The sequence below is a fragment of the Diospyros lotus genome, chromosome 4 (genome assembly GCF_014633365.1).
Source record: "Diospyros lotus cultivar Yz01 chromosome 4, ASM1463336v1, whole genome shotgun sequence".
Lineage (NCBI taxonomy): Eukaryota > Viridiplantae > Streptophyta > Magnoliopsida > Ericales > Ebenaceae > Diospyros > Diospyros lotus.
The window spans coordinates 19367666-19511844 of NC_068341.1; the positions used below are offsets into that span (position 1 = coordinate 19367666).

The following is a 144179-nucleotide window of genomic DNA, read 5'->3' on the forward strand; positions in this document are numbered from 1 at the left end:
TTGATAAGGTTTTAGTGCAAAATGATAGTGATTAAGAGTGATACATAAAAGGACATCAAAGAAATGAAAGATAAGTGCAACATTGACACAAGCGATTTATAATGGTTCAATTTAAACGGCCTAATCTACTAACTTATCTCCTCACTAAGGATTTTAAACAATCACTAAAACCTCCTACTTGATTCCATTTAAGCCCTCTAGTATCACAACTAGGATTACAATCTCATACTTAACAAAAATAGGCCATTTAGTATCACAACTAGGATTACAATCTCATAATTTTTTTGTTCATTCCTTTATCTGCTCAATTTTTCTTAGTATCAAAGCCATTTGTGAGCACTCAATCATTTCAATTTGTTTACCATCATGTCTCTCTCTCTCTAAATGTAAGAAATTTCATTACCCTCAAACTCACTCAAATCAACCATTCTTTGTAGCATGAACAAGGATTAGCTTTAGCAGAAAGTCATGAACTAGTTGAACATCTCACCGCAACAAATTCAACTCCTGCCAAATATACCACTCTAACTTCAAACATAGATGCAGAAAACTTTATGGCAACATTGACAAATTCGTTCAAAGCTTGGCACAAATCTAATCGTCTTCTTCATGGATGGATTATAGGCACACTCTCAAAGAAGCTGTAGCGGCCCTACTCCTGAATTATCTTGCTAGCATAGGAAAATCTAAAAGGAGGTTGTCACAAAAATGATATAAAACAACACTTAAATAAAACACTCAACTTTTTTTTTTTTTTTCCTTGCTCATTGAATAATAGGAGCCAAAAATAATACATTTCATTCATAACTTGACTTACAAAATCCCTTGGTTGAATGGCCATACCATCCAAAATAAAAGGGCAACATTGCAAATTGCACAATAAATTTTTCACTCTACAAGCTCTCAAACAAAATACACCATGGACCTTTTAGTGGGGAACATCTCTATACACCTCTATATCTGAGCTCTAGCCCCATTGGACTCGCCCTCTGCAATTTCCTTTCCCTTATCTAGAATGACAAGAGTAAGCAAGGTGAGCCACGAGACTTAGCAAGTAAATATAATCAACAAGTGAGATCATAGAATCAAGGTATAGATAGACCAAATAGAGTATACCCAACTCCCCAAAATACAATAAAAATTCCATTATTAATTTCTCATTATTAATACCATCCCATGCCATCATCATTATGCAACATTCCATTTCCCATAAACATATAGATTTTCATGCATCACATTGGCTCACACGACCCTCCATTTACATGGATCACATTGGCTCTCAAAGCCTCCATTCACATGAATCATATATATCAGCTCACATAGCCTTCCATTCACATGCATGCATATGTGTATACATATATATAAAAACATCAATCAGCCATTCAGTTGGCTTGAGCATTGCCTACCCGGCTATATGGCCACCTCACCTACTTCAGGCATTTCATAGGATATCCTTTTCTTTCTCATCCAATAGAACATAGCCGCCGCGCCAAAATAATAATAGGGGCGCAAAAATAATGCTATACAATTCTCATGAAGTCTCACATAAATATAACATGCATGCTCCATTATAGAAATATTCACATCACGATCATCATGCACATTTAAACATTTCAATATCATTTTCATTCATGAGCCCATGGTATTTTCATCCACAAGATTTAACATCCATCATTGGGTTTCATTTCTATACCATTTCTCAATATTAAGCATATTGATTACATATATTCATCATAAAAGTCGCTTGGCTTTCGTTTCTTATTACACATGATAAATTTCTCCCCCTTAAGATGCCCACATATCATCAAGAAGCATTTTAAGACTCATTGGAACACTACAAGATGTTTGGGGAAGAGATTACAAGCATTTAAGAAGCTGAAAATTTCCAGATTTTTGGCTCGAATTAAAAAGGGCACTACAAGCTCAATTTAAATCGAAATGATTCATATCCTATCTAAAAACAAAGCTTATCGAGTTAGGTTTACAACACAAAAAGAGGATTTTAATTCCAATATCGGGAAAGAAATGTAATTGTCAAAAAAGGTGCGCAGTCTGAAATGGAAAGTCAACTTCTGGAAAGTTGACACTTGGAATTGGAAAGTTGATTTTTGGTAGGAAAAGTCAACTTCTACATCAATTTAGTCGACCCAGCCGAGAGCTTAACATACAGAATCAACTTTCACTTAAAAGAGTTGACTATTGAGACCTAAAAGCAAAAACGAACGAAAGAATGCAATGCAAATCAACAATATTTGCATCTAACTAACAAAATGCCATTCCTTGAAGAAAATATGGGATGAACAACCCCAATGAGACCAACAACAAGACCCGACAAGAGATTTAGACAAGCCACAAGATTTAAGAGAAAAATGAAGATAATCACACAACCAATACAAAAATAGTTTTAACAAGGATATGATGTAAAGGCCCACTCTTGAATATTCCCGCTAGTATAGGATATTCGAAAGGAGGTTGTCACAGTGATGATATAGAATAAGACCATATTAAAACAAACAATTAATTTCATTACTAACAGTGAAAACTTAAGTAAGATTCAGTTACATTTCGAATACCTCGTAAGTTTAGGCTCAAAGGCCATACAAATAAATAAGAGGCTCTAGTGTAAATTAACAAAATAAAATCATTTCACTACAAGCCTCACCAAAATACTACTAAGGATCTTCAAGTTAGGACGTCTCCGTACACCGCTACCCTTAGGTCACAATCCCATTGGACTCGCCCCCAAACACTGCTTTTCCTTTACTTGGAATGGCAAGGAAGATCAGGTGAGCCATAAGGCTCAACAAGTTCGAGAAACAATGAATAGGATCCAAGAACAGGTGACACCAAAAAGAGTAATCAAGGACTCAACAATTATGTACAAGATTCATAGTTTATAACTTTATCAATTCCAATTTAAATGTATCATGCCACCATGTACCACTATACAAATGTGCATATAAATTCAATGTTAATATCAAATCTCGTAGGCTTGTAAGCCATCAATCAACACATGCAAAAGTGCATCATGTGAATAGAATTTCACAAATAAATATGGAGTTAACCTGTCGGACTATGGCCACCTCGTCCTGTGCTAAGTGCTCTAAGGTACCCTCTCCCTCTGAGCAAAATAATAGGTGCGCAAGATATATATATATATATCATGTACATGTATGCATCATGTATGCATTTACCAACCACATGCATTCAAATCCTTGTTTTCTCAATATAAAAACTTTTAATACCATTCACCCATACCGGGTCTTTCACCGTCATCAAGTAAATCTAGTATGCCTTACTTTATAATATTTACCACACTCATGATGCAATCTATCACACCATTTACAACACCGAATTAATTTGGGAGATGCTATTTAAGGTTACATCTTGATTCACCATTTGAGGAGTATTATAGGTTTAATATGCTATTTTTCTCATCATATAATTTCATTGAATTCATTTAACTGGTGCCAGTATTCATTTACTTGCATTCATGCTCATAGCTCAACCATAAGAAAGAATGGAAACCCAAAAAGTATTGCATATCAACAATTCCTTAAGTTTTTAGATTTTTGGGTGGTTTCAAAGGACTGATTTGGGTTCAATATTCGATCAATTGCCCCAAACAAAAATTTGAAATTTAAGTTCAAGAACTCTAGTTTTGAGAACATCAAACAGATTCACAATTGGAATTATCCACCAAAAGTTATTCCACAAAAACTACCACAATGTAAGAATTCAAAATACTAAAAATCTAGATTTTTTGCCAAGATTGATATTGCCATTATGGACTCAATATGAAGCCAAAAAATGCGGGTAATATATCAAAATGAAGCCTAGGATATCTAGTTTACATCTCGATAAAAAGATCTCAATTGGAGATGGGAACAGAAATTTATAGGCCAAATAATACCATGTGGTCAGATTACACAAAGATAGTAAGCTACGAATTTCTTGGTAGAAATTAATCGGGTTGTTATGGGCTCAAAATGTAACCAAATCATTCTAATAATACATCAAATTGAAGCCTATGAAGTTTAGTTTCCAACGCATCAAATGGATCTTAAATCGGATATCATCACAAGGAGATATACCTAAAAGAATGAAGCATGGTCAAATCCGCTACAGTAAATCACGAATTTGAATGGCACATTTGGATGATTTCTAGCACATTCGAATGATAGGGAAATTCATTCAGATGAGGTCACTGTAGCATCCAAATGTTAGTAAAAAATCAGTATAATTTGATCAACTTACATGAAATTCATCCGGATGTGGGGGGGGGGGGGGGGAACTCATTCGGATAAGGCTATTCTGGGTAGTTTCAACATCATTTGGTAATCAAGGCATAACTCTCTCATTCGAGCTCTGATTGAGATGATTCAAGATTCTAATGAACGAAAAGAAAATTATCTACAACTTTAATGTTTTAATTTTTGATAGATTCTAACTTTATCAAGGTCAAAATCAGGATCAAAGTTGCTACTATTGTGATCTATCCTGATATGGTGCCTTGGGCATTCGAATCAAGTGGGCTTCTGGGGTTATTTAGATATGGAAAAATGCTTATTCGAATATGGCCATTAGGGCTTAAGGGTGGTGTTCGAATGTGTAATATATATATTCTACAAAAGGTATTCGAATGGCCGAGAATCATTCGGATATGTATTAAGCTACATCGTGGATGATTTTCGAATATGGGAGAGTGCATCCGGATGGCTACATATATATAGGGTCTCTTATTCGAATATGGGAGGGTACATCCGAATGGATTTATATATATATCAGTCTCTTATTCAAATATGGGAAGGTACATCCAGATGAGACTACTTTCTTTGTGTCTTATGTTCGAATATGATATGGTATATTCGGATGGGTTTAGATATATATATATATGTGTGTGTGTGTGTGTCTTGTATTCAGATATCTAGTTGTATATTCGGATATAATCATAGAAGTAAATCTTACGTAGATACAAACAAGTAAGAACTTTGTATCTTCTCTTACCCAATAAAATGCCATTCACGAATAGATTTGGGAATGAATGAATCCCCTTTCAAGACATCATAGAAACTCAAGAAATGACAAGATTTTATACAAGTTATATATATAAATATATATGTGCGTGTGTGAGGCAAGTGGAACTCCACAAAGAGGACACACATTATTTATATGTATGTATATATACATATGGTGAACGTAGAGCAAAGAAACTAAACGAAAAGCTTTTACAATTTGGAGTCAAAAAATACAAAAAGAACTTGCCTGATGACTTACGATGCAGAAGAACCCTCTCTTCCTAAGGCTCCTATCAATCAAGACAAACACGAGAAGCCAAGAGGAAGGAGAAGAAATAGGGAGAAGAAGTTGAAGAGGTAGAAGGCAAATACGTAAAAGAGAGAATAAGGGTTGCAATTGCAGATGAAACACAAAGAGGGAAAAATGCACAGTTTGCACCTGCAACTGGGTTGAAATAACCTGACTACCTTTCTCTTCCAACGATGGCTCAAGGAAGACTAAGGGTAGTATTAGCATTTGCTGGCCAATTTAATTTATTATGATTTTCTTTACAAAATTTCAAATCTCATTTCTCAATTGGGTTTCATCCCATGTCATGGCCAAATCCATGGCCCACCATACTGACCCAATAATCTCATTTGCATCTAAACCCATTCATAATGTAAGCCCCTGAACTCATTCTCATTCTTAAAATTAATGCTATTGAAAATTTTATCATGCCCAAAATTCAAATAGAAATACAACTTGAAATATCACATATCCTAGACCCATTAACAGGTCGTTATATAGAAGAACAAAGACATATTTTAACATTCTAATAGAAAGAAGGGGAGAACTTGCACAATATAAAAAAAAGTGCAAGAGGAACTTGCCTTGTTGATGAAAACTGAAGAAGAAGAAGAAGAAGAAGAGAAGCCTTCCGTTGAAGTTAAAATCCTCACTCCTTGAAGCTCTAAGCAAGCAAAAAATTGGAGAAAATAAGAGAAAGAAATGAAGAGGAAGAAGAAGAAGAAGAGAAGAGGAAGAAGAAAAGATTGAAGAAGAATGAAAAAGACAAGGAAATGAGGGGAATGGTATGCACATCCATCCTCACCTACTCCCATCAGCCCATTTTCTCTTCTCTTTTCACATTTGCCCTTCATTCACACACACAACACACAAATATCTCATACCCATTTTAGACCTTTTGCCTATTTCTTTATTTTTCATTTATTTAATTCAACCCACTAAAATATATGGGCTCAAGCCCAACTAAATAATCTTTCTCAATTAGGCACCATCTAAATTACGGCCCAGGGCTCTTCTTTTAACTTGCATTTATATTTGACTTTACACTATTGGCCCAACCCACTTCATTACAAAAGCATAAATATACCATCTCATAGATGGGCTTAGGCCAAAATTATTAGCCTAATTCAATTGGACTTTTCCCCACACAAAATAATATTTCCAACCTGTAATTGATAAAAGCAAAAATTTAATGCCCACATCAAAATACCAATAAACGCCTAGACCCACTAATGGGTCGTTACAGAGGCTCTTGGACTTATTGTTGGCTTAGAAACATCATACTTAGTATGGGAAGCTCTCAAAAATTCATGTGCATAAGATTCACAGGAGTAAGAATTTACACTGCGACAACAAGTAACATATCTTCATAAAGATGAAGATAAAACCATTGCTAAACACATTCGCATATTCAAAAGTTTGTGACAATCTTGTAGCCATAGGAAAACTTGTCTCTGACAAAGAAAAGGTATTCTACCTTTTTACTAGTCTTGGTTCTTAGTATGAGACTTTTATTGTTGCCATGATGAAGCCTCCTATGCTAACCTACATTGAATTAGTGTCTTAATTGCAAAATCTAGATCAACAACAAAGTTGATTTTTTGGTAATACAGATATCACAACTAGGAAATTCTCTCCTCAACTAACATTCTATGGCTAACATCTAAATCAACGACGAAGTTGGTTTTCTGGTAATACAAATATCACAACTAGGAAATTCTCTCCACAACTAGCATTCTATGGCCAACATTAGCGCTATTAACAACAGTCATCCACAGGATATCATGGAAACTAGCAACAATTCACATCAACTGGGCATGGCTTTCAAGCTCAACAACCCAAAAATAAAAACAAAGACTACTTAGATAATTTAGTATCCAACACAAAGCAACATCATCCTCCAACTCTTGGTTAATGTCGTATGACTCCTACTGAAAGAGACTTGTATCATGAAGAAAAGCGCCAATACTATGGTACAATGGATCATATTGCAAAAATTTGCTAATGGTTACCCAAGAAGTCTACTTAGAATGAAGAAATCCCTCAAGCTCTTGCAACTCTTACCTTAGACAACACTATTTCAAATACACAGTGGGCATCTGACACTAAAGCCTATAATCACATGACAGGGGCTACATCATCTACACCACCATGCTTGAGTCCTTTAGCTTTAGCTATACTTTTTCCTCTAGATATGCAACATGGTGAAAGTTCTAATATGTCCAATGTCTCATCTTGAGTTTAATCTTCTTTAATAACTCCAATAATACATTCTACCAATGAGCCTATAGTTCATCCCTTGTCCAATGATTTTTCTTTACAAGCCACAAGATTAATGCAACATAATACAACTGTACAACCTTCTCATTCCATGGTTACCCGACCTTGACTTATTGTAGTTAAACCAAATTTGAAATATGCTATGACGACCACAACCTTTGCTATTCCTCAAGAGCTTAGCAATGTCTGGTCAACATTAGCTCATCTAGGTTGGAGAGTTGCTATGAAAGAGTAACTTGCAACTTTACATCAAAATTGAACATGGCAACTAGTTCCACGTTCTAAGTCTATGCATGTCATTGGTTCACATTGGGTGTTCAAGACAAAGCTCAAACTTGATGGCTTACTGGATTATCTCAAGGCATGTTTAGTTACACAAGGGAACCATCAAATTAATGGAATTAAATACACTAAATCATTTTCTCTAGTCATCAAATTGAGTACCATAAGAATGATTCTAACTATACCTCTTGTTCAACATTGGCCCATTCAACAACTTGACATAAAAAAAAGGCTTTTCTACATGGTTTAATTTCTTAAGATATATACATGCAGCAACCATTGAGAATGTCTAATCTACAATATCTAACCTATGTTTGTAAACTTCAATGTGCTCTCTATGGCCTAAAATAGGCACCTCGTGCTTGGTTTGATCGATTTAGTGCCTTTCTTCTTAAATATGGATTTTTTTTTTTTTTGTGCAATTTAGCTAATCTATCTCTATTTGTTTTTCATTTTGATCATGGATCACTATTTTGCTTCTCTATTTCAATGATATTCTTCTTACAGGTCTATTAATGAGCTTGTTACCTTTTTTATTTAGCTTCTTAGCTGTGAATTTGTAATGAAAGACCTGGGGTCGGTTCATCATTTTCTTGGGATCAAAGTTTCTCAAACACCTATTGGGCTTCACCTCTCACAATCACATTATTCTCTTACCATACTTGAGAGAGCAAACATGGTTGACTGTAAGCCTATGGGTACACCTCTAGAAACAAAAACAAAATATTATCTTAATGATACACCTTTGGAGGATCCAAGTTATTTTAGAGGAATTGTTGGAGCTTTACAATATCTCACTCTTACACGTCCAGAACTCTCCTTTAGTGTTAATTATATATCTCAATTTATGCATGCTCCCACTAAAGTTCATTTGAAAATTGTTAGGCGTATTCTTCGATATATCAAGGGAACCATTCATTTGAGATAAAATTTACTTCAAATACTACAATTGATCTTTGTGCTTTTTTTCGATACAAATTGGGAAGGTTGTCCTACCACTAGACGCTCCACAACAGGCTATTGTACTTTCCTTGAGAAAAATCTCATATCATGGTGTGCAAAGAAACAACATACTATATCCCGATCAAGTACTGAAGCTAGGTATTGAGCTATGGCAAATAATGTAGCTGAATTGACATGGTTAACCATTATTTTGAAAGATCTTCGAATTTCAATGTCATCTCCTCTAATTTTATACTGTGACAACCTTAGTGCTTTGCGTATGAATGTTAATTTTGTTTTTCATGCCTGTAGTAAAAACATCAAATTGGACTATCATTTTGTGTGAGAACAAGTTGCTCTAGGTTAGCTTATTACTTGATATATCTTTATTGGTAATCAAGTTGTCGATCTCTTCACCAAACCAATGTCCAAAGCTTTTCTCGATTATTTTTAGACCAAATTGTGCCTTCAACTCCAGCACAATTTGAGAGGGGGGATATTAGCAATACATCATAGGTCAACAACAAAAATTGTGAGAATCAAAGCAAAAATGAGGAATCCCAAAAATCTTGGAGTGATAAGGATGTGAATCCTCACAATGATTTCAAAATCAATTGAGAGAGTTTGAGTGATCAAGAAGACTTGGAGTTAGTAAATTCAAACCAAAAGATAGTCGAACAAGATGAGAAGATATCGGATGAATCAATAGCACAATTGATTGAATCAATACAAAATCAAGTCCAAGTGCATTTATTGAATCAGTCAAGCAACAAAGCTTTTGCTGAAATAATTCAAAGTTGTTAGTTTGTTATTTGGTTAGCTAAGTTAATAATTTAGTTTGCTAGTGTATAAATAAGAATCTATGTGTAGTAAGTGCTCACATTGATCATTATCATTTTTATCAAAAAAATATATATAATTTTTTTGTTTATTTCTTTATTCACTCAATTTTTCTCTTATACAAAGCCTTTTTGAGAGAAAAATTAAAATCGTTAGAGCACTTGAATGGAATTGTAAAACTTGAACCTTGCAATGGTTTCTCTAACCCTTTAATTGCACCATCATGCTGGTATTTATAGGTTCCTCATGGCCTTTGAATTTCTTAGTCGTTGATGGAGTCATTGATTGCAATAAATAATTCGCAAAACTAGCCGTTAAAGATATCTACGATGAAAACGATCTACAGGTTTAAGAAACGGTCGACATGAAGTGCAAAAACAATCGACTAGGATGAAGACAATAGGATTTGATGCAGTAGCGATTGACCGTGCTTGGCCGAGAGCATGCAACAGACTAGTCGACTAGCTTGTAAAGCCGATCGATAGCATAATCACATGCAGTCAACCGAGATATGAAATATGATCGACAGCTTGGCCTTCATCTTTAAAAAATGGTTTTGTTTTTCAAGTGTTTCAAGACCAAATTTGATACAACAAAAATAAACAATTCTTTTGACAATAAAAACTTGTTTTCTAAATGCCATCAAGAATTTTAAGAATGAGATTTTGGTATTGGATGAAATTGATTGTGGTGCTTAATAAAAAGAGTTAGATGCACCAAATAAAGAACCATTTAGACAATATTTTTTAGCATCAAAATAATATCAAAGAACAAAACAACAATAAACACATTAAAATAAGCCTAAAAGCCAAAGCAAATAAGGCCTATCTTTTTAATTGAGTAAGGTTTATTTGTATTCGAATACACGACTAAATATACTTTCGTACACAAGTAGATAATGCAAGTTTCTAACTGAGCAAAATTAATCGAGTACTTATAATTTGTAATTGAGTAATCGTCTGAATGTACTCGAGTAATTCTCATTTGTAATCGAGTATATATCCAAACACTATAAAAAAATTGATTTTTAGCGACTGTTTTTAACCGCCGCAAAGTGATTTAGCGGCGGTTTTGAAAATCACCGCTGATACAGCCGTCGCGTAGCATTTAGTGGTGATTTTTATCAACCGCTGGTATAATTGCAGCTAAGTGATATTTTTAGCGGCGGTTTGAAAATTGTCGCAATTAGCCAGCCGCTAAATTTAATTGAATTTAATATTAAATTATTTAATTTAATTATAAAAATAATTTAAAGGTGGTTTTTTTTTTATTTTTTGCGGCTGTTTCAAAACCTAAAATTGCTGCTATTTACCGCGTGCAAGCCAAAATCAAGCACGCACCAGGCCCCGCCTCTGCGCACCCACTGCCCAATGTGATTTTCCCAAGTTTCGATCCCATGACCATCTTTACGCGCGTACGCGCGTGAAGCCAGCTGATCTGTAAAGCCACCTTGTAATACATTCGCGCATATTACTTATAAAATAATCAAACCACTATTTTTCAAAGTTCACTTTGCACCCACAAACTCAAGTTTTTGAAATTACACTTAGCCCCAAATTAAATAATAATTTTATTTTTAATAGAATTGAATTGAATTAAATTAATTAATTAAACTCTCAAAACACCTAAAAAAGAGTTAACATATTAACTTAATTAATTGAACATAAAATGTTTTAAAACAATTAATTAAATTAAATAAATTAATTGATTAATTAATTTAAAATTAATTAATTAATTGATAAATTTAAAATAAATAAATTATTTAATTTAATTGAATGAAATTAAGTAAATTAATTGATATAAATAAATTAATTGATTAAAAAATTAAAAAAATTAGATTATTTTTTAAAATTTAATTTTATTTTATTTTTAAATTATTAATTTTTTTAAATTAAATTTTTTATTTTTTATTACTGAATTTGGTGGCGGTTTTTTAAAACCGCTGCGAAATTTTATTTTTGATTTTTTTATTATTGAATTTTACAGCGATTTTGACAAAACCGTCGCTAAATTTAATTTTTATTTTTTTATTAGTGAGTTTAGTGGCAGTTTTTTAAAACTGTCACTAAATTTAATTTTATAATTTTAATTAATTAATTTTACGGTGATTTTTCGAAACTGCCACAAAATATTGAACAAGCCGTCGTAAAAAACATATTTTGGGACGGTTGAAAAATTGCCGCAAAATACCATGTTTTGTGGCGGTTTTCAAAACCACCGCCGCAAAAAACCCATTTTTTTGTAGTGAGAAAGTTGTTAAAGTCTCAAGTACTTTGATGTAATCAAGTACTGGAATTTGTAATTGAGTAAAAGTTTGTTTATACTCGACTAAATAGATTAAGCTTTCCAATCAAGTAGTTTACAATTTTTTGTCGCAAAATTTTTAATCGTGTAAATTAGAAAAATACTTGAATGCAAAATTCATATCCTCAAGTAAACATACAATTTAGTCGATTAAACTGCAAATTGTAATCAAGTAATATTTGGTATATTTTGAAATTTATAGCCGTTACAGAGCATTTAATGCACACAGTCTCTACTTTTCAGAACATTAAATGCTGATGGATATTTTCAGACAATTAATGCATAAAAATTGATGTTCTAACTTATTTGTGAGATGTTGTAGAGATAAAAAAATGACAGTTACGACCCAAGGAACATTCTCTTATTCAAGATATTCAACAAAAGTATTAAAGACCATAATACTATATAAAGGGTTAGAAGTCTTGAAGAAAAAGAGAATGTTAAGATGTAACATCTAGAAATTTGGAGATAAATAATAATTATTAAATTCTAGTACTTAAGGTCATTATTGAATATTTAGAAATTTAAGAAAAAGTATTTATTTATGTTGTTTTGAGGAAATAGGAAATTAAGGTAATTAATTATTTGTTTGGGAATATTTATGAAAATAAGGAAAGATTAAAATAAATTAATTTGGGTGAATTTCTAGAAATTTTGGGGTGGAAGTGAAATAAGTGAAAATTATAATTCGGAGTGTGTGTGAATTTCGGAAGTTTGGGGGCTGTGGTGCGAATTTGGAAAATGGGTCGAAGATCTCTTTAAATTTAATAGTGTGTGTATATATTAAAGGAGGCTATAGCTTAGGTGGCACGCATGCGAGGGAGAAAACAAGCGGTCGCAAGTTTGAGCTAGAGGGAGAGGCTCGCACGAGGGAAAGAAATTGTTGATTTTACCAGCAAAGCCAGCCCGAAACGACATCATTTCGGGCTGGGGCAATGGCAGCTGTGTGTGGCTGTGATGGCGCCATGGGGTGCGCGCTGGGGGCTTTTCCTGCCTTGGCGACCAAGTCCCCTTCATTTTTGCTATTTAAGGTAAAAAAAAAAATTGGCCATTTTCTAAGCCAAACCGAGAGGAAGGAGAGAAGAATTATGGGAGAAGCAGGGGAACTCGGCCAGCAGCAAAGAAATAGAAGAAAAGGAAAGGAAATGGGGAAGAAATCAAGGGATTAATGAGCTATTCGGTGTTTAAAAATATCCCGATAAGTGAGTAAAATTACTGAAAGTGTTATATATCTAAATTATAGATTTTATACGGATGGGTTATGTAATATATGCGGTTGGATTTAATTAATTTAAGCCACGATTTTATTAATTGTTAGGAAATGTTTTACTTCGTATCAGAAGCGTAGCAAAGTCAAAAATCAACCATTTACAGGCAAGTTCTTCACCCTCCTCTCATGTTCTTAATTTCCTGTGAGAGTCTCTGTGGTTTCTCGTATTTTAATCTCTTATTTACCATGATTCGATACTACGCATTAATAATGCAAATACGAGTGGTAACCACTTTATAATATGTGAGTTGTTGTCGAATCTGTGAACAGCGAGTTTAAACTAAGTATGTGACCCATCGTGATATTTATTTCCAACCTTCATGGGGCTTTGTATCACTCCTACTTCTTTGGGAATGATACTGAACCAATGTGGAGTAGGTTCTTAGAGAGTCAGGAGACTCGATGTGATTGTGGCGGTCAACTAACCAGTCTCCGTCTAATCTTCAATAATGTCAAATATGTTGGACCTGCCAACAATGTGAGTAGCAACAGGCGATATCCTTAATCTTGAAAGTAAAACGGTACAAATACTTATGCCGTATAAGGGTTCATATCCTGACCCCGGAATCATATGAAATACCAATATGTTGATTTGTGAATATTTAGCTAATATCTTATGCCATAAATGTGTTGGAAACATACAAATATGGATTCAATGACGTGGATTGCATAATGTGGAACATATAGGCTTTTTCCTGGAACAATCAGAATAAATATTCCCATAACAACTATATAAAAACCTTGTATATACGTGGTGGTGTGAGTTACATATGATCATGCATGACATTGTATATATGTGATTGTTCAGTGAAGATTATGATGGGTGTTGTCTCCTCAGCCTCTGAGCGAGGGCACTGCCATCGCTGTGCTGGTGACGTCCGGGCAGGTTAGGCATATGCTACCATGCCAAAGAAGGTGACGTATGATTGATGAGTATTATAGGTTATGATATTGTATATGGTATCGTTGAACATATTGACAGATGTGAGCCTAAGGGCTGTTTGTATTTTGTTGAGCATGTATATGTGTTGCATTATGATATGGAACCTTTCATGAGAATACACGACATAAAAAGGCAATGTGAACGTGAATGTGCATGACGGTGCACGGTATATAATACGAACTCAACTCGAATGGCCATTTGCAAAATTATGAATACGTGCCACACAAACTTGTGGAGGCTGATATGGGTATATTGAATATATGCAATAAATTATGACATGACGTGGGGAACGAATATGGGAAGCCTTGCTAATGCTAGTTATGGTGAGTGATTCCCCTTTATTTTAATTATGTTTGTTGAATCTTATGACTCACTTTGTTTTAATATCATTCCAGGTTAAGGAAGGAAAGTTCGAGGTCAGATTCGATGGTGTCGGATCCCTGTCGATAGCCATGTGTACGGGGCTCTCCCGACCGAAAAGATCCTTGAAGTGAGTATGAGTAGAGGCTCAGGTGGGGGTGTTTCGCTAGATCTGTTTAGCATATGCTATGGTATGTATGTAAGAGCTCCTGAGATGTGTAATTTTAATCAATTTGCTTCCGCTAATGTAAATAAAGATTGAGGTGAAAATCTAAGTCCTTACATAAGAACCTAATACATCTGACCCTCAAAGCTTTCAAGTGCCTCATTACTTGTGATCTTGTGAAAGAAAAGAAAAATAGAGTATGCTTTCGTTCATATCTGTATATCTCTTTGTACACTCAAGAGAAGTGTTATATTTTTTGTACATCTTGAAACCTTCTCTTGTATCTTTTTTTATCACTTTATTGTAAAATTATGAAGGTTAATTAATTCTAATCCTTTTGAAAAGGCATTAGTTGTGATTGAACTAGTTGTAAAAGCCATTTGTTGTAAATTTTTATAGTTGAGCTTGTGCAAAAGCTATCCAAAAGTAAGTTTGAGTTAACTAAATCCTTGGTTGAGAGTCAATGTAGTGGAGTAGGTAGGTTGCTGAACCACTACAAAATTATGGTATGCTACAATTTTTTTATTTTCTGCTTACGTTCACTTTTAAATTGCTTGAATATTTTAAAAATGGTGAAAGCTTAATTCATTCCCCCTTAACTATGTTTTTCATTAATAATCGTTAAAAATCATTGCTCTAGTTTCATTTCTTTAGAATTTCATTTCTACTTGCAACTACTCGCATTAATGTAGCTATTGACTCCACCTTCCTTTTCACTTACCTTTTCTCTCCTACTGCTACTTTCCTTGCTTAATTTCACTCAAACCCTATTTGCCACCTTGCCTTTCTCTGGTCTTTTTTCCCTCCCCTCCAAAACTCCAACCCATCGAGATTTAAAAATTGCCAGTCTTTCCTACCTATTAAAGCCTCCATCTTGTACATTGAAGCCTCCTCCATTTTCATCCTCCACTTGAAGGGTTTGTTTGACATTGTTATGTTGTGGTATGATGAAAGTTATGTTGGTAGTGTTTGATAATTGAGTATAGTGTTGTGGTTATTAGCGTTAAAAGTAAGTATTAAGTATTTGGTTGATACTTTATTATTGTGTTGTAAATTTGTAAAATGACTAAAAAAGCACACTGGTTTATTAAATAACTATTTTAAAAAGTGGCATAATTATGAACACATATTAATGATTGTGGGTCCATTAAAAGTCGTCATGTTTTTTTATAAGAAGTAAAGGGTCCTTTGTTTTTACTTAAAAGTAGGTTAACCTACTTTTTAAGAAGAAGCAGTACTTTACCAAATGCCGTTATTTTAAAAAAAAAAGTTGATAAAAATTGTTCTGCTTAAAAAGCACAACAATACTAAACAATAAACTTAAAATCATAACAATTTTACCCTATTTAAGAGAGGCTTTTCTCTCAGTATTATCTTGGAAAGAAGCATTAATGTTGTGACCCTAGTTTAGTGTGTTTAGTGCAATGAAAGCAAGAGATCGAAGTCGAGCCTTGTTTGTGTTTGGTTCTTGTTCAATCTATTATGATATGTTAGAGTTAGGCTTTGTCTTCTTGATTTTATTTATAAACTCCCATGGGCATATGGTTGAGAATTTGTGTACATTCTCTTAGGGGCTTTTATGTTTTTTTCTTTTTTGTTTACTTCTTGAGATTAGTATATGTTTGTTGAGCTTCTTTTGTTTCGTTATTGATTTTGTTGCCCTCTCTGGCTTCTCCTTAGGGCATCTCCAATAAAACACCAAATTGGTGCCTAGCGCTAATTTGGTGTTAAAATGACACTCCAATGAATACATCAATTTGATGTTGAACACAAACTTTAATCACCAAATTTGGTGTTGAGTGAATAGTATAACATAAAATTTATTTTTTAGTTTTCTTTCCAATTTTGCCTCTCTTGTTATAACTTCAAAACAAATTATTCCCTTTATATCCTTTATTATTTTTATTATATTTGTATATTTTGATTAATAATTAAAAATATAAATTAAATTGTTATAAAAAATATATAACGATGAAAATATTTTATTAAGATCTATAAAATCAGTATAATATTGAATATATTTTAAAATATTTAATATATATTATAAATACCATGTTAATATAAAATGAACTAACTTTATTAATTATGTATATAAAAAAAATTTATTTCAATAATTACTTGATAGAAAGAAAATATTCTTAATGCAAAAACTCAATTATATAATAAAAAGCAATAACATTTCTATTAACTTAAATTAAAAATACACGATGAAAATAGAAAAAAAAAAGTTTGTAAAAAATTTAAAAAAATTATGAGTAATTATTAATTTTTTTTATAAAATGTGACTACTTGTTTTTAGTAATATTATACTAAGTTAAATAAATTAATTAATATTGATTAAATAATTATTTATAAAATATTCTTTAAAGACACCTTTTACATTAATTTGGTGTTGAACAGGTTGGAGTAAATACAAATTTAGTGTTGAAAAATTTGGTGTAAACTAAAATTTGATGCCAAATATTGGAGATGCTCTTAGGAAAGATTTTCATGAGGTTTCCTTTGCCTTTTGTACTTTGACTATTTTAGGTCATTTTCTTTGCCATTTCCCGAACAACAATCTTTCTGGATTATTTCCTCACCCCTTATCAGGTTTTTTAAGATAAACTTCAGTAACCCCATTGTTCATTATAGGATTCCCATAATAGCTTTTTTTATGCTTGGAGCCCTATCCCATTGTTTTAATTATTTTGTGGTTTTGTTAGCTAATTCTTGTATTGGTCTGCTGCTTGTTGTTTGTAAGCACCCCCACTCGGATATTCTCAACCATCTGGACTATCCGAACGAGAGCGTCTACGGAAGGAAAAATGAATGAAACACAAGACAAAAATCACCCTAGCATGCATACACGAAAATAAGAACAGCGAAAGCGAAGCTAAACACATGCATGCACTACGGGTACCCCGCTAGCATAGCGGTCACAAGATAAATAAATGAATACAGACTCCTGTGCCGACATACACGAGACTTGAGGAATAACCTGGTACAGTAAGAATAATAAAGTAAATCCTACTCAACTATCAGAGTTAACAGGGATTGACGGGACTGTCTGTACACCATACCGATTCTGCCGCTAAAAGATAACTCACTTGCCATGGCCCACGCTTCCACTACCTGGAATGATGGAAAGCAAAGTGAGTCGAGAGACTCAGCAAGCATAAGAAAAGAAAGGCTGAAGGCTGATCATATCCAATAGACTCTCCACAGAATAAACCCCCAGGTACACACAAGGCATGAGACGCTACAACACAATAGTACAGCATAATAAAACACATACCGGTCCTTGGGGCCCACATAAGACACACGGCACCCAAGTCCCATACCAACCTACCGCTGCCCTGAGAGGCAACATGAAACTCCAACAAACCTGCACGCACTGTCCCGGGTTAGTACTCCCGTCACTCGTCCATGTCGGTACTCCCGACACCTAAGTCATAGGCTCCCTCGGAACGGTACTCCTGTCCGAGAACTATATACTACTAGTAGCCATGCAATGCACATAAAAATGCAATGGCATAGTGAGCATCAACGTGATACACTGGCGCCCATACATCCAGGCATCAGGCCATGCTCCGCCCACATAGTAAACCACACCTGATGCATATGCCTGTGCTGGATGCAACCTAACCAATCTAGAATATCTGTGTCCAAGCATACTCAATAAATGAATATCCCAACATGCAACCCGTACCCATGTGCATATCAAATCATGAATAGTAATATAATGAATCTAAACGTGTAGTAAATCACATACCGGTAGAGCTAATTGATAGTGCTCGGCACCGGTCAACGGATAGTGACTAGGAGTGTCCACCCGACGGTCCACTTCAGGGCATACAATAGTCTACCCCAACGTCACCAAACAGCCGACCTCTGCCCCACTACTCGATAGCTCTAATCGAACCATAAATAAATCCGAGAAAAATTGTAAACAAACCCGCACGTCTAGGAACCTAGTCCCCAAGCTGAGTTCGGTATCATTCTGAAATGAATGGGGGGCGATACAAACCCCCGTAAGCACTCAACAAATAAAACTCTAAAAGTTTCGGATTTAATTTAAATTAAAACAAATGAATAATAATTCAACAAATAAGGTTAGGCGCCGAATTAGAATAAGAAAGGTGATAAAAAATGAGAAATCACGGGGTTTTTTACGGGAATTAAAGAACAGGATGAGAGAGTTAGGAGCTTGTCTTTATACGGCTGTTTCTTACTTCCTTTGCACTCCCGCTGTGAAGTAAAACGTTTAATAGCGATTAATTAAAACCGTGGTTCACATTAATTAAATCTAACCGTGTAATATATATAATTTAGCCGTCTAAAATCCCACGTAAGCGCACCACGAATAAAATCCCAATATGACCCATATTTATTTTAAATTAAATCATGCCAATAAAATCATCGATTTATATAATTAATACGCAAAATCGAAACGAATTGAGAGAACACGAGGGGTTCACCAAATGGAAAGAGATCGCAAGAGTAGAGGAATTTTCACACTTAAATGTCACTAAATTAATACACGCTGTAAAATAGAATAACTCTCAAAATTAATAAAATTGGACCCAAAATGAAATTTCGACCGTACAGAATGTTTATTACATAATTCTCTACGTACCTGGCTAATTAAAACCTTGATTAAACCTCATTTAATCTTGATTTTCTCCAAAAATTTCCTTCTTCGAGCGTCTTCTTCTTCTCTGCAAATTTTCTTCCTTAATTGCTCTCTGTTCTGCTTCGAAAATAGCCGAAAATGGCCTTTAAAATCACAGCAAAATGCTGCTTCAACGCAATGGGCGGCCTAAAGGCCACCACGTGTCGCAGCCTGTGGCTACCACTTCGCCCCCACCGCCATATCAAAACGGCGCCATTTTGGGTGCCTTATGACTGATAAAAATCAGCCAATTTTCTCCAACCGCACACAACTCCCCCTCAGTTTCAAACCCGCACTAGCCACCTGCACACGCACATGCGTAGCCACTCGCACCAACTGCTCCCTCATACATATATCCGCTGAAATTAAATTTAAAGTGAGTTTCTGCTACTTCCGCAAATCACGTTTCAGCACCCCTAATTTCCTTTAATTACACATACGCCCGATATTCTATTTTCTTCTTATTCCACTTACACCCTGACATTTCTAAAATTCTACCAATTTAATTTATTTTCTTATTTCATAAATACTCTCAAATAATTTAATTAATTACCTAAATTTCCTATTTCCTCAAAACATCACAAATTACTATTTTACTTTAAATTAACCCAATAAATAATTATTTTCCTTAAACAATAAACACTCAATAATTATCAAAATAAAAATTAAATCAATATTTCCTTTAAACCCACAAATAAATACTTCCTCTTAAATTCTCAAATATTTATTAATGTCCTCAAACACCGATTTAAATAATTATTATTTATTTTCAAATTTTAAAATATTACATTGTTGGTCTTGTTGGCCCTGACCTTAATCTTATTATTAAAAAATAAATAAAAGCATTACACAAACAAAGAACGCCAAGCCGTATTAATATGGTATTTTGATATAATAGATAGTTAATAATTAATTTGACAAAGAAATTTAGCATGAGCGTCTCTTTTTACAGGTGGTTCGAAGTTTAAATAAAAGAAACTTAACAAATCAAATAACATGATGTATATCTTGTTAAAAGATTTTTATAATAAATAAGAATACTCGTTGAATTAGAATTAATTCTAACCGCGGATCACATAAACAAATAATACCATCTGGCTACCAGCTAGCTTAAGCTTTTTAGGCTGGCATGATCACACTCGCACATAGATAAAGCAGAACCGTTTGCCCTTTCTAGAGCAAAAGAACCACAATTTAACAGTTTTACACAGTAGGATTGTGGCTGGAGGGCACTGATCATGTAGAGAGATTTGACTCCCACAGTCCGCGAGTGGTGAATATATGGTTGTTTCAGGGATGGGGCACATATTTGAGCCTCTTCAGAAAGCATATATCTGATTCCTGATTTTGACGTCTTCCGCTTTGCAATCTTGCATCGTAAAGATGATCCAGGAAGCTTGTCTCTGCATAGAGAACATGACCTTTGCACTCTGGATGGATATTTATGTTTCTTCTTTTTGGGAAGCCCAACCAATGCATTTCATAACTAAATGCACAATGATTTGCAGATAGATTGAGTAGCCGTTGATTCTCTCTCCAACCATACATGCAGTGCCAGCCTCCGGCAACAGTCCTTTCACTATATGCGGTGATGAACTAAAGCTCAGCCGCTGCATATTATCCATTGCCAAACGCACGCAAGCATATACTTAATATCTGAGGAATTTCCGGCCGCCCACTTTTGCATTTTCTTTCACAATTATGTATTCATTACTATTGGGAGTGAACGAACATCCATCACAATATTAATCTTGCCTCTAATCATTTGTCCATTCATATTCCTTTGACATGTTGGGCATGTTAGGTTATGAGTTTTATGTTTTTGTTGTTTTCTGAATCAGAAGTTATCAAATTGACTTTCCTTTTTCGTATCGTATGGTTAAGTATTCTTACCAATTTATGGGTACTTGTTTCAACAATTTAACTTTGTTGTATCCAACAATTTTAAACTTATGTTCATGTTACCCAAGCATCAAATTACATGACAATCTCGACATGAGAGAGTTGAAAACTCTATGCATAAACACTGGTCTGGGGAACAGTAATTTGAGAAACAATATCATCTAACTAGTTAATATTTTTGAAAATGTTTTCAAAAAGTGATAATATTATATGGGAAAGGAAAAATAAAAAAAAAAAGAGAGAAAATCCTTTGTTGCATAATGCTTGAGTTGAATAATCCTGCTAGCCTAGCTAGGCTTTTCCAAGTCGATGCCTCAAGGATTGGTCTCCTTTTGGCTGGCAAAATCATCAGCGGATTAGATTGCAATACCCAGTGTGAAGAAACTTCCAAGCTAGTCAACAGTAAAAACCCAGAATTAGTTATAGATTGCGATACATGTGTGTGAATGAGAAGAAGCATCCAAGCTAGCCAACAGTAAAATCCATGACTTATGGACCATAGCTAGCTGAGAAATCGGGTAATGCCATATCTAGACCAAAATTCTTGTTCCCTTAGTGCGGGCTTCACGCAGACATTACTTTGCAGTGGAATATGGATAAAAAGGGAATTAAGGGCTGCGATATAATTTCATCACTACGAGCTAGCATTCACAGTGACCCATACAAGTTCGCACCACACCCACATATCCAAAACAAATTAATCCACTTCTTCGCCTCTTAGCTTTTCTGGGTGCTTCTCCTATCCTATCTTGGTTGTTTAGTCAATCAATTTTGAAGAACAAAGAAAAGATAGAAATCCACTTTTTTTAACACTGATATATACTTAGTATTTGGCGGGGGAAAAAAACACTAGACCCTTAGTGGAATTAAGTGTGGAAAATCCTCCAAAATCTCCTAATTGAGTTACAATTTGTGTTTTTTTTTTCTAAACAAATTAGTCACAGTTTTATCTAGTAATTTTTTATGAAAAATGCTATTTGGACATAGACTTTTGACATTTTATGTAACATTCGATAATAATAATAAGAAAATCACTATAACGAATATATAATCACCAATAATTTTCTGACCATTTGATGTAGGGATATTAAGGGAGTGTCGATCTTGATAAAGTTGATAATCCCACTGAAACAAAAGTGTTGACCTTATCGAAGCTAATAACCACGATAACAAATATTAGGAGTAGAACTAGGAACCAAGAATATATACACTATAAAAACATGCATGAATATCCATATATATCCTTGAAGGAGTGAATAGTCACTAGCTCGATGGAATCCAGATGGTGATTAGTGTTTAACAAAGCACCAATCCAATCCATGATGAAGGAGTCCTAGCAGAACAGTGTCGTTTAGAAGAGACAAGAAAGCAAGCACAAATGCATCGGGATAGAGACCCAAAACTACTGATCATCATCCCATCTAGTTGGGCATCCTTGTCTTGAGAAATTAATAAGCATGTGTTGTTGGTGCAGAATTGTTGTGAGTTGATACTAGCTGTGTACAGCCACCCTAACACTCCCACAATTGTCCATTGAAATAATAATTGACTCCCACTATACATAACACAGTGTTTGGACATCACTGTAAACTGTGACCCCTATAAACCATTAACTAAAGTTCTCATCATCTGTAGTCATCCGAGCCCCCATAGGGCTAAGATGATAGCTTATTTAATGGTTGAAAACAAACCCTGACTATTCCTATCCAAAATTGGAAAAGAATCTTATCCACGCGGCTCTAAGAAGACTAGTTATGAATTAATTAAAGTTGCATGGGGGTTCCGAATGCATAAAGGAGTCATGGGGTCATGATGATGTTGTATTAAATATCAACACCCTTTAAAACTATGAGCTCGCCTAGTATAGTAGATCATTGAAAATAACTGGAAAAAAAAAAAAAAAGAATACTATAAAAAGACAATAAGATGGCTTTAGCACTTGCCAAAAGCTGAGTCCGAGTGGGAATCCGCTACATTCAACACTTTTTTGTCATAGTACTATTCCATTATGAATGTTGTCCATATGGCCATTCAATAATTTAATTAATTTCTTATTCATATTGAATGGACCATATTCATCCCATTAATATATTAATTAATAGAATAGATGATCTCATCAAAATTTAAAATTTCATACATAATTAATGTGGAAGGTCTCCAATTATTCAATGCATGATATGCTCGTATGTAATGGTTATTTTATTGTGGTTCATTAATTTGTTGCTTGTGCAGCTCTGTTTAGCCCTTTCTAAGTGCCCATTAGGAAAGCTTTTCGGGTTTCCTATACCCTTTGAACCTCAACCCTTCAAGGTCATTTCCTTACTGTCAGCCAAGCATGTAGCCCTTCGTGATCATTCTTGTCGATTTATGTGATTTAAAATTGAATTAAATAATTTTTTATTTATATTTTGATATACAATCTGATTGCATGTTGTTATATGAAATTGAGCTTCATTTATATTCAATTGATTTGAATTTAAATGTTATATATATTCTATTGATTGTTTAACGCGTGGACCAAAGTTTATGTGGCCTGAGATGAGTTATGAACCAAGCCCAAAGCTGTGTGTTCCATCCGTTTTGTTTGCTGGCCCAGCCTATTCCAGACTCCAAGACGTTACTATAAAAGGGCTCGGCTTATGCCCTAATCTCTAGAATGTTCTCTTTTTCTCTCATTTTTTGAAACCCTAATCAGCGTTGAAGTGAGACACTTTCTCGTGAATCCTTCTCTTGATCAATCGGTTGTTTGTTTATATGATAAGATCGCTTGATAAGTAAAGGTTCTATTTTAATCACCTAAGGTGTGAGAGATTGGTAGACTGATAGAACAGATTCTTGACCTTGATCGCGAAATCAGTTTGAACAGAACTACACTTGTTATTGTTCTGTATTCTGTTTTCAATTCTTTATTTTGCAATATTGTTTTACTTCTATTGAGATTTTGTAATCTGATTGTAATATTGAGAAATTAGTGGATTGATTAGAGGCAGAGACTCAGCCTTGAGTAAGATCTATTTTTTGATCCGAACACATATCTCATTGTGTTCCTATTTTACATGTGTGAGTTGTGGTTGTTATCTTTAGATTCTATTTTCGTTTATTGCGCTTGATCTGTTGTTTGGCCGAAAAATAGGTTGGATTATAAAACCTACAATTCTCAGGGTCTTACTTAGGACTTTTAAGCTATATCTAAGCAACTCCTTCTATGGTAGGATTTTTATAAATGCTCATTTCACTGAGACCCTAGTTCACTTGCCTTTGAAACTACTTTCATCTCTTTTATCTATAACTCGATTCCTCTATCTTTTAGTGTTTTTCCATTGACTAGTCACTACAACAATTTTGAGATTAAAAGGCATATAAAAACGCCCCAATATGTAGTTTATTGGGGCATTTTAGATATTAATTAGGGCACCAATAAAAGTATTACGTGTAATTATACTTCAAAAGCTTATTGAGACACTTATAAATATTGTGCAAATCCATCAAGATATCCTTCTTAGTTTTACATGTGATATTTAAAAATGTCTCGAAAATAACTATAAATTTGAACATTTAAAAATGCCTCAAAACAAATGTAATTCTAACTGCCTTGAGGCCACAAGGCCTTCATTTCCACATCATCTCTCTTTCTCTACAACACATGATACTCTCTCCCTCGCTTGATTCTTCTTGCAAGGCCTTCTTTTCGCCCGCGTGCTACTCGCTTGCCCCATGGTTTGAACCCTGGACCTCTCATTTCTCGTGCGCACAAGTGACCACTTGATCTACAAGCATCCTCGTAATACATGGACCCATATTAATTTTATAGTAAATTGACTCTATTAGGGCACTTTATCATAGTATCTCATTAGAATTATTTTATTAGAATATTTCAAAAATTTTGTCCTATTAGATTTTTCTATTAAGTCACTTCACCAAAGTGTCTTAGTAAAATTATTTTATTGGGGCATTTAAAAAATTTTGCTCTATTAAATTTTTCTATTATGACACTTCATCAAAGTGTCTCATTAGAATTATTTTAATAGGGCACTTCAAAAATTCAGCTCTATTAGATTTTTCTATTAGGGTATTGTATCATTATGTCTCATTAGAATTATTTTATTGGAACATTTCTTTAAATTATGTTTTAAAATAATATTTTATAAAAAATGCCTCAATAAGTGTTTTTTCGTTGCAGTGAGTGTATGCATAGAGTCTAGGGTCTATCCCACCACTTCTCATTGTTTTTGTTCGCCTCTGGCCTTACCTTCAATATTAGGGGGGGAAAAAGTTAGATATTCTGGGTAAAATTATACAAACAATTAATAGGACAAAAATAAATAACATAATTAGAATCACATATACAAAAACCAATACAATATTGATTTTTTTCTGTCAAGATTTATAAAGAATAAATATTACAAAATAAAATCCACAAATCAATTAGGTTTACAAGAAATAACAAAAAAAAAAAGAGCATATAATCGTATTGTTGCAGGTAAATACATTATTTTGTAAAAATATATTATGAAATATTTTCCCTCCATTTAGTTGAAAAACCAAAATCAAAGCATTTTTTTTTGCAAAATTCATAAATGAAATTATATATATTTATAGAAGCCTAAATTGGAACAAACCAAACCAAATCAAATGAAATGGTTTAGTCTAGAGTTAGCAAATGAGTCAGTCCTCCCAACGCAGCCCAACCTTATTTGGTATTGTAGCAAACGGGTCGTGTTGGGCCAATACTTTGTGGCCAGCACCTCGGCCCATTTGGTGACCAAAATGGGGGTGGCCCACCAAAATGACCCGATTTGTCTTGACCCGTTTATTAAGGGTCATAGGGCTATGCTGGGTCTCATTTCCCATTGCTTGGCCTGGCCTGACTCCCTCGCAGGCCAAATTTGACCCAACCCATGAAATGGGTAGGCTAAGCGAGACGTGGGTCGGGCCGGCCCAACCCACCCATTTGCCAATTCTAGTTTAGTTTAAGGGTTGAGATTAAATTCTGCAACATCTCTGATTTGGGGAATTTTGTAAAATTTATTTAATAGCTTTTATATTATTGCTCCTATTCATTACTAATCACATGATGGTTAATTTCTCAAACTCATATGAACTATTCAATTAATTTTATGTTATACTTTCGGGTAAATAACGAAAGCATAATGTACAATAAACCAGTTCCCTCAAATAATAATACTGAGCAACAATGTGTTGATCATTTTCAAATATAAAAGGCCAGAAGTTATGGGCCGGATATTAAGATGCAAGCTGGGCCTTTTGAGCCCATTAACCTCAGCCCAGTAAACCAAGTGGACCCTTAGCCCATGCATATCGAATATGATTTGCTGTTCACGAGTCTTGGATGACTTTTTAACATTTTGAAAGTTATGCTCTGTTTGTTTAATTTAAAATATTTTTTTTTAAAAAAACACTTTCATCTTATTTTTTCTATATGACTTGCATTTAGACAATTTAATAAAAATGAAATATTTTATGAGTGTATACATTGAAACAATTATATTTTATTTATTATTTGAGAAAATATTTATGATCAAACATATTGTATCTTAATTTTACATAATATATATATATATATATATATTTTGTATAACTGTAATTTATGATCAAAATAGTGGGACTATATTGTTTTAGTTTGGGGGTCAAATCACTAAAGATGATTTATATTATGTTATTGACGTGATATTATAAATTATATACATATATATTATCATATATATACATAAATCCTTGATGGTAAGTGAAAATAAACTCTATTATTATTTTTAATTTTAAAAAAACCACTCACTTTTATGTACTCAAAGTCCACATACATAATATGGCATATTTAAATTAATTACGATACTACATAATAATTAATATAACACCACAGACACAGTTTCAATAAATATATGATCGATCGATATTATTGATATCGATCCATTGAAAGGGTTAATATAATAAGAGGGTGTATGTTAATCAAGATAAGAGGTAGAAAAGATCATATATGAGATGTATTTAAGATGTTTGACATTTCTAATGTATTTGTTAAACTTATCTAATCATTTCCAAAAAAACTATCACGTGACCTTTTATCTCTCACTTTCAAGATAAGTTTATCTGATTTCCTCCCTCAGATAAATTTACTTGACTCTTTCAAGATAAGTCTCAATTACCTATATGCCCCTCGTAGAATAGTTAATATCATTTAATGTATTTTAAAGATTTAAATTTATTAAAATAACTTATTTATTTAAGTCTTATAATTAATATTATTTAATATATTTTTAAATTGTTATATATTTTAATAATTTTTAAAATTTAAATGACATTATTCCTTTCATTGATTTTTAAAATTTAAATTTTTCTCTCTCTCTATATATATATTTTATTAACTAATACAATTCCTTTCACCAATTTTTAAATTATTTTATTTAATTTTATATTTTATTATCTATTATGAAAATATGTTTTGGTCATTTTTAATTATCTAGGTGGAATTATTGTAATTCCAATAATAATTATTTTTTACTTTTCAACTCTTTTTAAATATATTTTTGAACTTGAATTTAGAAAATAAAATATTATTTTTTATTTTTTATTTTTTTAACAATTCATATTAATCATAAAATACTATTTTAATCATAAATTTGTTGTTAATGTTAAACAATTTTGAATGAATTTGATAATAAGGATATTTTAGTAAAAAAAGCTCTTATCTTATTGCTTATTATATACATTAATAAATACATGAAAAGAAAAAATAAAAAAATTAAAAAATAATTAATAAAAATTTTAAAATAGTTTTCAACCTTATTTTAATTATTCATCTAAAAAGTATTCTAACTTTTTATCTAGTTGTTTTTAAGAAACGTTCTTTTTAAGTGGGAAGACAAGAAGACGCAGCAAAATTGCCAGCGAGAGCGAGGTAAGGCTGCCTTTGCCTTTATCATGAGTCTAGGTAGGGAAAATGGTGATAAGCTCAAACACCAAAGAGGGAAGAAGATAGATAAGACTCCTCCTTGTATGTATATATGATTCCTTTTGTCGATATTTTTAATAATATATATATATATATATTTGTGTAATTGTACATTTTATACTTGAAATATAATATATTAAAGTACAGATGGATGTTAATTATAAGAATATTATTATTATTATTATTATTATTATTATTATTATATAATTAAGTGAGTTGAGTGAGTATTAGCTCGCTCGATCCATCCGTTGATCCTGACCACTCATTTAGTGGGCCCCTTGAGATGAATGGACAGCGTTTCAAGCCCGCCCTCCCAACAAAGTGGACAAAATCATATGGCATGCACAAGTCAATGTAGCTATCTAGCTAGATGGACCATATATGCATCCATCAATTAATATTGCACCATCGCGTGAATGAATATAACAAAACAAATTGTTAAAACAGTATTTTTAGTGAACTAATTAATTAATTCTTCATTTGAATTTGACAGATCGAAGTAGGGATAGGGATAGGGATAGGGACAGGAAGAGGGGGTGGTATTTGTATATTATTTTTATTTTATTTTATTTTTTTTAGAGGAAAAAAGGATAATATATATATATTATTTTTATAGTTATAAGTGAATAAAATAAAATCTCATATATATATATATAATTAACTGTAGGCGGGCAGTAAATCTTTAAGTAGATTAAGTTTTAGGCAATGAATTAATTAATGTTGGTAAACAAGAAAAAGAAAAAGAAGAAGAAGGAATTAATTGGGGTTGGGCTGTTGAAAGAAATTAAATTTTTTAAAAAAATATAAAAAAAAAAGTCAAAGCATGCAAGTAAGTGCATGGTGGGCTGGGGAGAATTGATGAGAAAGAGGTGAATGTGATGTGGTGGGACCCACCCACCCCCTTGAGGAGAAGAAGAAGAAGAATTATTCATGTGAAGTTGGCATGCATGTTGTTGTCGTTGTTGTTGCTAATATTGTTGTTGGTGTGTAAACCCATTTTCATATCTAAACTATAACTAACCTCTCCAACCCAATTAAACCCCCCTCTCTCTCTCTCTCTCTCTCTCTCTCTCTACATATATCATCATCGCCTTCTCAATTTATAATTAAAATCTTTCTTTCCTGTAATCTTATATATATATTATTTTAAGAGTTATATTTAATTAATTATTTAATAATCCAAGTGTTATATTTTTATAGATTTTTTTTTACACAAAAATAATTTTGAGAGTTATATATTAATCTTCTTCATATATATATATATATATATATAAGCTTCTACGTACGTTATTCTAGTTATTAATTAAAAGAAAAGGTGTCTTGATGCATATATATATATATAATATATATGGATTATTTATTATTTGCAAATTGATATATATATAGCACAGATCGATACCATGTAATTAATTAAGGTGGTAGCTAGCTTTAGGGACTGGTGACTCGTCTCCCACCCAGAATATTCCATCGACATCTTAATTAAGCATAAATTAATTAATTAATTTCATGTTTAATAATTATTAACATTTTTTAGTTTAATGATACACGATCGAGTAATTGATGTCCTTACTACGTACTCTCTTATATATTGTAATTAATGATTCAGGAGCTTAGCTTAATTATGAGAAAATTAAATTAACAATCTTCTATGGTGTTTTCTTTCTTTTCTTTTCTTTTCTTTTTTTTTGTAATTAAAAGACATGTTAATGGAGCATGCAATATAAACTCATAAATAATCACATTATTTTTTTTTAAAAAAAATTGTATAATAATTTTGTTTCAACTCTCTTATAACTGTAGGATAAAATTTAACATGACGCTATTTAAATGGATACGTTATATGAAAAATTACAATTTTAACTTTAGTACACAAATATAAAATTAAAATTAAAGCATGATGAACATGTATATATATCACTATTATAAAATTACTAAATGAGGCTAGTTTTAACCAAAAAGAAAAAAGAAAAGAAATAAAAACATCTAAATAAAGCACCAAAATTAAAATTAACAGTTTCTTTCTTTTTTGTTTAATTTTTTATTATGCTAGAATAGCCATTAAAATAAAAAAAAAAAAAAGTAGAAACACACTCCCCTTGAGCCAAAACAAAAGGCTCGAGACAAAATGGTGTAGAAATAAAATAAGAGTAAACATAATCGTTTCTTAAAAGTTTATTTTAAGTGTGTATAAATTGTGATTTACCAAAGGACAAATCAGGAAGAAAGGGCAGCCTCTCCAAAATTATTCGGGCCAACTTTGGACTCCTGGGCCATGTAAAAAAAAAAAAAAACAAGAGCAAACGTAACATTATAGAAGGGGCACGGGCACCGGGAAGCCACTAAAGGCAAGGATTTCTAAAGAGCTAGTAGGCTACGAACTTGGGTTAAACCTAGGGCAAGCACACGCGGCACCAACTAAACGCCAACCAGGAGGCTAGCTGAATTATCTTCGAGAGAATCCTGTAAAACGGTTAAAGATTAGATGACCCAAAACGAAAAATAGGGGATGCACCCAGTAAATCTACCCCCAAGAGTAATAAAGCCCATAACTAGAGGAATCAACGCAAACCTATTTGGCTAGCCAGAACAAAATCATCAAGGAAGCAATCCCAAAATACTGAACAGCTGTTTCCAATGCCCAAAAACCTAGACAGACACTACTTGAAAGGGTTTCATCAGACTTTTCCCAGACTCCCATTGGGTAGAGCAGCTAAGAGAACCTCATCGCACCCGCTGAAAATATGGGCTCCTCGAGTGTCAGCTTCGGTTGAATGAGAGGAAAAATGGCCGAGGGCCATGCTTTGAATACTGAGCAAACCAGCATCTCCTGTTGAAGAAGGGAAAGCCCATTACAATCACTAAAAATCTAAGCTCGTTGGGGGTCGGCTCTGATTGAAGAAGTTGGAGTACGTAGAAAAGGGGTGGAATAGGTTAATGCTTGAGACAAGGCAGTCAGGGAGGGAGCGAGGGAGGAAGATATGAGATGGGGAGAGCGGGGATTCAATGAGGAGACAGATAGCTAGGACAGATATATAAGAAAGGGTTTTAGGAGCCTGAAAATGGGGGATTACGGATTCAAATGATTGATTGGCATGGGTGTGTAGGGAGGGAGATTGAGGGAGGGAAACAAGCGCGGGGGGGGAGAGAGATTCAGGCCAGGTAAGCCAAAACTTTGTGCATGTTGTTGCAAAGAGAGGAGTCGGCAAGGAGGTGAAAAGCCATGGAGGCCGCAGGAATGGGGGATCTACATCTACTCCAGGGAACCTAGGATTTGGACAGGCGAGGGGCGGGGTGGGACTAGTAGCAGTTACTTTTTTACTTGTTTTTAGCTCTTTTATCAACAATTATTGATTAGAAATTTTGTGTGCTATATATATATATATATATTGTGCATTAAACCTAGCACACTACATTACATTGTACACACTGTGAAACAAACTCAATATATATACGACTACCATTTCCCTTATTAATTTGTATGCCACCTTCCTTTATTTAATTAAAAAGTCCTGAAACAATAATCCTATTTTAAGAATTACCAAAAAAGAAACAATTCTATCTTCATAAAAAAGAACACTGACAACCATTTTTAAAAATTTACACCCCACAACAGAAAGATAAAAAATAAAAATAAAAATTACAACATTGTCTCTTTATTAATTCATTCTTTGATCCCCACTCTCCTCTTCAATTTATTCACTTTGCAAAACAATAATTAAATCATACAAATAAGCATAAAATTATCACTATAGCCTTACAAACCCCATCTCTTTCCCTTGTATATGTCAAATTAATTCCCTCCGCCCCCCTCCACCTCCCGCCGCCTGGAATGCCCCCGGCCGGCCGGCCCACGGCCTCCACTAGCCAGACCCACATCCAAAAGGCCACTCTTTTGCCACATTTTGGATTCTTTGCTTCCACCTCACTCCACTGTGCCCACTGAAGCTGCCGGCTTGTTTGCTACTATCTCGAACCCACCTGCTTCATCTTCTTCCTCTTCATCATCTTCTTCTTCGTCTAGTTCGTCGTGATGATTATTCTGATCCATTAATGCCGGCTGCTGCTGGTCTTGAGCAAGCGGCCATTGCTGCTCAGGCTGAACCATGATCGGCACCATGCTGGGATTCAAGGAATTGTTCTCGTTCTTGGCCTTCTCTCTGTATAAAGCGTCGAGCTGGTGAAAGTAGGGGCATGTCTTCGAATCTTCCGGCCTCTTCTTGTTGCTCTCCTTCACCTTCTTGAAGTACTTGTTAATGTTCTCCCACTTCTCCTTGCACCTCTTCGAGCTCCGGTTGTAGCCCAGTTTCTTCATTCCGGACGATATCTCCTCCCACAGCGGCCCTTTCGGTCCGTTTTCTTGGTACTTGAGATCCAGATTTTTCCGAAGCCCAATCAAGGCTTGAACTTCCGCTTTTGGCCATCTAGATGGGCTCGCAGCCATCAAATTCTCAACTCCATTATCCCTTTTTTCCGGTTGCTGTTGCGGTTGCGGCGGCGGCGGCGGAGGAGTTGGTGCTGTGTGTAGTACAGGCTGTTGTGGTGGCGGTGGGGCTGGTGGAGGCGGTGGATTGTCCGGCAGCGGTTGGGTTTGGGGGATTACGTTTACGTTTGGGATATTTTGTTGCTGAGATACCTTCTGCAAGAACGCGATCACGGCGGCGTCTTTGGCGGCGGCCATGGATCTTTCTTGGACTAGAAGATCGTGCTCGCGATTCATCCTCGCCATTTCTTGGATTCTCCAAGCTTCTTCCCGGGCCACGCGATCGCGTTCCCGCTTCTCCAAGGCATCGAGAAGCTTCTTCTGCATCTGCTCCTGCTTCTCGATCACCTCGTTCATCAGCCTCTGGAAAAAGTCCGTCCATTTCCTCTTCCGATGTTGCCGCCTCTCCGGCTCCTCGTCGGACGACGTCGAGGAATCGCTGGACGCCGAAGCCGGACCCGCCGATTTGTTCTGGTAAGAATTCAACGGAATCGCAGCGTTGAAAGAGAGATTTGTAGGGTTTGCTTGCACTTCAGCAGGTTGTGGAAATTGATTCATAGGATTTAAAGTATTTGTAGCCGATGAAACAGTGGTTGCAGCTGCGACAACTGGAGGGTTAGTCGGCGCCGCCGGTTGCGGCGGCGGAGCTGTTTGATGGGATTGAGGCCGAGATGGAGCTGGAAGAATTGAGAGTGGGGCTGGATGATTATCCAGGGCCTCTAATTGATCGAAGAATCGATAAGTTTTACCGTCTTGCTTGGAAGCTCGGCCTTCTCTGGTTCGCTTGTGGTACTTGTAAACATTCTCGAATTTCTCTTTGCATTTCTTGGCGCTTCGATGATATCCAAGCTCCGATAGTTTCCTGAAAACAACAGTTCAAGTAATTCATTTCCGTTTTTATCCTGTTTTGAATCCATCGATACAACAAAATCTAGTAGCTTTTCTACATAAATTAAGCTCCATGATTGAAACAGTAATTCAAAACAAAAAGGAAATAGTAGTTGCTGAAAAACCCCAGAAAAGATATGCCTTTCCAGGGATCAAAGCTATCTGTTTTTTTTTTTTTTTTTTCTTCCCCTCTTTTCTTCTTATGGGGAAGCAATCATATATAGACCCAGAAAAGCTGAGCTGAATTGGAGACAAATCGGAAGAATTAATTCTTGCTTTCTAAAGCTAGAATTGGCGAGAAAATGAAGATGCTGGCTCAAGCACCCACTACTGGGAACTCCTGTTTCCTGCAGATCTCGACCTGAATGAAGAAAGTAACCGAAGACTAAATAAAAAAACAAACAAATTAAGATGCGGGTTTTGGAATCATCATCACCTTGAGACCTCTTCCCACAATGGGCCTTTGAGGCTGGAGTCACGAAACGCCAAGTCCATCTCCGATCTTATCTTCAACAGAGCCAGCGTTTCCTGGCGAGGCCACCTGTTTCCGCCTGAATTCCGGTCACCTTCTTCGAATCTCAACTTCTCCTCCTCACTCAGCCCCCCGGAGCTCGAACCCACTTCAGCTGCGGCTGCGGCTGCGGCTGCGCCGTTGCCGAAGCTCTGCTGGTGGGCATCATCCGCAGCGCCATCGCCAGTGGAGGCTCCCAAAACGGCCGAAACGCCCAGCATAGAGGGCAACTCCTCCTCCTCCTCCTGCTGCTGCTGCTCCTGTGCAGTCAAGGGCTGAAAAAATAAAAATACATGAACGGAAATGGATGGATGGTGAATTCCGAGGGTTTTATGAATGAAGATAGATGGGTGTGTGGTGAATTTATTAGTTATTCCTCTGGCTCTGGGGATCTCAGGTCCAACAAGAAATTAAACTAAAGCACAAGGAAATTGAATTGGGGATTTATTTATAAATAAAGAAGCAAGTAAAATATAAAAATAAAAACCACCCCAAGATTAATTCTCTTCTTCTTCTTTTTTTTTTTTATTTAATTAGCTGTGGAATCTTTGATCTTTTTCTTTGCTTTCTCTTTCTGTTGAAAAGTTTTAAAGCATAGCAGAAGGGTCACTTGGGCTGTCTCAGTAATAATGAGAGAGAAGCCCACAGAAAGATTAATAAATTATAAAACAAATATAATACATTTATTGATTTGAATAATATTAAAAGGATGAGAAGTCTTTTCATAATTCATATGAATTTCTTAAAAAATTGACTTCCATGTCGGCTTCTGCAGTCACTACTATTAGCTAAATCTAAATGTATGTCCAGATTTACCTAATATTTTAAATTATAATATTAAGATTTTTTCCCCAAAAATAAGGCAATAATTACCATAAAAACTTATCGTCTTTATTTTATGATTTTTCATTTTTGTATATGTTAATCTATTAGATTACCATTCAACATTTCATCTCATCTCACCTACCAAAATTGTTCTTATAGAATTTCTTTTTCAATAAAACGTTACTGCCAGATAAATTCTCCAAGACCCTTTAAGTCCATAGATATCATTAAATTGGAAATTTGTATATATTGAACTGCAAATACACAGACAGAAAGAGAGAGAGAGATGCAAATGGAGAGGATGGTGATAACATGGTTTTTGTCTGTCCAGCTAAATATAGTTAAAGGCCGGCCCATGTAGGTCACCTTTGCCTTTTGGGGGACTTTTGGATTTCAGTGAACGCTGGCTGGGGCTGGCTTCGGTCACACGCCCCCCCCCCCCCAAATTACACTTTTACCCCTAACATGCATCCCATCTTATTATTCATAAATCGTGGATGCCCGGTGACATGCCGCCACCCGCACCTCTAATTTTTTTTTTATTTATTTATTTATTGCCCAAATAAAATAAAAATTATCCCACAGTTTATTTTCTTCTCTTCTGCTAATTCACTTTTGCTCTTTTCCCGAAGTGCCCTCCGCTTAGGGGCTAATTAAACCTCGCTTACTTGAGTTATCAACCTCTAGTCTTGGCATTTATTGGGAGCCACTGTGGCTCCCTTTGTGCCACGACGGCAAACAGGCCCGACTGCGGCTTCTAACAAGTCATGATAATTTATTTTATTATTAATTAATAGAATTTTGTAATATACATAATAATAGACCATAGCATTATTGAATTTCAAGTCTTAAATTTCATTTTTATATAAGTCATAATTTCTGTGTCTGTATGATATTATAATTTTACTAGGTAAAAAAAAAAAAAGATAATAATTTATATATAATCTTCAAAATCAATGATGTTATTAATTTTTTTTATTATGTAAAAAAGGAAATTGTTGTTAAACTGGTGCTAATTAAAAGAATGAATTTTTGGGTGGGGCCAAGGTTGAATTATGCTTTGTGTTAGATGTAGGTCTTTGTTATTAGGCGAAATCATTTATGAGGAGAACTAAATGGTGACAAATTCAGTTAGGGTGACACCTACCTTAATAAATGGCACGGAATTGTGTATGCTTTTAAGATCAATTCTAATTTGAATTATTCAAAAATGGAGGGGCCATGCCCACGAGCGAGGCCCATGACATTTTGGGAGCTTCTAAGCACTAAACAGCAGGACACTCATATTTATACTTTTTGTTAAATTTTAAGAATCATTCACCCTTTTATATTAATCGAATCCAACATTATATATATGTCGAATAAAAATATAAGATTTTAAATCAATCACTAAATTATTTACACATTATAAATAATTGGTGAGTGACACGTGGATGAGTACTGTTGAAAATAGTTTTCAAATATTTTATGGTAGGTACGTAGTTGATCTTATTTTTATTTTTAAATATATATATATATAATTTGAAATAAACCCCCCATGACCCTTAAAAGAGTTTGAAAGCAAGAAAATAATGGTTCCAAATGTGAAAGATATTTTTGATTGAAGAAACCCAAAAATAATGGTGTTTTATGGGTTGCGTAAGCTGCCAAATTACCCTAAACCTAGCTGTGGGGTCAAGAAAGTATATATAATAAGTATAAACGACGGGCCCATTAATAAATAATGCAAAAAAGAGGGACCCAATCGGCTATTAAATGAACAAGCTGTCAATAAATCGTCAAGGAACAGTGCCATTGGTAATACGGCAAGCCTTTCCACCTCATGATTTCAATCATCTAATCCCAACGTGGTGATTGTGAATCTTTTAACTGTTAAAAGTTTTTTAAGAAAAAAAAAAATTGAAGTATACGTACTTTATCTTAAAATTTATGGTCAATTAATTTAAGGGTTAATTCGGTTAGCATGGTGTAGAATAAAATAAATTAATATACAAAAAATATTTTACATTTATATAAATAGAATAATAAATAAAATGGGAAATAAATAATAAATAAATAAATTTAAGGAGGGGTTGGGAAAAACAATCGGTCCCGTGATATTTTGTTTGCGAGACGACTTAAAAAAGAGTATTTTAATAACTTGAACAAACTTTAAAGAAAACATTTTTGTAAATAGTGAGGAGTGAGGGAGGGAGGGAGGAGGTTTAAGATAACAAGCAGCCTTAGGTAACCAACCAAAGAAAATGGGTATCATAATAATACAATCATGATGTAAGTTACATAGTGGTGTACAGTAGATGAATGATGAAGTGACAACACTGGACGTGAAACGCACAATTGTCTGAATTTTGAAGAGAGACGTGTATTTTCTTTGTTTGTGGACGGGAGGGAGGGAGGGAGGGAGGGATTCAAATATTTATTTATTTTTTTGTTAAAACACCGATCACGGAAGGGCAAAATAGGGAACTTGGTTTGCTTGCCTTACAAAACTTGATTTACTACTACTACTACTACTATTACTTTGTTGCTTCGCTGGCCGCCTCCGCATCCGATTCTCTCTCGTCATTTTTCTTTTCTTTTTTTTTTTATTTTATTGTTTTACAGCTAGAATTATTATCATCATATTATTATTATTATTATTATTATTATTATATCAGATTATTCCAAAACTGATCTCAAGAAAAAAAAATATTTTGTTAATTAAAAAATAAGGGTGGAAATGCCAGCTGGCGGTGTATTTAATTTGGGAAAATGAAGGGTTCACGTGGAATCTGAAAGCCCACTTAGATTAGGCTCTGAATTTGATGGGGGATTTGGGGTTAAATAATTGTGGGTTAATGGTAATTAATGATCGGTGGGCCAGTTTGTTTGCCGCCCGATCCTATGATTGATGAGGGTAGGGTCCCATATAAGAAATATATATATATATATATTTAATTAATTTGCACCTCAGTCACAATATTCATATGCCTGCGTGTAATGTATTAACCATCTCCTAAAAATAAACTGCTTATCGGTCGCATATTATAATAATAATAATTACGTAAAGTTTTAACACGGTCGAGATAATTAAAATTTTTTATCAAATAATTTTAATTAAAAGGAAAAGGAAATGAAATGAAATGAAATGAAAATTGATTGGATACAGGTTGACGCAACGCAATGTTGTTGGTGCTTAGGGGGATGAGCCACTTGCGTGTGGTGGGACCCAATCTGTAAGAATTTGTTATGGAGGATTACAGTGATGATTCGGTTGGAACAGGCTGTGAGGGAGAATGTGCCAAAGGGGTGGGCTGCTGCCCTCACCTCACCTCACCTCTCCTCCCCCCTTTGGCTTCCAGTTCTCCTCTTCTTCTCCCTCAGACAGAATATGATATCATTTTCCAGCTCTCTTTTACAGCCCACCACCAAGGCGCCAATACCATTTCGGCCACCGCTCCCCAAAACTAATTTCCAAAATACCAGCCACCAGCTTGTATCGCGTATTTGATTCCTACCTACAACCTCAAGCGCGTCCAATTTTTACTTTTAATCTTCTTTTATTTTATAATAATAATAATAAATCCATGCATGGTCTCAGACAGAACATTATGTGTATGTGTATGTGTATCTGATTCAAAAAGTGTCTTTAAATCAAAAATATTAATTAATCATCATAGTGTTTATTTAAGTAATTTAAAATTAGAAGACATCAAAATATACAAGTTTGGAGAGAGAGAGAGAGTGGATATATATATCATACATTTTAATTAGTAGGGGATTAATGACGTTATTAACCAAATTTTACCAACATATATATATATATATATAGATCTAATTAATTAAAAATAAAACATAAATATTTTAAAAAAATTTAACTTGGAATTTTATAGTTAGTTAAAATGTATATATAGGATAGATTCGGGTTAAATATTATATATGCCGGATGAAAATTGAAGCAACTGGGGTGAAGTGTGGGGCCCTGGTGACACGGACCAATATTAGCTGTCTGATCTAACCTTTCTTTGCTGGCCCCTCTCTGAAAGTTACATCTGGATACAAAAAAAAAAAAAAAAAAAAAGGTTGATAAGAACATGGTAGCCGTAGCCATGTGGAATTAAAATTTAATCATGTGTCGTCCCATGTGAATTAATTAGTACTCTACTCTCCATTTAATCTTCCTTAATTACAAAATTTCTTTATATTAACGTAATTACGATATATCTATCTATAATTATAAGCTACTACTACTTTCTTTAATTTGTTGTTTTCACTATTTAATATGTATTTATTTATTAGCGAATCGTATCAATGCATATACATTGCGTGCAATTAACAGTTGATGTAGAGAAAGACTTGACAAGAAGAAGAAGAAGAAGAAGAAAATGCCATCATGCTAGCAATGCTTGCTAGCCATGTGAATTTAATTAAAATTAGATCCAGCGTCACCCATGTGGGCCATTAATAATAATTATTAGTATAATTAATTCTTGTACGTAGTAGCCTAGGTTATTTTTATAAATATTCATTCTAATTTAATTACTTAATAGTATTTTGTATTTGTATGATTGATTTAATTAGACAAACACAGTACCTACGTTTTCACTTAATAATTAATTAGGTTCAATTGTTTTTGAAGAAAAAAATATATATAAAAAAACGCCAGACACTAAAAATAAACTGCATGGAGAGTACTTGAAACAAATAGTTCAAATCAAAATCGATCATCACGATTGATCAGCTGTCTAAATGATTATATAATAATAATAATAAATATTGAAGAAAATGACTTGTAAAAGTTAATAACGACATGTTATGATTATAAAATCTTACAAAATTATCATTTTTCATTAGTAAATGATATGTTCTTCGTAAAAGGTTTAAAGTGAAGTCATAAGTCAATTGGTATATTGTTAACAATATTGTCATGATTCTCTAGACTTAATCAAGCAAGTTAATTATTTTAAAAAATATTAACATCTCCCTTAGGGGGGGGGGGGTTCAAATATACAACCATAATTCATCTGAGTCTTTCCTGGACCTAGAGAAATAGAAGCTGCCCCCAAGTTATATGTGTGTGTAGTGTATAAAGAAAATGATGGGGACAAATGGAGATCGAAGGGTTTGTGGGATGGAGTGGTAATTAAGTTATGGGTCCAAAGGCATGTCATGGCATTGGATGCATGTGTGGTGCAGTAGGGATTTAAATGCACGTTCACCACGTTAGGAGACACCGAAAAACAATTAAAATCCAACGGTGGTTGGGTTGGGTTGGGTTGGGTTGGAGACACTGTTCATTTAATCTTAAATCTTTTTTTGTGGGCCCTTAATTTAATGGAAATATATATATATATATCCACTTATATGGTAGACAAATTATTCTTCTTCGTCACCGTCACAGTGTCAATGCCCTCAATTATTATTATTATTATTATTATTCAATACATATATTCGTATCATGCAAATCTATGAATCACCAGAATAATTAGCTAGGAATAAGCATCACAACAATAATACAACTTCAAATTCTAATAATGTATATATATATATATCAGACACGGTTTTAAATTAGTCGATAATGTTTGGGTTTGGGGTATGGGTAGGGGTAGGGGTAGGGTTAGTGGTATCAATAATGTCGATCGGGGGCACGTTCCCCTTCACTGAAATGGGGGAAAAGGGGAATTGGTTGTATGTTTTATAAAGGGAACCACTTCTTCCTAGCTCACATTAGAGAATTAGGATTAATTTCTTATTCTATTTCTTATAAAGTATTTCAAGTATTTTTTATCCCCCCCCCCACCCACCCCTAGCTAAGAATTTAAAAAATCTTTTATTAGCACCCAAAAATAAAAAATATAATTTCATTTACACCCAAAAGATAAAAATAATATCTTGTTAACACCCTAAACAAACTATATATAATTTTATTAATTAGCACCTAAAAAGTAAAATGAAATAATAATATCTATTAAATTATTTTCTCCATTCCATTCAATAGCATGCATACTAAACATAGTAAAATGAAATAATTATTTCGTTACTAATTATTAATGTACCCCCAACATAGCACAAAAATAGAATCTGAAACTAAAGACTTTTGTTAATAAAAATTTTTAATATATATGAGACTAATTAAGGGTGCATCAACAATGATAGCAATAACGAAAATTTACTTTACTTTATTTTTCTGTCCTCATCCTCTTATCCCTTTGCTCTACCCACCCGTATTCATACAAACAATTTGAAGCTCTAATTTTATTCAATTAAAGGAATATATATATATATATATATATTTTAGAGGTAAATTTTAAATAAATATAAATTTTTGTAGATTTATTTTTAAATTGAGATCATGGATTCCAAACTTCTATTTTTAGTGTTTAAAAAGAGTTGAAGGGAATTATTAAAATTTAAAAAAATTGACTGGAATTTAAAAATTTAGTAATATCAACTGTAGTGCTGCTTCTTACTCTACTCTACTCTAGAATTTACATAAAATAAAAAAATATTTATGAAGTACATATAGATTAGATATGGATTCAGAGTCTTATACCCATCATCTCATCACCTTTAAGATTTGTCATTGTGTTAGTGATTTTTTTTTTTATAATTTTTAATTCTTAAAGTAATGGACTTATATTAAATTATAAATGAAAAAATTTAAATTAAATTTGTAATATAAAATATTATAGTTTTTTTTTTTTTTTTTTAATTTAAGTTGGGCTGACTGGGCAAGTGAGGTCTAGCCAAGCTTTTTCCCAGACGAGGCTGCAGGCCTAACCCTGTTGAGTCCAACTCAACCTTAATTACTTAGTAAGACAGGCTAGGCTAAGGAGGCCCACAGACTGCCCTGCCCGATGACCATTTAACAACACTTAAGTAATTCCCCTCCCCTGGTATATAAGGAAGAGATGCCAAGCTAGCTATCATCCCCATTAAGAGTTATGATTTAAAAATAGCGTCGTCAGTTATGAGGATTGGATTGGTAGTTAGTAGTTGTACGAGTATGAGTGGGTCGGGGGGGGGGGTCTTCGTGCTTGAGACTTTTTTAAGTTTCAAATTGCCAAACCCCACTCTCCTTGCAACCGCAAATGGCTCGTACAAATTAAAGAAACAAATAAAAAAAGGTCAATAAAAACTCCTATTCACATGGGGTTTAAGTCCAATAACAAAGACACGGGTGCGTGCATAAGTGGCTCTTAAAGTGGTTTGAGCCAATTGCTAGCTTAAAACACTTGCGGTTCCGCTCAATAACTGCAACTCCACTCTCCAGCCTTTTCCTTAGTCAGTGTCTCAATCCTTCTCTTTCATTTAGTCATGATAAGCCTAAGCATTCCCCGCAATATATCCGTCATCATAGAAATTAGTAGTACACTCCTGGAATGGAACCTCCACCATTAACAATGATTTTTGTGTCAACTTGTAAGAGAAAAGAAGGCATATAAAAAAGTGGGAACCCTCGTGCATTCATTGGGAATGGAAAGCGCTGTTTGCTAAAATCTAATACCCCCTCCCTATTTGATTTTTCCAAAGGTCTCTTTCTAGTTAATTTCCTGAATTCCCCAGACCCCAGCCAATACCTCGTTTGCTATATATTGTGACAGACAGACAGACAGACGCACAAAAGTAAATGTGACAGTTTAAAAAACCATTAGAGGAGAAGGTGCCAGTTAAATTAGGAAGCGCGGATAGGTACAGAATACGATCAAATCCAAAGGATCTTAATAAAATCATCAAATTTTAAGGACAAGCGAGGCAATGTAGTGTAATTGGAGAGAGAGCGCCCAGTTGGGTTAGGTGACATTCGGTTTTATTGCGTTTCATACGCTCATTGCGGAATCTAGATGACACTGGTATTGTCACAATCAATCAAGGAACTACCTCTGAAAAAGGAAACCTATTATCATGCAATAACCACCTAAAGCAAAGAAGCTCAAAGGTAGGTAGTATTAGCCAGCCGATACAAGGTACTCCGCCTCTATGTTGGAACGGAAAACAACTATTCATTTTTTCAACGATGGATATGCCAACTAATTAATTATAAGAAGCAATATCCAGTAGGGCAAAGATAAAAGTAGGATCACCTCCCCAGTGGGCATTTCAATAGACTTGTAATGGTTAGAGACTAGAGAGGCGACACCATAAGAATGTTGGCTAGGGAAAGTCACAATCATATAAATCAAAATAACTAATCGTCCATACAAAATGACATCAGTTAAGAGCTCAACACTACTGGGAAAAAGATTAACATTCATTTCTAGAGGTCGCTCAATAGTTCTGCCATTTGTTAGACTTACACATGATAAGATTTCAGGGGTATACTTATCCTGTGAAATTTAGTAGCTAGCCATCGCCTAGAAATAATTGAGAGATCCCAAATCCTTCATCTTAAACTCTTGGCTAAGATTGTTAGAGTGCAGGAATGTCACGAACATCACCTCTGGCAATAACCATACTGTCAACATAAAGCAAAAGAAGACATATACTGAGCAATAAAGCAATAAAAGGAAAAAAAAAAAAAGCATAATCATAAGCACTAGAGTAAACCCCTGCTGGGGCAGCATAAAATTGCATACCATCGTCTCCCAAACCTCTGCATCTTCCATAGCAAGGGGATGCACTTGCTATGCTACATGATGAGATTGTAGCTTCATCTGAGATGGGTTTTCGTAGGTTCTTAGTCAAATGGAAAGATCGTCTAGATTTAAATGGTTCGCTAAAGAAAACTTTTGACTCTTTGATCTAGAATTTTGATTCTTTGATCTAGAACTCTTGGAGTAGTACTTGAAGCCCAAGTTGTCAGACTCAAGTTTGTTTCAGCCAAGGGAGAATGATGGAGGACCTTAAGGCTAGAGATATTAGGAAAGTTTACTCTAGGCATAAACTGAGAATTAGCAGATTAGTATACTTTGTTTTGTTTCTTAATTAGTCATTTATTTATTTCTTTAATTTTAATTATTTACTCTTTCAAAATAGGGTTTGTTAACACCCTATAAAAACCTCTCTAGTATGATTTTGTTTCTGGTTCTACATTAGAATGATTGCTCCACTTACAATACAAAATGCAAAATGCTATAAATCTCTCAAGAAATGCATTCTGGAATTTCTTCTGGCACTACATCTCTCAATTTTTGAAGGAGGGACTGCATAAAACTTAAGAGGCTATGCATATATATATCACAATGAAAAGCAGCTCCTTGTCATCAGTGTGATTAACCTCCTCTTCATTCTCAGCTTTCAAAAACTTCTTTCTCGTCTTCACTTTCCTTCTCTTCCTCAACAAGAGTAATCACTCTTTGATTTTTGGTCAATCAGCAGCAATATGTCTAAATCCTTGGCATCTAAAGCATTGAGGAGAGTTAGAAGTAGAAGACACTTGACAAGAACCCTTATTTTTGGGCAATAAGCAGCAAAATGTCTAAATCCTTGGCATCTAAAGCATTGAGGAGAGTTAGAAGTAGAAGAAACTTGACAAGAACCCTTCATCTTGTTGCCAGATTTGTAACTAGAAGGCTTTGAACCATAGTGCGATTAGAAGTTGATACACTCCCTGCTTAATAGTGCTTGCTTGATTGGAAAATTTCAACCTGCTTCCATGACCTCATTGAGTTGTTTCTACACCTTGATGGCTAATTTTTGCACATCATTGCATGACAATAAGCGTGTAAATCTGTAACTGAACCACATTTTTGATTTCTCGGTAGAGTCCACCAAGATATCGAACAATCATTTGTTCTTCAGGCTCATTAATTTCACAATCAGCAAATATTCAAATTCATTATTAACTTCTACTGTCATTTCTCTTTGCCGCAAACTATGGAGTTTGAGAAAAATCTCAGTGATAGTTCTCTGGTGGAAGCTTTCTTTTGAGCTCATTCTTTTCGTCTTCTGCCAAGTGACAATTTTATTCTTTCCTTCTCACATTTGTCACTTCTTGAGATTCTCCCACCATATTGAAGCACGCTTCTTCAACTTAATTGCCACTAACTTCACCTTCACATGGTCATCCACATCCTGGCAATCAAAAATTCTTGCAATTGCATTCAATCAATCCCCTCAAATACAGGAATCTCAATCATACTTTTAAGAATTTCGATAGAAGAGTCCATTCCTTTAACCATGATGATTAGGACAATCCTCATCTCTTCATGCTTGATTACAAGCACTGGGGAAAGGATTGATCTCCTCCTCATTGCTAGATGAACTGGAGTCAGAATCATGAGATAACCAACATGCCGAAGAGCTGCCAGAGTTGTTGCACTTGTCCCCTTAACTCATCATCTTGGCATTCTGCATGTCTAGTTCACAAGCTGGTGGCTCAAGAACATTGGCTCCATGATTTTGGCCATGTCCATCCATGACAAACCAAGGCTTCAGTAACAATCTTGATGCAGGTGTGGAATCAAATAGAGAAGCAAGTCATGACAATACTAATAGAGTACTCACCCTATGGGTGTAGATCACTGAGTTTTAGCCAAAGTCGAGAAGAACCCATCTTAGAACACTAGTTTACCCAAATCAAACTTACTTGATCTTTAGTCATGATCACCATAAGATATTTATACCAGTCTTGGAACAACCATCCAAGAATAGGTAGGATTTCTAAAAGCGAAGTCCCAATGTCAACAAGACAATTCAACCCTGACCAAACTTCCTTGCAACTATATTATATCAAATATTGATTCTAGAAAGTTTCACAGAAAAATAAAATTTCCATCATTTCAAGGAAGCTCTGAACTCAAGTTGACATGAAGCTCTGACCTCTGGAGTTTCAAAAATTCATAACTCCCTCTAGGAAAGTCCAATTCATTGTCTAAAGAAAAGGAAACTAAACTGAATACTCTTTCCACCCATATATAACTTGCATTAAAATCTATCTTCTTAAATGCCTTTTTAATTTTCAAAATTAATCCAAAATTGGGTTCTCTGCACCTCCTGCAACGGAGTCATTAGTTGCACCTCCAACTGGGCTAGGCTAATGGAAGACACTCTGGTGTCAGACTTTGCCATTTACTTACTATGTCAAGGACTCTTATGGATAGGCCTTATCCTTGAAAAAATATATGCTACATGTGCTATGTTTTATTAAGTGTTATCCTTGTGGTTATGGGTTTATCCTTGACAAGACCAATCCTAATTGGAGATTGCTACTGTCCTCTAAGGAATGAATGACTCTAGCCCAAGATGGATGATGACCAGATTGCCTCACTCCCTCTCCTTCATTCTGCTACTCTTTTCAGGTTCCTGGATGCCTAATGGGTTTGTTTAGTTTCATAGTGACCAATAGATCAAATCAACAATCAACAGATGTCATTATCATAATATTTGAAGTACGTTGGTATAACTGTATATAAGTTAGGACAAGATGAACTATCTGTACAGTACTTTTCTGTATGCTTCTTCAAATAAAATTTTTGCCTACAGTCTACTAAATTATGCATATTTTTTCCCATGAAAGCTAAATTCAGTCTTATTTCACGAGCCCTCCATGCTACCCTAGGTATAGAAATTTAAAGCAATTGGAGGCTACAATTACAGATCTACTTCCAAGAAAGTTCTATACCCTTCAGAACCCAGCCAAGGCTCCCCTGGGAACTAAGTTCTGAACTCAGCCAATAATATTATCGTGCAGAGAACTTTGCCAGAATGTCAACTGTAAAGTTCCCTTCCTAAGCTGATAATTGCTCTAACTGAGTTGAAGTGTGTGCATTTAGTAATGGGTCATAGTCCTAGAGTTTTTCGTATACTTCTCCAAGAAGGCTTCAATCTACCTAGATGTGCATTTAGTAATGGGTCATAGTCCTAGAGTTTTTCGTATACTTCTCCAAGAAGGCTTCAATCTACCTAGATGTGTCTGGTGATGATAAACAATAAATCAAATATAGCTTGAACTGAAACTATGATATTAACAACAAAGTACGAAGGGGACATCTATTTGTTGAGCCAACTTATATACAACAACAACATATCCAGCCTTTATCCCACTATGTGGAGTCGGCTACATGAATTCTAGACTTCCATGTATTTCTGTCTTTTGTCATATCCTCATTTAGATCCATATATTTCATATCAAATTTTAATGTCTCTCTCAAAGTCTTCTTGGGTCTACCTCTACCTCTTTTTGTGACTAATTGTTCCATTTCATCAACTCTCCTCACAGGAGCATCTCTTAGTCTCCTTCTCACATGACCAAACCATCTTAATCTAGTCTCTCTCATCTTCTCCTCGATTGGCACTACTCCTACCTTATTACGAATAACTTCATTTCTAATTTTATCCTTTCTTGTATGTCCGCACATCCATCTTAACATCCTCATCTCCGCTACACTCGTCTTTTGCTCATGCTGGTATTTGACTGCCCAACATTCTGAGCCATACAGCAAGACTGGTCTTATAGCTGTCCTATAAAATTTTCCTTTCAATTTTAATGGGATTTTACCATCACATAACACCCCCGATGCATTTCTCCATTTTAGCCAACCTGCCTTAATTCTATGTGCGACATCCTTGTGGATTTCTCCATCTTTTTGAATCAATGATCCCAAATATCGAAAATGGTCTTTTCTTTGTAAGATTTGGTCTTCTAATTTTATTATAACATCATCCACTCTTACATTTTTACTAAATTTGCATTCCATATATTCTGTTTTCTTTCTACTTAATTTAAATCCCTTAGATTCTAAATTGTTTCTTCACAACTCAAGCTTAGTGTTCACTCCTTCTTTTGTTTCATCCACCAACACTATGTCGTCTGCAAATAGCATACACCATGGCACATTTGTCTGAATATCTTTAGTGAGTTCATCCATTACTAGGGAAAATAAGTATGGACTTAGTGCAGAACCTTGATGCAGTCCTATTGTAGTTGTAAATGGTTCAGTATCCCCTTCGCATGTTCTGACCCTTGTCTCTACACCATGATACATGTCCTTAGGGGCTTGTATATAGGCTATTTTGACTCCTTTCTTCTTTAAAACCCTCCATATTACTTCTCTAGGGACCCTATCATAGGCCTTTTCTAGATCTATAAACACCATATGTAGGTCCTTCTGATGATCTCGATACCTTCCCATTAGACGCCTCAATAAATATATAGCTTCCATTGTTGACCTATCAGGCATGAAACCAAACTGATTTTCTGACACATTTGTTTCCTTTCTGAGCCTCTGCTCTATTACTCTCTCCCAGAGTTTCATGATATGACTCATTAACTTAATTCCTCTATAATTTTCACAGTTTTGGACATCTCCTTTGTTCTTGTATATAGGAATCAAAGTACTCTTCCTCCACTCATCTAGCATCTTTTTGATTTAAGGATGGCGTTAAATAGTTGCGTTAGCCAGGAGATGCCCTCTTCTCCCATGCATTTCCATGCTTCTATTGGTATATTATCTGGTCCCACTGCTTTATGATTTTTCATCTTTTTTAATGCTTGCCTTATTTCATTTGAACTTATGCGTCGATAGAATGTGTAACTCACATTCCCTTCAGAGTTACTAAGATGTCTCAACCTAACTCTTGTGTCACCACCATCATTGAATAATTTTGTGAAATACTCCTTCCATCTCTCCTTAATCACTCCCTCATTTACTAAAACATTTTGATTGTCATCTTTTATGCATTTCACTAAGATGTCCCAACCTAACTCTTAAGTTTGTTAACCACTCAAACAAGATTTTTTTAAGGTGTTCTAATGCCTAAAAGTCGCAGTTTAGAGTCTAGAGTTGAGGTTTAATTCGGCTTAACAAAATAAAATGGGTTTCACCCTACAATCAATGTTATAGCCAAGATTTGGATCACCTGAGATGATGTTTTATTGGTCTTTGGAAATCACAGTTGATGTTACAGCTGAGGTTTAGATTGACTGAGGCAATCTTCTACTAAAGAATCAAAATGGCAGCTGAACCCTACAGTCAAACTACAGATTGACTGAACCGAGGTCTGGTTACATACTGGAATCAACAATTGACCCTACAGTGGATGTTGTGCTCAATTGAACTGAACCTCCTCAGCATTCTAGAATTGAGAGCCGATGTTTGGTTCAGCAGATACAACCCTCCAGAACATCTGGATTTGGCAGTCAATACCTTCAGTCAAAAGCTACTTCGACTGATCCAACCAAATTCAAAATTTGAATCGAACGTCCATGCTACAGTCGAATGTTGGTTTGATTATAGGTCTGTAACTGCTATTTAGCTGTGCAATTTTTTGTGTTGCAAGGGTCATTTTTACCCACGAAATGAGATTTTATCCATTGGGGTACTTCAAAACTAACCTATGGAGTATATAAACAACTTCATAAGGATCAATATACAAGTATTCATTGCCCATTAAAGGCTCTCATCGGTCAAAGATCTCAAAGCACTCAAAGCTCAAGCTCCATATTGTGTGAGAAAAGCAACCAAGGCATTAAAGCCTCATCAAAGCTTTCATCATTCAAGGCCTTGTGACATTCCACCATAAATTATTTCATTTCGAAGTTATTGTTTTGTTTAATTTTTGTGCTTATTGCCATATTTAGTCCAAAGTGTGGACTAGGGCTTGTATACAAGTGTATGAACTATTTTTTGTGGTCTTATCTTCCAAGAGTTTGAACAAATCTAGGAGATTGTAAACAAGTTTTTGAGGTGAACTTAGTGGAAACCTCAGTGGACTTGATATAGAGGAACACCAGGTGGGTTTGTCTTGTAGAGTGGACGTAGGTGTAATAGATGCTGAACCACTATAAACTTTCTTGTGCCATAGTGTGCTGTGATGTTCTTGATACATCTTGCAAGATTACAAGTTCTATAATGGTATTCAAATATATGTATGATTGAAAATAATCAAAACTCAAAAGGCAAAAGTTTAAAAAAAAAAATTAAATAAACATAATTCATGCACGCCCCCAAAAAGAAGTCTAGCCACAAGTAGGGACCAACACTATTAACATACATAAGATTCCAGAATACACAAGAACATATTGAACCTGAGTTGAACAAGAACAAGGAACGGAAATGAAACAAAAAGGTTAGGAAAATAACAGTCAATTGAAAGCTACAGATAAAATTCCCAATTGAAAGGTGACAGGAAACTAATAGCCATTAATGATTGTAATTGAATTAGGGAAGGCACATGATATTGGCAGCAGTTATTATGATTGAGTCACAATCATGCATCAAAAACATTTCACAGAAAAATGCTCAAGGTCAAACAACTGTCAGGACCCAAGGGTTTTACTAGGGCTAGAATAGTAATTAGCCTATTTTACATTTTACTTGTATTTTTCTGTTAGCTTGTTATTTCTGTAGAGTAGCTATATAAAGACTGTTTGTAGCACATGTTTGAATGATAATTGAATTCAGTCATTTCCCTCTCATCAATTCTCTCCCAATTTCCCTCTAACCTCTCTCTCTCGATCCTTCTAATTTCTCTCTAATCTCTCCCTTTATCTGTTCTATCTGTAACTCTCCCTCATTTCAGTCTATTATCTCCCTCTTTCTGTCCAATTCTTTTCCCAATCCTTCTGTTTTTGGTCCTAATTCCCTCAGATTCTTCTAATTTCCAATCCAAACCCTAGGCTAAACCTTAGGCACATGACAATTTGGTATTAGAGCAGTCAATCCTTGGTTGTGATTTTGATTCGAATTGGAAGGCGGCACAGAATTATTGTTCCTCGACTATTAATGTCCGGTGGTTTCTCTATTGATTAATTTCCAATTAAATCTCATAATTTGATTCCAACGCACAAGGAGGTGAGTGTCGGCTAATATCTAAGGCTTGGAGTTTGAAGGTGACTTGCCTAGTTGGTTTTGACGGTGCTTTCGGTGACTCATAGACGTAAGTTCCGGGGCAGATTCTGTGACTCTCGGTTGTGAAATCTGAAAAGTCTTGTTCGAAGTGGAAGGGCAAAGCAGATTCAACAAATTTGGACGTAGTTTCATAAATGACTGTAGTGATCGATACTCAATTCTGACAAATTCCATTGGTTGCATCAGAGTCGATTAACGTAGTAGAGAAGTTGAGCCTTGGCTGTGGTTTCGATTCGATTTAAAGGAAGTGGAGATAGATCGAGTCACAAGAAGCACTCTCAACTCTCAGTTCGCATTGCAAAGGCGAAGCGAGAGGTTAATTCTTGGTTGCGCATCCTGGTCATTCCTACCCGAAATCGAAAGACGAAGTAGACCAGGCAATTTCTAACTGTCAATTTTGTCTGTGATCACTACCAGAGCATTCCTAGGTTATTGATTCCACCTGTGATCACAACCAAAGGTGATCCTCTGCCATTGCAATTGAGGCAAGTGCAGATTCCAGAGCAATTGATGGTCATCAGCAATTGCTATTGTAGACAGACATTTGGCCGACTTGGAGGAAATCAACTATTAGTAGATCTAGGTGGATTCCGTTTTGAGAGGCGGATTCCTCTAACTTCAGTTGCTCGTTGATTTCCGACACTCTAAGCTGCTAATTTCCGTCAATTCTTGGCGAATTCTAAGACTGCGATAGATCAGATGCGATTCTAATCCAGAGCAGAATAGGTCATGGAAAGTGTGGGATTCAGGATGTACAGAGCTCCTATTCCTTAGCCTTCAACTTGTCCTGCTCGTGAGATTTCTTCCATGGCTGACAGTGCACACGTGAAACAATTCGAGTTTCAACTGCAGCAGAAAAATGCTACAGTTTCAATTGGATACAACAGAAATCATGAGGAGTTCAGCCAGAATCATGAGACGTGGGAAAAGAAATTTGATAATAAGGTCAATCAAAAGTGTAAGGAAACAGACAGTGTGATACCCGAAACATGTGAGGAAATAGGCCGTGTGATGTGTGAACAGATGCAGGAGTTTTTCATAATGCTTCCTAAGATGTATCAGTTCAGTATTCTAGTTGAATTCCTCCATAAGTCAAGAGGAGATGTTTCAGACAACTACCTTGGAAGTTCTAATTTAAAGATGACTAATTCAGACAATCAATCATCAGGAATGAACGACCGTAACAGATAACTCTTGGAGGAGAAAATTGTTAGAAGTGAGCCTTTGGAATATTTCGGCAAATAGAAAGAAGATGTTGAATTATCTACATTGGATCGAGAAGTTCCAACTGAAAAATCAGTCAATGGTGAGGAAGTCGGTGCTGGAGTCCTCCCACAAGATTCTAATTTACAGGAATCTAAGGAACAAATTGAAGTGAACCAGTCAATGGCAACTCAAGATTCCAGAGATGACGAGAGATTGGACAAGGAGATATGTGTAGACCACATTTTACAATTGCAGGAAGTTAATGATTCAATGGACATGCAGGCTATAAATCAGATTGGAGATGAGATCGGAGAGGAGAATAGATTTCATGCATCTGATATTTCAGACAAGAATATTTATTCATCAGATATTCTAGCTATAAATCATGTTGGGGATGAAAGTCGTGATGAAGGCCATGTTTCAACCACTGAAGAACTTGCAGAACTTTCTCATCTCTTCTTATTCAATCAAGATGTCCGGACAGGAATGGCAGTTACAGGAATAGTATTCAGATGATGGAGTTGATGTGGATGGAGATATATTGGCAGCTGATGCTGCAGAGGAAGGGAGTTTGCCTATTGCAAATATTATTGAAACTCCACTGAAGGAGAATCCAGTTAACATGAATTCAATTACATTTGTTACGCAACCAGAAGAAGAGCTAATCCATCAAGATGTACCTAATGAGAGCTGGCAAGAGAAAGATGAAGGATTACTGGATGGATTGACCAAGGAAACAAAGTTCCTTGCATTACCCTTGGTACCTAGTCCAATATATGTAGAATCAACTAATGTACAAAATTTGGTTTTTGGAAAAGCTAAGGACTCCTTACCTTTGGTTAAAACAAGCAACGAGAAAGTGAACACAACATCAACAAGAGGATATCTTACTGATCCTAAACAGTGTTATTGTCATTTCAGAAGATGCAAGCCAAATTTCAAAAGGTGCAACCCAACTTTTGATGTTGATTTTAACAAAGGCAACTGAAGCAAATGTCTCAAGAGAGCAGGATGTATCGCTAAAAAGAGAGATGTTGATTTCTCTTTCAATCATATGATAGAGACAAGAAGGGAGATAGACACCATGTGTGTTCCGTATGGCAGGATTTTGAATATAAGAACTTTGATTGCTCGACCTCTGGAATCACAATTATCCAAGGCATGTCCTAGTGTGCGATCCTTATTAACAACTATTATAGGAAGAAGCAGAAGCTACAATCAATGTAGTAGCCCAGGGAAGTCTTTTGAGAGTTATGAACCTAACAGGAATCCTCTTAGTAAAGAGCATATTCAAAGTTGTAAGGAATTTTGGACACAGTTTCTAGCTGGAGGAAAGCTACAGGAGATAGCTAAAGAAGTCAAAAGTTTAGTGGTTGAGAACAAAGTGCCTGCTGCTGTGTTTGACCTTACTCCAGCTGGCCAATTAGGATTTCTATCAACTATATTGAAGGGTGGACTGATGATTGGAATTGGTGTTGCAGCAACTCCTAATTTTGATGCTCTCAAGACAGTTGTTGTCTAGGTATCCAAAGCGAGTCTACATTTCTCAATTGCAGCATTTAGAGAATATCATTCTCCATTGCAGATAGTTTTTGCAACAGAGAATGACAGTTGGCTTGTCCAGGACACATTAACTGCAGCTAGAGATGCACATCTGACATCCTTAATTTCACTAGATGGTGATGAAATATTAAAGGAAGTGGTGGTCACAATTAGCCAATCCTTTGGACTCAAACCGGCCCACATCGAAGGAGTTGTGATGGGGAAAGTTGGCGAGAACAACAGTTTGCAAGTTTTAGCTGCGCACTATGACCAACAGAGAGTGATTGATTTTGGTTGTGTTCCATTCAAGGTATACATGAGAGCTACTGCAAATTTGTTATGCATATAGAGGTTTTTCAAAATTTCTCCATCCAAGCTGTGGAAGAGAAGGAAAAAACATATTGGAAGCTGTGAAGGTTTGGCATTTCTTGGGAACAAGAAATGTTTAAAGGGGGAAATGTCAAGACCCAAGGGTTTTACCAGGGCTAGAACAGTAATTAGCCTATTTTATATTTTACTTGTGTAGAAACAAAATGTTTTTTACTTTCATTCATATTTCCATATGAAACTTTACAAATCCTCTTATAGAGATGAGGATTATACAACATAGGAAACAACAAAACACAACGGAAAGTACTGACTATATACAATTAGGAAGTTCACTAAACAAGAATAAGAAAGTTCCCTAAACTTAAATTTAGAAATCTTCAAAAACAGATCAACTAGATTAGGACACTTCCAAACTTCTAACTCCACGGGATTTAACACTCCCCCTCAAACTAGTAAATAGATATCAACCATTCCCAGCTTGCATACCAATTCTTCAAATCACTTAATGGGTAACCCTTTTGTCAAAAGATGAACTAGCTGCTATTTGGATGACACATGGGGAATGCAAATTAAGCCAGCCTCCAGCTTCTCTTTTATGAAATGTCTATCTATCTCTACATGCTTGGTTCTACCATCATGTTGCACAGGGTTATGTGCAATGCTTATGGATGACTTATTATCACAACATAATTTGATCGGCCCACTGTTAGTAACTCTTAGATCTTCCAAAATGATCCTTAGCCATAACAACTCACATAATCCTAGTGCTATTGCCTGGAATTCAGTCTTAGCAATAGGTCTAGCTACTACACCCTGCATCTTGCTTCTCCGTGACACCAAGTTCCCCCAAAGAAATACACAATAATTGGTTGTGGAGCGTCTATCAATCAAAGACCCTCCATAATCCGCATCAGTGTATCCAATAACATCTAATTCATTCCATGGTCTGAACAAGATCCCTTTGCCGAGTGTAATTTTTAAATAGCATAGAATTCTCCTTACAGGTTGCATAAGTTCTTTTGTGGGACAATGCATAAACTAACTTACCAAGCTAACAGCAAAATCAATATCTGGCTTGGTATGTGACAAATAAATCAGTCTCCCCACCAATCTTTGGTATCTCCCTTTATCCACAAGCTAACAGTTAGAGTTTTCTTCCAACTTAACATTGGATTCTATTGGTGTACCTGCTCCTTTACCACCTAGCAGTCCTATTTCCTTTAACATATCTAAAATATACTTTCTTTGTGACAAGAAAATCCCAACTTTAGAATAGACCATCTCAATTCCTAGAAAATACCTCAATACACCAAGACCCTTATCTCAAATGCCTTGGAAAGGTTCTCTTTCAGCTGTTTTTGTTCTTCCAAATCATCCTTAGTTACAATGATGTCATCAACATATGCTAGCAATGTTGTCATCCTTCCTTCCATTGAATGTTTAAAGAATAGAGTATGACCAAGTCCACTTTGAAGATAGCCCATATGCCTCGTAGCTTTAGAGAATCTGTCAAACCATGCACGCGGTGACTGTTTAAGCCCATAGAGGGCTTTTTTTAGTTTACATACCCTTCCTGAAACTCCTTCATCAAAACCGGGAGGTGCTTCCATGAACACTTCTTCCTCTAAATCCCCATACAAAAAAGCATTTTTCATATCGAATTGCTGCAACTACCAGCCATAATGTGCTACTAAAGCTAATAGGATTCTCATTGTTATCATTTTTGTCACAGGTGCAAAAGTCTCTAGGTAGTCAATACCATAAGTTTTGAGTATATCATTTAGCAACTAGCCTAGCCTTATACCTTTCCAAAGTTCCATCTGCATTATACTTCAAGTTAAAAACCCATATGCAACCCACAGGCTTAACTCCCTTCGATCTAGGTACCATGTCCTATGTCTGATTTTTTTCCATGGCCCTCATCTCCTCCTACATTACTTGAACCCAATTATGATCCTTGAAAACCTCATCAACTATCTTAGGAATAGAAATGGCAACCAAAGAGGTTAAGAAACCTCTATGTTTTGGGGACAAATGGTAGTAAGAAAGATAATTGGCCAATGGGTGTTGGGTACAACTCCTTATGCCTTTTCTAAGAACAATAGGTAGGTCTAAATCATTAGAAACGGGATTAGAAGATGAAGGAGGAGAGAGATAAGTGTCCTCACGTAGGTTCAAATCATTAGAAACAGGATTAGAAGATGAAGGAGGAGAGAGATAAGTGTCCTCAGTACCTGAACTCGGAGATGGTGTTGGTGTTAGAGGAGGTTCTAGAATAGGTTATATCCTTCTCTTGAAGACATAAGGAGACCCTTTAAATTTGACTGGAGGAGATGGCAGTGTTAACAGAGGTTGCTCTTCTTGGGATTCTTGCTAATTTTGCTCATTTGAAGGAGAATTGGATGAGTCATGGATCTTAGGATTCTACTCAAGAGATAGGTCCAAAATAGGGAGTCCAACACTTGAATCACGAGGAACACCTTTCCCTTGGTAACCAATACTAGGAGAGCCAAAGAATGATTGAGTTTCAACAAAAGTGACATCTTTGGATACATAGAATTTCCTAGTAGGAGGATGGTAATATTTGTAGCCTTTTTTAGTAGAGGAGTAACTAAGGAAAACACACTTAAAAGCTCAAAGATCCAACTTGTCCCTGTGATGTTTAGAGACATGAACAAAAGACACACGCCCAAAGACACTTAAAGGAAGAAGAGTATGGAGACCAGCCTCTGGAAAATAGGAAGACAAACATTGAACCGAACTTTGATGGTTTAGGAGTTTAGAAAGGACTCGATTGATCAAGTATGCAGTAGTTAAAATTGTTAGAACAACAATGAAAATCTAAACAAGTATATGAATTGACTATGGCAACAACAAGCACAACAGTTGAATATCTCACAGACCAATCAAGCAAGCAGCAACAAAGCAATACGATAACAACAACATAAACAAAAAAGTACTACAAACCCAGAAGCTGGCGACAGAGACGGCTACTGCAAAAACTGGAAGACCAAGGCACGCCAAAGGCACTGACTTGAAGATAGTAGCACCCTGCACCGGTCACATGCAGGCTCCGGCGACTATCAACGCATGATACAATAGTCTTGCTCCAGCGTACAGCGACCTTGATCAGCCGAATCTGACAGAACTCTGGATGGTACTTGCTCTTTGTGACTAGAAGACCTTGGGGGGAAAAACAAAGACATTGAAACAGGGTGATAGAAAAAAAACAAGGCTCAACCAACCTTTTATAGCTGGGTTGAGGGCACCGAACAGCCTCTGCCTTCAAGGTAGCATTGAACGCTAGAGTAATGGCCAACGCTTGAAGCAGTCGAAGGCCAGAAAAATTAATTGGCCAAATCCCACACGTGATTGGAAACCAGACCGTTGCAGGGGAAGAAGGTAGATAAAAAATAAAAAAAATAATAATTTCAATTTTCTTTCTATAAAATATATATATATAAATCTACCCAACCAGCCCGTCTAACCGGACCGACGGTGGCGGCAGCGACGCGCGAGGGCCAAGGGATTCGCCCGCTCACAAAATCTAGGTTCCCCTCAGGGCCCAAACCCAAGTGAGGGAGGAGTATAAATACCCACTCCCATCTCTTTACACTACCAATGTGGGACACACACTCACACTTAACACTCATAAACAAACCCACAACAATCCTCCACATGAGTGTAAGTATGCTAAACAAATAAACTGATACGACGCCACAGAGAGCAAACAAACAAGTTATGCATCAGGTAAGGTGTCTTTTGGACTTGAATCTTCCGTAGTGAGTATCTATCAAACTTACCGAATAAATAGTGAGGCCAGCTCTTAAACTATCCTTCTGATGGTAAATTGAGACAACAGACATCACACACAACTCATCTTATACCTTCAAGTTCTATACATTTGTGTTCATTTTAGTCCTGGACAGCATCTTGAATTCATGAGAGTTCTAGAGAACCCAAACCCTTGAACAGTTCTCATAGAAGCGACGCATTTCTACTCTCACATAGGTAATCTTTGATTAAAAGTACTCTGTCACTACTCCTCTTTCAACAAGATATCAATATTACCTGTATCACTGACAGATCACACACTCTCTTTGCTACCGAGAACTGGGGAAGGAACTATAAGTTCCTTAGTGTGTAGACTATGAATTATTCTAACCAGTTTGTCTATTTAACCCAGATCTTGGGATCTCCAGTCAATGTGTTAGGTTACCACTGGGAAATTCATTTCACAAGCTTCAGCCCCATTCCCTTAGATGTATAGGTGACTTGCTTCCTTATCACTCCTTTTGTCAAAGGATCTGCCAAATTTTCCTTCGACTTTACATAATCAATGAAAATTATCCCATTGGTAAGCAGTTGCCTTATAGAATTGTGCCTGTGTCTTATATTTCTTGACTTTCCATTGTAAACACTATTTTTAGCTCTCATCGAAGTAGCTAAGTTGTCACAATAAATACATATGGCATTTACAAGCTTTAGCCACAATGGAACGTCTTCGAGGAAATTTTGAAACCATTCTTCTTCTTCTCCTACTTTATCCAGAGCAATAAACTCTGATTCCATAGTAGACCGTGCAATGCACGTCTGTTTTAAAGACTTCCACAACATAGCAGCTCCATCTTAAGGTAAACACATATCCACCGGTTGATTTAGTCTCTAAACTATCAGTAATCCAATTAGCATCACTAAACCCTTACAGTACAGGTGGATATTTCGTGTAATGCAATCCATACTCAAACGTGTACTTTAGATACCTATGTACCTTGACTAGGGCATCCCAATGGTCACGTTCAGGATTGCTCGTGTATCTCGCTAACCTGCCTACTGAGTAGGCAATATCGGGTCTTGTACAATTCATTATATACATCAAACTTCTAATGACCCGAGCATATTCTAGAGGAGATACACCTTCACCATTATTTTTCTTCAAATTAGAATTTGGATCAAAATGAGTAACTGCTGGCTTACTCTCATAATGACCAAATCTGCGCAACACTTTTTCGATATAATGTGACTGAGAAAGTACATACCCTTCGACATTCTTTGTTATCCGAATTCCAAGAATGACATCAGCAAGACCAAGGTCTTTTATGTTGAAGTTGGAATTCAATGTCTTCTTTGTGGATTCTATGGCACTTCTATCTATGTCCATTATCAACATATCATCCACATATAAGCACACAATGACACACTCGTGATTTATGTTTTTAAAATAAATACATTTATCACACTCATTTATTTTGAACTCATTTGCTAGCATAGTGTTATCAAATTTCTCATGCCATTGTTTTGGTGTTTGTTTCAGCCCATAAAAAGACTTTATAAGTTTGCACACTTTCTTTTCATGTCCCTTTATGACAAACCCTTCAAGTTGTTCCATATAAACTTCTTCTTCTAAATCTCCATTCAATAATGCAGTCTTTATATCCATTTGGTGAATTTCCAAATTGTGCAATGTTGCAATCGCAATCAACATCCTTATAGATGTAATTCTCGTCACTGGAGAATAGGTATCAAAGAAGTCTTTCCCTTCTTTTTTACGATAGCATGTAGCTACTAGACATGCTTTGTATTTATCAATAGTGCCATCAGCCTTTAATTTCTTTTTAAATATTCATTTCCATCCAATTGGCCTATTACCAGGAGGTAAGTTGACTAATACCCACGTCTGATTTTGCATAATGGACTCCATCTCACTATTAATAGCTTCCTTCCAATATGGAGTATCAAAAGATACCATAGCCTCACTAAAAGTTTGTGGCTCATCTTCTACCATGTAAGTTAGGAAATCTAGTCCAAAGGAAGTAGCTTGCTTAACTCTTTTGCTTCTTCTAGGTTCAACCTCAATTTCCTAACCAACTTAACCTTCAGAAGAACTCGCTTCATACTTCTTCTTGGAACCACCATCATTGTGTCTCTCTTCCTTGAAAGAGAATATGTTCTCAAAGAACTCAACTTCAATAGATTCCATTATGGTGTTACTGTTAATATCGGGAATTTCTGATTTTACCACAAGGAACCTATAGGTTGCACTATACAATGCATAGCCAATAAAGACACAATCTATCATTTTTTGTCCAAGTTTAGTCCTCTTCGGTAAATGAATTTGCACCTTAGCCAAACACCCCCACACTTTCAGGATTTTATATGAGGGTTGCTTCCCATTCCACACTTCATAAGAAGACTTGTCAGTCTTTTATGTGGAATTCTATTCAAGATTAAATTTGCAGTAAGCAAAACTTCCCCCCACAAGTTGTGGGGTAAACCAAAACTATTGAGAATGCAATTAACCATGTCCTTCAAGGTTCGTTCTTCCTTTCAACTACACCATTTTGTTGTGGTATATAAGACGCTATGTTTTGATGGATTATACCATGGACTTCACAGAACTCAAAGAGAGACGATGATTCATATTCACCACCTCTATATGATTTTAGCACCTTTACCTTTTTTCCAAGTTGATTTTCAACTTCTACCTTATATGCTTTGAAGACATCTAAGGTCTCATCTTTACTATGCAGTAGATATACAAACCAGTATTTGCTATAGTTATCAATAAATGTGACAAAGTATTTTTTCCCACCTCTAACAGGAGTTACTCTTCATGTCACACACTTTACTATGAACTAGATCAAGTAGTTTACTGTTTCTTTCCACAGACAGAAATGGCTTCCTCGTGAACTTTGACTCAACACAAACTTCGTATTTGTGCCCTTTGTCAATGTTAAAGTTAGGCAACAGTCCTAAATTTACCATTATTTGAAGAGAACGATAATTGACGTGCTCTAACCGAGAGTGTCACACATCACACAACTCAATAGTATAAACGAAAGCCTTGTTCTTATTCTCATTATTTTTGGGAACCTGGGCTAGTACATTCAGTTTAAACATGCCATCATGCAGATAACCCATTCCCACATACAAACCCCCCTTAATCAGAGTAAATTTATCTGACTTAAATACAAGCTTGAACCAATTTTTATTCAGTAGAGTTCCAAACACTAAATTCTTTCGAATTTTCGGTGCATGGCACACATCATTGAGGATAAGTATCTTTCCAGAGGTCCACTTCAAGACTTTGCCTTTTCCTTCCATTAGAGAAGCTAAAGCATTCTCCATATATAGCTTCTCATATGTGGAGAACAGAGCCCTGTCCCCACAGATGTGCCTTGTAGCTTCAGTGTTTATCCACCAACCCTTGGAGTTATCTGTGACCACCACAATTAGGTCGACATCCTCCTCTATCATATTGGCCTGACTAAGCCAATTTTTGCGTTGGTTATTGCCAGAGCTCTGTCCCTTCTTGTAACAACAGTCAATAGCTCTATGACTCGTCTTGCCACACACCCAACAGCTCCCCTGGATGCGCTTGTTGATGGTCTTATTCTTGGGACCCATGTTCCCGTTCTTCTTCTTGCCTTGTTGTTTCTAGGGTTGAGGTTTTGAAACTTCAACCACATTAGCTCTAGCTTCAATCTTGAGAGAGACTTTATATCCATTCCTGTTGTCCTCTTCAATGCGGGGTCTAACTACCAGATCCTCCATAGATAACTCTTTTCGCTTATGCTTAAGATAGTTTTTAAAGTCTTTCCACGAATGTGGTAACTTTTCTATCACAACGGCAACCTAGAATGGCTCATTAATGACCAATCCCTCACTCAACAAATCACTAAAAATGACTTGCAGTTCTTCCAACTGGTTAACCACCAGCTTGGTATCAACCATCTTGTAGTCTAAGAACTTCCCCACCAGGAACTTATTGGTGCCCGCATCTTCCAACTTGTACTTCTTGTCCAGTGTCTCCCAGAGTTGCTTAGACGTTGGATAGGTCGTGCAGTAGACATTGTATAGCGAGTCCGCCAACCCACTCAGTATGTAGTTCCGAGAAAGAAAATCTGAGCACTGCCATGCCTCCTTAGCCACCTGAGTCTCCACCATTACATCTTCTTCGGGAGTGACTAGATAGTCCTCCTTGAGGATAAGGGCCAAATTTAGCGTGGTCAAATAAAAGACCATCTTCTGTTGCCATCTCTTAAAATCCTCGCAATTGAACTGCTGCAGCTTCTCAACATGAGGTGTTGCCTTGACAGCAACCAGTCCGACAATGGCAGCGATGATAGTGGTTGGAACAACGGCTTAAATGGAGGCCAAGGTAGCAGCAACGTTGTTGGGGTTGGGGGCAGCTATATCAGATTATAGATTATATTTTTCCAGATTTTTCTGTCTTTAGTCTATATCTATTGTCTTCAGAATGTTAGAACAACAGCGAAAATCTGAACAAGTATATGAATTGACTATGGCAACAGCAAGCACAACAGTTGAATATCTCACAGACCAATCAAAAAGGCAACAACAAAGCAGTACAATAATAGCAACAAAAACGGAAAAGTACTACAAACCCAGAAGCTGGTGACGGAGACGGCTACCGAAAAAACTGGAAAACCGAGGCACACCAAAGGCGCTGACCTAAAGACAGTAGCACCCTACACCGGTCACACGTAGGCTCCGACAACTGTCGATGCAAGATACAACGGTCTTGCTTCGGCAAACGACGACCTCAAGTGGCCGGATCTGGCAGAACTCTATATGGTACTTGCTCTCTGTGATTGGAAGACCTCGAGGGGAAAAACGAAGACACTGAAACTGGGCAATAGAAAAAAATCGAGGCTCGACCAGCCTTTTATAGCTGGGTTGAGGGCACCGAACAACCCCTGCCTTCAAGGCAGCATTGAACGCTAGAGTAATGGCCAACGCTTGAAGCAGTCGAAGCAGCTAGAAAAATTAATGGGTCAAATCCCACACGTGATCGAAAACCAGACCGTCACCGGGGAAGAAGGCAGATAAAAAATAAAATAAAAATAATAATTTCAATTTTCTTTATATAAAAAAAATATATATAAATCAACTCGACCTGCTCGTCCGACCGACCAGACAGACGGCGACAACGACAGTGCACGAGGGCCAAGGGGTTTGTCTGCTCACAAAATCTAGGTGCCCCTTAGGGCCCTAACCCAAGTGAGAGGAAGGAGTATAAATACCCACTCCCATCTCTTTACACTACCGATGTGGGACACACACTCACACAAAACCCACAACAAAAATTGCTTCACCCCAAAATCCTTTAAAAACATAATGGTGAAGGAGAAGAGCCCTAGTGACATTGAGTAAATGCCTCATTTTCCTCACTGCCACTCCATTCTGTTGTGGGGTATCTACACATGATGATTCATGGATAATCCCTTCTTGTTAGAAAAAATTATGCAAGTGATGATTGAAGTAATCCCTTGCATTATCAATTTGAAAATTTGTAATATGGGATCCAAATTAAGTAGAGACCATCTTATAGAATATAGGCAAGATAGTACCAATAGCTACCTTATCCTTTAAGAGATACACCCAAGTTATCCCTGTACAATCATCAATAAAAGATATGAACCATCTAGCCCCCAGAACAATTAGGGATTCTAGATGGTCCCCACACATCCGAATGAATCAAAGTAAATGGAATGGAGGACAATTTATTACTCATAGGATAAGAAACTCCATGATGTTTGGAAAACTCACACACATCACAGTGAAGATTAGAAACACTTATACCCCTAAACAAAGTAGGAAACATAGACTGCATCAAACTAAGAGGAGGGTGTCCCAAACGGCAGTGCTAAAGCCAAATTTCAATCATAGATGTAGGTTGGGATGAACAAGCAAGAATGGGTTGCCCCCTTTTAGTGAAAGTACTCCTTGTCTTCAAGTAATACAACTCATTTCATTCCTCAGCAGCACCAACCATCTTCCCCGTGTCCAATGCCTAAAATTCACACTTATTAGGAGAAAACACAACACATCAATTTAGGTCTTTGGTAAGCTGGTGAAAAGATATCAGGTTGTTAGAAAGGTTAGGAACATGAAGAACATGTTGAATAGGTAATGAGGAATTAAGAATAACATTACCATGACCAACTATAGGGACTGCATCACCATTGGCTATTGTTATCTTCTTGGAGCTACTCATTGGTTTATAGGATTCAAACACATTTAAATCAAAAGTCATATGGTCGTTAGCTCCTAAGTTTAGGATCCATAAATTATTCATAATAGTATGTGAGGCAGGAAGGGATTCAAAATTCAAACAAATACCTGCTTGAGCCATGGAACAAGTGCCATCTTGAAAGGTTTTTAGGAAGCTTTTTAGCTTACTGATCTCCTCAACATTCAATTGATCATCCATGATGACCAGATCTGCCTTTTTAGGAATGGTTTCTTCTTCCTTAGTAGCATTATAGGCTTGTGCTTGAGTTCTGGACTGTATATTCTTTAAACCTCCCATCTTGTTTAGCACTACTTCTTTTCCATGCAACTTAAAACAAGTTTCCTTGGTATGTCTGGGTTTTTTGCAAAAAGAACACCACAAACCATCGTAGTTTTTTGATTTAGAAACATACTCATTCCTGCCATGCTATGACTTGAATCTAATACCATCCATCTTATTAGTCACCACTGCAAATCCCTCAAAATTCACTTTATTTAGCATGGCTACTCTTCTAAACTCCTCATTACGAACAATAGAAAATATTTCATTAAGTGAAGGAAGTCTTTCCCTTCCAAGGACCTACACTCTTACTTGATTAAATTCAGAATTAAGAGCAACTAAAAACTCCACAACTCTATCCCTTTCAAATATTGCAATCAACGTGGTTACATCCTCACTGCATTTCATCCTAATATCTTGGTAATGGTCCAACTCAAACCAATACCCATTCATTTTATTATAGTACTCAGTGACTGTCAAAGAACCCTGCCTTATACTACTTATCTTCATTTTAATGTCAAAAATCACAGATGCATCTTGCACCTTAGAGTAAGTGTACTTTATAGTATCCCAAATCTCCTTAACAGTAGATAAGAACATACAATTTGTACTCACCTCGGGCTGCATTGAACTCCAAAGCCAGGACATTATCATAGAGTCCTTGACATCCCATGCAGAAAAACCAAGATCTGTAACCTGTGGAACTGGCTCAGCTAAATGAGTTATCCTCCCTTGTCCCTTCGAAAACGTCCGCACAAGTTGAGCCCACTGTAGATAGTTCTTCCCATCAAGTCGATTGGAATGATGCATCCTCGGTAGTTCACTAGTTGAAGTGCTCCCCATAGGTGGATCAAACGGGACACCATCCCCTTTTTTCATTGGAGTAATGGTTTCTGAAATTTTTGACATGGTAGAAACAAGGAAAAAAACGGCTGACAAACTGGAATCAAACTCTAACACAGCTATGGCAATGAAGACACACAGTAATAGAGAGAATGAAAAGAGGACAGGCTGCCTATGGCACTGATACCATGCAGAAACAGAATTTTTTTACTTTCATTCATAGTTTTGTATGAAACTTTATAAGTCCTCTTAAAGAGATGAGGATTATACAACATAGGAAACAACAAAAAAAAAAAAGGAAAGTACTGACTATATACAATGAGGAAGTTTCCTATACAAGAATAGGAAAGTTCCCTAAACCTGAATTTAGAAATCTCCAAAAACAGAATTTAGAAATCTACAAAAACAGATCAGCTGGATTAGGACACTTCCTAACTTCTAACTCCACAGGATTTAACAACTTGTATTTTTCTCGAGTTGTATTTTCCTAATAGTCTATTATTTTTGTAGAGTAGCTATATAAAACTACTGAAGACTGTTTGTAGCACATGTTTAAATGATAATTGAATTCAGTCATTTCCCTCTCATCAATTCTCTCCCAATTTCCCTCCGATCTCTCTCTCAATCCCTCTGATTTCTCTCTAATCTCTCACTTTCTTTGTTCTGTCGCAACTCTCCCTTATTTCTGTCTATTATCTTCCTGTTTCTATCCAATTCTTCCCCCAATCCTTCTGTTCTTGGTCCTAATTCCCTCGGATTCTTCTGATTTCCAATCCAAACCCTAGGTTAAACCCTAGGTACATGACAACAACAAATGCTATAATTGAATCTAAATCTGCGGAGATAATAAAAGATACTACATGTCAGAACTTTTTTCTCTATAAACATACCAATTAGTTTGAAATCATACTCATTCCCCTTGGAACAGAATCAAGTGCCTTTAGCTTTAGCCTTACCATTGGGGCAGAATCCTGAGAAGCCATAAAGCCTTTTGACCATCTACTACCAAGATGAAAGTTACGCCTAGTTTCCATGGCTGGAGTTCAAACATGGAGAAGTCATACGTGCAAACTGAACCAGTTCAAACATGGAGAAGTCATATCTGCAATCTGAACCAACCTAATGGAAGACTGACCAACAAATAAGGTGTGGATAAGGTTGAAAGCATTATCATTTCTGTATCATGTTGGCATCCAAAGCTGGCATCCATACTTCCAATGGTATTGAGCAAAAGTACTTAAAAACATCAGCAGCAAAGCACATCAAAAATTTAGTTTCTGGTCTAAACATTCATCAAAGGTATCAAGGAAAAACCAAAGAGTAAATGGAGAGGCCTCCCCTTATCAGAATTGTTCTGTTTATCCCGTCTTTGGCCCAAAAACGGGTTTCTTCAATGGTGCAGACCTGCAGGGTCATTTTCATACACCATCAATATGGAATCACATATAATTGTTATTTGCATCGCGAGATACCTAGCTTTTTACACATTGCTCAACTAGCTATCTCCAAGGCCTTTGTGTTCATCATAGCATGCTGAAAATGGCAAGCCAGCATGGTATAGAGCTCATCCCTGTCATTACCAATCAACCCGTCTAAATAATTCAAAAAATATGTCATGCTTGACACTCTGGTTTGTGAATGCGATGCCTATCTCACATAGGGTCTTACAAGGTTGCCCATCAAAATTTCCAATCAAGAAAAGAAAATTTTAAGTTCATCCTGGAAAGAATTTTAAGTTAATTTGCAGGTAGCCAAAATAAGACATTTTTCTTTCATTTTTGAAAGCTAGATTGGGCAACAAATGTAGGTATTGTCTTTTGGGGTAGAAAAAAGGCAGTGATCTCTAATTAGAATCACGTGCAGGGGCTGCAGATATTTTTCAAGAATGCAAACCACAAGTAACAGATTCTATTTCTTTCTTTCAACAAACTAAACCTAAATTAGAGACATAAAAACTAAATGCCCAAATAAGGAAGCAGAAGCAAGAACATACCACAAAGGGAGCCCATGAAGTAATAGAGTTCTATATCAAAATATGCTAGACACATAGGCAATACCATTTCATTTAAGGAGAAACAGAGACAGCTGACATTTTATATTGTTCACACAGTTATCCACACAGGAGTACTTCCAACAGGGTTTCTTGCTCAAACTATGACACTCCAGATAAAACCTGCTCAAACTATGACAAACCAGATAAAACCAAAATACTGCTTAACATAAAACAGAAATTCTATTGCACGCAACCAGTCCTTACTAGATAAACTAATTTCAACTGCACAGGGCAATTCAATTATGATCAACATCCAGCTGCTTCTGTTTCAGCTCCAATGCCATATGCTCGTTCTCAAGTTTCATCCTCTCATTTCCCAGTCTCATTATCTCCAGCTCCCGATCTTTCTTCCTGCAGAATCTCTGCCACTTGAACTTCTCCTTCTCCAATTCCAACATCTGCGCCTGAATTTGCAAGTTCTGTTCTTCTAACTGAAGTGAGCAATATTTTATCCACTGATTTTGCAACAGGTTTGATTTTGCACCTTCAGGTAGCACTTGGTTCCTGTCACCTCGCACATTTTGTGGGTTTGAACTGAAAGCTTTATTACAGTCTAAAGAATTCAAGCAATTCTCTAAACTAACATCTTCACCACCCTGACACTGTTTCTTTTTCTTTGCTGAGTGCCTGTGCATCCCATATGTAGCCCTTTGATCACTGTGCAAAGCATGATTTCCACCAAATTCATCACTGTCATTAGTTTCTGCATCTTGATCACCGTCATTGAGATCATCTTGTGGATGTCTCCTCACATCATTGCTCTCGTCATCATCTCTACTTCTAAGAGCCAGTCGCAGAGAATGTTGCAATTCAGGGTCATGGGGGAGATGCAATCTGTTTCCATTATGGTAAGAGCACATTTCCTCGTAGAACAAATGCTTTGAGCTAAGGATTTTTCTAACCTCCTCCTTCGCTTTATCTGATAAATGATCCATCATGTCCAAAAGCTCCGGCCTCTCAACAACCTGGCAAGAAGTGCCCCTCCCAAGGATATCATTTAGTCTCTTGTACCTCTTGTTAAGGTCATTGAATTTATCTTCACACTGCTGAGGGGAAACATGATGACCCCTTTCTGCCATGACCATTGAAACTGATTTCCACTTACCTCTTTTCTGTAAATTTGCAGGTTTCCTCCTGATTCCATTACCATAGTCAACAGCAGTTTCCACGCCCATGTAAGAAACAACAGTAATCAAAAGCCTCACCATCTTATCAGTCCACTTCACTCGCTGCCATGGCATACCCTTCTTTCCTTTACTAGGATCATTATGGCCATTGGAGGCATCTTCTGTAAAGCCCAGCTCATCGTCATCGCTCGCAGTACTTTTTCCCCTTTCTCCCTTGGAAAAATCTGCTAAGGAGATGGTCCGATCACCATCTTGTGTGCTTGTCATGGTGAGGGGAAAATTTTCACTTATTGATGGTAGAACCATCAATCCTTGTCTAGGAACAGAGTGATGCTGTTGATGGAGAGAAGTGGGGTGTTGTTGATTCTGATGAACTCGGATTGAACCTTGCAAATCAACACCTCCATAAGAACCACTACCTTGAATCATATGTCCCGAAGATAAATTGCCTTCCATACCATCTAAAATCAACAGATCCAGATCATACCCCTAAAAAGAAATCCCTCGAGAAACCCAAGCCGAAGAGTAAAGGTTCACTCGGTGGAGATCAGTTGTCCAAATTCAGATTACACCCATGAACCAATTTCCCTTAAAACCCTACTACAGTAGCACATTTTACTCCATGAGAGCCATATGTCATAAAGTCTACTACACAACAACCCACAAGCAACCAAATGCGTTCCAGCTCATTCCTAGAAAAGCCCCTCCAAACCGAATACTGCCAGAAACCGTATAATTCATCAATTTTTAAGCAATATTTTTCGATATACTGCCAGAATACACGCACCGTACCGTACACAGCACAAATTGTGAACCCACAAATAGATTACCCAAATCCACTCAATTAAACAAACGCAAAAGCAAAATCACTTAAAATTGAAATGGATACTGCTAATAGAAACAAAAGAACATGGATTCCTAAAAGAAGAGTACATCAGCTTATCTGGTCCAATAATTGCATAAATCCACCTGAAATCTCCCTGTAAAGGAGCCGATAATTTAGCTTCCAAAATCAGGAAGAACCCAAAAAAATATATCGTTTCCAAAAATGTAGAGACAACTAAAAATTGTGTCCATATAGAGAGAAAATTTCATTCAAATAATACATGGCATTTTGGGTAATCCATCAATTCTTTTGTTCACAACAACGTTTCATATATAGTCTCACTCAAAGCTACTTAACGAAAAGAAGAATGTGATATAATTTTTAAAACTTAAAAGAGTATTTTGATTTTTATAACAAACCTCAAAGATGCACATTATATTTTATTTTTAAAATTATTTTGTATTACAATTTGCATAGGTGATTTAGAAAACTTAAGTTTTAATTTTTAAAACTTAAGAATTTGAATTTTCTCCCTCAATAGTCAATACAAGAGCTCCAATTTTCTCAATATAAATATCATTGAAATCCATTGTAATTTGTAAATCACCTTGCGTTTAAAGAAAATATCTTTTAACAAATACGTGGTTTTTTTTTGTTTAATTTACATAAATATATATTAGAAGAATAACTTAGAGTTTATTTAGCCTGCAACCAAAAAGTAAGATTGCAGGTTTCTTATTGTAAAAAAAAAAAAAAAAGAATGATATTATCATATTACTTCAAAATTTAGAGGATACAACCTTAACATAAATGAGGGCATTTTTAAAAGGTACTTATTTTTAGTTGTAATATTTGAATATTAAAATTAATTGAAATTAGACCCAAAAAAGGGGTCTTGGCGATAATTGGGACTTGAGAGGAATTTAAATGGACCAAAGGTGAATATGTAAAGAAATAGGGTCTAAGCATAGTTCTCTAAAATTGCTCAAAGAAGCCATTTCCATTAAAATTAAGGAGATGACTTTGAGTGCAAAATTCAACCAAATCAAAGCAAATTGGAGTATTGGACCAAGCCCAATACTGGGCATTGCAGGCAAGGTTATGAGGAACTCATGGGACCCAAGTTCGCAAGAAATTACTAAGTGGATTAAAAGTTATTTGAGCCCAAAAATAGTTGAAATGCACAACGAATTGGTCGGATAGCCTACTTTGAACCAAAATAAGATCCGAACGGGCCTGAGTTGAAACGATCTAAAATGGGCATTGAAGTAGGCATGACCAATAACACGATGGTACTTCTGGATTTCACAATCGACTATTAAATAAGTAATAATCAAATCTCAAAAGATTGCGAAAAAATTACTTGAGAGACAATGAACAATTTGGGTAAGCCACTTTGAGTCAAAAGTATGAGCAAATGATCACGAATACAAATCAGATCAAATCATTTTACAAAAATGGATGAAATCTGGCTGACATATGCGTGTAAATACAAAACTAGAAATTTCATTTGAGGTATGGTGACGATGGCGGGTAGGCATGGCTAGGCGGTGAGACCAATAAAGGCGACAGGCAATGACAACGAGGGTATCAGGCGACAATGGTAGCATGTTGGGGTCACTAAACTCAACTATAAAAACCAAGGTCTTCTTTGGTTTTGGATACACCAATGAGAAAGAGCAATTAGAGAAGAAGAGATTGACAAAGATTTGAGGGATTTTCAGTTGCCAGGAAAACCAGTTTGACGAACTAGGTTGCTCGAGAAAACAGAGCAACAAGAGGGGGTCCGACGTTTTCTAACCTTTTCAACAATGAGAAGTGGCAAACAATGGTCGACGATGAGGCAAGCAACAACAACAAGAGGTAGCAATAACGAGCAACTAGAATGTGATAGGAAGGGGAGCCACATGTGATTTTTGAAACTTTTTCAAGTTTATGAGGTGACACTTCTACCCCCAAAGTTTTGGGTTATTACACTTAGACCCGCTATATTCTGCTATTCATACACATGCCCTTTATTTTTGCTCAACTTGCATGAATACCCTACAATTTACCTGTTATTATATTTATGGCCATTCAAATTTGCATAAATTGCTCTATTGTCATGAAATTTATAGATGTAGTATAATGTTAAAATTTTCTATTTAATAAGCAGCTTTTTATAATTATTGTATCAAACATTCTATAAATTTGTAGTAAACAAACTTCTCAAAAAAATACTAATAAACTTAAACAAAAAAATTGTCTGGTATCATAATATTAAAAAAAAAATTGATTGTTATCATGAGCATATACAGGAAAGTGAAAAGTAAACACACAATATATCAATAAAAATACATCTGTGTTTATCAGTTTGATAAAAAAAAAAGGTCATTTAAATCACATCCTAATAAAAATGTTATTCCAACCTCTTTCTTTACTTCTCTCAACTGAAAAAAAAAAATGTACACTAAAACTCAATATTGAATCACCATCTCATTGAACTCGGGACGATTGATATTTTTATAATGAACTACTATAGTGAATATTTTATTTTTGTAATAAGTTACATCATTCTATATATAATGTTTTTATTTATATATTATTACACCATCAAATTTGATAGTATAATAAGATTGTTTAATGGGAAAAGAAGAAAGAAAGAGCCAAATTTCCTGACTTCCATTTAGGAATTATAACTTTTGCTAAAAACTTGGATCATCTGAATTTACAGGCATGTCTTAAGGATGAGTTGATGTGTGAAGTAAAAATGTTGAAGGCTAAATTGATAATTTAAACTCTTATTAAGAGAAAAGGACAAATGGGGCAGAGCAGTTGAGCTTGTTTACTGCAAGTTGCAAGCAACCATGTCTTCAACCCAAATCTAAGAATAGTGTAGATGTTGTCTTTTTCCTACTACAAGTTGAAATCTTTTATGGCCATAGAAGATAGGGTCCTCTATTTTGGTGCAAGGCTTTCATGTCTGAATATTTTTTTATACCAACTTCAAACTTAGTGACCTTTCTTTCAGGGTAGCTGCATTTTATATTTTATCTTATCTCGACTTTAATTTATGCCACCTAGTTTTAATTATGTAATGCTGCTAATTGAGACATGTTCCATTCCCTAATCTCCAGTTTGTATGCTATATTTAATATTCCTACTAAGCATTTCACTTCAATAACCCTGCTCCAAATTCTGCAAAATATTATAATCATAATTTTAACAATTTTAACAACAATCACAAGTCTTAATCTCAATATCTATCACTAGATCAGATCAAATATTTGAATTGTAATTCACCAATCACCAATCATCTCTGTCAATTACCATATCTTTTGTAAGGTCATCACATCTCTAATTATACAAAAATAACAACATAAAAAGTCTTTATGCCACTATATAGGATCGGCTACATCAATTTAGCTCAACGATCATTTCTAGAATTCATGTTTGTTTGATCCAATGAATTTTATGTTTGCTGTTAGGGAAACCCCCATCTTTTATCCGAGCTTGGAACTGATTAGAAGATAAGAATTCACAGGCAAAGTTTATTGCATCTCTAATATGCCTAAATATTCTTCAAAAACGTTTTCTTCTTCTTTCTTTACCTCTTTTGCTATAAACTTATTCTATTTCATCAACTTGCCTCCTCACTCTACCAAAGAAAATAGAAATTCTATATGCAAAGTTAACAAATATCACAAAAAACCCGTACCTAACACAAGCAGCACACTACCGAATCACCGATTGACAGGTCCAAGATAAGTATAGAGATTGACATTATTACTTTCTTGTTGAATTGGATGTAATTCCAGAAACAAGAGAACAAGACAACATCCTAGAGTTTTCACCAATCAAATGTATTATCTCATTACAAGGAAACCTTCAGGGAAGGTTTTGTCTTATGAGTAATTGACAATCAGTTACTAACTCTAGCATATGCACAAACATCAAATAGAAATGAGTTTAAAGGTTACTTGTTCTCTTCAGCAGCATAGAGCACCTTAATCCCCTCAACATCATTGTAACTACCCAGAAAAATCGGAGATCGCTCGTGTATCTTCTTTGGGACCAAAACAAGTGCCTGCAAACATACATGTGTCAATTATTTCCTAATATATTACATACATGCTTAATTGTCATTTTAGCATTAAAGTACTGCTTCACACAGTTCAACAGTGAGATTTTTGCATTGTTACTCCTTGTTTAATTGCTTAGTGTAAGGTGAATTTCTGGTGCAAATTTAGGTAAAGAGGCATCTGATGTGAGAAAAGTGAACACAATCTTGATAGTATTTTGATTGAACATGGAACAGTGCTCCATCAATGGCAAAATCATTATGGCAGGTGAAAACTGCATCTTGTACAAGATAAACAATAAGGTTACTGAAACAAAATTTATGATGAAGCAAACTAAGAGATTATGTCACATGCCTGACCAAAATTTCAACAACTTATTGCCAATTACTTTATGACCAAAAGGTTCATCAAGTTATTACCAGTTGCTTGCCGGTAAATGTCCAACCTCCAGCTTGTTCCATCAGGAATGACATTGGGAAGACTTCATAAAGAACCCTATATCACGATTTGTGTAAAAGTGAATCACCAATTCATTCAATACTATAATTTCTCTCTACTCAAAAGTCTATAAAGTGTGTTAACATACCGAAGTTTCCCATTGGGGCTTTTCTTATTGGCAGTATACAAAAAGATACCACCATAAAGTATGGTGCAACGGACGTCAGCTACCATACTGTAGATATAATTCAACCAGAAGGATGGAAAAGAGAGAAATGAATATATAGAAATCATAATACTTGTAATAGCTAACTGTTGAGAGTAAAAACAATAGCATAAAAGATAAAGTTATCCCTCTATCTACAAGCTTCAGCTTTTAGATGACATGGTTGGTTAACAATTCAATGCCAACTAATCTCCAGAAGGAAATTAACAGATACTTTTCAATTTATAAACCACATTCAAGTGGACATCACATTACTCGTATTCTGCAATTTAAAAATAACTTGACCTCAAACTCATTAGAGCAGTAATCAATCACAGCAAACAATATCCCCAAAATCAGATTACAAATTGCTTTTATATCTGCTCTTAATAGGATGATTGAGGGCTTCATAGATGACATGATAAAATCCAAAAGCATTTACCTGGAATAACATAATACAAGTCAAACAAAAGCATAAATTTAGAAATCTCAATCAAATTGCTCAAATTTAATGGGTTAATTATTTGTATGCATGTGATGTACGCACCTGAGTGTACTTGTGTGTGGAGAGAGAGAGAAGGGGGGTTGGGGGGGGGGGGGGGGGATTCTGCTGAGTTCTTCAATAACCAGAATTCAGAACTGCTTCTGCCTTTCTGTAATGAGAAATGTTAAGACAGCTCAAAGATTTTCTGATTACTGTAGCCAGGGCAAATGTTTTATCATCGTAAAATGTGCCACAATTGATTGCACATAACTTAGCTCAAACACCCACCACGCCCCCCCCAAAATATATATATATATATATATATATATATTGAAGGGTAAAGATCCACTCACAAGTTTTTCGCTTGTGTTCGGCTTTGAACTCGACCTCTTTGGAAGTTGACTTCCAAAATTAGTTTCCATAGTCTATCCATTTCAACCTTTCTTATAAGCACATTAAGTTCAATTGACCTATTGGTCCTGGACATGCTAACCAGGAAGATGGATGCACTGTCTTATCAGAATACGAACATATTAGGCTCTTCTGATCATTGAGAGCTTAAAACCAATGATACAAGATAATTATGGGGAAAAAGAAAAAAGTGAAATTTGGGGGGAAGGGGGAGTGAAGACAAGGGATAGAAAAGTGGTATATACCATTCCGCTTTGCTAGCTGCAGTAGTTAGATTCCAGAATAACTGTTACTGAGAGATGCAAAGTTGTTAAGAGTTTGAACTGTCCAAATTATTAGTAGTTTCATAATTACTAGAAGATCATCCTAGTAACTTCTTTTTATTTGTAACCAATCGAAGAGGAAGATATGCACAATTATTCCAGTACTTAACTGTGTTTTGGGAGGTTAAGGTTTCACTTGAAGCAAACCAACCTTGTGTCCCCCATCTCTATTTTTTCTTCATTCTTTGATCGCATTACCTTCCTTTAACTATTCATTTCATGCTACAGATTTTCTAAGTGTATTTACACTTAGGGAAGAAGGGGAAAACAAATCAGAAGGCTACTTACATGCCACCACCTGCTCGACAAATAACCTGATCTGTTACCAGGAGAAGTAACAAGTAGGTATCAGAGCTAAGCAAGGAGGAGCAACAACAGTTGGCACATTTGGAGGCGGATGTCAGATCTTAACTACTGGAAAGGAAAGAATTCTTAAGGAGATGCAAGAGAGAACTTGCAGCAATAAATACCAAATTTGATAACCTCACAATTAGTCGTTAAGTTGGGGAAGCTCCAATAATCAAAATACCAGAGTTCAAACCATTAGTAATGGAGGAACCAAGCATGATGACTCCACATCCCAGTACTTGCCTAGGCTGGTGAAACTGGATGTCCCACAATTCAATGGGACTCAAGACCTGACGAGTTGGATTTGCAGGAATGATCAATTCTTTGAGTTCCACAAACACAAGGTAATCCTCTAGTATTGTCCTGTGAGGTCTTGTAGCAAAGCCTTCACATAAGGTAGATCCAACACCATTTCAAGATTTTTTTGGGGATCTAATGAACTAGCAACAAACTGGTTCTATCAGAGGGTATCGAACTCAGTTTGAGAAATTATTGACAACAGCAGGTAAAATATTAGCTTCTATGTGAGTGGCTTGAAGGACAATATCATGAGTCAAGACTGAGGTGTAAAAACCTATTGTTAATCACTCTTCAACTCCAAATTCAAATCCTTTGCTAATCAAGAAGCTACGCCCAACAAAACTAAAGGAAATGAGAGACAAAGGCCTCTATTTCAATTGCAATGAGAAGTGTAGCCTAGGGTATCGCTGTAAGTACTTCTTGCTGAATGAAAAAGGTCTGATGGGAAAGAAGATGATATGGACATGGAGCTTGAGAAAGCTAATGATGCTGCAGAAGTGGTGGCTCAAAAGAAAGTTGTTGTTCCAGATGCTGAAGGGAAGTTTGAAGTTTCAGTGATCAATAGTGAGAAGGTCACAGTTCTGGAAGACACAAGGGAGTCAACATTATGATTGAAGGAGTACCAACCGTGGTCACCTATTCTCTGTTACCTCAAATAAACTATGATGTTGTTATTGGATTCCTACAAGCTACAAATGAATTTCAATATCAATCGAATGGAAATCATGCTCAGTTGTCTAGCTGCTCTAGAATTTCAAATGGCAGATGCAAGAAAATGACTAAGTGAAGGAGGTTAGGAGGGACTTCTTTTACAGGTTTTTTCTCTCATTCCAAGGCCTAACAGGCAATTCTTCTTCCTTAGCACCCAATGCCATCATTCAAATTAGAGCATTATTTGAATTTATATCAGGATGTCTTTAATGTGCCTAGTGGACTGCCCCAACCTTGATCCCATGACAATAAAATAGCAAGTTACTAGGAACATCTCCTAGTAATTATGAAACAACTCCTAGAAATCTAGAAATAATTTGAATAGTTCAAAATCCTAAGAACTTCCAATGTCTCTCAATAAGACTTATTCTGGAATGTTACTGCTACAACTAGGAAAGTGAAATGGTATGTAACAAGAAGATACCTGATAGTAAAAACTTGGAAGGAAAAGACCATTTCTTTCCATCATTCATTTATTTATTTATTTATTTTTGGCTAACAAGGGAAAATGCCATTTCAAACATTTGTCTGAAAACAATTTTTGAAGATATCTATCTGATTATCTTATCAGTTTAGAGATGTTAAGTAGATGGAGTAACAGTCTTGTATCCATATCCTTCAAGCAATAGAACCATTAATAGTCATTCAATGGTCTTGTCAGATATGGCAGATGCAGAGTCTTATTATTGGACATTTACTGTAAAGAAACCTTTTAGCGCCTAATATGTTCTAATAAGAAACCAAGTACCTTCCAATGTATCTTAAGAGACTTTGGTGAGGATCCATCTGTAGGGAACTTGCATTTTTCAAAATACCTCCCATTTGGAAAATGACAATCTCAAGAACATACAACTAACAGAAAATATAGATTGCTTCATTTGCTGAGCAAAAAAGAAAGACAGAAGACAAAGATTGCTAAATCGGTTCAACATACTTTGTTGTTGGAGCATCCCAGTTCTTGGCATTTCCTTCATTTACTGAATAGATTTTGTCATGTGCCTATGGTTTACCTAGGATTTGATAGGGAATTGAGAGAAATCAGAGGGGGAATTAGATGGGTAGGGAAGGAAATTGGAGCAAGAAATGGGGAAAATTATAGAGAACAGCAAGGAGAGGGAAAATGGAACAGAGAAGGAAAGAAATTAGAGGGAGAGAGAATTCTAGAGAGAAATCAGATTTTCATTTATCATTTCAAAACATAATCCTTCCATCCTCAGCTGAGGCTTATATATAGCCAAACAGCCTCCCATATGCACCCATGTGCAATGTAACAAACAGCCCAACTGCCTATTAGCTAAAGACAAAGCCCTATAACAGAAAATACAAAAGGAAATGTAAATTCCTACTATTATATTTACTAATCTATTCTTGGGAAATCCTTAGGGTCATGACAATTTTAGAAGAAATGAAACTGGTGCAAGCAAAAATAACAACAGTTATAAGCCTTAATTTCACTAAGTGGGTTCAGCTAAATGAACTCAAAACTTTCCAACCATCCTATCCATGGTCATATCTTTTATAAGGCCATTATACCACCAATCATGTTTAAGGATTTCCACCAAGTTTCGTTGCTTCATTGGTCTTCGTGTATCAGTATCGGTTTCTATCCGTTTTGCTACAAACTTCTTCTGTTTGAAGCCATTCACTTTACAACTCATCACAAAGTAGAGAACTCTAATATAGTGAACAACATACTGACAATAAAATGTTATTAAGTGGAAAAGAATAGGCCAAATGTGTTTCCATAATATTGATGTAGTCTTGTAAGAAAACAGGACATCTTGACAATGGATTTAATACTGAGACAAGATGCTCACCTTGATGTCAGGAGGAGTTAGTAAAAACTGGCCCAGGGATGGATCAAGGGTGAATCCATTAACGCCAGATCCAGAGCTCAAAACAAGCTGCAAAACATTATATGCCAAAATACAGTGTCGGAATGGGAAATACTATGGGTGCAGGCTTGATATCTCAAGTTCACCCCACAAGGGAAAAAACACATACACACAGAGGAGGGGGGAGGTGGCACAGAGAGGGAGGCAATACTTCGCAAGAAGACAACTCTTCATGGTTCATACTGAGCAAGAGCTTCCACACATACAATAGCCAGCAGCAATCATATTCTTCCCAGGTTGCAGGACATCATCTAAAGTAGGGTCTTCACCATCTTTCAACCCTTCATGGTTCATACTGAGCAAGAGCTTCCACACATACAATAGCCAGCAGCAATCATATTCTTCCCAGGTTGCAGGACATCATCTAAAGTAGGGTCTTCACCATCTTTCATAATATAAATCCCAAAGATCTATATGAAAGAGAAGGCATCCAATTGATCACTGCCATATCAATTGAGAAATAGTAGATTTTCAGGCATATATAGAGCTGTACGTTCCAATGGGAACATCACAATCAATGTTAGAGGATCCATCAAGTCAATTGAGCGTAACTGATGGACGTAACACAGTACCTGCATCAACAGAGCAACTTGACTGCAGAAATGATCCATAAAAATGTTGATTATAGCATAACTTCCAACCATTGCAGAATCCAAAAACAGCATATAGCAGGGGAAAAAATCAAGAAAAGAGAAAAGGAGCAGACACCTTCTACACATAGATCGATCAACAAAAGTTGCCTCCTCATTCTTCTCAGAGACAAGAATACATTGTCACGCATTATGGTCTTGGCGCGACATCGACCGTTTATTGGCAGATTTGAACTGTTTTCTTAGTCATTTCCTTTATGTTACGTTATTATGTTTTATTTACTTTATGCTTTGCTATTAGTTGGGATATTATAGCTATAAAGGGAATAGGATATTTTAAGGGGGAGGTCCACATGTAAAGTGGCCTGGGGAAAAAGACAAATGAGTTAGTTATTGGGGATGGAATCTGCTGTGGTAGCACCCCTGCTAGCGAGTTATATACCCCTATACTCAGATTGTAACGGCATGAAGAATATCAAGAACAGAATTCTATCCTTTCTCTACCAACTATTCTCTCTATCTCTTCTTCATTTCCTCCTAATCTCTCCCTCTCTCTCTATCTCTTTTATCTGTGTCATCTCCTTCTAAGATCCCCATCTGATCTCTCTAATTCATATTGGATTAGAGGATGGATTCATTGTCACATTTGGGTCTATGACAAACTGGTATTAGAGCACCGGTCTTAGGCATACCAGTAGAAGCAAGGATGGCGGACAGAACCCGCACGAGGAATTTTGAAACGCAACTGCAGCAGGTTAGCTCGACGATGACCGAGGTCCAGAATAGGATAGGCCAGATAGAGGTCGAAGAAGCCTAGAACCAAGAGGCAATCCGGGCTATGGATAGCGGGATGGAAGGGGCCTTGGAAGGAATGGGGCAGAGGTTGAAAGGTATGGAGCAGAGGCTGGATGGATCAATGGCTAGACTGCAGGATGACATGCAACAATTTATGGTAATGTTCACACGACAAAACCAAGTAAGGATGGCTGAAAACTTTCCCCCTAGAGATAGAAATGAGCCTATAATGCATAGAAATGAGGGAAATAGGGGTCGTGCCAATGCCGAAATAGAGGTTGACCCAAAAGAAACATTGGAAGGAGTGGTGGATAACAATACAAATGGTGCACCTAATGGACAGCACCAGGGGTTCACCATACCCCGGATGGAGATTCCTATCTTTGAAGGGGTCAACCCCTAGTGGTGGATCAGGAAATGTAAAAGGGTCTTTGAGTGGAACAATGTACCAATGAGGAAGCGAGTAACACTCGTTGTAGCCTACTTTAATGAGGTTGTCGATGCCTAGTTCCAAGGGTGTGTAAGTGTGCAAAACGAATTCACCTGGGAAGAGTTGGTGACCAGACTATGTGAAAGATTTGGAGAAAGAAATAGGGTGGACACTATTGAGGAGTTCAATGAAAACAAACTGGAAGTGTAGAAGTGTATTTAAAGAGATTTGAGGTCATATATGACTCAACAAAACCCACACCTTACTGAAGCTTATTTCATGTCAAGCTTCTTAAGTGGCTTAGTGAGGACATAAGGCCAATGGTGAAGATGATTAGGCCCCAAACAGTAGAACAAGCGACTGAGAGTGCAAGGTTACAAGAAATGATTGTAGAAACACTTATGAAAAAGCAGCAGCAACAACACAAGGGGTTATCGGTGGGACCAGCCAATGGGGGAGGCAGGTATGTTAGCCGAGAAATTGGTAAGAGTGGAGGAAGTACGAAATAGGGGACAGGGCCTAGCACAATGCCTTGGGGGGAGCAATTAAAAGAGCAAAGAAGGTTAACTGGCATCTGTTTTAGATGTGGGGATAAGTACCATTTCGGGCATCAATGTAAAAAGAAAATTCTATTGCTGGAAGGGGAAGAGAAGGATGAAATTGAGGGGTCAAGAGAGGAAGTAGAAGAGGGTGGTGAATCAAAAGAAGAAAACAACGGAGAAATTTCATTGCATGCGCTCAAGGGAGTGACCAACAAGATAATTAAGGTACTAGGGAGTATGAAGAATCATGACCTGTTGATCCTAATTGATAGTGGAAGCATGCATAGCTTCCTTGATGAAAGGACAGCTAAGAGGCTAAAATGTTCGCTCCAAGGAACTCAACCCCTAAGTGTGACTGCGGAGCAATTCAGCATGCCACGGGTTTACTTGGGAGATGCAAGGAGAGAAATTTGAGGCAGATTTGAGGCTACTACAATTAGGGGGATGTGATGTGGTGTTAGGGGTTGATTGGATGAAGGGAGCCCCATCAATTTTGACTTCAATAGGATGGAGGTTTCACTTGACAAGGGAGGAAGGAAAATGACATTGACTGGGGAAAGGGAATCGTGGTCCTGCAAGATGATCTCAAGAAAGAAACTGCACAAAATGCTCAAAAACAAATGGTGTCAATTGTCCCAATTGTTTTCACTGGTGGCTGTGGGGGAAGGTTCACTTCTGGCAATGGAGAGAGAGCCCGAGAAAGAGCTGTGAGGGGAGGTGCACTTGACAGTCACATCTCAGCCCTGAAAGCTTGACCAAGTACATTCTCAACACCTAATTGATGAATTGTTGGATAGTTACAAAGACTTATTTGTTAAACCCACAACCTTACCTCCTACCCGAACCTTGGATCACTCCATCAACTTGAAGCCTAATGCGGAACCCATCAACATTAGGTCCTATATGTACTCCCCAACCCAGAAAACTGAAATTGAAAAGATGGTGAAGGATATGCTAAATCAATCTTTCATAAGACATAGCCAAAGCCCTTTTGCCTCACCAGTCCTCCTAGTTAAAAAGAAGGATGGATCATGGCACTTTTGTGTTGATTACCGCAAATTGAATTCCTTAACCATTAAAGATAAATTCCCAATACCCCTAGTTGAGGACTTGATGGATGAATTACATAATGCCCATTTCTTTTCAAAACTTGACCTGAGGTCTGGCTACCATCAGATCAAAATGAAACCCGAAGATGTCCCTAAAACCGCTTTTAGGACACACCACGGCCATGTCGAATTCTTGATGATGCCATTCGGGCTCACCAATGCCCCAGCTACATTTAAGTCCCTAATGAACCAAATTTTTTAGCCTTACCTAAGGAAATTTATCCTAGTGTTCTTTGACGACATCCTTGCATATAACCCCACCTTGGACCAACATATATCTCACCTTAAAACCATCATTGAGGTCCTTAGAGCTAACCAACTTTTCATCAAAAGTCAAAATGTACATTTGGACAGAATCAAGTGGAGTACTTGGGGCATTTAATTTCTGAGGTAGGGGTTAGCACCGACCCTAAATAAGTGGAAGCCATGTTGGTTTGGCCCAAACCCACTACCATGAGGGCCTTGAGAGGATTCCTTGGGCTAACGGGGTATTATCATCGATTTGTTAAAGGATATGAGACTATAAGTAAACCTCTAACAAAACTCTTAAAGAATGGAAGCTTTAATTAGGGGCAGGAGGCCGACACAGCCTTTGAAAAGTTAAAAAGGGCAGTGAGTAAGGTTCTAGTTTTGGGACTACCCGACTTTAGCCAACCATTTGTGGTAGAAACAGATGCTTGTGGGAGTGGCATTGGGATAGTATTGTCCCACAAAGGGAGAGCCTTAGACTTCTTAAGCCAAGCTCTAAGTGGTAGACATATGGGCTTAAGTATATATGAGAAAGAATTCTTGGTGGTTTTGATGGCAGTGGATAAATGGCGCAATTACTTGGAAGGGGGGAAATTTATAATTAAGACGGATCATGAAAGTTTGAAATTTTTGTTGCAACAAAAATTGCAAACTCAACTACAAAAGAAATGAATGGCTAAATTAATGGGATTGGATTACTCAATACAATATCAGAAGGGCAAAAAGAATGTGGCAGCAAATGCCCTCTAAAGGTGTCATGAGGATGGGAATTTGGCAGCCGTCACCATGATAGTATCAGAGTGGTGTAAGGAAGTGGTGGATAGTTATGAAGGGGACAAACGAATGCAAGAACTCATACAAGGGCTGGCTGTGGGATCACAAGGAACGAGTGGTTATACTCTAAGGGAAGGAATATTGAAACTGCATGGCAAGATGGTTATTGGCAATAAGGGGGACCTTAGGAAAAAAAAATATTACAGTCCCTGCGTGAATCTCCCTTAAGGGGGCATTTAGGAGTCCAAAACACTCATTTAAGGGTGAAACAACTATTTCATCAGCCAAGATTGAAGACTAATGTGAAAGAATTCGTCTTATCTTGCGATACTTGCAAGAGGTGCAAGTATGAGAATGTTGCTTACCTAGAATTGCTCCAGCCCCTACCAGTACTAGACCAAGAGTGGACTAGTGTTTCCATGGATTTCATTGAGGGGTTGCCTAAGTCCGAAAGGAAGGATAGGGGCTTCCATGAAAGAATATTTGCAACAAAGGAAGATGGTACTGAGACAGCTCAAGCGGGGATTAACCTCGACCCAGAATAGAATGAAGCAATATGCGAACCTAAGGAAAAGCGACAGAGAACTGGGGGTTGGGGAGAAGGTTTACTTGAGGCTGAGGCAATGATGCGGTCACCAATCAAGACCCAGCCCAAGGCCAACCCAATCAAATCGGAACAGTAGCACCAGAACAGCAGCACTGAAACAGTAACAAACAGTATTTTAATACTTCATATGTTTTAGAATTCTACTTGATTTAGGATTATACTTCATGTTTCTACTTGATTTAGGATTCTACTTCATATTTGATTAAGCTTTATTTCTATTATAATTCTAGTTGAATTTTACTTAGGATTTATTTCTATTAGGATTCTAGTTGAATGTTTGATTAAGATTTATTTCTATTAGAATTCTAGTTGAATTTTACTTAGCATTTATTTCTATTAGGATTCTAGTTGACTTTTACTTAGGTTTTATTTTTAGGATTCTAGTTAGATGATTTTATTCTAGTTGGATTTTAGTTACAAATATTAGAAGGATTTGAATTAGCCAAACACTATAAATATGTCTAAAATCTAGAGTTTGTAATTAAAGTTTTCTCAATACAAAGTTCAGCAACCTATTTGGGTTTTCTTAGCAAAACAGTCTTGTTTTTGCGTCTTTTTGAGAGTCAAGCTTCAACCATTGAAGTTTGTTCTTTCAAGGGTTTATTTTGGTGTTTTTTTTTTTCACATACGCACTACACACTGCGTCAAGTGGTATCAAAGCATTTAACCAACCAATTAGATGGCCAATCTTGAAAGTAACGGTAGCAATCAGCTTCGTGACAGTGATCGGGGGCTACCCACAATTTGGAGAGCAATCGAAGAACAACGGGAAATTACTCGTACAATGCAACAGCAATTGGAGCGAATCCACAACCAATTAAGCATTTTACAACGAGTTAATGATAACCAAAATCGAACTAATGGCGTGAATCAAGCCGGCTATGTCAAACCAGGCAGACCATCCATTAATCCTGTCCTCGTTAATCCTAAAAGACCAATGATGAATGATAGTGACGATGAGGATGATCTTGTTCGTATGATAGCCAACCCTAGTGGTAGAGAGGTTAGGAGGAATACGCAACAACACAACCACTGGGGAAACGATGAGTATAAACTAAAGAATGGCTTTTTGGTGAGTTTGGAGCTTGATCTCGAACATTATGTTGTCCCAGCAACCTCAACGTTTGCAAACTCAGGTCTGATTTATCCTGCTAACATGACAATAACTCCAAGGTTGTTGACTCATACTGGGATATTTTCTAATCCCGACGACTCAAGCATTGCTTCGCAATCCAATGATGGTGGTGTTTCTTCTGATCGGCTTGCGATTGTAAAGGAGATGGAGTCCATGGTGGCAGATTCTTCTACAATTTATTCAGGCTCTGGCATGGTTGAATCGAAGGCAATAGGAACATATTCAGCTTTGTGATTGCAAAAGCAAGATGGTCACAGAGGTCTCTTTGTGGATAGGGGTGTTGGATCTTCCAGGCTGGTTAACTCAGGTAGTGCAACCGCTTTCGGTAGATCTACCAAATTCGAAAAACGCTCAAGATGGAATGTTCAACGTCCTCAATCTAACAATAGTAATACAGGGGAAGCAGAGGGCAACAAACATGGTGATGGTTGGACCCATGCTAACAAAGATAGTGCTAAGAGGAGGAGGAATTTCTTTGCTCATGTTCCCTTAGAAGAAAAGTTCAAGTGGTTCAGGAAGATATCTAGCAAAAGTTGCACAAATAAGAAGTACAAGGCGATAGCTGACAAGCATAAGAAGCACAAGGTATTTGAGGTTGGAGATGAAATCATGATATTCTTGAAGAAAGAACGAATTCCACCAAGAAAGCAGAACAAGCTCAAGCCAAAGAAGTATGGTCCTTACAAGATTATAAAGAAGACCAATGATAATACTTATGTTGTGGATTTGCCTAATCATATGGGTATTTCCAAACATTCAATGTGGCTAATCTCTCTTTGTACTTGTCGGACGTGGATTTGTCCTACCCGGATCAAAATTTGAAGTCGAATTTTTTCTCAAGTGGAGGTGAATGATGCGGTCACCAATCAAGACCCAGCCCAAGGCCGACCCGACCAAACCAAAATTTCTTTGCTCATGTTCCCTTAGCAGAAAAGTTCAAGCGGTTCAGGAAGATGTCTAGCAAAAGTTGCACAAATAAAAAGTACAAGGCGATAGCTGACAAGCATAAGAAGCACAAGGTATTTGAGGTTGGAGATGAAATCATGATCTTCTTGAAGAAAGAACGAATTCCACCAGAAAAGCAGAACAAGCTAAAGCCAAAGAAGTATGGTCCTTACAAGATTATAAAGAAAACCAATGATAATACTTATGTTGTGGATTTGCCTAATCAAATGGGTATTTCCAAACATTCAATGTGGCTAATCTCTCTTTGTACTTAACAGACGTGGATTTGTTCTACCTGGATCAAAATTTGAGGTCGAATTTTTTCTCAAGTGGAGGTGAATGATGCGGTCACCAATCAAGACCCAGCCCAAGGCCGCCCCGACCGAACCAGAACAGTAACAAATAGTATTTTAATACTTCATATGTTTTAGGATTCTACTTCATGTTTAATTAAAAATTTATTTCTATTAGGATTCTAGTTGAATTTTACTTAGGATTTATTTCTATTAGGATTCTAGTTGACTTTTACTTGGGTTTTATTTTTAGGATTCTAGTTAGATGATTTTTTTATTCTAGTTAGATTTTAGTTACAAATATTATATGGATTTGGATTAGCCAAACACTATAAATATGCCTAGAATCTAGAGTTTGTAATTAAAGTTTTCTCAATACAAATTTCAGTAACCTATTTGGATTTTCTTAGCAAAAAAGTCTTGTTTTTACGTCTTCTTGAGAACCAAGCTTTGACCATTGAAGTTTGTTCTTTCAATGGTTTATTTTGGTGTTTTTTTTTTCACACATGCACTACACGCTGCGTCAGTCAACCCCATTTTAAGTCCCTTACTCAAGGGCTAGTTACTAAGCTGACTCCTAGGTATTTTGGCTCGTTCCCTATCATAGCTAAGGTTGGAAAGGTAGCCTATCAATTACAACTCCCAGAAGGATCCCGAATGCATCCCATCTTCCATGTGTCTCTCCTAAAAAGGTCATTAGGCAAGGAACAGGTTAATCCCGAGCTACCAACATTGCCTAAGGAAAAGAAAAAGGCGGAAGAACCAGAAGCCATATTGGATCGGAGGGTGATCCATAACCATGGGGTCCCTCTTATTCAGGTACTGGTCAAGTGGCAGGACGAGGACAAGGGAAGCAACACCTGGGAATATTTGTCAAGCCTCCTTCAGCAATTCCCAAGGGCAGCCAACCTCCTCAGCATTTCTTGAGGATAAGAAATGTTTCAAGGGAGGGGCAATTGTCAAGCATTATGGTCTCAGCGCGACATTGATCATTTATTGGCAGATTTGAACTATTTTCTTAGTCATTTCCTTTATGTTATGTTATTATGTTTTATTTACTTTATGCTTTGGTATTAGTTTGGATATTACAGCTGCAAAGGGAATAGGATATTTTAAGGGGGAGGTCCACGTGTAAAGGGGCATGGGGAAAAAGACAAATGAGTTAGTTATTGGGGATGGGATTTGCTGTGGCAGCACCCCTGTTAGCGGGTTATGTACCCTTATACTCAGATTGTAACGGCATCAAGAATATCAAGAACATAATTCTATCCTTTCTCTACCAACTATTCTCTCTATCTCTTCTTCCTTTCCTCCTAATCTCTCTCTCTCTCTATCTCTTTTATCTGTGCCGTCTCCTTCTAAGATCCCTATCTAATCTCTCTAATTCATATCGGATTAGAGGGTGGACTCATTGTCACATTTGGGTCTCTGACATACATTAGAAGAAGATTCATGCTTTTCAGTAAAAAAATAAAATAAAATAACATGTCAGTTGAAATACTTCAGGATATTATCCATCAACTTACCATTCGACCACTGCTTACCAAGGCCTTGATAGAAATTTCATTTGAAAGCACATCCAGTTTCTTTTGCTCTTCACCTTTTAAGTCAAAAGAAATAAACAACCCTGAATGAATATCAGCAAAAAATTCTGGTTAATGCAAAAGAATACAGAGATCGAGATGAGGCTACTAAATTGTTCAAGGGATTGACATCTTGCCTGCACATTTCTTTCTGCAGCAAGCCCAATGTGTTTAGGAAGACATGCCTACAAAGTTCAATGTTAAGATGAGAACTGCAAGCAGAAAAAATGAAAATTCAAACAAGATTTTTTAATCCAGAGAATAACAGAAACAAATCATTCTTACCTTTGAGGACAAGTTATATGCAGGAAGATCCCTCTAAAGAAAACGAAAATGCTTTTCATACTAGCAATAAATGTTAACATCTTTTGCATATTAATTGACTGAAGTAATTCCATCTTATGAATAAATTTCGAAATTTATCGGGAAGGTTCCCCGCAAACCAACAGAAATTCTATTGCATGTACCCAGTCCTCACAAGACAAACTAATTTCAACTGCAAAGGCAATTTAATTAAGATCAGAATTCAGATGCTTCCATTTCAGCTGCAATGTCATATGCTCATTATTGAGTTTCATCCAGTCATTTTCCAGTCTCATCATCTCAAGCACCCGATCTTTTTCCTGCAGAATCTCTGCCACTTGAACCTCTCCTTCTCCAATTCCAACGTCTGTGCCTGAATTTGTAACTTCTGTGCTTCTAACTGAAGTGCGAGATATTTTATCCACCGAGTTTGCAACAGGTTTGATTTTGAACCTTCAGGTAGCACTTGGTTCGTGTCACCTTGTGCATTTTGTTTGTTCCAACTGAAAGCTTTATCACAGTCTAAAGAATTCAAGCAATTCTCTAAACTAACATCTTCATGGCTCTGACACTGTTTCATTTTCTTTGCTGAGTGCCCGTGCATCCCATACATAGCCCTCTGATTACTGTGCAAAGCATGATTTCCACCAAATTCATCACTGTCATCAGTTTCTGCATCTTGATCATCGTCATCGAGATCATCTTGTGGATGTCTCCTCGCATCATTGCTCTCGTCATCATCTCTACTTCTAAGAGCCAGTCGCAGCGAATGTTGCAATTCAGGGTCATGGGGGAGATGCAATCTGTTTCCATTATGGTATGAGCACATTTCCTCGTAGAACAAATGCTTTGAGCTAAGGATTTTTCTAACCTTCCATTATCGCTTTATCTGATAAATGATCCATCATGTCCAAAAGCTCCGGCATCTCAACAACCTGGCAAGAAGTGCCCCTCCCAAGGATTTCATTTAGTCTTTTGTACCTCTTGTTAAGGTCATTGAATTTGTCTTCACACTGCTGAGGGGAAACATGATGACCCCTTTCAGCCATGACCTTCAAAACTGATTTCCACTTACCCTTGTTCTGTAAGTTTGCACATTTCCTCACCTATGTAAGAAACGGCAGTAATCAAAAGCCTTCACCATCATATTGGTCCACTTCACTCACTGCAGCGGCATCCCTTTCTTTCCTTTACTAGGATCATTATGCCATCGGAGGCATCTTCTGTAAAGCTCGGTTCATCGTCATTGCTCGCAGAACTTTTTCCCCTTCTCCCTGGCAAAATCTGCTAAGGAGATTGTCCGATCACAATCTTGCATGCTTGTTATGGTGAGGGGAAAATTTTCACTTATTGATGGTAGAACCGTCAATCCTTGTCTGGGAAGAAAGTTATGCTGTTGGTGGAGAGAAAGGAGGTGTTGATGATAATGAACTCAGATAGAACCTTGCAAGTCAACACCTCCATAAGAACCACTACCCTGAATCATATGTCCCGAAGATAAATTGCCTTCCATACCATCTAAAAACAATAGATCCGGATCATACCCTTAAACAGAAATCCCTCTAATAACCCCAGCCAAAGAGTACAGTTTCACTCGGTGGAGATCAGGTGTCCAAATTCAGATTATACCCATGAACTAAATTTCGCTCAAAACCCTACTATAGTAGCACAGTTTCCTCCATGGGAGCCATATGTCAAAAAGTCTACAACATAAAACCCATAAAAGCAACCAAATACGATACAGCTCGTTCCTAGATAAAGCCCCTCCGAACCATCAATTTTTAAGCAATAAATTTTTTCCATATACAGCCAGAATACACGCACAGTACCGTACACAGCAGAAATTGGAAGAACCCACAAATAGACTACCCAAATCTACTCGATCGAACAAACTCAATAGCCAAAAATCACTTCAAATTGAAAGACATGATGCAAAAAGAAACAAATGACCATGGACTCCTGAAAGAAGAGTACATCAGCTTATATTAATCCAATAATTGGTAAATCCAGCTGAAACCTCCCTATAAAGGAGCCGAGAATCTAGCTTCAAACAACTTCCAGCAATGGCCATGTGTAAGCACCCCCGCCCGGATATCCCAGCCACCCGGACTACCCGAACGGGAGCGCCTACGGGAGGAGAAAAGAATGAGACACCAGACAAAGACCACCCCGGCATGCATACACAAAAATGAGAACAGCGGAAGCAAAGCTCAAGACATGCATGCACTATGGGTACCCCGCTAATACAGCGGTCACAAGATAAATAAATAAACACAAACTCCTGTGCCGACATACACAAGACTCGAGAAAACACCTGGCACAGTACAAAATAATAGAGCAAATTCTACTTAGACATCAGAGTGGATAGGGATTGACGAGACTGCCTGTACACCACACCGACTCTGCCGTTAAAGCTGACTCCCTTGCTATGGCCCACGTCGCCACTACCTGGAATGATGGAAAGCAAGGTGAGTCGAGAGACTCAGCAAGCATAAGGAAAAGAAAGGCTGTAGGCTGAGTATAACCAGAAAACTCTCCCCAAAATAAACCCCCAGGTACACACAAGCCATGAGACACTACAACACAACAGCTCAATAGCATAACAAAATAAAAGCACATACCGGTCCTTGGGGCCCACATAAGACACTTGGCACCCAAGTCCCATACCAACCTGCCGCTGCCCTGAAAGGCAACAAATGTCTCCACAAACCTGCGCGCGCTGTCCCAGGCCGGTACTCCCGTCACCTGTATCCGTCGGTACTCCCGACAACCGAGCCATAGGCTCCCTCGGAACGGTACTCCCGTCCGAGAACTAAATACTACCAGTATCCATGCAATGCACATAAAAATGCAATGGCGTAGTGAGCATCAACGTGATACAAGGCGCCCATACATCCAGGCATCAGGCCATGCTCCGCCCACATAGTAAACCACACGCCATGCATATGCTCGCGGTGGATGCAACCTAACCAAACTAGAATGTTCGTGTCCAAGCATACTCAATAAATGAATATCCCAGCATGCATCCCGTACCCATGTGCATATCAAATCATGAACAGTAATACAAGATATCTAATCATGCAGTAAATCACATACCGGTAGAGCTAGTCAGCAGTGCCCGGCACCGGTCAACGGCCAGTGACTAGGGGTGTCCACCCGACGGTCCACATCAGGGCCGTACCATAGTCTACCCCAACGTCACCAACAACCGACCCTTGCCCCACTGCTCGATAGCTCTAACCGAACCATAAATAAATTTGAGAAAAAAACTGTAAATAAATCCAATAAAATCGTAATTAAACCCTCACGTCTAGGAACCTAGTCCCCAAACTGGTTCAGCATCATTCCCGAAAGGAGTGGGGGCGGTACAAACCCCCGTAGGCTCACAACGGATAAAATTATAGAAGCCTCGAATTTAATTTAAATTAGAACAAATGAATAATAATTTAACAAATAAGGTTAGGAGCCGAATTAAAGTAAGGGAGAGAATAAAGTACAGGAAATCACGGGGTCTTCCACGGGAATTAAAGATCAGGAAGAGAGGGTTAAGAGCTTGCCTTTACACGGCCGCTCCTTGCTTTTCTTGCGCACCCGCTGTTAAGTAAAACGTTTCCTGATAATAAATAAAATCGCAGCTTTAATTAAATAAATCTACCGTGTAATATAATTAATTTAGCCATCTAAAATCTCACGTAAGCGCACCACAATTAATATCTCAACGAGTCTCATATTTATTTTAAATTAAATCACGCTAATAAAATCCTCGAAGCCAGCTTAATAAATTAAATTTAAATCAAACGACTCCAAATTCTATAATTAATAAACGAGTCGAAACAGACGAAGGGAGGGTATAAAATACGAGAAATCACAGGGTTTCTCACGGGAATTAAAGAATACGAGGAAAGCATTAGGTACTTGCCTGAAATCAGCTGATTCCGACCACACTCGAGCTCCCGATGCAAATTAAATCATTTCCTAGCAAATAACACAACCGGGACCCAAATTAATTAATTTTAATCGCGAAAAATTTATAATTAAAATATAACATGCTTCTATTAATTTTTACCCACGTACCTGATCACTTCCCTTGTCGAAAAATCCCAAAATTCCTTTATTTTCCTCTTATTTTCTTCTCCTTTTCTTTTTCTTCTTCTTCTTCTTCTTCTTCTTCTTCTTCCCTTCTTCTCCCGCGCACTGCTCTGCGCGCCCTCTTCTTCTTCTTCTTCTCTTTCTTCTTCTTCTTCTTCTTCTTCTTCTTCCTCTTCCTTCCTCTTCCTTCTTCTCCTTCTTCTTCCTTTCTTCCCGCGGCCGCTGCTTCCCTCTTCTTCTTCTTCCTGCAACCAGCGCACCAGTGGCGCGGCCGAGCTCCACCGGCCGCCGCCTCGACCAGCGGCACCACCGGCCAGCCCCGCCTCCAGCTCCGCCTTCCACGACTGTGCGCGCCACCGCTGCTCCGTGCCGCCGCCGCTGCCGATTGCTCCGTGGCCGCGGCTTCTTCAAGCCGCAGCTGCTCTTCGTCGGCCATGGCAGCGGCTGCCATGGCCGATTGGCCTTCTCTCTCTCTCTCTCTCTCTCTCTCTCTCTCTCTCTCGCGGCTGAGCTCTCCCCCTCACCCGATCTCTCCATCTCTCACTCTCAGCTCACTCCCTCTGTCTCTCCTCTCTGTTTCTTCTTCACTCGGCCAGAAGCTTCAAGAAGCTTCAATTTCTTTTGATGCACAGCACACTAACACACGCGCACAGCCACAAAATTTTAAAACATTAATTTTAATTAATTAATTAAATTTAATTTCAATAAATTTAGTTTACACTTTTATTATTTTTATTATTTTTTTTTTTTTTTTGGGATATTACAATTCTCCCCTCCTTAATAGAATTTCGTCCTCGAAATTCGCGTTTAATCTATCTCCTCAAGATACGCTCGCAACGCTCATGATATTACTCAACAACATCTCGAGGACATTTCATATCATCATTTTCCAGTTCTCACAAGTCCAAGTCCACGACATATCCTACTTGACTTAATACAGTAGCACATCTCCCTAATCCATCACTGCAAGTGAACCACGATATGACCACTAATATCTTAACCAGCTTAAAGAACATCATTGATCATATTACTCATAACCACAAGGTTCTCCTATTACCACACCATAACTCAACCGTTCCCCAAAGCTATCTCGACCACATATCAACCTAAAGGCAACTCAAAATTCAGCGATATTCAATCCTAATGATAAACTGACTCGCAGCACCAGGCTCAATGCAGACGCAACTAATTCCGGATACAACCGGTAGTGACAGGAGTAGAGCCACCTCTTTGTATGTCAAGAAGCTAATACTCGATAACGTGACCGGAACCTGCCACATACTTACAATCCATGGGAACATGGAAACGATACGACATACTCAATCAAGGATTCAGCAACAATATCCTTTAGTCTGACTTTTGCCAACTGATTCTTAACCAGATACACATCATTTTCTCGGCAGTACTTTCTCTCATAATTTGCCGCGAATGCTCGGGGTCTCGTTCATAAATACGGGTAGCCGTTTAGTCAGGACTATCAAGGAATAAACACTCTCCACTCAATATATCTCGGAATCTAAAACGTCACCAGATCTCCCCTCCTTATAGGAATCAAGATACCCAATTGCGGTTTATTCAATGACCACCAATCCTAAGTCTTGTCCTTGCTACTGATCTTAACTCCCAATAGCTAATTGGACCGTACCTCTTCTTGACCGTTAATTACGAATCCTGAGCTCCTCGAAGACTCAATAGGCTAGCTAGAACACGAGCTCTAGAACTGGTGTTATCAACTCCGTAGCCTACTCGACTGATAGCACATCACCGTGTCAACAACTGTTCTAATTCCTAAGGCATCTCATAAGTCGCCTCAAAAACGAAAAGCAACTTAAAGATGTGGTTAAGCGTTCATCTGACTGGCATAACAAGTCATCTCATGTTTCTGCCGATGTACCACTTGACCAGCACCCAAAGGAGTCTCATCTCCTCTCTCGGTCAATAATCCGACCCTAGGGCATGTGGTCCGTGATTAGCACCGCGCGTACTCATAGCAACTACTATCCTTGCAGCAGAACCCAATAGTTACTTAGACCTGTATCCAATTTCGGCCGTGGCCATACACCGGGGTATCTCCCACAACACCAAACGTAGAGGGGTTTTCCTTACTTCTAATTCACATTATCACGGATGCACCACGATAGCCTAAAACACCTGTTACCACCTTTACTTTACCCTATTTGTTACAGAACCTCACAGCCTTAGCTCTTTGTCACGCCAACCGCGACGTCACCTGTACTCCGCTCCACTTGTGAAAACTAAACACCTACACACCATAGCCAGGTCGTGATGCTAAATCTCCAAACAGCATAACCACTGTAAACTCCAAGTTCATAAGTCCATAATAATCCCTCAATAAATTCCCATCATAGATCTCTCTTGGGACTTCGTATTAATGTTCCAATTTATCCTTCTAGATTCGATTAAACTTAGGGTGGATGCCCTAAACCTCCAAGAAAATGCAAACCCCTCAGAACCTCAATTTACCTCCATACCTCATCAAATAACACGTCTCTCGACCAAATATGTACAGACAATTTAACTGTTACACACGAGCTACCGCATTACCCAACCTTCAGTTTCTCATCTCAGTACACCCTATACACATCTCGGTACCTACGGATCTACCATTTACCATCAGACTCCTATAGCACATTTTCCACCATGTGGGACCTTCCCGTACCACCCCTAGCAAAATCCAATCATGGACCTCCATCTCACATTTTACCATGACCTCATCTCTCATGACATTGACGCTAGCCTTAATAGGACGTCGACAACACCTAGCGAGACCAAGGAACTCCAGACCTCTTTAGAAAACACCTCAGAGTTAGCCCGGCAAATCATCTGCCAAGTAAGCTAAGTCCAACAAGTCCCTCCGGTGGTTATGACGACACCCTCACAGTGGCTCAGACTGACTGAGTGTCAGGTAGTGTTCCAATCCTGGGCACACTCTGTATCAATCCCTAGTAAGGCTCCCATCATTCATCACTACTTTAGTCAGTCGCCTCCACATGTCCTTCATGTGCTCGCGGGCGAACATGACTTGTCTCTCTGACAGTCCCCAAAAAGATCTCGTGGATCATCTCTTGAGACAACTCTTCAAGCCGATACACATAACCCACTAGGTACTCCTCTTCGTCTTGCCCGCCTCCCCATCCAGAAGCAAACTCCTGTTGCCACTGACACCATAAACAATGCAATTCTGGGAAGGCATCCAAATTGGGTAGGGGTACACTGGGATCTAGGCCTTCGGGTTCCATTGGGAAAACTCAAAATCTGTATACATCACCAAACATCAGGCAGCTATATTAAGGCGAAACCACCATCTTACCCAAACACCTAGGGGCAGGCACAAGTCCTAAATAAACCTTATTCATACCATTTCACAGTCCCTTCCTAACGTGCATTTATCACCCTTGCACGAATATAAATTGGGACACGATCTCTTACACGAATCAGCAAAACACAACTGGGACACAGTCTAACCCTATTCGGTTCACCTAGACATCCCTAACTCTACCCGACAACCTTGGTGTACAGGAACTCGTCCCTCAAAACTGACTCAAACTAGGCTCTGATACCAACATTGTAAGCACCCCCGCCCGGATATCCCAGCCACCCGGACTACCCGAACGGGAGCGCCTACGGGAGGAGAAAAGAATGAGACACCAGACAAAGACCACCCCGGCATGCATACACAAAAATGAGAACAGCGGAAGCAAAGCTCAAGACATGCATGCACTATGGGTACCCCGCTAATACAGCGGTCACAAGATAAATAAATAAACACAAACTCCTGTGCCGACATACACAAGACTCGAGAAAACACCTGGCACAGTACAAAATAATAGAGCAAATTCTACTTAGACATCAGAGTGGATAGGGATTGACGAGACTGCCTGTACACCACACCGACTCTGCCGTTAAAGCTGACTCCCTTGCTATGGCCCACGTCGCCACTACCTGGAATGATGGAAAGCAAGGTGAGTCGAGAGACTCAGCAAGCATAAGGAAAAGAAAGGCTGTAGGCTGAGTATAACCAGAAAACTCTCCCCAAAATAAACCCCCAGGTACACACAAGCCATGAGACACTACAACACAACAGCTCAATAGCATAACAAAATAAAAGCACATACCGGTCCTTGGGGCCCACATAAGACACTTGGCACCCAAGTCCCATACCAACCTGCCGCTGCCCTGAAAGGCAACAAATGTCTCCACAAACCTGCGCGCGCTGTCCCAGGCCGGTACTCCCGTCACCTGTATCCGTCGGTACTCCCGACAACCGAGCCATAGGCTCCCTCGGAACGGTACTCCCGTCCGAGAACTAAATACTACCAGTATCCATGCAATGCACATAAAAATGCAATGGCGTAGTGAGCATCAACGTGATACAAGGCGCCCATACATCCAGGCATCAGGCCATGCTCCGCCCACATAGTAAACCACACGCCATGCATATGCTCGCGGTGGATGCAACCTAACCAAACTAGAATGTTCGTGTCCAAGCATACTCAATAAATGAATATCCCAGCATGCATCCCGTACCCATGTGCATATCAAATCATGAACAGTAATACAAGATATCTAATCATGCAGTAAATCACATACCGGTAGAGCTAGTCAGCAGTGCCCGGCACCGGTCAACGGCCAGTGACTAGGGGTGTCCACCCGACGGTCCACATCAGGGCCGTACCATAGTCTACCCCAACGTCACCAACAACCGACCCTTGCCCCACTGCTCGATAGCTCTAACCGAACCATAAATAAATTTGAGAAAAAAACTGTAAATAAATCCAATAAAATCGTAATTAAACCCTCACGTCTAGGAACCTAGTCCCCAAACTGGTTCAGCATCATTCCCGAAAGGAGTGGGGGCGGTACAAACCCCCGTAGGCTCACAACGGATAAAATTATAGAAGCCTCGAATTTAATTTAAATTAGAACAAATGAATAATAATTTAACAAATAAGGTTAGGAGCCGAATTAAAGTAAGGGAGAGAATAAAGTACAGGAAATCACGGGGTCTTCCACGGGAATTAAAGATCAGGAAGAGAGGGTTAAGAGCTTGCCTTTACACGGCCGCTCCTTGCTTTTCTTGCGCACCCGCTGTTAAGTAAAACGTTTCCTGATAATAAATAAAATCGCAGCTTTAATTAAATAAATCTACCGTGTAATATAATTAATTTAGCCATCTAAAATCTCACGTAAGCGCACCACAATTAATATCTCAACGAGTCTCATATTTATTTTAAATTAAATCACGCTAATAAAATCCTCGAAGCCAGCTTAATAAATTAAATTTAAATCAAACGACTCCAAATTCTATAATTAATAAACGAGTCGAAACAGACGAAGGGAGGGTATAAAATACGAGAAATCACAGGGTTTCTCACGGGAATTAAAGAATACGAGGAAAGCATTAGGTACTTGCCTGAAATCAGCTGATTCCGACCACACTCGAGCTCCCGATGCAAATTAAATCATTTCCTAGCAAATAACACAACCGGGACCCAAATTAATTAATTTTAATCGCGAAAAATTTATAATTAAAATATAACATGCTTCTATTAATTTTTACCCACGTACCTGATCACTTCCCTTGTCGAAAAATCCCAAAATTCCTTTATTTTCCTCTTATTTTCTTCTCCTTTTCTTTTTCTTCTTCTTCTTCTTCTTCTTCTTCTTCTTCCCTTCTTCTCCCGCGCACTGCTCTGCGCGCCCTCTTCTTCTTCTTCTTCTCTTTCTTCTTCTTCTTCTTCTTCTTCTTCTTCCTCTTCCTTCCTCTTCCTTCTTCTCCTTCTTCTTCCTTTCTTCCCGCGGCCGCTGCTTCCCTCTTCTTCTTCTTCCTGCAACCAGCGCACCAGTGGCGCGGCCGAGCTCCACCGGCCGCCGCCTCGACCAGCGGCACCACCGGCCAGCCCCGCCTCCAGCTCCGCCTTCCACGACTGTGCGCGCCACCGCTGCTCCGTGCCGCCGCCGCTGCCGATTGCTCCGTGGCCGCGGCTTCTTCAAGCCGCAGCTGCTCTTCGTCGGCCATGGCAGCGGCTGCCATGGCCGATTGGCCTTCTCTCTCTCTCTCTCTCTCTCTCTCTCTCTCTCTCTCTCGCGGCTGAGCTCTCCCCCTCACCCGATCTCTCCATCTCTCACTCTCAGCTCACTCCCTCTGTCTCTCCTCTCTGTTTCTTCTTCACTCGGCCAGAAGCTTCAAGAAGCTTCAATTTCTTTTGATGCACAGCACACTAACACACGCGCACAGCCACAAAATTTTAAAACATTAATTTTAATTAATTAATTAAATTTAATTTCAATAAATTTAGTTTACACTTTTATTATTTTTATTATTTTTTTTTTTTTTTTGGGATATTACACCATGAAAGTGAAGAAATGGGCGGAGAGATCCGTCTGGGTGGAGGGTTATAAAGAAAGCAAAGAAGCTGAGCTTGATTTGAGGGTTTATGCAGATTCAAAGAATGGGATGATCTGGTGGGTCCAAATGCATCATATGTTGTGATGGGTCATATCCTCCCAGAAAAGATGCCGAAAACCTTATGGCAAATGAAATTATATTCAATTCAATGGACAGTAGAATGAAATCAAATGGAAAAAGAATTAAAGTAAAGAACCAGATTTTAGGAATTATAACTTCTGCTAAAAACTTGGACCATCTGAATTTACATGCATATTTTAAGCATGAGTTGATATATGAAGTAAAATGTTGAAGGCTAAGTTGATAATCTATCTCAATTCTTTATCTTTATATATATAAAAGTATGATAGTCTATGTAAGCAATTCCATCCGAATATCCTAACCACCCGAACAAAAACGCCCAAGGAAGGAGAAAGAATGAACCACAAGACAAAAACTATCCTGGCATACATACTCAAAAATAAGAACAACGGAAGCGAAGCTAAACACATGCATGTACTACGGGGACTCTGTTAGCACAGCGGTCACAAGATAAATAAATAAATATAGACTCCTGTGCCAACACACATGTGATACGAAGAATAACATGGCACAGTCAAAACTAATAGAGTAAATCCTACTCAAACATCAGAGTTGACGAAGACTGACAAAACTCCTTGTACACCATACTGACTCTATCACTAGACGTTGACTCCGTTGCCCTAACCCACGCTGCCACTACCTGGAATGATGGAAAGTAAAGTAAGTCGAGAGACTCAGCAAACATAAGGAAAGAAAGGCTAAAGGCTGTATAAATCTAATAAACTCTCCCCAGAACACCAACCCCTAAGCACACACAAGCCATGGGATGCTACAACACAATAGTATAGCATAATAAAAGCACATACCAGTCCTTAGAGCCCACACAAGACACACGGCACATAAGTCTCATACCAACCTGCCACTGCCTTGGAAGGCAACAAATACCTCTAGCAAACTTACGCGCGTTGTCCTGGGTCGGTGCTCCCGTCACTCGAACGCTCACGTTGGTCCTACCGATACCCGACCCATAAAATAACGGAGCCATAGGCTCCCTCAAAACGATCCTCCCGTCCAAGACTGCTGAACTATCGGTAACCATGCAATGCACATAAAAATACAATGGCATAGTGAGCATCAACATGATACACTGGTGCCCATACATCCAGGCATCAGGCCATGCTCCGCCCACATAGTAAACCACACGCGATGCATATGCCCGTGCCAAATGCAACCTAACCTCGCTAGAATGCTTGTGTCCAAGCATACTCAATAAATGAATATCCCAACATGCATCTCGTACCCATGTGCATATCAAATCATGAACAGTAATACAACATATCGAATCATGCAATAAATCACATAATGGCAGGGCTAGTCAACAATGCCTGACACCGGTCAACGGTCAGTGACTAGGAGTGTCCACTCGACGGTCCACTTCAGGGCCGTACAATAGTTTACCTCAACGTCACCAAATAGCCGACCTCTGCCCCACTGCTCAATAGCTCTAACCGAACCATAAATAAACCCGATAAAACCGTAAATAAACCCTCACATCTAGGAACCTAGTCCCCAAGCTGGGTTCAACATTATTCCGAAAGGAATTGAGGCGATACAAACCCCCGTAGGCACTCAACAAATAAAATTCTAGAAGTCTCAAATATAATATAAATTATCAAATGAATAATACTCAATAAAAAATGCTAGGCATCGAATTGAGTAAGGGATGAGATAAAATAAGAGAAATCACGGAGTCTCTCACAAGAATTAAAGAACAGGAGGAGAGGGTTAGAAGCTTGCCTTTTAATAGCAGATTCCCATCTCCTTGCTCAGTCGCTGCACAAATTAATAAATTTTACTAATTAAACTAAGCTTCAGTATGGAACCCATACGCATATCTCCAATAATCTAACTAAATGGATATAAAATCGAGGTTATTACAGATATAAGTCGTCACTAAAAATTGGAAAGTGAAGAGGACTTGCCTTATTTCATAGATTTTTAGCCCTAAATGCCCACGCACTGCAAAATAATAATAATACTAAAATAAGCCAAAATACAGCTTAAAAATAAGATTTAATTCTTAGAAAGTGTTTAAGACAAACTGACTAACCTACCTCGCCCTTCAGATCTTCAATTGCACGTAGAAAAATTAATTTTCTAAATTTTCTTTTTATTTTTCTCTTTCTTCACCTGCCTTTGTGCCTGTTCTTCTCCTGATTTGCTCTCTGTTTTAACTTCAATTAAGCTTCAATTGAAGCTTTAATAGCATCAGAAATCAGCAAGAAAACATGGCCAATTTGTCCCTAAAATTCGTGCAAAATTAGAGGGCAGGGGAGCAGCCGCGCGGACGCACCAATGCGTGCCATGTGGCTGCGCAATTGGCCTGCCCTGGCGCCTTGAAACGACGTCGTTTTGGGCGCCCCTTGCTGCCAAAATAAATTCTTACTTCCCCCCAGCGCACGCCCACCTCTTGGCTCGATCCCGCACCTCACGCCAACACCCATGTGCACGCAACCACTGGGCTAGCCGCTTCCTTCACCTATTAAACGTGGCCCATTAATTTTATAGTGAACCCAAGACAGGTTCTAGAATTTACATATAAACCCCACTTCTTCCGAAAATGCCACATACACCCCAAACTCCATTTTACTCATATTTTACTTTCACCGCAAATTTTCAAAAAATCCACTAAATTAATTTATTTTACTATTTTCATAAATACTCCTGTCCACGTTCGGAATTGGTCGACGAAGATTCGTTGGCCCACACTAGTGTGACGAATCCGAGAGAGGAACAATGAAGTATCTGGTTCGATTTGTTGAGCTGCCGGCTCGTCCCTGCAGGTACTCCGAAGCCCAAGTCAGTGAGCAAATAAGCAAGTATATCGGGTGTTCATAAGTTGAAGAAAAAAAGTACATACCCCAGCCCTCAAGAGGGCTGGTTGATATATATCTGAGAAGAAGCCCTTCTGCATGCTCCGTACGTGTACAGGCGATGGGATAGAATAGTCGGTGGGGGCGTCCCTACCGCAGCAAGGTGTCGACGAGACCTTCATTAATGTGGATGGGATCTGCCATTAATGAGGATGGGATCTGAGGTGGACGCCCGAAAACCCAGGCGCGGCTGTAATGATGTTGTTGCGAGAGGGCCAGGATGGGACTCGCACGGGTCGGCCAAATGGGCTGAGAAAATGGGCCTGAATGGTCCATCTAGGACGGCCCTTGGCCTGCCGATATACCGCGACATATGCCCCTTCAATAATACGAGTTGACGGACTGAGTCGACGAGCTACAGAGATCACTGGGAACCCACTCAAAACATAGCTGAGAGCTTGCCCGAATACGCTGATGAGTTAGAGGCGTTACCGGGAGCTCGCTTGGTCCCGACATTTGAGCATGGGCTCCAGCATTATACGAGCTTGCTTTAACGAGCTCAGTTCGATGTTTACTGAACCTTGAGCATTTGGGCCGTATCACTGCATTAAGTCCAGCCCACATAGAATAGAGCGAGAAATACCCGTAACAACTCCCAATTAACTTAATTATTTTCTCAAAATAACATCAATAAAGATTTTCTTAAATCTCCAAATACCCAAATGAATTAATATTTTCTTTTAACCCACAAATATTTAATTATCACCACAAATACGATAATTAATAATGATTAATCATTCCAAAATAATTTAATTAATTACCCTTAATTTCTTATTTCCTCAAAACAACATACATTATTATTTTTCTTTAATTCCTCAAATATTCCATAATAACTTCAAACACCAAAATTAATAATAATTATTTATTTCCCAATTTTTGGGATGTTACAGTCTAAAAACAAAAATTTCCCCCCCCCCAAAACTTGCATTTAGTAATTTGCATTAATAATTTAAAATTTTCAATTGCTTTGAAATAATCAATACTAATTATTGTAAAATTAATAATGAATTTTAAATACATGAGTTTTCAAATGCTAATCATGAGTTTTCTAATATATTATTATGTAAATATTAAATATTTAATTAATCCATCAATCAATCAAAAATAAATATTATATATGAGGAATATAAATAGACACTTAAAGTATTAATTAAGTCATGAAACATTATTTATTAAATAAAATTTTATCTTTATATTATATAATAATATATAATATCTTTATATATATAAAAGTATGATAGTCTGAAAAAATAAAATTTCCCCCAAAACGTTCATTAATAATTTGCATTTAGTACTTATTGCTTAATAATTTAATTTTTTCAATTGCTTTGAAATAATAAGTACTAATTACTGTAAAATTAATAATGAATTTTAAATACATGAGTTTTTCAATGCTAATAATAGGTTTTCCAATATATTATTATGTGAATATTAAATATTTAATTAATTCGTCAATCAATCAAAAATAAATATTATTTATGAAAAATATAAATAGACACTTAAAGTATTAATTAAATCACAAAAAATTGTTCATTAAATAAAATCTTATATTTATATAATATAATAATGTATAATATCTTTTTATATATAAAAATAGAATAGTCTGGAAAAAAAAATCCCCCCAAAAGTTTCATTAATAATTTGCATTTAGTACTTATTGCATTAATAATTTACATAATAATTTAAAATTTTCAATTACTTTGAAATAATAAGTACTAATTATTGTAAAATTAATAATGAATTTTAAATATATGAGTTTTTCAATACTAATCATGGGTTTTTCAATACATTATCATGCAAATATTAAATATTTAATTAATCGGTCAATCAATCAAAAATAAATACTATTTATAAAGAATATAAATAGACACTTAAAGTATTAATTAAGTCACCGAAAATTATCCATTAAATAAAATCTTATATTTATATAATATAATAATTTATAATATCTTTATATATATAAAAGTAAAATAGTCTGAAAAAAAAAATTCCCCCCAAAACTTGCATTAATAATTTGCATTTAGTACTTATTGCATTAATAATTTGTATTTAGTAATTTGCATTAATAATTTAAAATTTTCAATTACTTTGATATAATAAGTATTAATTACTGTAAAATTAATAATAGATTTTAAATACATGAGTTTTTCAATGCTAATAATGGGTTTTCCAATACATTATTATTGAATATTAAATATTTAATTAATCCGTCAATTAATCAAAAATAAATAGTATTTATGAGAAATAGGAATAGACACTTAAAGTATTAATAATTTTCATTTAGTACTTATTGTATTAATAATTTAATTTTTCAATTGCTTTGAAATAATAAGTATTAATTACTGTAAAATTAATAATGAATATTAAATACATGAGTTTTTCAATGCTAATCATTGATTTTCCAATACATTATTATGTGAATATTAAATATTTAATTAATTCGTCAATCAACCAAAAATAAATATTATTTATGAGAAATATAAATAGACACATCAAATATTAGTTAAGTTACAGAAAATTGTTCAAATCTTATTTTTATATAATATAATAATATATAATATCTTATATATATAAAAGTAGGATATTCTAAAAAAAAAATCCCTCCAAAACTTCCATTAATAATTTGCATTTAGTACTTATTGCGTCAATAATTTGCATTCAGTAATTTACATTAATAATTTAAAATTTTCAATTACTTTGAAATAATAAGTACTAATTATTGTAAAATTAATAATAAATTTTAAATACATGATATTAAATATTTAATTAATCCGTTAATCAATCAAAAATAAATATTATTTATGAGGAATATGAATAGACACTTAAAGAATTAATTAAGTCACAGAAAATTATCCATTAAATAAAATCTTATATTTATATAATATAATAATATATAATATCTTTATATATATAAAAGTAAGATAGTCTGAAAAAAAAAAATTTCCCCCCAAAACTTGCATTAATAATTTGCATTTAGTACTTATTGTATTAATAATTTGCATTAATAATTTAAATTTTCCAATTACTTTGAAATAATAAGTATTAATTACTGTAAAATTAATAATGAATTTTAAATACATAAGTTTTTCAATGCTAATAATGGGTTTTCAATACATTATTATGTGAATATTAAATATTTAATTAATCCATCAATCAATCAAAAATAAATACTATTTATGAGGAATATGTAACGCCCCGTTTCGCGGGCGCGTTATAACTTGGTTCGATTCTGGGACAATAAATTATTTTTCTTTCAAACTAATGCTAAACTACATCATTCATCGAATCCGTCCCAGAATTCTCATTCATTTATCTCGAAAGATAATCATTATACACATCAAATGCGGAAGCAATGATCGAAACCTAATATCTTAACATTGATCATAAATAAATTCTTACATCTTCAACATTCCTCAAAACGTTCAGAATTTAAAGTAGCAAAACATAAATTCATGGGCTACATAACATACATTTCATTTATCATGCACCTTGCTAAGTACCATTTCATGCCCAATTTATCCTCATATCTGCTACAATCTCCATCTGGAACGTTTGAATATTTCAGGGGCAAAGCCCAAGTTAGATGATGAATCATCTAAGTAAGGGTACAGAAAACATATTTCGTGCATGAATACAATGTCTTACTCATCGTAGGTGTCAACTGCACCCCTCATGCTACCTACTATTTTTGCGGTCATCTCTTTCGAAGCTGGGGTATATGGGTACACCATTGGTAAAGCAGTGGTGCCAGTTCGTACTCCTTACGACCACAATGCGCGTGATCAATGATATCAACGTGTACATATGCATTTCATAGCATGTCATGTATGCAGTCTACGTGATGGATACATATCCGAGCATGTCAACATGATGAAAATATTTTTGAGGAACATAAATCACTTAAGTATTTTTTATAAAACTAAATTCAGTTGGGAAGTACCACTTACCTTCTCAACCTTATCAAGCTACCTCGATATTCGCGCATGTCTCGAAATTCGTTCATCGCGTCGATTTGTGTGCCAACCTCAAAATTTGCACAAGTCTTTTCAACTTTAGCCTCAAAGCATCTTAATCACCACATTTATTTAAATAAACATTAAAATCTATTTTTCCATAATTTCTTACATTTTCTTTACTTTTTCTCCATTTCTTCCTATTTTTCCTCAATAAATCCAAACTAAATATTTCTCAAATATTTTACTACAAAAATTTATAAAATAATATTCTTGAATTTCTAAAATTTTCTAAGAAATTTTACTCACCTTAACTTAGCATCTTTGGCTTTCTCGGTATGCGTGTCACATCCTTGAAACGCGTGCCCGAACAATTTTCTCTCCCAAAATCTTCGAAATAACAATAAAACTATATTTCCCAATTTTTGAGATTTTTCTAGAAATTTTCTCTATTTTCTTCTATTTCTTTTCTTTTCTTCCCTTTTTCTTTTCTTTTTTTTTTTGTCCCCTTCTCTCTCTCCATCTCGCATTGCTCTCGACCCTCATTTGCTTCCTATCTCTCTCTCTCTTGATCCCACGATCCCTCACTGCCTCACTTTCAGCCGAAGCTCCCATGGCTCAATGCCATTTCCTTCTTCTCCCATTTCCCTACCATTCTCCTCTCCAAAGCTTCCTATTTATAGCCAAATGAAGGTTGAGCATTACTCTAGCACCATTCTCCTCTCCAAAGCTTCCTATTTATAGTCAAATGAAGGTTGGGCATTACTCTAGCAACTTGGCGTACAAAATCTTTCAAACTTGCAGAGGTAAGCTTCGATTGTAGAGGCGTGAGATTTACGTGGTAAGGGCTACATTTACAAAGGCATGGGTTGCATTTACTACTCTATGCGTACACACACACACACACACACATATATATATATTATACATCATATTAATTGCAATCCCTCAAATTCGGTTGCCATTTCCTCAATTCTAGCTGCCATGTCTCTCCCTAAATTCTGCTAAAATCTCTTAATTCTCAACCATGAAATTTTTTTGCAGAGCATGCCTTCCACGCACACACGACCACACCCATATATATATACACTATATATATTACATTTAATATATATAAAAATTATGCATTAACCCCAAAATTTATCTTAAATTCATTAGAATAATTCTATAATTAAAATAATATCCTCAAACACTGAATTAATTAACATTACGATACCGAAAACACAAAATTAATAACTTGAAGCCTAGCTAAAAAGGACGATTTTTCCCCAGTATCCTTACTAGGCTATCGTTTTATCTCGAAACTACTGAAGGGTTGTTCATTACACAAAACTGGAGCCCTCCTAGGGTTCTGTTGATTTTTCGGGAGTTTCCTATAATAATTCGATTTTGTAGCCTAAATGGCAATTATATTTTAGCTATACCGAAAACTGTTCCCGATTCGATTTCTTTCGATACCAAAAATCTTATCTCGGAACTCTCATTGAGACCCTATCATTTTCCTTAGACAATTTCACTTCGAGGCATTCCCTACAGTTGATTCGGTATTTATAACTGTTATCAAATCAATTTTTCGATATTCTAAACTTATTAAATCACGTGGCAACCTCATACAAACATGGGGTATTACAAAATATGAATATACACTTAAAGTATTAATTAAGTCATAGAAAATGATCCATTAAATAAAATCTTATATTTATATAATATAATAATATATAATATCTTTATATATATAAAAGTAAGATAGTCTAAAAAAAAAAATTTCCCCCCAAAACTTGTATTAATAATTTGCATTTAGTACTTATTGTATTAATAATTTAAAATTTTCAATTACTTTGAAATAATATGTACTAATTATTGTAAAATTAATAATGAATTTTAAATACACGAGTTTTTCAATGCTAATTATCGAATTTTCAATACATTCTTATGTGAATATTAAATATTTAATTAATCAATCAATCAATCAAAAATAAATCTTATTTATGAGAAATATGAATAGAAACTTAAACTATTAATTAAGTCACAGAAAATTATTTATTTATATAAAATTATATCTTTATATAATATAATATCTTTATATATATAAAAGTAGGATAGTGTGAAAAAAAAAATTTCCCCTCAAAACTTGCTTTAATAATTTACATTTAGTAATTCGCATTAATAACCTAAAATTTTTAATTACTTTGAAATAATAAGTACTAATTACTGTAAAATTAATAATAAATTTTAAATACATGAGTTTTTTATTGCTAATCATGGATTTTCAATACATTAATATGTGAATATTAAATATTTAATTAATACACCAATCAATAAAAAATAAATACTATTTATGAGAAATATGAATAGACATTTAAAGTATTAATTAAGTCACAGAAAATTATTCATTAAGTAAAATCTTATCTTTATATAATATAATAATATATAATATCTTTATATATATATATATATAAGTATGATAGTTTAAAAAAAAAAAATTTCCCCCAAAACTTGCATTAATAATTTGCATTTAGTTACTTATTATATTAATAATTTGCATTTAGTAATTTTCATTAATAATTTAAAATTTTCAATTACATTGAAATATTAAGTACTAATTATTGTAAAATTAATAATAAATTTTAAATACATAAATTTTTTCAATGGTAATCATGGGTTTCCAATACATTATTATGTGAATATTAAAAATTTAATTAATCTGTCAATCAATAAAAAATAAATACTATTTATGAGGAATATGAATAGACACTTAAAGTATTAATTAAGTCACAAAAAATTATTCATTAAATAAAATCTTATCTTTATATAATATAATAATATATAATATATTAAAATAGAATAGTTTGTAAATTTTTTTTCCCTCCAAAAATCTGCCAAGCTATTTTTTGCATCTAAAATTTGTATTAAATTTGCATAGATTTTCTAAAAATATTAATAAACAACTTGAACTATTAATTAAGTTATAGAAGATTGTCCATTTATTTAAAATCTTATCTTTATATCTTTATTCTTTATATATAATATTAAAATAAGATAATCACGCAAAGTATTTTGTCAAGTGTCAATCAATGGCGAATTTTTTTTTCTAAAAAACTTGCATTAAATAAAAAATAGTGATTAATTAATTATTAATTTTACTTTAATAATTATATTATAGTGTTGAAAATGTAATATCTTAACAAATGCATAAAAAATTATTTAAGATTGTCAAATGCTTGAGTTTTTCAATACTAATTAATATTTAAGGTATCACATTTTTAAGACTATGAAAGAAATCAAAATTCATATTTTTAAAATTTTGTTATTATTGAAAAACTTATTCTTACTCACATTTAAGAGTTTTAATTTATATTTATAATATAATAAATATAAAATAACTAATGTCTTTGAGTGCATATATTATAAATTTTATAATATTTATTTACAAATAAACATAATATAATAAATAAAAAATTTATAAGTATTTTGTCAAATAACCTACTTAATATGTTAATTATTTTTTAACACATTGAATAGCGATACATTGAATTAAGAGTCTTCTCTATTAGCATATTAAATAGCGAATAATTAATTAAATTTAAATTTTGATAAAAAATTGAATATTAACAGAAAAAAACTGTAATTATCAATTATGTTAGAATTATTTAAAATAACGAGTTTAATATTTTATTTTTAAATTAAATTTTCCCGTATATTGCACGGGTTTACCACTAATAATAATATATAGTAAAATAGTATGTAAATATTTCTTCCCTCCAAAAATCTGCCAAACTATTTTTTACATCTAAAAGTTGTATTAAACTTGCATGAATTTTTCAATGCTATTAATTAATCAAAAATAAATATTTTCTGTTAGATCTTCTCATCAATTAATTCGTCAATCAATCAAAAATAAATACTATTTATGAGAAATATGAATAAACATTTAAAATATTAATTAAGTCACAGAAAATTATCCATTAAATAAAATTTTATCTTTCTATAATATAATAATATATAATATATTATATTAAAGTATAATAGTTTGCAAATTTTTGTTCCCTCCAAAAATCTGCCAAGCTATTTTTTGACTATAAAATTTGTATTAAATTTGCATGGATTTTATGAGACATATTAATAGACAACTTAAACTATTAATTAAGTTATAGAAATTTGTCAATTTATTTAAAATATTATCTTTATATCTTTATTCTATATATATTTATATAATATTAAAATATGATAGCTAAACAAACTATTTTGCCAAGTGTCAATCAATGGTGAATTTTTCTCTCAAAAACTTGCATTAAATCAAACACTACAAGAGTTTCGATTTTTTCGGGCGATGAAAAAATCGCCGAAAAAAGTAAAAAAACCGCTGGTAAAAGTTTTATTGGCGGTAATTATAACCGTCTAAAATACCTCTGTCGAAAAAGATTTCCAGCGGTTTACAACTGACGGAAAAGACTATTTACCGACAGTATTTCTAAACCGCCGGCACAGTCAAATAATTGCTGGCGGTTTAAAAAAACTGCCGGCAAAGTTTTCACTTTTTTTTTACGATTTAGAAACCGCTGGGAAAATTATTACCGGCGGTTAAAAAATCGCCGAAAAAGATAAATAATTGTCGGCGATTTAATAAAATCGTCGGGAAAATTATTACCGGCGGTTAAAAAACCGCTGGCAAAGTCAAATAATCCAGACAAACTAATAAATTTTTTCACGGCAAAGATTCACCTGTACAACAGTCAATAATTTGACTTTGCCTGTATAACAATCAATAATAACCTATATAATAAAAAACCACCAACAATTTTAAAAGATTCACCTACTACACACAATAAGTATAACAATTGTATATAATAAATCTATTTAAGTACAACACATTTGATGATTTAGAAAGATCGATCTTGTCTCGTCTCATTACACAATACCATTCAAAAGTACATACAAATCTACCCTAAACTAAAACATGTCAAAATGACGTCAAACAACCCTTGATAACGCCACCATGCCATTCTTCAACCAAAATTGCATATCATGGTTTTTCGATCTGCATTGGAAAACAATAGATCTATTTAAGTATGTACATTAATTATGAAATTGCATAAAACACGTCCAAAATTGCATAACAACTATATACAAAAACACTTACATCAAAGACCCTCCACAGTATCGTAGTTTTACTGTTATTAGCATCCCTCACGACACGCATCCTAGAAAATTATCGAGGCAATCGATATAAAAGTTTTAGCACTTTCTGAATACTAATTTCAATAAACTCATTACCTAGCTCTACTCCCCCTATAGACTTGGTCGGATCAATAGACACAATAATTGCCTCAACAACAATGTGGCGAGGCATTCGTCCATTCATCAAGTGAACAAATTCACCAATTTGTGTTTAAACAAACATGAATGATTTTGAAGTATATTTTGCACTTTAGTATATTAACTATTTGATAGCGAATTACCTCTAAATGATGACCACATCCTAGTGTCGATAATCCAACGCATTCAACTTCGGGTGATGGTGTGCTTGCATGTGCGGCAGAAGCACTAGCATGTGAGGATGGTTATATTTCAAAATAGTTTAGTTAATATATATGGTAACATGTAATTTTAAATCACGAAATGCACTAATGGAATGACATACCTGTATCAGTTGTGGTGTATTGTCTGGAGCCGGTGGTGTATGTCCCATTGCCTCAAGTATTGCACGAACTTGCATTTGAACTTGACTTTGGATTTGAGTTTGAAATTTTTCTTCTAGCTCAGCAGTAATTTGCGCACGCATTTGGTCATACTGCTCTTGGGGCACCTGATATTGTTGACTTCGTCTAACCTTAGTTAGGTATGTTCCCAGTCCTCCTATTCTTACCCTGCCATGCCCATCTTTGCCTAGTATTTGAGAAAAGGCATCCTCTAGCGAATCTGGGGTTTGTTCATCATCAGGTATTTGTGACAACCTTTCATCCATTTGTTCCTGAAGAAACATTTCATAAGTTAGTTACATAAGTCGACAAGTAAAAAAAATAAAATATATCTACATCTTTCAAATTTTAGAAAGATATACGATTATATATGAAGATTCAAAGTCTATTATTTCTCCGCTCTTTTTGGTGTGCGTCTTTTTAAAAAGCTTGATTCTATCCGACTCATCTCCACTTTCAATAGTCATCTAAAAACATATATTGAAATATATTAAATGTTTAAAGTTTAGGCATTACTAATTAAATTATAACTAATATCCATTATGTTCTTATTTGATGCCTAACCTGAGGATACGATCGTCTACTGCTGGTGTGACCCATCTTTTGCTTATCTCGATTGGCACGATTTGTCGCACTATGTTCCTACTTGTAATATGATATTAGAATTAGGTATAGAGAATCTAACTGATATATCTACCATACATAAATCATACATACCTATACTTGGTCACATCCCCAATACTCCACAAGAACCTTCCACTGTTCTGGGTTTAACCTAGGCGGTATTTTGGATAAACGAGCCGCATCTGTCTCATGGCAATCATAATGCCTCTTCAAGGTGGCTTTGTACTCTCTCCACTTCTTGGAAGCATGTTGCAAGCAAATTGATCTCCATGTTGTGGGTACATCAATGTTATTCTGCAATGATACCTTTATTAGAGTATAAAAAGTTAGGGTCAGATAACTAAGAATAAAAAACATTATTTACTCACCAAGACCTCTTGCCAAATGCGCTCCTTATATAATTTCATCACCGGTGACCTCTAATCAGTAAATGTAAGGGGAGCAATACTCCTTACCATCACACCTAGTTGGGTTTCCAATTTAGTTGCCATCTCCCTAACTGGTTGTCCTTTAGCATCAGTAAATGTAAGGGGAGCAATACTCCTTACCATCACACCTAGTTGGGTTTCCAATTTAGTTGCCATCTCCCTAACTGGTTGTCCTTTAGCATCAAATTCAATATGAATCTTTTCTTTTCCCCACTTTGAAATTTGTCTTGATATTCCTCTTCCTTTCTTGGCTGTAGATGACATGGAGCTTATACTTGCTAAAACATAATAACACAATAAATTCACATTGAATTAGGAAAGAATAGTAATTTATTATTATTCATATAAATTTTTGGTATTTACCTTGCTGACTATGTGAGTCTTGGGGGTTGGATTGTGAGCGGATCAAGTCATCTTCAGGACGCTGGGGATGTGACGGGACTGGGTTTGGGGTTGGATGATGGGATGGAACTGATTGTGAATCATTGTGGTCTGAATCTGTACTACATGACACAGATCCAATTGGCCAACGAGTCTGCCTCTTAGGTACCATCAGTGTAATTACCTATTATTGATTTGAATGTAAAAAACAATCTGATACATTAATCGGGAACAATCAATGTTTGAATACACAAGAAAAAATTAAGTAAATTCCAATACAATTTAAATCACTACTAATATAAAAGAATGCAACAATAAATGAACAAAGAAATCGAGATCATATTTTTAGTTAGATGACAAGTTCAGGGACAAACTTAACACGAAAATCCATGGTCGTTCTAAATTGCAATAATTTGCCATTTCATGCAGCAAATCTTTTTCATACCCTTTGTCAACAAAATTTTATCTTCAAACCAACTAGTAAGAGTGGGAGAAATTCTACTTTGCTTTCTACAAAAGCATTGCAAGGCTGATGTTTTACAAAAATCATTAATCACCAGCTTCCATTTAAAAGAGGATGACAAGTTAATCATATTCCAGGAGGGTAGTAACGAAATTCCATATGCAGAGAATATGAATTTTGGAATTTGCATAATGTCTTTACTGAGACAATTTAAAACAAGCAAATCGTCATTATATATTGGATGTGTTTGAATATATACATACATACATATATATATATATATATATTAGATAAATAATAGCATGATCAAAAGAACCTTAAACCTATAGAATAGAATGAGAACATGTGAATGTGTAATTACAAAGAAATGCATAAACAAGCAAAGCAAAGAGCCAAAGACTACGGCAACAAAGACAGATCTTTGGGCACCCACAAAAAAAAAAAAAAAAAAAAGGTAAACAGGAATGGTTCCCTTAAACTACCTTTTTAGACTTCTCAAAAGCTCTATTATTCCTTTCTCTCCAAATGTGTCACGATACATGGTAATGAATAGTGATCTAAACACAAAGATGCCTCCTACTCAAGTAAGCACACCCTTGTGAATTAAGAAATCCAAACATAAATTTTGCCATCACACATTGTACACAAAAAATAAGGAAAAAAACATTCTCCAAATATATGAGCCACCAGACAGTGAAGAGGAAGATGATCGCCAACTCTCCTCCTTTCTTGCACAGTTAACATTAGTCAATCACTAAAGGGCTTCCTTTCTTATAAGTCAAAGTAAAACTAAACAAAATTGTCCGGGCAAAAAAGAAAAAAAAAGAACATAAAAGCCACTTTAAAAGGGGCTTTCAAATACCACAAGTACTTTCAAAGAAAGTGAATAATATTATAACTTATTCCTTGTATAATCAATGTGGTTATTTTAAGTTATTGTTGCTTTGGTCACAAAAGTTTCAGTAGAAAGATACGATCAAACCCGAACGAACAAAACATTTAATTGAATCGTACCAGTCTCTATTGGGAGTTATTACTCATTTTTGTACTTGCTATTTTATTTTCCAATTATTTCTTCAATTAAGAAAACAAAAGAAAATAATAGAATAATTATTCTCTTAGCCCATTCGGAAGGATCACATCCCATAATTATCTGACTGTTTATGTCTCTACTCTAAAAAACAGAGATCAAAAGTTATTTAAGTTTCATCAAGTGAATTTGAAGCATGCCAAAAAGAGCAGTCATCCATTCAGTTCCCCAGTCCAAAAAGTTACATTGAAAAGCAGAGACCAAACCAATGCCACACACACAAAAAAAAAAACAGAAGTTACTTATACAAGCCAACCAAATTTATCATTAGCTAAACTAAACAAATCAGGAAAAAACTCATATCAAGGCCTAGCATCTATGGCCACACCAACTGTCAAAACAAAATCCATCTGAAGACCCACGAAAAAAGTCAAAAAAATGGATCCCAAACTTTCAAGATTCCTTTCCATAAGAGTGCTTGTATAGCAACCTACTTGGCCTAGGAGATCACCTACCCCATATTGAGTACCATATTTAGCCTCAATAACTCTTCTAAATCTGATGACTGAACATCCCAAATAATAGTTCTTCCCTAGAGATGTTCCACAATTAATTTTATTATTGTATATATAAAAAAGCCAAATAAATTATTTACAGATCCTCTTCACAGCATTGAATTTTTTAATTAAATAATATTTACCTAGTTTTAATTAGTTTATTTTGGCACAAATTCAAGCCTCAAAAAGAAATAGAACTCTTCAGTAGAACTGGAGGTCAGTAAACCCCAATAAAATTGTTCAACAAACTCAATCCACGCTCTGTGCATTTCAGAGATGTTCAGTCATCAGATTCATGCATCAAGGCCACACATGCTGAAAAGGGAACCTTACCTTGAAGACCATTGACTTGAAATGATATTGGGACGCTAACAGTTTGAAGAAAAGCTAAAATTTACTTAGTGTTTTGAAATGTTTATATCCCTCTTTAATTGTTGAAATTTATGCCATATTATTTGCATATGAGTTCTGGCATCAACAGTTTAATTAATTATTTGTTTGATTATAATTTGATTTGATGATGTAATCGAATTTGTATGCATAAAATAGAATTTAATTGAATTGAAATTTTAAAAATTTGATTCAAAGAGAGTGAGAGAGACAGAGACTTACCTGATGATTCAAAGAGAGGCAGCGACTGGGCAAGAGAGACAGAGGAGAAATTGAAAAAAGAGAAAGAATGGAAAGAATAAGTTTACTTTTTGTATTTGTGAACACAACACAATGCAGGTTTAGTGAGGACCACGTCCTCTATTTAAACAGAAAAAGGGATAAGAAATTACATCAAATTTGAAAACAAAATACTTAAAATCCGTAACTAAAACATCAAGATATGCTCTGCAAGGATGCTTCATTCTGTTTGTTGAGATTTTCTTATCCAGCCGAACTACCATTTTGGGTTGAAGTTGTTGCCGTTGAAGCTCTTTCAACCTTCAACGTCTCTCCACTGTTGCAGCGTGAATTGTGGGAGTTTTCAACCTTATCACTCCAACAGTTATGTTCAACCTTATCACTCCTTTGAGTCCTACAATTCACGTTGAAGTACTGGGTTGTGCCAATAGAGACAACATGACTCGCAAGGCCGAGAGCGACTAAGCGTGAGTGAGCTAGAATGATTGAGTGAGCGAGTGAGGCCGAGAGCGATTGAAAGTGAGTGAGCGAGGCCGAGAGCGACTGAAAGTGAGTGAGCGAGGCCGAGAGCGACTGAGAGTGAGCAATGGCGAAGGAGGCAGCGACGAGAGAGAGCGAGAGAGGGTTAGGGTTTGCAGGGGAGATTTTGGAAGAAAAGAGGGTGAGGGGAAGATTAATTTGGGCGGGGGCGGGGGCGTGTGGGGGGTATATAAATCATATATCCCCGACGGTTTTAAAACCACTGGGGATGGGCCAAAATTACCAGCGGTTTTACAAACCGCCGATAATGGGTTAAAATTACTGGTGGTTTTTAAAACCGCCGGTAATGTGTCAACATCACTGCCGAGAAAAGTTCGTCGGCAATACCCATTTCCCTTGTAGTGAAAGGTAGTGATTAATTAATTATTAATTACTTTAATAATTATATTATAGTCTTGAAAATGTGATATTTTAACAAATTCTTAAAAAATTATCTAGGGTTGTCAAATGCTAGGGTTTTTCAATCCTAATTAATATTTAAAGTATTACATTTTTAAGACTATGGAAGAAATCAAAATTTATATTTTTAAAATTTTGTTATTATTGAAAAAACTTATTCTTACTCATATTTAAGAGTTTTAATTTATATTTATAATTATAATATAATAAATAGAAAATAACAAACGTCTTTGAGTGGATATATTATAGATTTTATAATATTTATTTATAATAAATATAATATAATGAATAAATTTTTTTATAAATATCTTGTCAAGTGACCTATTTAATGTATTAATTATTTTTTAACATATTAAAGGGCTGTATATTGAATTAAAAGTGTTCTCCATTAATATATTAAATAACGAATAATTAATTAAATTTAATTTTGATAAATAATTAAAGATTAAAAAAATTATAATTATTAATTTCGTTAAAATTATTTAAAATAAAAAAATTATTTTTTTATTTTTAAATTAAACTCTTCTGTGTATCACACAGGTTCACCACTAGTATTATATTAAAGTAGAATACTTTGCAATTTTTTTTTCGCTCAAAAAATTTGCCAAGCTGTTTTTGCTTCTAAAATTTATATTAAATTTGCATGGGTTTTCTGAGAAATATTAATAAACAACTTGAACTATTAATTAAGTCATATAAAATTATCTATTTATTTAAAATTTTATCTTTATATCTTTATTCTATATATAATATTAAAATATGATAGTCATGCAAAATATTTTGTCAAATGTCAATCAATAGGGAATTTTTTTCCTAAAAAACTTGCATTAAATCAAAGGTATTGATTAATTAATTATTAATTTTACTTTAATAATTATATTATAGTCTTGATAATATGATATCTTAACAAGCGTCATTCCGAGCGTAAATCCTTAGGAAAACTCAAAATCTCTATTGAAAACTCAACATCTCGTTGAGGGGGCAATCCTGGTAAATCCTCAGGAAACATATCTCCAAATTCTTTGACAATTAACACATCACTTAATCCTACAGGGACTTCTATATTTTTTTGAATATATGCCAGATACCCGAAAGCTCATTTTCGCAATATTTTATTTGCCTTTAGGGCTGAGACCCATTTCCTTTCGTTTATTCCACCTTGTCCTCGAAATTTAATAATCGAGTTTCCATTCTTAAGACTAACTACCTTGGCCTTACAATCTAAGGTGGCATCGTACTTGGTTAGGAAATCCATTCATAGAATTATATCGAAGTCCGAAATTCAAGAAGGATTAAATCCACCAAGAACTCAGCTTCCCCTATCTGAATTTTTTTATTTTTATATCCTAACGAGGTTTCTAGAGACTTCCCCATAGGGGTTGCTACTATCATATACGGCATTTCAGATTCTCTGATTTTTCCCCTAGTATTTCGGATAATGCATATGAAATAAAGGAATGACTTGCTCCTGAATCTATCAAAACATGCATAGGGAAACCAGAGGTAAACATGGTACCTTGGATGACGGCTGGGTTGTAACGCCCCATTTTCCGAGCGCACTAAAACTTAGGATAATTCTGGGATAATTTTTTTTTTAATACTACTAAAACTAAGACTAAACCATATTATTGCTCTTATCCATCCCAAAATTTTCATTCATTTATCTCCAAGGAGAATCATCATAAATATCAAATGTGGAAGCTAGAATCGAATCTAATATCATAACATTAATTATAAATCAGTTCTTACATCACGAGAACATAAATTTCTCAACATAACTTAATACATAACATAAGTTCTCAACTAATATTAACCCTAAATAGGGTTCTACATCATCATTTCTCAAACGTTCAGAATTTAAAGTAACAGAACTTAAATACATGAGCTACATAACATACATTCAACTGATCATACAACTCATCATGCACTTTGCTAAGTGCCATTACATGTCTCATTCATCCTCGTTTCTGTTACAATCTTCATCTGGAACGTTTGAATATTCTAGGGGTAAAGCCCAAGTTAGATGATGAATCATCTAAGTAAGGGAACAAAACATTTAATGCTCATGTATGTATGGAATGCACATAATATCATAACTCTCATGTTTGGGTCGACTACACCTTAAGATTATTTGCCATTTTTACAGTCTCCTTGCCAGACCGAGGTGTATGGGTACACCCTTGGCAAAGTAATAGAGCCAGTACCTAATCCCAAACCCATGCAATGTATGACCATGAGTCTTTTTATGCTTATATGCATATTTCATAAATCAAAAATGTAAATGCAATCTACATGACATACTCATAACAAGGCATGACAACATGATAAAATCAGGTTTTGGATCGAATCACTTATAAAACAAGTATTTTCATAAAACTAAATTCAGTTGGGAAGTACCACTTACCTTCTTAAGCTTATCGGGCTACCTTGATATTCGTGTATTACCTCAAAATATGTGCATCATCTCGATTTGCGTGCCAACCTCAAAATTCACACAAGTCACTTAATCTTAAGCCTCGAAGCACCCTAATCATCGTATTTATTTAAATAAGTATTAAAACTAAATTTTCCATAATTTCTTGCATTTCCTTTATTTTTCTCCCTATTTCTTCCTATTTTCCTCAATAAATCCAAACTAGATATTTCTCAATTATTTTCTCAAATATTTCACTATGAAAATACATAAAATAACATTTCTGAATTTTTAGAATTTTCTAGGAAATTTTTACTTACCTTAACTTAGCCTCTCAGGCTTCCTCGGTATGCGGGACATGTCTCGATCTTTGTGCACAATCTGAATTCCCGAGCCTTGCCTCAATTCTTGTGCCTAACCTCGACCTCGATTCTCGTGCACTAATTCGATTCTTACACGCCACATCAATTTTTGTGCACCACCTCGATTTCTGTGCACCATCTCGATTTTTATGCACTGCCTTGAAATGCGTGTTTGAATAATTTTTCTCGCCAAAATCTCCGGAATAATCATAAATCTCCATTTCCTCTTTTCCTAGAATTTTCTGAACATTTTTCCCATTTTCTTTATTTTTTTCCCTTTTCTTTCTTTTTCTTTTTCCTTTTTTTTTTCTTTCTTCCTCTTCCTATTCATCTTCTTCCTCCTCGTTTCTTCCTTCCAGCAATCTGCAACACCCGAACCAGCCATGCCCATCCTTCTTTTCTTCTTTTCTTTTTCTTCTTTCTTCCCTTCTTCCCTTCTTCATCCTTGCGTGCACGTATCCTGCAATAGCTGCGGCTGCCATGGCCGACCCAACCAACTGCTACCGTTGGACACCTCGCCTGCTTGCAGCACCACCCGACGCCCCAACCGCCGCGTGCCCCTGCCTCGTGTTGCCATGACCGCGGCTTGCGGCTATGGTTGTTGCTCGCTCTGCTGGCTTCTCCAACACTGCGCACCACCGCGCGATCCAACTTTGCCTGGCCTCCTTTGCATACTGCCTGCTTCGAATGCGACCGCTGCTCGCGTGCATCGCTGCCCCTGCCTCCTTGTGGTGCTGTCATGGCCGCGACTATGGCTGCTGCAACAGCAACCTCGCGGTTGCCATGGCCGCGCCTTCATCTCTCTTTCTCTCGAGCTTTTGCCCATCTCTCTCGGTCACTCATCTTTCCCTTCTAGCTCTCGGCTATAGCTCTCAAGCTCCCTCTCTTCTCTCGGCCTCCGTCAAGCTCTCTATTCTCTGCCTTTTCACACACACTCACGTACACACAGCATATATATGTATATATATATTTACTTTACATAATCAAATAATTGCAGCCAATCTCTAATCCTTATCCTTATGTCCAATATCTCATCCTAATGTCTTGATTGGTTGTCCCTTAATTACAGCAAATTTCACATGTGGATGTCATCCGTAGTGTCTGCTATCAATTATACACATATATATATTACACTAATATACTTATGAGAAATGGTGATGCTACACGGACGAATGCAGTCACAAACAGATTGACAAACCCAAGTTATCGCGATATATTGACATTAAAATATCGCGATAACTTGGGTTTCAAATTTGAGTTAATTTGAAAACCCGCCTCGCCCAAATTGATTGTTTAGGGTTTAGCTTGCTTTCTCTCTCTCTCTCAATTTGGGCATTCTCTCTGTCTCGCTATTGCTCGCTCTCTCTTACTCTTTTCGACAGAGGTAGGCGTACTTTCTATTCCTCCATTGCCGGCGACTGTATCCCTCTCACTCTCTCCCTCTCTCACACCCTCTCGCTCTATCTCTCTGTATTTTTTAACCCATCATGTCTGTGGAAAAACAGAACCCTAGAAGTGTGAGATCGAACGCCCCCACTCCGCTTGCTTCATCTCCCCTTGCCGTCGGCAATGAGGTTTGAAATTTCTGGCCAAAGCAAGAACTCAAGTGAGAAATTCATTGGACGCCCCTAATTGAAGAAGTTTCACCCTCTGTATTTTTTACATTGGTACTCTCTGTTCCTCTGTATTTTTTATATATATATTTTTTTACTATCTATCTTGCTTTGGTAGATTGTGAGCTGCAACTGAAAAGAATGCCATCCTCCTGTTATTGGTACTTTCTGTTCCTCTGTATGTATGTGGCCCCTAGTTGAGTTGCTCAAGCTTCACTACTAGTGAAATTTTGCATTAATGTTAAAGAACAAATTCCTGTGAAGCATTTCATCTCTTTAATGGGTCATTTCACACTAGATCCACTTATTATTTGCCACTTGAAGATGATATGTTCACTTGCACCAAAATTGATGAAATACTTCTAAATTTTCACATTCGTTACTTCTCTAACATGTATGGAACACCCATATGTGTATTCTTTTTAAACAAAATTTAAAGCCTTGTTCTTAGACTTGTTGGAACACCCATATGTGAACCACTTGTATGAGTTTTCTAAACTTGTTTGGCTGCCTGCCCCTAATCCACCATATATATGTACAGCAATGAATGTACTGTGATGATTGTGTTGGATTCAATGTAGCAAGAAATCTTGTTCTCTTCATTGTAGTGTTTTATTGCTTTTAAAAATTCTTGTTCAATTGGGCTTGTTATGCCATGCACTTGAATCAATTCACAAGTTCAAATTTATCTTAATGTTATGTTTTATTTAGTTTTGAATGTATTAGCAATTGTTTGACATACTTGATAGTGTATACATTTATATTTTTTTAGCATATAAGTGGGAGGATATTGACAGTGATGAAACATTTCAAGTACAACTATTTAATAACATAATCTTTTTCAAATTTAATTATTTTTGTTAAGATGGAATCCAATTTAGAAATGAGTGAAAGTTCAATCAATTGTTCAACCTCGCTCGCATCAAGGAATTATGTGTGAGAATGGTGTGCCTGTTTTGTGTTAAACTTCGTGGACTAAATTTAATCCTGGAAGGAGATTCTTGCGATGTCGATTCTGGAAGGTAATTTTTATCTTATACATTAAATAATTGTTAATAATTTTCTTATGATTGATTGTTGGATGGTCTGGTGGACAGGATGATGATTGCAGATGGTTTCAATGGATCGATGATGAATGAACCAATCGTGAGAAAACATTATGCGGAGCTTTGTTGGATAAGTTAAAATGGAACATGGATGTTAAAGATGAAAATGAGAGATCACTTCAAGAAAAGATATTGAAGCTTCAGGAAGACCATAGATGTATAATCGAAGAGAATTTTCAATTGAAAATGAAGCTTCAAGAGTATAGGGAAAAAGAAATAAAGTTTGTTAGGGTTCTAATAGTGTTAGGATTTAGTTATTTTTTGTTGATTGTATGGTTGACGAAAAACGATGGTAGTAGATTTAGGTATTTGGCTTTAATGTAAAGGACAATCTATGTTAGTAAAACTTTATTTTTTACGTGAAAATTGATTGTTTAGTCTATTTTTTCTTACCGTAGAGGTACCACCATATGTACTTTAAGATCATCCAATGAGTTGTATGTAAATTGATTGTATATATTTTAATGTAATGTATTTTTTCTTACCGTAGAGGGCCCTAGTTGAGTTGCAAATTGATTGTATGTATTTTTTCTTACTGTAGAGGTACCACCATTTGTCAGTCTATTGCTGAATGTTATATCATAATCATCATCACAAGCATTAATCCACTAAGGGGGGTTGGCTACATGGATTTTAACTCTGCAGCCATCTATATCCAGTTTTGTCAATGTTGCAAGGAACATAAATTCATATTTACATTTTCGTTCATCCATAATTTGTACGAGCTTGTGCTTTATGTCAATTTGATATGCGACTATAAAAAGGATGTTCTAGGGATATATGTTCCCATATTCTATTCAATTGTGTGTTTTATCTCCTTGTGTGTTGAATAAAGTTTTTGACAAACCCAATTTCAGGTACAATTCTTGTTGGCTACCTTTGCTTGCAAAATATTCTGAGGGCCACATCATCGAAGGGCCTTTGGTTGTTCCCCTTGATTGTGAGTGGATTTGGCACTGCCACAGACTAAATCCACTTGACTAGAACTTCCATCCAAAAGGTTTCTAGAGCAGGAAAGTGTACCCAATATGATCTTCTTTCAGCTATCAAAAGGCAGATCACATTAAGAATTACACAAACTACAAATGAAAATGCAGAGATGTACTTCAATCTCATTAAGAATTACACAGCCTATCATGTGACTCCAGCAACACAAACTACAAATGCAAATGCAAATCACAAACTGCAGTGGTTTCTTCATGCTGCAAATTGCAAATGCAAAACCTATCTAGTGTCCCCAGCAACCCCAAATACACAACCACGAATTCAATCAAGGATAATTGCAGTACACTTCCTCATTGCCTGCTAGTTGATAACCGTAGCTAGAGTTGAAGTTTTGAAGACCTCAATAAAGGATAATTGCAATACTCTTCAATCAAGTTCCCTGCTTCAACAAAAACATAATGAAATGTGTCAAGGAGAATTATGATGAATTATGCAAGCAAGAAATCATAAACAAAGGCCAAAGTGTCATGTATACATAAAGATGGACAAAAATAAATGCAGGTATACATTTTTAGGGACATACAATGCTCTCAAAGTGTGGGCTCAGCCATATTCTAGCAAAAACAAGAAGCTTTAAGTTTAGAGTGCATTGCATTTAAATTTTGTGAAGGGGATCTTTTAGGACACCATTCTCATATAGAATATTAGATAATCAATTTTGAAATATTGACTGTGATGATCATCCAGCTACTATGTTGAAGCTAATATGCCTTGTATTTCTATCTCTTTCTTTCCCAATTGAGAGATAGGACAGACGTATTAAGAAAATAATGAAATTGAAATTTCAACTATATAATTAAAACATCCATGATGCAACCACTCAAGCTACCAAAATATTAGGTTGAAGTTTGAACATCATACAGGAACCACAATCATAATTAACTTGGAGCTGTAAAACCTTAACTGTCAATTTACAGTGTTGTAAAACCTTAACTTTCCAATTTATGCCTCTTTATATCTAACCACACAATAAGCTCATTTAGGATCCCATCTACTCCTAATAGGTACTCACCTACTTCCTAGAAGGCATTATCACTGGATCATTGCACAAAGCAATATTCCTCGGCCCTAACAGCAAAACGCATGACCGAAAAAAAAACGCAAAAACCCAGAAACTATATGAACAAAGAAATGCATGCACTGAAGGCTAAAGGGAGATAAAAGAAAACTAGCAAAGACAAACCACATACCATTCCCTTCAAGATGGGGGCGTCTGATCTCTCACATCACTAGGATTCTTCTTTTCTTCAGGTTCCAATATTCGACATTACTTAAGGTAATAAGACAACAAAATACATAATCGACACATTATTAAATAAACATCATTCCGAGGCTTTTTCTATGAACGAGATGACTTTCAAATCCAAGCGTCGTCGTTCATTGCCTCATCCCCGGACTCGACTTCTAGTCCATCAGGATCGTCGAGTACAGTCGCCCCTTCCTCATCATCATCAGAGCCGAAGTCATTGATACCCATCTCGTTGGCTAGGGCTGCCTTGTCAGCGTCCCATTCCCCATCTGAGTCTTCATCTTCTATTATAGCCTCCTCGTAGATGAGGGCGGCGTCTTCACGGAGTTGCTGACATAAGAGATATAAGGACACATGATTGCCTTCATGACGGATCCCTTCAGCTAAGGCTCTCCAATCACCTTCCAAGTGATTGATCAGGAATTCCATTTGTGCATGAATTAGGTTTGGTCGTGCGTAGTTGTTGGGCGGTATGTGTAACGCCCCGTCTTCTCGGGCGCGTTATAACTTGGGACAATTCTGGGACACTAAATTTTTTTCTTTCAAACACTAAGCTAAATCAAATCATTCCTCGAATCCGTCCCAGAATTCCTATTCATTTTTCTCGAAAGAAAATCATTATACACATCAAATGCGGAAGCAATGATCGAAACCTGATATCTTAACATTGATCATAACTCAGTTCTTACATCGTCATTAACCATAAGGATATACATCAACATTCCTCAACATGTTCAGAAATCAAAATAGCAGAACTTAAATACATGGGTTACATACATTTCATTTCTCATGCACTCTGCTAAGTGCCATTTCATGCCTCATTTATCCTCGTATCTACTACAATCTCCATCTAGAACGTTTGAATATTCCAGGGGCAAAGCCCAAGTTAGATGATGAATCATCTAAGTAAAGGTACGAAAAACATATTTCGTTTATGAATGCAATATCTTACTCATTGTAAGGGTCAACTGCACCCTTCATGCTACTCACCATTTTTGCGGCCACCTTTTTTGAAGCCAGGGTGTACGGGTGCACCCTTGGTAAAGTAGCGATGCCAGTTCGTACTCCTTACAGCCACAATACGCGTGATCAATGATATCAACGTGTATTTATGCATTTCATAGTCATGTCATGCATGCAGTCTACGTGATGGATATATATTAGAGCATGTCAATATGATGAAAGCATTCCCGATGATCGGGTTTTTAAACATAAATCACTTACGAACTAAGCATTTTTCATAAAATTAAATCTAGTAAAGAAGTATCACTTACCTTCTCAAGTTTATCAGGCTACCTCAATATTCATGCCTTACCTCAAAATTCGTGCATCACCTCGATTTGCATGTCAACCTAAAAAAATTGCACAAGTCACTTCAAATTAAGCCTCAAAGTATCATAATCACCACAATTATTTAAATAAGTATTAAAACTTATTTTTTCATAATTTCTTGTATTTTCTTTATTTTTATCTCTATTTCTTCCTATTTTTTCTCAATAAATCCAAACTAGATATTTCTAAAATATTTCACTATGAAAATTCATAAAATAATATTCTTGAATTTCTGAAATTTTCTAGAAAATTTTACTTACCTTAACTTAGCATTTCTGGCTTCCTCGGTATGCGTGCCATATCCTTGAAATGCGTGCCTGAACCATTTTCTTTTCCAAAATATCTAAAAAATTATTAAATCCCCAAATCCTATTTTTCAGGATTTTTCTAACATTTTTGTTCTATTTTTTCTCCATTTTTTTCCCTTTTCTTTTTTTCTTTTTCTTTTCTTTCTCCCATTCTTCTTCTTCCTTCTTCTTCTTCTCCCGCCTGTGCACCTTCCGGCCTGCCATCACCCTCACCGCCTACCGCCGGCCTCCCCGACCAGCGCTGGAGCTACTTACGGCTGTCGTTGGCCGCCACTGGTTGCGGCCTTGCTACAGCTAGTTACAGCCATGACATGACCGCGCTCTCTCCGTTCGACTGCCTCAGCTCCGTCGTGGGTATTGCTCCGCCTGCTAGCCGCCATCGCTTGCTACGGAACTGCCATGGCCGCGGCCATGGCTGCTGCAACAACAGCTTCGTGGCTGCCATGGCCGCACCTCCATCTCTCTTCCAGCTCTCTCTCTCTTTCTCTCCTTCTCCCTTGCTTCTCTCGGCCAAAGCTCTCTCTCACTTTCCATTTGCTTGCTTCCATCAATCTCTCCACTCCTCTATTTATAGGCTCACACCGCCTCACGCCTACCTCGTTCATTCTTCCTTGCATGCAAAATGTCCCATAAATCTTTCAGGGCATGGCTTGTAGAAGGATGGCTGCTAAAATCTCTCCAATTTACAGCCAAAATCTCGGCCATTAAAGCTTCACAGAAGCTGGCCATTCACGCCCACACGCATATACTTATATAATACATATATATATTTTACACTAATATAATTATATAAAAAAATACACATTAAATCCTCAATTTTATCATAATATCACTTGGGTAATTCTCTTATTCCAACTATGCCCTTAAACCTCAAATTAATTTGCATTACAATACCGAAAATCCATAATTAATAATTTCAAAGTTACTCGATAATAACGATTTCGCTCCAGTGTCCTCACCGGGCGGTTGTTTCATCCCAAAACCACTGATGGGTTGCTTATTATAAAAAATCGGAGCCCCCCTAGGGTTCCGTTGATTTTTCGGGAGTCTCCTACAACAATTCAGTTTTATAACCTAAATGACAGCTGTATTTTAGCTGTATCGAAAATCGTTCCTGATACAATTTCTTTCGATACCATAAATCTTATCTCAGAACGCTCATCGAGACCATATCATTTTCCTTAAACAATTTTACTCTGAGGCATTCCCTGTAGTTGATTCGGTACTTACAGCTATTATCAATTCAATTTTTCGGTATTCTAAACTTATTAAAATTACGTGGCAACCTCATACAAACATGGGGTATTACAGTATGTCCCTTAAGATATCCTCGAGGACATTTAGGCGGCCGAAGATGTCTTCTGCCATCGGTTCACTATCGACCCAACGAAAGATCTAGTGGGTCACCCAAAACTGCTCGAGGTAATCTCTTTCCATGCTGACATTGAAAAACCGATCAAATTTTCACTATTAAATAGTAACCATATAGTGTTTGTATGTAAATAGTACACCAGGTAAGTTTCTAAGAAAAAGAGGTGGGTCACAAACGGACACATTTAAATACCAAGTCTTTCCTTAGCCAGAACTTTCCTAGACATACACTTCAACTACACCACACTTAAATCCAGTAACTTTTGAGACTTTGATTATCCATCCCCCAATCTCTAAATAGAGATTTCTAAATCTAAGTTTTTTTAAATCTCGGGTTCATGGATTCCTGATGTTCTTTCCTAAGTTCCTTATAGTTCGCTCTGATACCAACTGTAACACCCCACTTCGACGGGCATGTTATAACTTAGGAAATTTTGACTATATATATATATTTTTTAATAACTCATCATGATATAATTTCAAAATTTCCCTACTACCTACTTATCATTAGCTTACTTACTCTGTATATGTTAGGCTAGGTAATCATCAATAGCGGAAGCAAGAATCAAACCTCAACATACCTCAAACATTAATAATATTATATGATCACCTCAACATACCTCAAATATTACGTTTCACCTAAACTTGTAACAGTACACTTACGTTTCACAATTAAGCTACCTCGACAAGCGTGACAACCTTAATAAACGTGTCAAACGAGCTATTTCTCAATCCTCGGGCCCTAATGATTCATAAAACATTAAATTATTCCAGAATATCAATTTACTATTTTTCTCATAATTCTCATAATTTCCACAATTTCACCTTATTCATGATAAATATCTAAACCCTCATTTAACCCAATTTTTCTTCACTAATATTCTTAAAATAACATTTCTAGCCTTCTGGAATTTTCTTGTAATTTTTTAGATTAAATTCCTATTTTTTCCTTATTTCTATAATAACAAAATCACTTAAATAAATAATTAATTTATCATTTTCAAGAAAATTTTTCTCAAAATAAAGCATAAACAAAATTCTAGGTTTTCTGGATTTTTTTCAAAATTTTTGCAAAACTTTTCCTATTTTATTTTATTTTATCTTTTTTTTCTTTTCTTTTTTCACCTGGCACGCGCGTGCAGGCCATGCGCCGCCTCCCCATGCCCTAGCACGTGTTGCCACGCACCCGACCTGGTTTGTCTTCTCCGGCGGCTGCTTTTCCGCCGACGACACTATCGCACCATGAAACTTCAAAACGAGCTTCTACCCGCCTAAACTCGACCCCTGATCTCGAAAATGGCTTCAAAATTAAAAAAAAAAAACAACTAAAAATACCTCATTTAGGCATTCGAAGGCGCGGCTCCGGTGGTGACGCGATTTTCTAGCGAGGCTTCGTTTCCTTGCTCCGTTAGCCACCAAATGCTCCAGAAATCTTGCCCACGATGCAAGGATTAAAACCCCACTCACAAATCTCTCAAACACTACCCCAAACACCCGATCTTTGAAATAATTTTTTTTTTATGAAGGACCTCACTCGAACTCGACTATTTATAGCCCAAACTCGATGTGACTTGTCCCATCAAGGGCGGCTATGCGTCCTGAAGGCCACTCCGACGACCATTGAGGCATTAATGCCCCCCCTCACCTCTGATTACTTGTTGTAGGCCCGGCCAGAGCATGGCCATCGCGCCTGCTCCGATTTTTTGATTTTTTTTATATAATATAATATGCATATATACATACATACGAATTTATCATATATAATTTATATATACATTCAACAGTATAAAAAATCCCAATTTTAATACATAATATTTATATAATTTCTGGTATTTTTTACTATTATTAAACTATATACTTTATACAATTTAATAAATTTAACTAAATAAATTTATACATACCTAACTCTATTAAATTTACTAATAACACTAAAATTCTAATAATTTCTCTAGGGTCTAAAATACCAAAATTTTGATTATTATTTACGATGTCTTAGGGTATTACATTCTCCCCTCCTTACAAAAATTTCGTCCTCCAAATTTGATCATTATTCGCTCATTTTGACTATAGGGTTCTCAAATAGGTATGAAAAATTAATCTTCATGTCTTCTTCTCGCTCCCAAGTTATCTTTTCACTTAATGGGTTTCATCACATAATTTGCACAAGGGGAATTGACTTGTTCCTCAGAACTTGATCCCTACGATCCAAAATTTTGACCGATTTCTCAAAGTACGAAAGATTTTCTTGAACCTCGACAGCTTCGGTTGGCATTACTTGAGAAGGATCTGGCTCATGCTTACGGAGTTGCGACACGTGAAATACGTCATGGAGATTTGATAGGGCCAGGGTAGAGCGAGTCGATAAGCGACTGGTCCAATTCTTTCCACTATATCATACGGACCTATATACCTGGGACTTAACTTGCTATTTTTCTTGTTGCTTCGAGTTACCATTCTTAGTGAAGATATCTTTAGATACACTTTATCACCAAATTGGAACTCTAAATTCCTTCTTCTAGTATCCGTGTAGGATTTCTGATGATCCTGAGCTTCCTTGATTCTCTCCCAAATGATCTTTATCTTTTCTGACGTCTCCTGAACTATCTCAGGTCCCAAGATTTGGCGTTCACCTACCTCAGTCCAGCATATTGGGGACCTACATTTTCATCTGTATAAAGCTTCATATGGAGCCTATCCAAATGCTGCTGTGATAGTTGTTATTATAGGCGAACTCTACCAATAGTAAATGTTCCTCCCAGCTTCCTGAAAAGTCAATAGCACAGGCTCGCAACATATCTTCTAAGGTTTGAATGGTCCTTTCTGATTGACCATCAGTCTGGGGATGATAAGCTGTACTTAGCCTAAGCTGAGTACCTAAACACTGTTGCAGGCTTCCCCAAAACCTATAAGTGAACCTTGGGTCATGGTCTGATACAATACTTACAGGCACTCCATGCAATTTGACAATCTCGTTAAGATACTGCTAGGCTAACTTGCTGATTTGTTAGCCTACTTTCATAGCCAGAAAATGAGCAGACTTAGACCGTCTGTCAACAATCACCCAAATAGTATCATTTCCTTTGGAACTTCTTGGCAAACCTGTCACGAAATCCATCGTAACATGTTCTCATTTCCATTCCGAGATTTCTAATGGCTGCAAACTTCCACCCGATTTTTAATGCTCAATCTTGATTCTCTGGCACGTGTCACATTAACTAACGTACCTTGCCACGCTTTTCTTCATTCCCGGCTACCAATACACAACCTTCAAATCTTTGTACATCTTAGTAGAACCAAGGTGTATAGAGTATCTGGATCGGTGGGCTTCTCCCAAAATTACTTGTCGTAATTCCTTCATGCGAGGTACATATATCCTTCCCTGAAACCGAAGAATGTTTTCTCTTACCTCAAATTCTGATCTCTTTGCTCGTTCATGCTCATCAATCCATAACTTAATTCAGGAATCTTCTGAATAAGCCTATCGTATTTGATCCATTAATTCTGGTTGCAGAGTGAGACTAGCTGCGTAGGCAGAGTTACCTCAGGAAACTACTCCCACTGTCATCAGACTAAAAGTCTCAACTAGCTTCCACTCAAATATCATCATTCCAGCCACATCAGTGGTTTCTTTTTTGCTTAGGGCATTAGTCACAATGTTAGCTTTACCTGGATGGTATTGGATAGTATAGTTGTAATCTTTTAACAGCTCCATCCATCTCCGTTGCCTCATGTTCAATTCTTTTTGTGAGAATACGTATTGTAGGCTCTTGTGATCAGTAAAAATTTTGAATTTCTCGCCATATAAATAATGTCTCCAAATCTTTAAGGCAAACACCATCGCTGCCAACTCCAAATCATGGGTCGGGTAATTCTGCTTGTGGTTCTTAAGCTGTCGGGACCCATAGGCAATGATCTTACCGTGTTGTATCAGCACACATCCCAAATCGTTTCTTGAGGCATTGGTGTACACCATAAATTCTCCTAATCCGTTTGGCATAGCCAGTACTGGAGTGGTAGTGAGCTTATCCTTAAGCATCTGAAAACTCTCTCTGCACCGCTCGTTCCAATCGAACTTCATCCCCTTCTGAGTTAACTTGGTGAGGGGCATTGCAATCCTGGAAAATCCTTCCACGAATTTTCTATAATACCCAGCCAATCCCAGGAAACTCTTGACTTCTGTAATAGACTGAGGTTGCTTCCAATTCTTCACAGCCGCTATCTTTGTCTGGTCGATGAATATTCCTTCGGCCGATATGACATGCCTTAAAAATGCCACTTGGTATAACCAAAATTCACATTTCGAGAATTTGGCATACAACTTATGTTTTTGCAACGTTTGCAATACCACTCTTAAATGTGACTCGTGCTCCTCCTCCGATGGAGAGTATATCAGTATGTCGTCTATAAAAACGATCACGAACTTGTCCAAAAATGGTCTGAAAACTCGGTTCATGGTATCCATAAAAGTTGTTGGGGCATTGGTTAGTCTGAACGACATCACCATAAATTCGTAGTGCCCATATCGAGAACGAAAAGCTGTCTTAGGTACATCCTCTGCCTTGATCCTTAATTGGTAGTACCCTGATCTCAAGTTGATCTTTGAGAAGATCTTGGCTCTTTGTAACTGGTCATACAACTCCTCTATTCTGGGGAGTAGGTACTTATTTTTGACAGTTATCTTGTTTAGCTGCCGATAATCTATACACATCCTCAAACTCCCATCTTTTTTTTTAACAAAAAGCATTGGCGCATCCCATGGCGACATGCTAGGTCTGATGTCCAACAGCTCTTGAAGTTGGGCCTTTAATTCTCTTAATTCTGTGGGGGCCATTTTCTATGGGGGTATGGAAACCGGTCTTGACCTCGGTACAATTTCTATTGAAAACTTGATCTCTCTCTATGGTGGCAATCCAGGTAATTCTTCAGGAAACACATCCCCGAACTCTCTAACGATTCGCACTTCTTCGATTTTTAATGGTTCCTCATTTTTCCCTTGGACACACGCCAAGTATCCCTGTGCCCCTTGTCGTAATAGTTTCTTAGTCTTTAGAGCCGAGATCCATTTCCTTTCACTTGCCCTCTTTTTCCCTCGAAACTTGACATTCAAATCTCCGATCTTGAGACTAACTGTCTTAGCTTTACAATCCAATGTAGCGTTGTATTTGGTTAGGAAGTCCATTCCTAGAATCACGTCAAAATCTTGAAATTTCAAAAGGATTAGATCCACCAGGAACTCAATTGCTCCTATCTGAATCTTCTAGAGACTTCCCCATCGGGGTTGCCACGATCATACGACAGTTCAAGTTTTCTGATTTTTCTCCTAGTACTTCAGCGAATGCATGCGAAATGAATGAATGACTTGCTCCTGAATCTATCAAAACATGCATAGGAATACCAGATATAAACATGGTACCTTCGATTACGGTTGGGTCTTCTACCGTATCTTGTCGAGTCAGATGAAATACCCTTCCCTGCTGCACCCTGGCATTTCCTGACGAACCCTGAGGTTGACTCATCTGCCGCGGCTTGGGGCAATCCTTTGCAAAATGTCCTATCTGTTGGCAGTTAAAAGAAGTGATTCCTTTCTTGGGGTAGTTTAGATTGATATGTCCTTCATCTCCGTAGTTGTAGCAATCTTTCGTTCCTAGCCGGCACGGCTTTACGGGGTGTTGCTTCTGGCATCTCGTGCACAGATTACTAGGCTTGAACTTAGGCCTCTTGAGATCCAACTTCTTGCTTGCTCTGTGATTACTTTCTTGCTGACTTTCTACTTGAATGGCTTCGATCCGACTCAGATTAGCCTAAGTTGTGATAACTTGTAGTACCGTCTCTACATAGGACTAAGTACTTATGCTGCTCAGGGCTCGCTGAAGCCTCAAATTTAGTCCCCCCAAGAACTTTTGAGCTTTGATCCTTTCATCTCATTCATAAATGGGCATGTACCTGATCAATCGGTTGAAAGCATATTCGTACTAGGCTACGATCATGTCCCCGGTTTGCCTTAATTCCATAAATTCTCTCTCCTTCTTCACTCTCAAATTTAGAGGAAAGTACTTGTAATGACCCAAATTTATTTATTATTACTATTGTTAATATAGATAATATTATTATTGTTAATATTGATATTATTATTATTATTATTATTAGTTAAAAGGTGTTCCCAGCAGCTTTCGTTGCCCACCTCCGTTTGCTTCCAGATTCCCAAGCCACTTAGTTGCTCGATTGAGGCGGTGGTGTGGCTGAGCTTAAGGAGGGTTAGCAACGTGTTTAATGGGTGTTAAGTGGAAGGAGAGGGAGCAATGTGATCAGCCAAGTGAGAAGGAAAAAGAAGCAAAGGAAGTTGCAGGGGCCAAGAGCGAAGAAGGAGCAGCAGCGAAGCAGAGAGGAGTTGCAGAGCAGAGGAGACTGAGGGTGTGTCGCAGCTGTCGTTCCGATTCGGTTCCAGCAAGCTCTTCTCCTCTTCTCTTCCTTGAATCGCTGTGGTTATTCGGTGCATGTGCAGGGAGAAAACTTTATGCGTTGTGCATCTGTGAAGCCTTCCATGTATATATATATATATAGGCGTGAGTGATGGGTTAGCCGAGAGTCTGCTGGACCTCCTCCTCTCCCTCTTCGATCGTTTCTCCTTTTTCTGCTGCTCTCGGTAATGGCCTGGATAAATTAAATAGTGGCTGTGAGTTTAAGTGTATAAGAGGCTGTTGATATATATAACGTGGATATACATATATATGGTAATATATAGTGACTATTTCGGAGGCCCTGTCTAAGCTCCTTTCTCTTTCTCTATTCCCCCACTTGGTTGATTGTGGGTGATTTTTAAGAGAATAATTTGACTTATACAAAACTTAGATCCAGATTGATGCTCTCGCTGGGGGAGGAATTGGATTGTTATATATCTGTATATATATAATTATACACTTATTGTATAAACATACTCGATTAAGGTAGCTTATAGTTGCTATAAGTATTTATACACAGTTATATATATATATATATGTAGTTGCATTAGGCGAGTGACAAGCCGAGGCTCAGTCCAAGTCCATGCTCAATGTTTTAAACCTCCATATTGTTGATTTGAGGTGGTCCTTAAAAGAGTAGCATATTCTTCTCAAACTTTAGACCTTAGTCTTTGTTTTCGCTGGAGAAGAATTCTTGATATATATATATATATATAAATATATTATTGTTCTGGAAGTAAGAAGGTGGAAGCATGAAGTATATATATATATATATATGTGTGTGTGTGTGTGTGTGTGAGTGTGGGGGTAATGTGTAGCAGTGGGATTGTGTGAAGTCAACATGTTCAACTTGAAGTAGGTTAGCAAATAATACTAGTAATAGAAATTTGGGTAAATAATATGTAATTATTATTATCTTTCTTTCTTGGTACTAATCTTAGTAATACTACTAGTAAATAATATGTATTATTTGTCATAAAGCATTGAATTATATATATTTATAAATAATATGTTACTAGTAGATAAGTATTAAAGGTAATAACTCTTTGGGTTATTATAATGTAAAAGTATAAATTAACAAGGCACTAAATGTTGTAACAGTATCCAACGTTTCTTGGTTGTATCTCAGAGAGTTTGTTCACTCTTTACCTTATAAAAGGAATGAAGATAGGTACCTACGGACTAGATGCTAGCTAAGGTCCTTAACACTGTTTTTCCTGTGCCAACCAGTTAAACTCATACGACACGTCCAAGTGCTCAACGTACACTCAAGTCGAGTTTATGCATTTTGTGTGGTTCATTTACACTTGAGTGCTTGTTACGATCATGTTATATTTATCTGTAGTTGGTAGACACGAGCATTTGCATTAGGCGTGTGTTTTACTAGTTTGGCGAGGCTTAGCGGGATGCTTGGCTTATGGGGGCTTCGTATCCTATTCGGTCTACTACACCACCCTTATATGTTGCACTTGCATTGTCATGGCGCCACTTTTGAAATACAGCTATACGGTGTCAGGTTTTCCCGAACCGAGTAACTTAAGGACGCCTCGGCGTGCCTAGATTTTTATTTAAGGACGCCTCGGCGTGCCTAGCTTTTTATTTTAGTTGCTTATGCAGGCCAGAGGGTGTGGTCGCTCCCACCCAGGCGAGTTTCAGCTCGTAGTACAGGTACAGTCTGCCTTCAAGGCAGTAGCAAGTTTGTGATAAGGACTTGGGTGCTAGTGCATTCCTTATTTGGGCTCCAAGATCCTGTATATGTGCATTGTTACTTATGCAGTTGGTACTTGTGTTAGTTTATGAGATTGCATGGCATGTTATGCATGAGTTTCGGTTTGTTATGCACTTGAGATGCAAGTTTACTCTTAGTACCTACTTTATCTATCTTTCCTTTATTTATGAGCTTGCTGAGTTATTTGAACTCACCTTGTTTTCTCTTCATTCTAGGTAAAGGCAAGGACTCAGTTGTGGGCGAGTCTAGTAGTTCTCGATTACTTGGTTAAGCGGTGTACAGGGCTATGCAGACCTAGCAGTTGTCAGCCTGGGAGTTTCTTTTTGTGCATTTTGTCGCTTCTGGACTGTATTTTCTTTAGTTTATTTGGGTTTGTATGGTTTATGTTTATTTTGTGGTCGGTGTGCCAGAGATGTTTGTTATGCATGCCTGGGCTATGTAAGCCTAAAGATTAGTTGATGTATAGTTGTTGAGGTTTTGTAATATATGCCGGGATGGCAAGTTTTCTCTATTAGTTTTCTCTTGGTATTTATCAGTGGCATGCATGATAAGTTCTTCCAAATCAGGTTGTCTCTATTTTAGTAGGGCACCCGCTCTGGTTCTTTGGGGACCTAGGTGGGGGCCTTATAGTACTTTTCGTCGAAGAGTTCTTTGAACTGGTCCCAGGTGACGTATGGTGCCCTAGCTCGAGGGGTCATTGCTGGCTTAACTCCTTTCCACCATCTATCTGTCTCGTCTTGAAGCATGAATGTGGCACAATTGACTTTCTCCTTTTCTCCATAGTGTAAGTGGTCTAGCAGCTTCTCCGTTTGTTCAATCCAGAATTCCTCTTCGTTGGGGTCCACGCCAAGTTTCCCTTGAAAAACGGGAGGATTATGTCGCTGGTAGAGGTCGAGCATGTTGACTGCATGGCCATCCTGGGAGTGAGTTCCTTGCATAAATCCTACCATGCTTCCCATTATTCGCTCCATTTGGTCAAGTCGACTGCTCCCATTCTCCTGGCTAAAGTCGTCTTCCGGGTTGCCACTTGTGTTTCCCTTCGCATTGCTAGCTCGTTGATTGGGTGTCCTAGGTCCTACCGTTATCTCCCTTTGAGTGTTTACCATCTGGAAAGAAAATAACATTCTCGATTAGCTCACAAGTCTTACCATTCGTTAAAGTTTAACCTTCATATATTTGTACAAATATTATACATCCGATTACAAAATGTTATAGGCAACACACTACATAAGTCATGGAGATAGTTAGAGCATTTCTAGCTATATCTACTTTGGTTCGGACGACTTCCATATCCAGGCGTTCTTTTCGTCTTCGGACTCGTACGGTGGTCCCTCGAGATTGTCTCTAACCTCTTCGATCTCTTCCTCGTCCTCGGATTCTGTGTCCTCAAACTCAAAAGGGTTATTCTCAACCCAGAGTATGGGTACATCATTTTCCTCTTCTGCCTCGATTTGGCCTCCCATTTCTTCTTCCTCCTCTCCCTCAATCGGGTATCCCATTTCTTCGTCAGACTTCTCCACCAGCACCGGCACATATAGCTCGACCAGTTGTTCACGAATTCGCTCGCAATAAAGATGGAATTCGGGGAATTGCTTGCCCTGCCGGACCCAATCAGCGAAGTCTTGCAGATCGCCTTCCAAAACACCAACAAGCATATTTATCTGGAACTTGACTAAGTCAGGCCAGAGTCGGTAACTAAGGGCTATGTCATCAATGATTTCTTCTATTTGGACCAGATGCTCCATGATGCCTTCGTTCGGTTCCGGGTTCCGAGTGTCGAGACGATGCGCCCAATGTTCAACTAATACATGTTCTGAGAAGTTTCCCGCCATCCTGCCATTATAATTCCCGTTAGTATCCCTAATTGACCTCGAGTTGGTATTTCTAACCTTCTTAGATTATCGATATAAGTGCTAATGTTCAGTCTAAATTCTCTTCCTAGGTACCCTACTTGGTTGAGCTCTGATACCAACTGTAACACCCCACTTACTCAGGGCGTGTTATAACCTAAGAAATTTGGGACTTATTTTTTTTTTTCACGTGCTAAATTTATTTATTCCCAAAATTCCCTTAAACCTATCTGGTGCTAGGCGAAATAATTCACACACTAGATTTAAACAGAATCACATAAAGCGAAAGCTGAAATCGAACTTGATCATAGAATTTCATAGATAACTGAACATAGTACTTGTTACAAAGTTCTCACGATACATAAGCTTTCAAAGATAATTTAAAACGTACATTTTTGCTACACATAATACTTGAAATGTTCATGCTATAACAAACATGGTACAACTTGCTCATTTCTCGACAACTCGTGTCGTTACACATCTTCGACTTTCGTACCATCACTGCAAGTCCCAATTGAAACGTTGAATATTCCAAGGCCAAAACCCGAATTAGCTGATGAACCATCTAAGTAAGGGTACAAAATATTTTAACATGTGTGTATAAAATGTCTTACTCATCGTAGGTGTCAACTGGACCCTTCATGCTACCTACCATTTTTACGGCCACCTCTTTCAAAGCCGGGGTGTATGGGGGCACCCTTGGTACAATAGCAGTTCCAGTTCGTACTCCCTACGGCCACGATGCATGTGATCAATGATATCAACGTGTACATATGCATTTCATAGTATGTCATGTGTGCAGTCTACGTGATAGATACATATCAGAGTATGTCAATATGATGAAAACATTCCCGAAGATTGGGGTTTAACATAAACATTTATAACCGTACTAAACTTGTAACAGTACACTTACATTTCACAATTAAGCTGTCTCGATAAGCGTGACGACCTCGATAAACGTGTCAAACGAGCTATTTCCCAATCCTCGGGCCTCAAAGATTCCTAAAATATTAAATTTATTCCAGAATATCAATTTACTATTTTTCTCATAATTCTCATAATTTTTCCTTATTCATGATAAATATCTAAACCCTCATTTAACCCAATTTTTCTTCACTAATATTATTAAAATAACATTTCTAGCCTTCTGAATTTTTTTTGTAATTTTTCAAATTAAATTTCTATTTTTTCCTTATTTCCATAATAACAAAATCACTTAAATAAATAATTAATTTAGTATTTTCCAGAAATTTTTTCCCAAAATAAGGTATAAACGAAATTCTAGGTTTTCTGAAATTTTTTCAGAATTTTTGCAAAACTTTTCCTATTTTATTTTTTTTTCATTTTTTTTTTCTTTTCCACCTGGCGCGTGCGTGCAGGCCATGCGCCTCCTCCCCACGCCCTGGCGCATGCAGCCACACGCCCGACCTGGTTTGTCTTCTCCAGTAATGCTGCCGCACCACGAACTTCGAAACGAGATTCTACTCCCCTTAAACCCAACCCCTTAATCTCGAAAATGGCTTCAAAATTAAAAAAAAAAAAAAAACTAAAAATACCTTGTTTAGGCGTTCGAAGGCGCAGCTCTGGCGGTGGCGCGATTTTCTAGTGAGGCTTCGTTTCCTTGCTTCTACTGCTCCGTTTGTCACCAAATGCTCAAGAGATCTTGCCCACAATGCAATGATTAAAACCCCACTCACCAATCTCTCAAATACTTCCCCAAATGCCCAATCTTTGAAGTAAAAAATTTCTGATGAATGGCCTCGCTTGAATTCGGCTATTTATAGCCCAAACTCGACGTGACTTGTCCCATCAAGGGAGGTCACGCATCCTGAAGGCCACTCCGACAACCATTGAGGCATTAATGCCCCCTACCTCTGATTGCTTGTTGTAGGCGCAGCAAGAGCATGGCCATCGCGCTTGCTCCGATTTTATGATTTTTTTAATATAATATAATATACATATATACATACATACGAATTTATCATATATAATATACATATATACATTCAACAGTATAAAAAATCCCAATTTTGATACATAATATTTATATAATTTCTAGTATTTTTTACTATGATTAAACTATATACTTTATACAATTTAATAAATTTAACTAAATAAATTTATACATACCTAACCCTATGAAATTTACTAATAACACTAAAATTCTAATAATTTCTTTAGGGTCTAAAATACCAAAATTTTGATTATTATTTACGATGTCTTAGGGTATTACAATAATGCCTTGCGTCTTTACAATTCATCCGCTTCTATGTCTTCGCTACAAATCTCATCTGGAACATTTGAATGTTCTACGGGCAAGACCCACATTAGATGATGAATCATCTAAGTAAGAGTACATTATAACGCATATGTATGAATGGAATGAAAATAACATCATAACTCTCATGTTTGAGTCGACTGTACCTTAAGATTACCCACCATTTTAACAATCTCCCTGCCAGACCGGGGTGTATGAATTATCTAAGTAAGAGTACATCATAATGCATATGTATGAATGGAATGAAAATAATATCATAACTTTCATGTTTGGGTCGATTGCACCTTAAGATATTACCCGCTATTTTTACAGTCTCCCTGCCAGACCGGGGTGTATAGGTGCACCATTGGCAAAAGCAACGGCGCCAGTACCTAATCCCCATACAACGTATGACCGTAAATTTCATCATGCTCATATGCATACTTTGTCATCAATACATGTAAATGCAATCCATAAGACATATTCACATCAGGTCATGACAACATGATGAAAATATTTACATAAAATCAGGTTTTGGTGGAACCACTTACAAGCCATTTTTATAAACTAAATTAAGTTGAATAGTACTACTTACCTCGCAAAAGATAATTTTGCCCCTGGCGTAATTTTGTCTCAAAATTCACGTCGGACTTCCAATCGTATTCAATTATGAACCTTGGCGTATCTTGGGCATCATAATTATTTAAGAAAATCAAATTTCTAATTTTCTCTAATTTTTCTCATTCCTTCCTATTATTTCCTCAAGATTATGAAATAAATACTTCTTCATAAAATTTTCTCAATTTCTATTCTCAATAATTCCTAAAACAATATTCCTAAGCCCCAGAAATTTTCTCATAATTTTCAGAATCCATATTCTATTTATTTCTTATTTTCTCTTTGATTTTCAAGGATCTATTGCCTCAAAAAATCCATAATAAATACCAATAATGCATTTATCTTCCAATTTCATCATCAAAAATTCTAAAATATCATTCTCATATTTCTGAAATTTTTGAAGATAACTTACATTTCCTTGGAGCGATTCGGTATTCTTCAATACTACGATGAAACCTCGATTTGCGTACCCAACAATGCCTTCTGTCACAAATTTTCACACAAACTACTAAACCAGCCTATAAGATTTTTCTAAAAAAAATTTTGGTATTTTTCTCTCTTTATTTTTTTTTTCTTTCTCTTTTTCAGATCTCTTTCTCACTCTCAAATCTTTCTTTCTTACAACCTTTCTCTTTCTAATCTAAATTCTCAAACCTTTCAAGTTTTCTCTATTTATAGAAGGTTGAGTTAAGCTTAGCATAATTGTAGTGATCCACTATCTTTAATTATTTTGTCACATTTTTTAATTATTTTTCACTAAATCTCACTCATAATATTTAATTATTTATCCACACCCTACTTTGTCTCCCATATTTCTCAATTATTTCACTCATTATCTTTGATTATTTATCCACACCTTACTTTGTCTCCCACATTTCTCAATTATTTCATTCATCATCTTTAATTATTTTATCATATTTCTTAATTATTTTCCACTAAATCTCACTCATAATCTTTAATTATTTGTTTACACCCTACTTTGTCTCCCACATTTCTCAATTATTTCACCCATTATCTTTGATTATTTGTCCACACTCTACTTTATCTCCCACATTTCTCAATTATTTCACCCATCATCTTTAATTATTTTTCACTAAATCTTCTTTTAAATAGATTGTTCTTTCATTTAGTTCATTAATTTTAAGCCCACTTTCTTAGCCTACTAACTTTAAGCTCATTTGCTTAGCTTTTCCTTTTTTTTAACTTAGCCCACTAATTCTTAACCCATTTACTTAGCATTTCCTTTTTCAACTTAGTCTACTATCTCTAAGCCCATTAGTTCTTTTTTTTTTTTTTTTATATAATCTCTAATGGATGCCAAAAATATTTTAAATATAAAAAAATTAATTATTATTATTCTAAAAATATTAAGATATTACAACGCGTGCACGCCTGGGCAGCCTGGTTGCCCAACTAGGTTCAAAAACCTAACTTTTGTTTTGCTTGGATGCAAGTTCGATCCCACGACCTCCCCTTTCTCTTTGGCACTTTCAATCATCATGCCTACAACCCTCCTTGTGTAATAATCCTTGCCATTGATTCTTAAGGTAACATCCAGCTTCTAAAATTATTTTTTAACCTCAATAACTTTCAAAAATTAACCCAAATTAATTTATTCTATTCTCTTAATAAATACTTTCAAAAAAAATAATTAATTCTCTATTTCCTGAAAATAACCTCAAATAATTATTTTAATTCAAAAAATATACCAAATTTAATATTTTCCATTAATTTTCATAAAACCTCACATAACTCAATAATCACCCCAAAACCCAAGAATTAAATATTTTCCATAAATCCTCAAATATTCAATAGTCACTTCAAATACGAGAATTAAAAAATTATTAATTATCTCAAATTTCGAGATGTTACAAGTTTACCACTAGTTAAGAGAAAAAGAACAAATGAGGCAAAGCAATTGAGCTTGTTTTTTGCAACCTGCAAGCAACCATGGCTACGTCCAACAATAGCATAAATTTTTTATGCTAAAATCATGGAGCCGAACAGTGGAAGCGTTCGTGATAGTATGTTAAAAAAAAAATAATAATAACATAAATCTTATCTTTTTTTCCATTTCTATCACTGGCAATGGAATAGAGGGTCCTCTGTTTTTGTGACCTTTCTTTCAGGGTGGTTGCATTTTATATTTTATCTTATTTTACCTTTAATTTATGCCACCTAGTTTTAAATCATATTATGCTGCTAATTGGGACATGTTCAATTCTCTACTCTTCAGTTTGTATGTTATATGTAATATTCCTACTGGGCACCTCACTTCAGTAACCCTTGGTCCAAATTCTACAAAATTTTATAATCATAATTTCATCTATTTTAACAACAATCACAAAGTCTTAATTTCATAATTATCACTTGATTGGGTGGTCAATTATTTGAATTGTAACCCATCAATCATCTTTATTAATTATTATTTTCTTTATAAAGTTATGATATCTTTAATTATACAATAATAACATATCAAGCCCTTACTCTATTAAGGGGATGTTTGTTAATAAAGATAAAAGAGACAAAATGTTAGATATAAGAAGCATTTCGAATGTTTGACATTTTCAATGCGTTTGTTAAACTTATATGATTATTTTTGAAAAAATTCTCACGTGACCTCTTATCTCCCCATTTCAAGGTAAATTTATCTGACCTCCCCCTCAGATAAATTTATCTGACTCTTTGAAGATAAGACTCAATTACCTATATGCCCTTATAGGATAGTTAATGCTATTTAATGTATTTTAAAAATTTAAATTTATTAAAAGAATTTATTTAAGTCTTATAATTAATATTATTTAATACATTTTTAAATTGTTATATGTTTTTGACAATTTTTAAAATTTAAATGACATTATTCATTTCATTGATTTTTAAAATTTAAATCTCTCCCTCTCTCTCTATATATATATTTTATTAATTAATACAATTCCTTTCACCAATTTTTAAATTATTTTATTTTATTTTATATTTTATTATCTATTATGAAAATATGTTTTGGCCATTTGTAATTATCTAGATGGAATTATTGTAATTCCAACAATAATTATTTATACTTGTCAACTCTTTTTAAATATATTTTTGAACATAAATTTAGAAAATAAAATTTTATTTTTTTGACAATTCATATTAATCATAAAATACTATTTTAATCATAAATTTGTTGTTGATGTTAACAAATAATTTTGAATTAATTTGGTAATAAAGATATTTTGGTAAAAAAACTGTTATCTTACTAGTTATCATATGCATTAATAAACATATAAAAAAAAGTACAATTATCAGTAGATTCCAAAAAAATTAACAAACACTAAGGTTGCGTTCTCTTTATTGTTTTCAAGTCATTTTTAGTTTTTAATTTTCTAAAATAATGAAAACATGTTCTCTTTATTGTTTTTAAAAATGCATTTTTGAAAACAAAAAAAAAATTGTAAAGAAAACTCAAAACAACAAAAAGTTGTTTTGAGTGTTTTCATTCAAAACAAACTTAAAAGTCAAAACACATTTATTTATTCATATTTTATTATTATAATGAAAAAAAATTACAAAATTCATTAACTTTAAAATGTAGATATTTTTTTTAATAATGTATAAATATTAAATATTTTTAATTTACTGAATAATCAAATTTATTAAATAAAATATCATTAAAAAATTATTTTCAAAATTTCAAAGAGAACGCGTTTTCTAATTTTCTGTTTTGAGAAATAGATTTTTAAAATGACAAAGAGAACGTGTTTTCAATTTTTTAAAAACAGACTATCAAAACAGAAAACTGAAAATGAATTTAAAACTCAAAACTAAAAATTTAAAAGTAAAGAGAACACAGCCTAAATTTTGAAATGCTTTCCAATCTTATCTTGACCATTTCATATCTTGATCTGGAAAGTATTACAAATTTATCTTGATGCCTCTTATTTTCTTCCTTTTAACAATCACCCTGTAAATATAAATGACTATAACAATTTTAACTTAAGGTCATTATATAGAATTTATGTTTGTTTAATCCAATAATTTTAGGCTCCTATTTTTTATCCGAGTTTAAAATCAATAATAAATAAGAATTCGCTAAATAATTATTATATCTCTAATATTTTTCAAAAAAAAATTATTCTTCTTTCTTTACTCCATTTACTCGTTAAGTTTATCATGTTTCATCTTGTGTCCTCCTTATTCCACCAAAAGAAAATAAAAAATTCTATTTGCAAAATTAACAAATATGATGAGAAAACTGAATCATAAATTGACGGGTGGAAGATAAATACAGAGACCAACACTATTGCTTAATTTCCCATTGAATTGGTTGTATTTCCAGAAACAAGAGAACAATACAACATCATTGAGTGTTTATCATCATAATTATCTAGAAAAATCGGAGATCACTCTTGTATCTTCTTTTAGACCAAGTGCCAACAAACATACAAGATTCAATTATTTCATAACATATAATATATATGCTTTAATTGTCATTTTAGCACTAAAGTACTACTTTACACAATTCATGTAACGACCCGTTTATTTATGAATTAATGTGAAATTGAGTGTGAAAAATTAATTGGCAAAAAATTTAAATTTATGAAGAGGGTTTTGGTAATTATTCAAAATTATTGAGGTCATTATGGAATATCTGGAAAAAATAATAGTTATGTTATTTTGAGGAAATAAATAATTGAAAGTTATTGGGGTTAAAAAAAAAAAAACAAATCAGCAGGCCAACAGGCGTGCCAGGCGCGCCTATGAGCGCACGTGCGCGCCTGCACGCGGCCGCATGTGCACGCGCGGCCACGCAGCCAGCAACTGCTGGCTGCTGACAAGTGGCTTCCAGCCACTGCCACTTGTCCAAAAACTTTTGCCACTTGTT

The 144179-nt window shown here is 36.1% G+C and overlaps 3 protein-coding genes and 1 pseudogene across 5 annotated transcripts; all 4 read right to left on the minus strand.

Moving 5' to 3' along the window:
• Positions 1-31758: 31758 nt before the first annotated feature.
• Positions 31759-34511, minus strand: LOC127800488 (trihelix transcription factor DF1-like). The gene is made up of 2 exons (XM_052335113.1): positions 34022-34511; positions 31759-33559 (listed from the first exon to the last, which is right to left on the minus strand). Exons 1-2 carry the CDS (start codon positions 34315-34317, stop codon positions 32140-32142), a joined length of 1716 nt encoding a protein of 571 aa, XP_052191073.1. The 5' UTR covers positions 34318-34511; the 3' UTR covers positions 31759-32139.
• An 8544-nt stretch (positions 34512-43055) lies between these two features.
• On the minus strand, positions 43056-68566 carry LOC127799250 (uncharacterized). The gene is made up of 2 exons (XM_052333109.1): positions 65887-68566; positions 43056-43355 (listed from the first exon to the last, which is right to left on the minus strand). Exon 1 carries the CDS (start codon positions 68564-68566, stop codon positions 67220-67222), a length of 1347 nt encoding a protein of 448 aa, XP_052189069.1. The 3' UTR covers positions 43056-43355; positions 65887-67219.
• A 112-nt stretch (positions 68567-68678) lies between these two features.
• On the minus strand, positions 68679-87211 carry LOC127799254 (fructose-1,6-bisphosphatase, cytosolic-like). 3 transcript variants are annotated; one of them, XM_052333113.1, is made up of 7 exons: positions 87108-87211; positions 78264-78684; positions 78035-78121; positions 73584-73670; positions 73417-73492; positions 72896-73002; positions 68679-68828 (listed from the first exon to the last, which is right to left on the minus strand). In XM_052333113.1, exons 4-7 carry the CDS (start codon positions 73667-73669, stop codon positions 68759-68761), a joined length of 339 nt encoding a protein of 112 aa, XP_052189073.1. In that variant the 5' UTR covers position 73670; positions 78035-78121; positions 78264-78684; positions 87108-87211; the 3' UTR covers positions 68679-68758. The 3 variants fall into 3 exon arrangements, with proteins under 3 accessions (XP_052189073.1, XP_052189072.1, XP_052189074.1); XM_052333112.1 differs by having other exon boundaries at positions 73947-78121; XM_052333114.1 differs by having other exon boundaries at positions 78222-78684.
• An 88-nt stretch (positions 87212-87299) lies between these two features.
• On the minus strand, positions 87300-89533 carry LOC127799252 (uncharacterized; annotated as a pseudogene).
• Between the last annotated feature and the right edge of the window lie 54646 nt (positions 89534-144179).

What these genes read in the sequence shown, in the direction of transcription:
- LOC127800488 (XM_052335113.1), bottom strand. Translation starts at nt 34,317, where the DNA reads ATGCTGGGCGTTTCGGCCGTTTTGGGAGCCTCCACTGGCGATGGCGCT. An exon ending in TTGTGGGAAGAGGTCTCAAG is followed by an intron (nt 33,560 to 34,021) that starts GTGATGATGATT and finishes TGTTGTTTTCAG; the next exon opens with GAAACTATCGGAGCTTGGAT.
- LOC127799254 (XM_052333112.1), bottom strand. An exon ending in AGCCCCAATGGGAAACTTCG is followed by an intron (nt 73,493 to 73,583) that starts GTATGTTAACAC and finishes ATCGTGATATAG; the next exon opens with GGTTCTTTATGAAGTCTTCC. An exon ending in TATGCTGCTGAAGAGAACAA is followed by an intron (nt 68,829 to 72,895) that starts GTAACCTTTAAA and finishes GGTTTCTGGCAG; the next exon opens with TATTCGGTTTGGAGGGGCTT.
- LOC127799250 (XM_052333109.1), bottom strand. Translation starts at nt 68,566, where the DNA reads ATGGAAGGCAATTTATCTTCGGGACATATGATTCAAGGTAGTGGTTCT.